The sequence below is a fragment of the Asterias rubens genome, chromosome 12, assembly GCF_902459465.1.
Source record: "Asterias rubens chromosome 12, eAstRub1.3, whole genome shotgun sequence".
Lineage (NCBI taxonomy): Eukaryota > Metazoa > Echinodermata > Asteroidea > Forcipulatida > Asteriidae > Asterias > Asterias rubens.
Window position 1 is genome coordinate 4,340,065 of NC_047073.1, and position 144,179 is coordinate 4,484,243.

General features: G+C 37.9%; 7 protein-coding genes and 1 long non-coding RNA gene across 11 annotated transcripts in view; 1 reads left to right on the forward strand and 7 right to left on the reverse strand.

Annotated features, from left to right (window-relative positions):
• Positions 1 to 10,763: 10,763 nt before the first annotated feature.
• Positions 10,764 to 27,653, reverse strand: LOC117297531 (aminopeptidase O-like). 2 transcript variants are annotated; one of them, XM_033780620.1, is made up of 11 exons: positions 27,612 to 27,653; positions 25,446 to 26,112; positions 23,272 to 23,438; positions 22,137 to 22,269; positions 20,702 to 20,890; positions 19,612 to 19,798; positions 18,743 to 18,964; positions 17,850 to 17,998; positions 17,217 to 17,340; positions 15,278 to 15,604; positions 10,764 to 14,061 (listed from the first exon to the last, which is right to left on the reverse strand). In XM_033780620.1, exons 2-11 carry the CDS (start codon positions 26,036 to 26,038, stop codon positions 13,912 to 13,914), a joined length of 2,241 nt encoding a protein of 746 aa, XP_033636511.1. In that variant the 5' UTR covers positions 26,039 to 26,112; positions 27,612 to 27,653; the 3' UTR covers positions 10,764 to 13,911. The 2 variants fall into 2 exon arrangements, with proteins under 2 accessions (XP_033636511.1, XP_033636510.1); XM_033780619.1 differs by having other exon boundaries at positions 27,467 to 27,635.
• A 57-nt stretch (positions 27,654 to 27,710) lies between these two features.
• LOC117297532 (hydroxysteroid dehydrogenase-like protein 2) lies at positions 27,711 to 35,131 on the forward strand. The gene is made up of 8 exons (XM_033780621.1): positions 27,711 to 27,787; positions 29,982 to 30,145; positions 30,622 to 30,835; positions 31,691 to 31,794; positions 32,266 to 32,367; positions 32,708 to 32,911; positions 33,330 to 33,539; positions 34,128 to 35,131. The coding sequence occupies exons 1-8, from the start codon at positions 27,774 to 27,776 to the stop codon at positions 34,373 to 34,375; spliced, it is 1,260 nt and encodes a 419-aa protein (XP_033636512.1). The 5' UTR covers positions 27,711 to 27,773; the 3' UTR covers positions 34,376 to 35,131.
• A 499-nt stretch (positions 35,132 to 35,630) lies between these two features.
• On the reverse strand, positions 35,631 to 39,784 carry LOC117297350. 2 transcript variants are annotated; one of them, XM_033780329.1, is made up of 5 exons: positions 39,638 to 39,784; positions 38,491 to 38,799; positions 37,761 to 37,931; positions 36,926 to 37,073; positions 35,631 to 36,677 (listed from the first exon to the last, which is right to left on the reverse strand). In XM_033780329.1, the coding sequence occupies exons 2-5, from the start codon at positions 38,766 to 38,768 to the stop codon at positions 36,561 to 36,563; spliced, it is 714 nt and encodes a 237-aa protein (XP_033636220.1). In that variant the 5' UTR covers positions 38,769 to 38,799; positions 39,638 to 39,784; the 3' UTR covers positions 35,631 to 36,560. The 2 variants fall into 2 exon arrangements, with proteins under 2 accessions (XP_033636220.1, XP_033636221.1); XM_033780330.1 differs by lacking the exon at positions 39,638 to 39,784 and adding an exon at positions 39,333 to 39,417.
• Positions 39,785 to 46,405: 6,621 nt separating this feature from the next.
• Positions 46,406 to 90,240, reverse strand: LOC117297529 (dual specificity testis-specific protein kinase 2-like). The gene is made up of 11 exons (XM_033780616.1): positions 90,085 to 90,240; positions 78,884 to 79,485; positions 75,087 to 75,208; positions 73,430 to 73,478; positions 63,263 to 63,412; positions 55,084 to 55,163; positions 54,300 to 54,384; positions 53,014 to 53,097; positions 52,059 to 52,145; positions 49,249 to 49,351; positions 46,406 to 48,889 (listed from the first exon to the last, which is right to left on the reverse strand). Exons 2-11 carry the CDS (start codon positions 79,397 to 79,399, stop codon positions 48,345 to 48,347), a joined length of 1,821 nt encoding a protein of 606 aa, XP_033636507.1. The 5' UTR covers positions 79,400 to 79,485; positions 90,085 to 90,240; the 3' UTR covers positions 46,406 to 48,344.
• An 11,795-nt stretch (positions 90,241 to 102,035) lies between these two features.
• Positions 102,036 to 105,557, reverse strand: LOC117297441 (beta-1,3-galactosyltransferase 5-like). Its single transcript, XM_033780477.1, has one exon. The coding sequence runs from the start codon at positions 105,010 to 105,012 to the stop codon at positions 103,930 to 103,932; it is 1,083 nt and encodes a 360-aa protein (XP_033636368.1). The 5' UTR covers positions 105,013 to 105,557; the 3' UTR covers positions 102,036 to 103,929.
• Positions 105,558 to 109,716: 4,159 nt separating this feature from the next.
• LOC117297442 (receptor-type tyrosine-protein phosphatase alpha-like) lies at positions 109,717 to 131,718 on the reverse strand. The gene is made up of 17 exons (XM_033780478.1): positions 131,620 to 131,718; positions 129,016 to 129,106; positions 127,253 to 127,329; positions 126,512 to 126,548; positions 125,694 to 125,791; positions 124,996 to 125,115; positions 124,181 to 124,371; positions 121,503 to 121,638; positions 120,361 to 120,510; positions 119,629 to 119,722; positions 118,813 to 118,889; positions 118,126 to 118,260; positions 117,100 to 117,228; positions 115,825 to 115,976; positions 115,209 to 115,344; positions 114,543 to 114,631; positions 109,717 to 113,305 (listed from the first exon to the last, which is right to left on the reverse strand). The coding sequence occupies exons 1-16, from the start codon at positions 131,710 to 131,712 to the stop codon at positions 114,557 to 114,559; spliced, it is 1,791 nt and encodes a 596-aa protein (XP_033636369.1). The 5' UTR covers positions 131,713 to 131,718; the 3' UTR covers positions 109,717 to 113,305; positions 114,543 to 114,556.
• A 766-nt stretch (positions 131,719 to 132,484) lies between these two features.
• Positions 132,485 to 137,084, reverse strand: LOC117297443. Of its 2 annotated transcripts, XR_004519884.1 has the most exons (4): positions 137,041 to 137,084; positions 135,036 to 135,044; positions 133,766 to 133,847; positions 132,485 to 132,571 (listed from the first exon to the last, which is right to left on the reverse strand). It is a non-coding gene; the product is annotated as an uncharacterized LOC117297443 (long non-coding RNA). The 2 variants fall into 2 exon arrangements; XR_004519885.1 differs by lacking the exon at positions 135,036 to 135,044.
• Positions 137,085 to 137,354: 270 nt separating this feature from the next.
• LOC117297697 overlaps positions 137,355 to 144,179 on the reverse strand; it is a 26,387-nt gene continuing 19,562 nt past the window's right edge. Inside the window, exons 15-21 of the mRNA XM_033780843.1 lie at positions 143,802 to 143,960; positions 142,997 to 143,100; positions 141,785 to 141,998; positions 140,347 to 140,455; positions 139,711 to 139,863; positions 138,395 to 138,642; positions 137,355 to 137,392 (exon numbers count right to left, since the gene is read on the reverse strand). Coding sequence (XP_033636734.1) covers positions 137,355 to 137,392; positions 138,395 to 138,642; positions 139,711 to 139,863; positions 140,347 to 140,455; positions 141,785 to 141,998; positions 142,997 to 143,100; positions 143,802 to 143,960 — 1,025 coding nt within the window. The remainder of the gene's footprint in view (positions 137,393 to 138,394; positions 138,643 to 139,710; positions 139,864 to 140,346; positions 140,456 to 141,784; positions 141,999 to 142,996; positions 143,101 to 143,801; positions 143,961 to 144,179) is intronic.

Consider the following 144,179-nt stretch of genomic DNA (forward strand, 5'->3'; position numbering starts at 1 on the left):
GAAACTGCTTGCTGTTAATTGACTCCTGTGACAAGGCCTTTAGAATTAATGGGTTGGCAAACCATTTAAATCCCATTGATCATTTCTGGGTAATAGTTGTTGCTTCAGAGATGTAATCGATCTAACTAAATTCCCAAGTTATTTTTAGTATTGTCGTAGGGTAAATAAATAAATAAATAAATAAATAAATAAATAAATAAATAAATAAATAAATAAATAAATAAATAAATAAATAAATAAATAAATAAATAAATAAAAATTGTTTTTCAAATTCTGTGTCAGTTTTGACCTACTTGTTATTCCGGTCATAGCGATTCAGAAATGGGTCAGGCCAAACATATCCGGATCCGAGTCAACTCTGACCAGGGTCCAATTTCATAAAGCCTGTTACTGTATTAGCACACAAACTTGCTATAACCACCATTCCAATAAGTTGACATTGTTGTGACTGGTGCCCGACTCATTTGTTGCTTAGCAAATAAATTTGTTAAGCAGTATTTTCTGCTAAACAGCTATATGAAATTGGGGCAAGAGTGTTTTATAGGCTAGTATCTCTACAATTTCAGCTTCAATTCACAAATGCACCAGTAAAGGAAATCTGAAACTAAAAAGTCAGATGAATCCTTCACCACGAGGCTGACCATCACGCAGAGCTCTCGTACATGTTTTTGGTAAGTGATCTCGATTGACAAAAACATCGCAATTAGCGCTCGCCTAAACGACGTGACCTCATTTGAAACACTCTATTCTAGATAAGAAAAAAACATCAATAAAGACGAGCGATAACGTCATCTCAGCAGTCGTTGCTGTTCCGAGTTGATTGGTGTTGACGGCTAGTTGGAGGTTAATGACGGGTGTCTTGGACAGGTCATCTTAAGATTAGTATCCCTGGAGGAGGAGAATCCACTCCTGGTGGATCCATTGATGAGATTGTACCTTCAAACTGAAAAGGACACTTATGTGGACATCTACCCCATCTTTATATGTAATTCATCTCGTTCAACTAATATTATAGGAAGTTTATGGCTAATTTGGGATATTTTGGATTCCACGTATGTTTTTCTCCGAACTTGGTTTGGTCGCTTGAGCCATCTACAAAACTCGACGAAAATGAAAAAAGATTGACCTGTTTAGACGAGTATACGAATCAATCACAATTAGTTATACGCATTAAGAACTCTGACTGTTTTTTTTGTTCTACATAGCGTTGATGTGTATGTCATTGGAGAAGCTTGCTGAAAAGAGATGTTATATTTTGTTATGTTGGTTGACGCATCAGAAAGAAATTCAAGATATGCTTCTTCAGGCTAAGATTCAGAAAGGTCAATCCACGGTCACTAATTTTCTTCACACATTTGAGACTAGAACGGATGAACAAATATTATAATTGCCATCACCAGACGTTTAGAACCCCCAAACACCACCACATTCCATATTGGTTTACTTAAAAGGATGAATGTTCCTCGCCAATGGTCACAAAACAAACCCCTGCGGAACACAACTGTCAACGAAGATGTTGTTTTAAGTGGCACTCATAAAGAAACTCGGCATTCTCATAAAGAAACTCTAAAACCTTGTGGAAATGAGGTCATTATCGGGATGAAAAGAGACAAAATATACCATGATTCAGAACAAAAGTCGTCTATGTTTTCAATTGTGTTATTGATAGCTTCCAGAGTTAGACTATCCAGCAACACGGCTGAGTAGAGAGTGATAACACAATTAAAGTTCTCAATCATTATTGACAACATGGGATCTGATTACAATATTGCGAAACACAACTTTTTTTTAAAGAAGTATATTTGAATGTTTTCCAGAGTTTAATAACATTCGTCTGAATCGAGTGACTGGGCCTTTTCGAGACCATGGTTTCGGCTTTGGCTTCAGCTTAGGCTTTGTCAGAAAAACAAAAAGAGTGTACTCTCTGTAGGCCTACGGGTGCTTCAAATAGGTGGCCGGAGCCCAAGCTAGAAGCCATACCCAACACCGTCATTTTGCAATAGGCTCTTTTTTTTATTTTCTTTTTACATACATTGATATGCATTATAAACTTTTCGTTGTTATGAAATCTGCTTTGTTTTTGTGAGAATTTAAGTCCGCAGTGATAAATCATTTCAAATAGAATGTTTGTGATGCACTTCGAAGGATTTGTGTAACTTTCTTCAAAGATTGCACCTGCCATTTAAAGGCAGTGGACACTACTAGTAATTACTCAAAATAATTATTGGCATAAAACCTTACTTGGTGACGAGTAATGGGGAGAGGTTGATGGTATAAAACATTGTGAGAAACGGCTCCCTCTGAAGTGCCATAGTTTTCGACAAAGAAGTAATTTTCCACGAATTTGATTTCGAGACCTCAGATTTAGAACTTGAGGTCTCGAAATCAAGCATCTGAAAGCACACAACTTCGTGTGACAAGGTGTTTTTTCTTTCATTATTATCTCGCAAGTTCGATTGAGCTCAAATTTTCACAGGTTTGTTATTTTATGCATATGTTGAGATACACCAACTGTGAAGGCTAGTCTTTGACAATTACCAATAGTGTCCACGGCCTTTAAAGGTGTTATACGGGATTGAAAGGATGAAAAACATGATTATTTAAATTTAATCATACAGAAAACTGTATCTGCCAATCTTTAAGAACAGAATAAAAAACACAACAGCTGATTTCGATTGCTACATCAGCAAATTAAGAACAAAGTGTTTACAAACAATTCTAAACAATTTGCATGGCTTTCACTTTTTTCTCCTGACTCGCACCGACGGATGAAGCCCGATTTGTCACAGTGGTAATTTCATGGTTGATCACATATCACATGAACACTGTCTATATACGACCATTTTTGTCAGCTCTACCAATACAGAACAATATACTTAACTGTTCTATTTCTCCAACCCATTTTTCTAAGCGGGCAGTGGTAAGTCAATTGTAAATCTTGCCAACATTCAAGGAATGTCAAACAACAACACTCCTTTTAGAGCTGTTCGACAAGGTCGACGCGTGCTCATGTGGACAGTTGTAGGCTGATTGGCTTAAAGACTCGTTCTTTGGATTCCAGACTGCTCCTGGTGGAGTGCTTAGACTTCAAGTGATTCTTTTTATTGTTGGGGTGTACCTTATTTACGTGGAAATCCGGTAAAAAGTATTGAAGGCACGGGAAACGTACTTTCGTAATTATTCAAAATTAGCATAAAACTAACTTGATAACAAGCATCAGATAGCTGTTGAAAATAAAACATTATGAGAAAAGACTCCATCTGGAGTAACGTTGTTTTTGAGAAAGAGGTAATTTCTCACTAAAATATTTGAAAATCTTTCTCCAAATCTGAAGCACAAACAAGGGTGTTTTCCTCGTGTTTTCTTGCAATTGAAACCTATATTGAGCCAAATTATGTTCACAGATTTGTTATTTTATGCGTGTTGGGATGTACCACCAAGTGAGGATAGTAAGCCTGCCAAACGTGTCCAGTGCCTTAAAGGCAGTGGACACTATTTGTAATTGTCAAAGACTAGCCTTCACAGTTGGTGTATCTCAACATATGCATAAAATAACAAACCCGTGAAAATTTGGGCTCAATCGGTCATCGAACTTGCGAGATAATAATGAAAGAAAAAAAAAAACAAGCTTGTCACACGAAGTTGTGTGCGTTTAGATGGTTGATTTCGAGACCTCAAATTCTAAATCTGAGGTCTCTAAATCAAATTCGTGGGAAAACCACTTCTTTCTCGAAAACTATGGCACTTCGGAGGGAGCCGTTTCTCACACTGTTTTATACCATTAACCTCTCCCCATTTCTCGTCACAAAGAAAGGTTTTATGCTAATAAACATTTTGAGTAATTACCAATAGTGTCCACTGTCTTTAAAGTGTAAAACCAGTAATGTTTTAAGCATCTGACTCGTATTTTTTGAGGAAAATGAGGTTACCTTTCTAAAATAAAAGCCCACTATAGAAGCTGAGACAAGTTCATCGCTTCAGTGTCAGTGTCATTGTCGAATAAAAAGTAACGTATTCGGAAAAGGTCAATTTAAGTATTCGAATGTGTTTGTTTTGGATTCGATTACACATAATCGATTCCAGGTCATGCAATTTCTGATGGTCTCAACTGGTGCTTCTATCCTTAAAGGCACTGGACACTATTGGTTATTACTCAAAATAAAAAATTGTGGCATAAAAGCTTGTGACGAGCAATGGAGAGCTGTTTGGTATAAAACATTGTGAGAAACGGCTCCCTCTGAAGTAACGTAGTTTTTGACGAAGAGGTAGTTTTTCTATTTACACAATAAAATACTTAAACTGAAGCTTTTTTATTAGCAGTTGGAAGCACACATTATTCTTGTGCAACTTCGACGACCAATTGGGCTAAATTAATCACATTATTTGTTGTTCTTTGCATATCTTGGGTACTGGCCTTTGACAATTACCAAAGATGTCCAGAGCCTTTAAGCATAATTTGTATTTTGATCTGGACAAACAGACAGCTGTATGACATTTGGCACGAAATCATTATACGGGGCCCAGGGAATTTTTTCCTTCTCCGTCGGGCGATAGAAAAACAAAACCGTGAGATTAAAACAGCTTTTCTAACAATCAAATTCATTACTCGACGCATAATAATCATGTAACGTGTGTGACAAACCGACTATACACGGGTTAAATTCAGTTTAAATTGAACGGTGTACATTGGCAGCTAAAAGCCAGTCATTAAAGGGCAGAATTAATAAGACTGATTAAAAAGTCAACAGAGGGCGCCCTGCTTTGACAACTGAATCCATATCGAATTAAATCATGCGAATTATAAAAAGACAGTTAGTGGAACACACCTTATTATAGACGTCAATGTATTTAATAAAGAATACACAATATTTTGATTTAACTTTTGTTTTCTTTCTTTCTATCTTTCCTTTAAAAACATATTATGATGCATAATAACATGCATTTACCTATAAGGGTTTTAGCCCAATTCCACGTCTGAATCTAAATTAAACTAAATTCAATTCGGTCATGGTCAAAATTTATTTCCATATTGGTGAAAAAAGGGAGATAAAAAAAGTAGGCCTACAATGACAGTCAATTTTGTGTTCTGCTTTTGAGGTTTCTTAATTCTCTGTAAACCATTCTTTCAATGCAACGTCCACTTTTAAAATGCTTTCATCTTATCAACGTCAAATGCTTCTGGGTGGTTTTCGTGACTTCGGGGAAATCATTGCCATAAAACACGGCTTTAAATTTTGTCTATAATTCAATAAACAAATTCATGGAGGAATATGCATTATACTACAGTAAGACTTTAAAACTCAACGCAGTCTTTAGAGAATAATGACGTGTATAAAACCAATGGCTGCGTTTGGTTTTTGTCAATGTCAGGAAATTTAATTTTAATACGGTCAATCGTCAAATAATTAGGTTAATTTTTTTGTACTGGCAATTCTGTCCATTTCCTTAAAATTCCCCAGATTGCATTTGAGAGTAATTTTTGATATTAAATGAATGTATCAAAAAATACTACTACAAAATAAAAAAATCTTAAATTATCTGGTAAAGAGGTTTGGTATTGTCTATTGAATACTAAACTTAAAGGCAGTGGACACTATTGGTAATTACTCAAAATAATTATTGGCATAAAACCTTTCTTGGTGACGAGTAATGGGCAGAGGTTGATGGTATAAAACATTGTGAGAAACGGCTCCCTCTGAAGTGCCATAGTTTTCGAGAAAGAAGTAATTTTCCACGAATTTGATTTCGAGACCTCAAGTTTAGAACTTGAGGTCTCGAAATCAACCATCTAAACGCACACAACTTCGTGTTGCAAGGTTTTTTCCTTTCATTATTATCTCGCAAGTTCGATGACCGATTGAGCTCAAATTTTCACAGGTTTGTTATTTTATGCATATGTTGAGATACACCAACTGTGGAGGCTAGTCTTTGACAATTACCAATAGTGTACACTGCCTTTAAAAACAATTAATGTAAAAATCAAAAGAAAATTCAACAACAAAAACTCCAAGATTAAGCATGTGTGTTCATGTACCTTCCACTCCTAGATGAAGAGAAGTAACTATGGTGAGGTGATTTCCTCTGGGCAAGGATATGATAAACTGGTAAATTCTAACCTTGAAAACAGTTGTTGTATAATCCAACAGAAATTTAAAACAAAAATTGTACTCCTTTAAGTCGAGCAAGTGCATTAATGTACATGTAACTTCCACTCCTAGATGAAGAGAAGTAATTATGGTGAGAAAATTCGCTAAAAATGCAAATGTTACACGATGGCAGTATTTATTTGAAGCAACCCACTCCAGAATCTGAGCCAAAGTCTTGTGACTTACACCTCAGCTTTGGCAGTAGAAAACTCTTCATCCAAAAATATAAATCGTTTTGGGATGACGAAGAAAGATTGACCAGAGCAGGATTGGACCCAACGCCCTCCCGATTAACGTGTTTGCGCTCTATCATGTCTACCAACTGAACTTCCTAGCCCTACGTTTGTGGTCTCCCCATTTTGTAAATATCTTGGTTCCGAAGTGCTAGTCAGAAGCCATAAGCCGTTAACTGCCATGAAGCAAGGATCAAACCCAGGTTAGAGGAACACGTTGCCTTGGATCGGTCGAGTTGGTCTTTGAAAAGCATTATAAAATGCACATATGGTTAGAAACTGTTTTAAAAGTAGAATACAATTATCTCCACAAATTTGCCTTGATTTACTTTGCGAACTAACACGGTCGGCCATCCATAAATGGCGGACCCTGGTGGTCGACGAGGTAAAATGAAAACCACGCAATTTCGAGTGATACTCATATATTCTACTTTTTAAAAATCTTTCTAATCATATGCATTTTATAACAAGCGGTTACAAACACTTGTCGAAGACCAACTCGACCGATCCAAGGCAACGTGTTCCTTTAACCATACAACATGGGAAGCAGCAGCCAGGGGATCACCTTAAAGGGATGCGACTTTATATTTCAGACATCAAATAATTAATAAACAACAAAGAAAACCCTGTCAGTTTCCTTCGATATTTAGTATTACAACAAATAAACCACCAGAAAAACCTCAGTATTTCCAATTTGTTAAAATTAATGTAAGTTTATTGTCTGTCTCGTGTATAACACAAAAACAAAGAAAGCAAAATGCAAATATAACAGTAGCATGTGCATTATGTACAGTCTATAGTGCACAAATAAAACTTAAAATTTTTCTACAATTAAAATTATTTAGGAATAATTACCACAACACTAACTTATTAAGTCGATGATATTAATCATAATATTAGGCGATGTACATGTACTTGGCGTCAGTCTATTATTTCATTGTTTTACTGTCAATGCCTTTGGCATATACTGAATACTTTAAATTATATATTATTACAAAAAAGCTTATCGTCTACTATTTACAAGAATTTAAAATATAAACACAGCCAACTTTTCCGAAAAGTAACTCTTTTCCGTAAAGCCATCGTTGCTAAAAAAAACATATAAAAATACTATACCAAGTGCGATGCATTAAGTCAATTAGGGTGTACATTCAAAAAAAGTCCTAAGTACGTAAAGCAGTAATAAAACATGTGCCTTACTCAAAATAATTCTCATTGCTTAAAGAGCCAATAAAGGATGGTCTCACTATGTCAACTATTACCTTTTTATGGCCAAATAGACATCGCAGATACCGGTTAATAACCATTTTACTCTCAAAATTGGCATTTAGTAATAAATAACTCGAGTCAAAAATGCACCCGGCCGCGCGGCTTTTTCAACCGAGAGTAAAAAACGGCTTATCTATTATATGACCCTGGACGCCAGTGACGATTTTCCCCTATTGGTTTTGAACACAGTTCTCCAGCTTTGGCATTTCCACACCAAATAGCCGCCACTGACGTCACGATTCCTATGTCGCGCGGGTTTGTTTGACCCCACGTTTTTCAGAAATTTGCCTTGGAGCGTTCTGGAGAAAAACCCATTTTCACCATGTTTTAACGTGAGGTAAGAGACTCGTTATATTTGTTATGTTTCCTGGATGGACTACAGCTGTTAGAAAACCATAATATCTATATATTTGACATCATCCTTTATTGGCTGTTTAACATGTGAGCAGTCCTAAAAACATTTTTTTCATACAAACCTTTAAAGTGAACTGAATATTATTTCAAGATAGAATTTAAAACAATAAAACAATTTTTTATTCAATGAATATGTTTTCTTTTCTTCATGTTATCTTAGTGGTCCACTGCATATCTTGGTTCAAGGTATAAAGCAAAAGAGCGCTGAATATTTTAGTTGTACCTTATATCTTGATTCAAATACTGTTATGTATAGTTGCAGAACCTTTTCCACAAAATCGATGGCCCAAATTTCATAAAGCTGCAAGATATACACAAGAAATAGCTAAGCAGAAAAAGTATATGCTCACCAGAACAACCATACCAGCCAAAACACAGTGTCACATGTATCACCTTTGGCTGGTATCCTGCCCATTTTTTTTTTTAACAAACATTTTTTATAAAGCAATTTTTGGACCAGATGCTAGACTGCAAACCATAGACCATGTCAGACTTGGCGACAACGGCCGTTTCTAACAGTGTTGCTAAGGTAAGGCTTATGCTTCACACATCATAACAAGTTGAAGCAGCAATAGCCAGAGCACAAAAACACAAACAAATCACCAATTAAAGAAGTGCTGCCGCATTCCACCCCAAGAAACCCAAACTTCTAAGATTATATGATGAGGACAGTCCCTTTAAGGGATTAGAATTATAAACAAAACAAAAACTATTACAAACACATTGAACACACAAGATTATTGAAGATTTGAAGACAAACCAAATTTAACTTTGTACATTTAGAGCTATATAAAACCACTATGTCCACAGAATCAAAAAAGGTCAAAGGTCAAAGCTAAAAGGTCATCTACAGTGTTGTATTTCAATGTCAGACAGCTGCAAAAGCTGGCAAATGCATACATGAGTTTACAACTTTGCAAGCGAGTACACACACACCTCCCTGTGTAATCAAGATGTCCACCTACGTTAATTAGTCCCGATAAATATTGTGTTTTATATAACACCCAAGCAGATCCTTGCCATTTGATTGGAGGATTGTCCGTCACGTGATAGCAAATAAAAGTACCATTGCACGCTGAGTCACTCGCCGTGCTTTTTCGTTCCATCCGAAAAGTACCATTGCACGCTGGCAGCGTGCAATGGTACTTTTCGGATGGAACGAAAAAGCTGAGTAAAAACATCACTGCGTGCGCATGTCTTTGGTAACGCAGCAGGTGTTCTGCAAGAAGGCATAGTAAAATTACTAGCATTCGGCTTCTACAACAGTTGAAATTGTTTGTTTTGAAAGTTGTATCTTTCAATCAAAATGACAAAGTTCTACTTGGATGTTATATAAAACAAATAATGAATGTTTTTCATTCGTGCAATGGTGCGAATATGTTCATTCGTTGAAAGCTGGAATGTTCCATTCAACTCGGCTCCGCCTCGTTGAATAGAACATTCCATCTTTCAACTCATGAACATATTCGCACCATTGCACTCATAAACATTCATTATGTGTATAATAATCAATCGTTTCACACCATTCGCGGCGCAGGTTTCTCTTTTGAGAGACTTTGTATGTACAGAATCACTGGCACTATTAAAAAGTGTTTTGTTTATTGTTTACTTTTTCTCAGAATCTATATTTACACATTTTGTATACAGTATTTACAAAAGGAAGACAGGTAACACATGGATTCGCTTTAAAGCACTACAGAGTTTAAACATTGTGAAACCGTTCGTCCAAATTAAAAATTCCTCTCAAAACAAAAATAGTATAAAAATGGTCCAAAAAGGTGCAATTCTGAGATGTTCACTAAAGGAACATTCGTTTTTAAGTTTCCGATATATCCTAAAAAGCATTGCTGAAATGCCAAGTGTATACACTGACTGTACAGGGCCCAATTTCAAAGAGCTGCTTAGCACAAAAATTTGCTTAGCATGACATTTCTTCCAGTGGTAAACACAGGATTACCAACCAAATTTCCATTTGTTGCATATTGCTTGTTACAGGTAATTAGCTGTTGTTTGCTTATCCTGAAAATCACATGGAAATTTGGTTGGTAATCCCGTTTCTATCAAGGCAAAATATTTCATGCTAAGCAAATTTGTGTGCTTCTTTTTATAACGGTTTCCCATGTCTACTCCTATTATTTGTTAAACCAAATTTTGTATGTGTAAATGTTATCGTTTTGCTTTGTGTTTTGTTTTGTTTCGTTTTTATGAGACATTGCCTTACACTGTTTTGTATTGTCCATTTTATTGATCAGTATTTATGACTTGGACATTGTTTTTGTTTTTTTTTACTTTTGTGAATCTCATCTTTTAAAATGGTTGTTTAACCTGTTAAAACTTTTTGCCAGCTTTTTGTATCTAGATTCCTTAAATTAATTTACTGTGTATTACTTTGATTTGTATAAATGTTGTCTGGTTCAGACTTTTATTATTGTTCTTTCCCAGCACCTTGAGGTGGTTTCGTTCTGCTATTGTTTTTGCGCTTTATAAATTTCTCTTTATTATTATTATTATTATTATTATTATTATAAATAGTAATAATAATAATAATAATTTGGGGGGCTAATCGTCCTTACTCGCAGCTAGAGCTGAATTGGGAAGGGCGCGGCTACAACGTGTTCGAGAAGCAGGCATGCAAGAAAAGTTCAGCTGCCAGCCACATCAACCCATTATGACCACGGAGCACAGCCAATATCAAAAGTGTTTGATTTTTTTCTTGAGGGAGGAAAACCGGATAGTCTGAAAAATCCTTGTGGCACAGCAGAGAACCAACGCACCCCTCAACTCACATGGCCCCGACTGGGAATCGAACCGGGGTCACCTTGGTGAGAGGCGAGCACTTTACGCACAAGCCAACCGTGCCACCCATCATTATTATTATTACTATTATAACACCACAAGGCTAGACAGCCACCTCAAGGCGAGGGCGACATTTGACTGATTTGGGCTGGCAACCCATATCAACTGCCACAAGGAACACGTTGCCACGTACTCATGGGGCTGAAATAGGGTTACCGCCCCCCCCCCCACAGTCCATAGAGATGTAGGCATGGGGTATCATCCACTAGGCGTAAAAACAAAAACAGTTATGCAGCAATTAAGTGCTTTGCTCAAGAGCACAAGTGGCATGACAGGGAGTCGAACCCACACTCTGCTGTTGTCAACATCAGTGCTGGGGTCTGCTGAACAAGACAGCTTAGCCACGACACGTCACGAAACATTGAGCTTTCAATGCAAACATTTGATGTTTCAATGTTAAAGAAAGTCTGCTTGACAGATTTGGGGAGCTTAAATCAACAGAAAATATTTTGAAATTCATTTATCTTTTGAATATTAATAAGGATTTTTTGTTCAGTTGTTTTTTTTGTCATTTCAGGCACGTACGAATCCTCTAAATGAATTTTTAATAAATACTAAAATATTCAAACAAAAATATATAAATAAAAGCAACTTTTTGAAATGTGCCTTCTTATTACAGCATATAAAAATAATTAAAGTTGTTCATTTCAAATTTTGTCAGCTTGTAATAATATTAAAAAATGCAAAATACTACGATATTAGCCTTCTGCTTAAAGATTAACCTACAAATATTGCTAAGATTATTTCTACAGTAAAAAAGAAACGTTCTAAAATTGTGTGAAAAAAAAACCTTGTGGGTCTGTTTGAGAAACAGCATTATCTGCTTTCAACTTTCAAAAATGGTTAAGTTTTTCTGAGCTTTTCTAAAATGTGTCATTAGAGTTGAAGTCATTCCTTCGTAAAACAAAGATCTGAAATATTACTTAATAATGGCATCCATTCCTAAGGTTCAAAACTATTTTTCCGAGAGATGGTTTATAAATATTTGGATTAAAAATTTGGGTGATATTTGCAAAACTTTTGAGTTATTCACCTTCAAGTGTCAAGTCTCAGTGCTCCCCCTCCCACCCTCCAGTCAAGAAGGAGATTAGCCTGTGGATATTTGTATTATTAATTTTTTCTTTTCTGTAGGGCTTCTTCGGCAAGCACTGTAGTGTTAGGAGGAGTAGTGTCTGTTGACACCCTCTTTTTATCTGGCGATTACACGCAAGGGTATTGTAAGTGAACAATTTGGACACCCAGTTTTTTAAATTTTGAGCAAATGCGGACCCAACTTGACCAAATCCTGGCTTAAACCTTGGCACTGAGTATACAGTGTTTAGCACACATTTGGTGTCGGCTCAAAACCAACCACACATTACACCCAAAGCAGTCAAGACAAAACATCTATCCAATTTCTACATGTTGTTAATAAAATGAGGGAAAAACCCCGCTGAAAACCAGATAACTTTATAGGTTCTTATTGGTCTACTATATTATGTATATATAACAGGTTAAAAGCTGCAAAAGCTACATGTTTCTATGTACAGATATACAACAAGTACGCATGCCAATTTAAAAATAAACACCCAAAATAGCGATGTAATATGATTCACTACAAGTTTAAACATGGAGTGAAATTACACCTAAAGAAACAAATTCCATGAAGATGAAGATGAATTTTCTCTATCACCAGACATCAGTTATCCATACAACTTCCGATTCAATTTACAGAGTTATTAGGAATTTGAGTTCGCAAAACGGCACAACACCATCAAGTTATTTGTTAAAACATGGTGCAATCAAACAAAGGCAGGCTCAGAGAATTGAGAGAAGGCCTTAATGTGCATAACGCCACTGCATTAGAGCGCCCCCATGTGGATGTCTAACGGAGGTTGCTCATTGGCCAAACCTGCACATCGGGCGTACAAAGCTGTACCTTTTTACCTATCTTTTAGTGGTCAAATGACATTTGACCACTAAAAGATAGGGGCAGGATGACGTCAAACGTGAAGTCTATACTGTGTGATTCAGCAAACTCACATCCAAAGTATGTGTCCGCCAGAGCAGAAATTTGCATAAATTTAAATAAATATTTCACCCCAATCTAAAAGTACAACTCTCATGTCAGGTCATTGCCTTGCATGTTATGTCAAGTGATACTGATTGATATTAAAAATACTAGGGTTATGTCTTGAGAAAGTTTAAAGGTCGTTTGTTGAGATTAGCAAGGTCTCAAGGTTATATTGCATCACCAAGGTCATTCCTCAATGCTAATATCCAAGGTTTTAGCGTCTAGGTCAAAGGTCACATTACCATACATTGACAATAATGATGAAGGTCATATCAATTAATTACTTGGCTGGTATGCGACCTACATATCTGTAGGTTATATCTAAGGTCGTATTGTGTCAAAACTTTACAACCGTGTTGCATTGATCTGACAACTTGCTTAACTCTCGGCTCAGCTGGTATGTCGAATGTATGACCTACAGTGTACATGGATCATATAGGTCATTTCTAAGGTCGTATCCAAACATGGTATAGACACATGACTTAACAAATTTGTTGCATTGATATGATTATTTGTTTGTAACTTAGCAGAGTCAAACTTATCCATTGAAATGTATTTGCTTGTTAATATTGCAGGAAGCCAGTAACATACAATTGGTTGAGTTTCTGACTAGATTACTACAAAACTATTTGCTTACTGGGCAGAGCCCAACTTCATAAAGCTGTTAAATAGAAGAAAATACTGCTCAACAAATTTATTTGCTAAGCAACAAATGAGTGAGACACAAGTCGCAACAATGTCAACTTAATCAAATGATGGCTGGTAACTTGTTTTTGTTATTAGCAGTATTTCCTGTGCTTAGTAGTATTTCCTGTGCTTAGCAGTATTTCCTGTGCTTAGCAGGTTTTTGAGCCTACAGGCTTAACACAATTGGGTCCAGGTGTAGCCACCCGCCTGCCCAACCCCCTTGTAAATGATCCAAGCGTTTTGAAACTGTACCTTAGACGTCACCAAAGAGCATCTTCTGGACTGTGACCAGGCAACCTTTATCCATCTCACTCTCAACTGCTTGTAGGGAGGCCTCGGCAACCAGCCTCTGTATCGGGTCTTTAGTCGCAATCAACTCACCGTACAGATAAACTCCCATGGACTGTTGTTAAACAAAAAAAGGAAAATATATTCTTTAAGTAATAATAATAATAATAATATGAGATTTGAAGCACCGGACAGTTGCTAATAGACCGATCCATTAAGCTCCGCCCCATTGCGTATTGACCAATCACAGCGCAACGAAGGTCAGACAAATAAGGTCCGACATGCGTGCGGGTATCTTGGCACGCGCGTCAGAATTGTTCAGAAAGGCATTGGAGAGCCCCACGTGTTCTTGCTCACACGTGCGTTGTGGGCGGAGCCTACTGGATCGGTCTATTATGTACAAAAAAAATCCGACTTCTGACATAACTCTGAAATTCTCGACCCTGATTTACGTGTAGTCAAAATTACATCTCTGAATTCTACTCACTGGTATTACTTATCAGTTTTTATCAGTAATATAGCTGTAGTATAAACATGTTCACCCTGGAACCAACTGCCCCAAGGCCAGTGACCCTGACCCACTGCTGGTGTTAAAACAAACCAGAAATGCTAAAGAGCAGAGAGAAAGTCCTACCGTTTTTAAATTAATTTCTCCCCAAAATATTTGGTTGATTTTTAAGATTTAAAGTTGCTTCACGTTAACACTTAACACCGTTTCCCAATAGTTCACATAATAAACAAGAACCTGAAAATTTATTTTAGATATTTGTGTCAGTCAGTAAACCCACAGCCACTGGAACCCTACACCACACATTGACACAACTACGCCCGACAGATGTTTGATCAGATAGGAAAGATCTTGTTGAAATCTGTTCATTCCCTAACCGATAAGTTCCAACCAGAGTTTGTCACAGGCAAACTCACTTTTAAAGGCAGTGGACACTATTGGTTATCACTCAAAACATTTATTAGCATAAAACCTTACTTGGTAACGAATAATGGAGAGCTGTTGATAGTATAAAACGATGTGAGAAACAGCTCCCTCTAAAGTAATGTACTTTTCGAGAAAGAAGTAATTTTCCACGTATTTGATTTCAAGACCTCAGAATTTGAGATCTCGAAATCAAGCATCTGAAAGCACACAACTTCTTGTGACAAGGGCGATTTTTCGTTCACTATTATCTCGCAACTTCGACGACCCATTGAGCTCAAATTTTCACAGGTTTGTTATTTTTTGCATATGTTGAGATACACCAAGTGAGAAGACTGGTCTTTGACAATTACCAATAGTGTCCAGTGTCGCTAAAGGGTTATTTACGTAGTGAAATTACCTGCTCTTCAATAAGAAATATTCTGATATCTCCGTAACCATCCAGATATCTATGTCTGATAACGAGCTCGCACCATCGATGTCTGACTTCCGCATTCTGCTTGACCAGTCCGTAGGCTTCCTTCAACTGCTGCATGGTCTTACCGGTCAAGCGATGACCCTTCTCGATCAGCAACTCCAGCAGGAGCACCAGCTGGTCTGGGGTCAGCTTGGACCAGTTGGTGTTGGTGGGGTCGGTCAGTTTGGCCAGGAGGGCACCGGTGTGCTTCCGCTTTTGGGCTTTGCTACTTTGTCTGATGGCCTTGTCCGCGGCCAGCCATTTATTGCACTGTGGAATGACAAAGACAATTTTTTTTTTAATTCTTGGATCTCAGATTTTATATTACACAGGTAATATTGAGTAGGCCTACAACTACATGTACAAGGGATAACCTGCATGTACATTATGCTATTCATTCAATCCCATTTTTTTTAAATTTTTCAAATAGCAACAGAACTCAGAAATCAGACCAAAGTAGGAGGACTATTATGCCTGACTAGTACAGGAGCAAACATAAGCTGTGAGAAAGTGACAACAAACGTGCTCCCGCCAAACTTTCACAACTCATATAAATAATAATAATAAAAAGTATTTATATATGCTAAATGCTAAAGGTGCTTTACAGATTAAAGATCAGAAACAGAAATATGAATTTATTTGTACGAATACCCTTAAAAACATGAAATTACAAATAAAAAACTTAAAGGAACATTACAGAATTGGTAAGAAATTAGATTATTTATTTCTCATCAAATATGACATTTCAACAGATGTTTTCTACTATCATCATCATTAGACCATGTAAGTTTTGTGTAAATCTGTGATATTCACGATTTTTGTTTCTTACATGTACCCTTTAAAGGAGAAATTTAGTAAACTACACAAATGCAGACAATGCAAATACTAGGCCTAGCAAGTACCAGTTAAAAAAACCAAAACAATTAAGTCATTTAAAAAGGAGAAATAATCAAATGGAATAGGAAATATTTGAACACATTAATATTAGACCAAAGGAGTTAATTCATCAATACACAGAAAAAAACAAGGACTGAAAATTGTTACAAAATACAACAGGACAAAAAGAAATTGTATTTCACAACTACAGAACCATTATAAAACAAAAGGTAGGAAGAAACTATGAATAAATAGCAGGCCTGATACTTCACGGAGGCAACGAGGCAATTGCCTCCGTGTCCCCTTGCCATTGCCTTGGTGCCCTTGAAATGTGATGTTTCACTCATTTCTTTAAAGCTTTTGCATTTCTTACAAAAATATTTCAAGGAAAATTTTCTGTCATTACTAACTTTACACAATTTTATGTCCAAATCGGTGAACAATATATGTCTTATACCACTGTTATGCACCCTCTTTAATAACAATCTTAATGAAAATCGGAAATCAGATTAAAGTAGGAAGAATATCATGTCTTATAATACTTGTAAAAGAAAAACGTTCTTTGCTCCGTGCTAAAACATCTTTCATCTTAAAGGCAGTGGACACTATTGGTAATTACTCAAAATAATTATTATTACAAAACCTTTCTTGGTAACGAGTATTGGGGGGAGAGGTTGATGGTATCAAACGTTGTGAGTAGTGATGTAGTTTTTGCGAAAGAAGTAATTTTCCACAAATTTGATTTTGAGACCTCTAGATTTATAATTTGAAGTCTCAAAATCAATCATCTGAAAGCGCACAACTTTGTGTGACAAGGGTGTTTTTTCTTTCATTATTATCTTGCAACTTCGTCGACCGATTGAGCTCAAACTTTCACAGGTTTGTTATTTTATGCAAATGTTGAGATACACCAAGTGAGAAGACTGGTCTTTGACAAATACCAATAGAGTCCAGTGTCTTTTAGCCTAGCCTGGGTAAATCCTCCCACCAATGGCACCTATCTTACCTCTGATTCAACCTGCTGTATCAGGCTATTATCCCAGCAGAATGTCTCTGGTCTGAGAGCAGAAGGCATTCCTGCACAGTCTAACCACTCGGAGCTTACAACTTCTGGGCTCATTCCATTCTCCCTAGAGAGGGGAATCAAATTGGTAATGCATTAATCCCAAGTTTTTACCGTACAAAATATAACAATGTTGAACTTAAAAACTTCTTTTTTCATCCACAAAAAGCTTGTTTAAAGCAATCAACTATTTAATCCTTCGTTTACATCCAACCCGGCGGGCCTCTCTTAAAAATATTCCAGGCAGTATGTATGTAGTTCATAATCTACTTAAATTTGGTTAGAAAGTGATGTCAAAGGTCATAAAATAAGGTGGCCAGACCCTAGACTCTTTATCCAAATTCGTGTCCCATTTCCTGTACGTAATGATCTTGAGGAATCCTACTTCTAAAAGTACCAACAAGGTGCCTGACTAGTCTAACTTCCAGATACACTTGCATTGCATTGCATTGACGTAAACAGATGGGGGAAAATGTGGAATGATGACATGAAACAAATATTTCCAAAGGGTAAGCAAGAGCCATCTCTGCCCTCACAATTACCTACTTTATGCCGAGGTGTACTAGGTATACTTACAAGAGTTCGGGGAAAGTTTCAAACAGCATGTCGATGAATTGCTGGGATAGAACAAGCTGCCCTCGATACTTCAGGACGTAGGCACGGAGAAATCTCAGCAGGTGAGTTGAGCCTACTTTGTTGGAGAGATGTTGCAGAAAGAAGTAGCCCTGAAATTGTGACAAACTAATTATTAATTGGACACTCAAAATATGTGTTGGCATAACAACTTACTTAGTAACGAGCGACAGAGAGCTATTATTATTGTTATTATTATCATTATTATTATTTTTTTATATTTTTTTTATGCAAGTTGCCAGTCAAACAAGGCCTGAGGGCCACTTCAAGGTGTGGGCTACAATTATTTTTCCCAGAGGCTGTTGCCTCCTACTCCTTGGGCTGAAACAGGGTTACCCCTTTTATAGTCCATACGGATGTAGGCTTGGGTATCATCAGTCCGAATCCTGGCCGGTAGAGCAGAAAGAACTACCTCCCCAATTTTACGTAGCAAGTGTCACGACCGGGATTCGAACCAACACTCTGCTGATCAAACACAAGAGCTTGAATCCTGCGCTCTTAAACGCTCGGCCATGACATTGTGAGAAACCACTCACTCTAAAGAAACATATCTTTTTTTAAACAGGTAATTTCTCACGCAATTGTTTGAAAATGATAAATACTTCAGGGTATGAAAGCACTCAAATTTTTGGGTATTTTGATCTCTCATTACTTTCCTGCAACTTCTATTGAGCCAACATGTTCACAGATTTGTTGTTTTATCAAAAACAAGGCCATCTTTTGAAATGAAATTTTCACATGTTAGTTTTATGGTACACATCTTTATAGCAATCGAACGGTTAAAAAAAAACCAAAGGTTTCAAGAATAAAAACTTAAAATGAATACACTTTCCCACCTTTAGATAATGAACCTGTTGGAACCACTTCTCTTGATTCATGCCGTTCTTCACAACGGCCGGCTTTCTACTTCCACTACCGGCATAGTTTAAGGAACCGACTCCTGCCATCGGTCTCATGACCTGGAGGTCAGCTGCTGTATTCCTTAGCTCTTGCTGCAACACCTTGAAGCGGATCAGACCCTTCAGGTTGGACCAATCCTTGAACTGTTTCTCAGGCAGCTGTTAAGAAAAACAGAAAGAGGGCTGGCTCAGTGGTTTCTTTCCCTGCATTTTAAATCTAAAGACCCCCAGTTCGAACTCCACCTCAGACTAGAGTTTCCTTGCTGTGGACTTGATTTTCAGTCCCTACCTAATTGCGTGAGTTTTCCCCATTTGGGGTTTTCCTCCCACATTTAAAACTCAAGCTCTGATGTTTCTGTTCAGCACAGTGTGGGTATGAGGCAAGGTCGGGACACTTGTGTCCCTACAAAGTGTCTGCGGCCAAGACACTTAACTACAATTGCAACTCTCCACCCAGAGGTAAATGGGGACCTGTGATGGCAGAGATGGTTCTTGTGATTGATTTGGAGTAGTGTGCTCGGCAGCACAGGCTGTATACTCCCCAGGGAGCTGAGATGGTTTAAGGAATGTATTAAATTGCCCAGTGACCAGGGTTGGATTTCACAAAGAGTTAAGACTAGTCCTATCTCAAGTTAGGATGAGTTATTTCGTCTTAACTTAGGACTAGCCATACGTTTTTAATAATCTCCTAGGACTAGCCCCAAGTTACTAATGGGCTTCGAAAAGGCCCTTCTGGTGTATAAAGCGCTATAAAAAAGACAATTATTATTATTGTTGTTATCATTAATTCAATTATTTAATCTCACCTTCTCCACAATTCCATGAATCTGATCTTCAAGAAATGTAGCGAATCCCTCGCTCAGCCACTCCTCGGTCCAATCCTGCGCACCGATCAACAATCCGAACCAAGAATGTGTGACCTCATGGGCGAGTCTGGGACACAGACTCCGGTCGCCAGGCAGTAAGGTGTGCGATACAAAAACAAGGCTTGGACTGTTGAGTTGAAATCAAAGAAGATATTAATTTAAGAATTATTGTACAAACTAAAGTGTGACAAAACTAATGTCATAATGTCAAAAACAAGAAGTATTGCTTTTTTGATCAAACTTAATTTATAAATTCTGTTGAAAAAAGAGCTTTCAAATAATTGAGGGGTAAATATCATAACAAGAAGCTGAATTTTTATAAAACTCTCTCAAACTCTTTCAAGAAAATCCTACCTCTTTGAAATAACTTTTAAGGCAATTTACTGACAATTTTTGATGAATGTACTATGTCACATGGTTAGGGGCAAGCTTGTTGTTGTTTTTTTTTTACAAAAGAGGCAACAAACCCAATTAAGTTTTTATTTGTATGCAATGTAACCCAAACAAAGCTAAAAGCCACTCAGTCAATATTTCATATAACTACTGCAACTATTGCACTCATAAGACATAAATAATTTGTATACTACTGCACCAGTACTTGCTAGTCATTTTGGTAGTCATTTCACTGCTCAGTCAGCTTTTTCAATATTCTATTCCAAATAAGTAAGGATGCTTTTCAAGACGGGATAAGCCAGCCATATCACTTGGAGTGAATTTTGAGTGGTCCTCGGGTGTTTTAATAATAATAATAATAATAATAATAATAATAACCCGTTTTTATATAGCGCTTTTCACACCCGGAGGGCGTCCCAAAGCGCTTCACATTATTACCCCTGGTCACTGGGCCTTAATTCACTCCTTAAACCATCTCAGCTCCCTGGTGGAGTATGCAGCCTGTGCAACATTAATATGCGCTACTCGGCTAAATCAATCACAAGAACCATCTCTGCCCTCACAGGTACCCATACCTAGCATATAGGCACTAAGTATGACATTTCTTGATATTTTGAGACAAAAGGACAACACAAACCTGGCGAGGCCAAGGCTAGCAAAGCACTTTGGCAGCACGAGAACGTCTTGTCTGTGAAATGGATGTGAACCAAGGACCTCAAAGCAGGCTGCCTGGTATCTGGGTAAGTGATGGGAAAACTCTGCCTCCACAAAATGAAGGATTGAAGCTGGGGCGAACAGTCTTGAGGGCAGTGTGGCTGATTGAGAGCTGTGGAGAAAATAAAAGAATACCAAAATATACATTTTATTTCGAGTTTTTCATCCATAGTATCAAAGCACTGGACACTTTTGGTAATTATCAAAGACCAGTATTCTCCCTTAGTGTATACCAACATAATGCATAAAATAACAAATCTGTGAAATTTTTTACTAAATTGGTCATCAAAGGTTCCAGAGAATAATGAAAGAAAAAACACCCTTGTTGCAAAAATGTGTGTGCTTTCAGATGCATGATAAAAGGCTTCAGGCCTGAAGTCTTTTATCAGATTCAAATATTTGAGTGAGGAATTACCTCTTTCTCAAAAACTACGTTACTTTAGAGGGAGATGTTTCTCATAATGTGCTATACTATCAATAGCTCTCCATGGCTCACTAGCAAGTAAGTTTTAATGCTAAAAGTTATGTGAGTAATTACCAATAGTGTCCAGTGCCTTTAAAGGTGGGGTGAAAGTGTATTTTTTATGTCACATTGGGCAATTTTTACGGGCAATCCAAGCTGCAAGCAAAAGGAATTTTTTGGTTCTAAGAGCCATTTTTTTATCAGTATCTTATTACTCTCCCGAGGAAATACCAAAATTTTTGTGAATAAATTGTCTTAATGAGGATTGCCTGGTTGTGACTGCTCTATATTCAAGTCCCCAATCTTTTGAAATTGCTATGTCCCAAAAATCTCCTCATAATTTTCCCGTTAGGAATTAGGGTTGAGGTTAGGGTTAGAGTAGGTGCTGGGATGTTTTTTATTTTGTTTAATTTTTTTATTTTTGTTATGCAAGTCGCCCAAAACAAGGCTAAAAGCCACTCTAGGTTAAGGGCTACAAGGAAGAAAACATAGACATGCAGAAACTCAGTGGAGCTGAAGGTAGGAATTGACATTCCTCTTAAAAAGATGGCAGATCATAGGATGAAGGGAAACATGCACCAGGCAAGGAGTTCCAAAGAGATGCAGTACGAGGGAAAAAGCTACTTGAGTAGCTCTTTGTTCTACATCTCGGCACAGCCACAGTATAAGGATGAGAACAAGCAGAAAGCCTGGGTTGGATAGACTGGTGGAACATTTACCATGGAAATATCTGTAAAACAGGCAAAGGCTGGCTACAGACCTTCGGTGATATAGGAGTGTCAAAGTATAGGGCTGTCGGAACATAAATGTGTTACTGGAACTGGTTGCCTGTAAATTGCCTGATGTGGCATGGCCCTTATTCTTCAAGGTTAAAACACAAAGATGAAGTACTCACTTGTCTGCCGAGTTGCTTGGAGGCTGACCAGGTAACGGTGGAATGTTAACGGATTTCCATTTACCGATGGCTAAGGCTAGGACTGAGCATGGCATAGGCATAAAGGTGCTGTGATATCGATGTAACGATTGTCCTGAAAAAAACCGGCAAAAGATCAGCAATTAATCTAATGTCAACAAGGCTCATTTTTTTACTGCCACTTCAAGAGGGACTTCAAGGTCAAATTGAGTTTTGGCTTCCACAAATATTTCCAAAAGTCCTAAAGGATTATGTCGAAGAACAAACTACATCCATGTGTCTCTAATCTCACATTAAAATGGTGTAAAAATGCCAATGGTTGATACCCTCTAAGTGCAATTTTGGTCAAAATCCAAAATCCTTCAATGCTTTCGCATTTATTGTATGGTCTGTGGATTTGGACAAATGAATATTCAGTCCATTCCTGAATTCTTTTGATATTCAATCAAAATTGCATTAAGTTTGAACTTTGAACTCGTGCAAAAACTCCTCTTTGGACTGTACTGACCCATTTGTTTTTGCTGTCTGATGGAATCGTGTTTCAAATTTCGCTCTGAGAGGGTACCAAATAAAATGACATACAACCATTTTAATGTGAGGTAAGAGACTTGGAATTTGCTTTCAGACTTTCATATGGACTCTATCTATTCGGAAATGAGTGCAACACAAAACCGAGTTTGACCTTGGAGCCCCTCTTTAAAGGCAGCAAACACTATTGGTAATCAATCAAAATAATTATTAGCATAAAACCTCACTTGGTAACGAGCAATGGGGAGAGGTTGACAATATAAAACCTTGTGAGAAACGGCTCCCTCTGAAGTGACATAGTTTTCGATAAAGAAGTAGTTTTCCACGAATTTGATCTCGAAACCTCAGATTTAGAATTTGAGGTCTCGAAATCAACCATCTAAAAGCACACAACTTCGAGTGACAAGGGTGTGTTTTCTTTCATTATTATCTCGCAACATCAACGACCAATTAAGCTCAAATTTTCATAGGTTTGTTATTTTATTTTTATGTTGAGATACACCAAGTGAGAAGACTGATCTTTGACAATTACCAATAGTGTCCAGTGTCTTTAAGCACAAGCTGCTAAGCACAACAACATCTTGCTTACCATTTTGTTCTGGTGTTACGATTGCTTCAGTATCTCCGCTCATCAGAACAACCCACTCTGAGGGTGCTCTGATCTTAGCCAGCCATGTTGACGAGACTCCGGGGGGCTCTTGGCAGGGGAACAATGATCGATTGTTGATCCAGGCACCAGGTGTAAATACACAATCCCTGTCGAAGAAATTGAACAATCTCAAATAAAAACCACGACTTTCTCTAAGTTCTGAAACTTAATAATAATAATAATAATAATAATAAAAGTATTATATAGTGCTCTTATACACAAGTACCACAGCACTTTACAAGAAACTATACAATTACCAAATAAATAAATAATGGCACTGATAATGGGAAAACAGTCAAAGCAATTAGTCATTGTACAGGAAAGTTTTGAGATGTTTCTTGAAAACTGCGAGTGACTCCGCAGAACGAATTTGACGAGGGAGACGGTTCCAAAGGCTGAACTACATTGTACAGTATCCAACTTTTTTCGGTAAAAAATGTTTTAAGCAAAGGCAGGGTTGAGACTTGAGATTCATTCCTCGGCAAAAAGATGTGAAACTGTGATCAAGATTTGAGCGAAACATTGATTTGAAATGGTGGCATTCCCAAATTTCGATAATTTCCAGAGAAGGGGTTTACTGTTTACAAGGAGGTTTAGGATACAGTGCTCTGCTAGCCGAGTAGATTGAAGAGCATTCAAATTAATTGTATTTGAAGGGGGGAAAAAAATAATAAAAAATTCTCAATGCAGACACAAAAAGTTCCAATTTCAGGTACAAGTCAGATATTTTTCAACTTTGAAAAAGGAAAGAAAAATGAGGTGAGAGTTCAAACATTGTACAAAAACTATTTTTAATACTAAGACTAACAACACATGTTATGGCCAAGCGGTCTGGTTGCTAAGTCATTGGAGTGGGGGTTCGTATCCTGATTGTGTCCTTTATAGCAATACAATTAATAACTGTAATTGCTTTCTTCACCCAGGGGTAAATGGCTGTAAGGGCAGAGATGGTTTTTGTGATTGATTTAGCTGGGTGTGCTACATACAGACTTAGCATCTATCTAAAGCTGGTTACTAAATAATTATAAGCAGGCATGCAAGGGCACCTTTGGCTGCCAGCCACATCAACCCATTATGACCACGGAGCACAGACTGAGATCAAAAGTGTTTGATTTTTTTTTTCGAGGGAGGAAAACGGGATGTTCTGGAAAACCCTCGTGGCACAGCAGAGAACCAACGCACAACTCAACTCACATATGGCCCCGTCCGGGAATCGAACCAGGGTCACCTTGGTGAGCTTTACGCACACGCCAACCATGCACACAATGTATACTCCGTAAGGAGCTCAGCTGGGAGTGTTTAAGAAATGAAATGAATGCACCATTAACAATAAATAGCGGGTACCAGCTCTATAAATCACTATAAATCATAATAGGCTATTAAGGTCCGGTCACACAGGCCTTGATAACGAGAATGAAAACGATAACGTTAACAATGCACGCCCTCGATTGGTTGAATGAGTGTGGGCAATGTCTGCGTGGAGCAATTCAACCAATAAAACGCGTTATCGTTTTTGTTATCACTACTGTTCGACTCGGCCTTTACTCAGCTACTTTTATCTTGTAATCTGTTTTTCTTTTCAATTGATCGAGAAACCAGACAACTGCAACATAAAATGCCATTTGAAGATTTGTTAGATTACACAAGATATAAACCATTAGGCCACATAAAAAAAGAATTGTTGATCGTCCTTTTTTTTTTGGCGAATGTGGGAGGGACATGTGGGAGATTTATTTTTTTTTAACAGTTTTGTTGACATGCCAAATATGAAATCAAGAATAAAAACATCATCACAATCACTATCAAACAGAGGGTTTGTGTGTTTATGATGTTTTCAATAGTTTTGTCAAACAAATTTAACTCCTATATATGACATTTTCTGTAAACTTTTTCAAACAACTATTACAAACAACCATTGTTCTTGCTTTGCCAACATGAATAAAAACCTTCTTTAAACATCTTTTCAAACTTGTACATTTTGAAAAAAATATCAGCTGAAAAAAGTTTTTTTATGATAAAAAATAAATAACAGCGGGTTCAGGGGGTTTTTGAACAGTCGGGCGGGGACGATCAACAATTTGTTATTATTATGTGGCCTTATGCGATTGTCTTACTTTCCAGCCTGGTCGTAAGCCCACATAAGGGATCTTCCTTCTGGCTTTGTCTTATACTTGATACAAACAGTGGAAGGAAAATCCTCCGGACTCCTCGCTCCGTCTTTCCAAACTTTCACACACCACGGCTCAACGCTGAAATGCAACGCTTGACCGACCTGACATGCCGCTTCGTCATGGTAGTCCCCATTCTCGGGGTGCATTCTAGAAGAGTTCTGACTTGCATCCGCGTTACTACTAGACTGACGTCTGTCTTTCCGGCTGGCATTGCTTTGAGTCGACGCCGTGTCCTTCTTTGTTTTGTTGACAATCACTTCATGAGCAGATTCAACTACGATATCACAGCCATCAAGAATAAGCACAAAGTTTCCTTTCGAATCTGTTGCATACGAAGCTTTACTTTCAAGACGTCCGTTTCTCCGTCCACCCGAGCTCGCTCCGGCTTCCTTCTTATCATTGTGAGGCTCCAGGAAGAGGGTGACACTGCCGGAAAATGTATGCATCTCGAAATGAACGGCCAGATCGAGGACGTAATGACGCACTCTGATGTCATTGCTGTTGGCCATCAACGGGAGGTCCTTAGCGAGATCCATCGTTGTTTGATGCCGAGTTGGTCCGACTCACCTGCTGAACAGCATCCAGATTATAGGTGGAGCATTGCAACGTTCTAAAGATCAAACAAAATGGAAATTCTGATCAAATTAAATCTTAAAAACGTTTTCCCTTAACACTGGTCTGCTGGCCAAATGCCAGTTGAAACACTTGAGGACAAGTCAAACTTCAGTCTTAGTGGTCCGTCTGGCTAGTTTAGTGTTGAAAAGCATCCCTATCTAAAATGAAATGTGAACTACTTAATAAACCTGAAGGACCATTGAAATGACAAGCAAACTGGTCCTGCTGGTCACTGAAAAAGTTTTTGTCAAATCCTGATCTAGGTTTTGAAACCTAGTTGTGCTTGAATAAATCAAAGCCAAAAGGATAACAAGATAACTAACTTAGAACTTTGAGCCCATTTCCCAAATTTTGGCTTGGGCTGCAGCTCTGGCTAAGACTCCAGCATCAAATTTGGAGTCATTGCACATTTTAACTGGGGCGCTGTATTCCTTATTCAAAATTTGACATTTTCTGTCATAAGTACGACCGATAATGTCAAAATTTTAAAAAAGGAGTAGGCCCTACAGCACCCCAGTTACTGGGTCTAATTTTGCACAGTATTTCCAATGTCAAATGGAGCCCAGAGCCGGAACATAAGCTGAAGTTTTGCAATAAGCATTTAGCTTGTTCAGTACTTGGGCTTCCCTCTTCTGAAAAGGGAGGCGGGTCCGAGAAGACTGGTTGGAGTGGCCAGTGCAAAAAGGGCACTTTGTAAAATCAAACAATCTGAAAGGGAAAAATTAGGTTAACATTTTGGAGGTCTCCAAACGCTAAGTTTAACTAGAATGAATCATTTGAAGGGGTTGTAACAGAAAATGATGAAAGTTTGTCTAATTTGTATCTTAAGCATTGAGGAAGGAAATAAATAGTTCAATTCAATGTTCACATTTTTGTAAGAAGTTTGTACAGACTTTCTCGACTTGACAGCAGCACTAATTCTTGCTGGTTAGAAATAAGCATGTAATGCTATTGGACTGCTATGTTGAGTGTATTTCTTAGCTCTTTATAAGCTAATAAATCATTTTTTAAGAGGAATTCATCTAAATAAATATCGCAAAATTTCTGTTAAAAACAAGTCCAAATTGACAGTTGATGATAAGAAACTTATAAGAAATTCATTTTCATAACTGCAAATTCCAGTGAGATTTGACAGTATAATGGCAAGCAATATCACTTTCAACCGTTTACTTTGTAATCAGGTGATATTAATTATAACAAGACTAATAAACTGTTGATGATTATAGTCATTAAAAATGAAAGCATTACAAGATTATAAAAATAAACAATCTAAATTTTAAAATGTATACCAAACAAAAAATAAAATTAAACAAAATTGCATTTAATTTATTGTCAAATTATGCTCCTACCAGGTGCAGCAAACCCCATGCAAATCATTTGTAAACAAAATTACAAACAGCAAATCCTCCAGATTTATGTCAAAGGAAACTATTTACACAAATCTGAAATTTGCATTCAAATTTAGTTTTATCAATAATAACAAATATAACGCACCACAGACTTTCCAGAGTGATTGCGCGTCACAGCAGATTTGTGCACTCAAACACTGACTGGTGTTCTGTTTATTCAACGTAATTCTCACCGTTATCAACGGGAAAATGTTTTCCGGGCACCAGTGAAGCGCCAGGGATGAATGACCTTTGACCTTCTTTAATCATGATCAACACTGGGTGAGTGATTTTTTTACTGACAAAAGAGTAGTTTTCTAACTTGTAAAGAAACAAGTACTCTTTTGTACGACTAACAACTGATACTTAAGATGAGTAGACTGTATTAAAAGGTGCAGTGGACAATACATGACGCGATTTTGTTGTAAAAAGGGACGGTTTTGTACGGGTTCTCGTTAACGGTGTACTAACGAATAGCAAAATATTCTCCTTGGGACCTCTATTTCCGACATCTTAATTATTCATCATCGAACGTGTGGGGGCGCACTTCTGCCAGTGTACCATGCACAAAATTTGGCGTTATGTAACCCCAAAATGCTCTCAAAACTCTGATATTGATAAAACATAGTCTCTTTTGGAAGTAGAAATAATACAACCTTATTTCAACAAAACGAATTTAAACTTAACAAAAACATGTCAACAATTTAATTAGAAAAAACACAGAAATAATTTAACGTATAAACAAAATAAAAAAATTAAAAAAATGATTGTCATGATTGCACTGCAATGAATTGAATTCTGGTTTTAATTTAAAATTTAAACGATGCAAAAATTTAAAAAAAAACACTGCAAACATGGAACCCACCATCTACCACACTAGACCCAGTTAAACTGTACTCATTTTTTTCGAATTTTGACATTATCGGTCGAATGTCAATATTCAAAAAAAGGAGTACAGCGCCCCAGTTACTGGGTCTACTTGGGTACCGGTCAACTCGGTCCCAAGCCAACTCGGTCCCAGTCAACTCGGTCCCAGTAAACTTGGTCTCAAGTCAACTCGGTCCCAAGTCAACTCGGTCCCAAGTCAACTCGGTCCCAAGTCAACTCGGTCCCAAGTCAACTCGGTCCCAAGTCAACTCGGTCCCAAGTCAACTCGGTCCCAAGTCAACTCGGTCCCAAGTCAACTCGGTCCCAAGTCAACTCGGTCCCAAGTCAACTCGGTCCCAAGTCAACTCGGTCCCAAGTCAACTCGGTCCCAAGTCAACTCGGTCCCAAGTCAACTCGGTCCCAAGTCAACTCGGTCCCAAGACAGGGAAGCTTGCAAGTACACAAGTAGAACATACATTTCATTTGAATTAACTATTTTTTTTTTGGGGGGGGTAACAGTTGGAAAAATACCTATTTACTTTCAAGTCAACCTTTGGACTTGATAAGTAAAGCTTTGATTTAACATTGTGTGTCCAGACTGCACTTAGCTTGAAGCAGTGCATTATGTGATTGTTGAAAGCAAACAGATACAGTGATTCTTGGATTGATACTCAATTGCCACATGTCCACTTTGCATTCAGCTGCTGAAAAAAATGACTGGAAATAATGGGTATGTGTAGAAGATTTAATGAAACTTATCCAGAACTTTTTCAATCAGTCAGTATCATCTGCATGTTTTGTCAGATTCCGTTGGACCGGGAGACTGCACTATTGAAATGATTGATTCAGAGTCCAGTGGTCCGTGTGTTGAATTTTCACAGTTCAGCTGATCAGCGGATATTGATCAGCTGATTTCCTAATCATTTTTGTGTGAAAACAGTACCATAGGAAACTGCAAAACGACATTAAAGGGTCTATGTAACTTTTGTAGGACAAAAAACACAATGTCCACAGATTTACACTAAACTTACACAGTTTGAAGATAATGATAGTAGAAAGCTTCCCTGAAAATATTACGTGCTGAGGTGCTGTAGTTTTGGGGTAATGAGTAAAACAATGTCATGAAAATAGTTTTCGTCTCATGAGACAAAAATTATTTCAAGCATTTACAAACGTATTTTCATGACATTTTTTTACTCATTTCTCAAAAACTACAGCACCTCGGTAAGTAATATTTGAAGAGAAGCTTTCCAGTATCATTATCTTCAAACCCTGTAAGTTTAATGTAAATCTATGGACATTGAAAAAGTACCCAAATCCTTTAAGAACTTGGCCATTTGTTATTTCTTTTTGCAAAACACAAGTCAAGTGTCAGATTTTGTTTGGTTGATGAATGATCATAATAAATTAGGAACATTGCTTTTGAGTTTTGATATTGCTCAATGTCTAAATCACTTATCAGTTTATTAGGCATTGTTACAACTCTTGAGCCTTTTCAAAACACGGTAATAAAATTCATCTTCAAACATAAACCAGCCAAAATATAGGTTTGTTTCATGTGACACGACTTTCATTTTGATGAATTACAATCTTTTTTTTTACTTGACAGAAAGCTTGCAGGGCGTACCCTTTTCATCACAGGGGCCAGTCGTGGCATCGGCAAGGCCATAGCCCTGAAGGCAGCCAAGGATGGAGCTAATATCATCATTGCCGCTAAGACTGTTACCGCTCATCCCAAATTACCGGGAACCATCTATACAGCTGCAAAGGAAGGTGAATACACTTAGCATGGACAAATCTTGCTTAGCAGATATATGGAACTAGCCAAAATACTTTATTTTCCAAAGTACATATGATCAGACACACCGTAACATGAGTTCGGTGCATTTGAAAGCTTAACCTAGGCACGCCGTCTCGTTTTGATATGAATGAAAATTAGTTTTTATAACGTCAGGGAAAGATTTCATCAAGTGTTTTCGCTCAGAAGATATTTGGATTGAACAGTTTTTGTACACACTGAATTTTTCACAAATCTGCTGTGACGCGCAATCACTCTGGAAAGTGTGTGCGATATAATCTGTTGTTATTGATTAAACTAAATTGTTGTTTTTGACATGGATACCTCTGGAGAAGCAAATGATGATTTTTTTTAGTAGCGCTGGCTCACTTTGTGTAGCGTTTTGCTCTGCTACTCACGAGGGAAATCATTCACTGAACAGTATTATATTGTTTTCCTTGTTTCTAAACAGTTGAAGCAGCGGGCGGCAAGTGCCTCCCATGTGTAGTTGACATCCAGAATGAGGGACAGGTCCAGGCTGCAGTGGATGAGGCCGTGAAGACGTTTGGAGGCATCGACATTCTCATTAATAACGCCAGCGCTATCTCACTGACTGGAACGCTGCAGACACCAATGAAGAAGTATGACCTCATGAACAACGTCAATACAAGAGGAACTTACTTGGTGTGAGTGGAGAAGTCTTTTTGATTTGGGTCATAACTTTTATGTTTCCAGAAAACTCTTCTTTAATATGGACATTTTTAGTGCTTCGTATCTGAAGGCAATTCTAACACATGAAAAACAACTCTGCTAAACGACAGTATTTAAAGGGAAGGTACACGTTTGGTAATTACTCAAAACAAATGTTAACTTAAAAACTTACTTGGTAACGAGCATTGTAGAGCTTATTGATAGTACAAAACATTTTCTCCCTAAATTAATTAAAGACTTCTAGCTAGAAGTCTTTTATTCCTATCTGAAAGCACACACATTCGTCCAACAAGGGTGTTTTTCTTTCAGAATTTTCTCGCAACTTTGATGCTTATGATGGGATACACCAAGTGAGAACACTGGTCTTTGACAATTATCAAACGTGTACAGTGCCTGTAAAGCTAAGACTGAACAAATAAGTTTTCAAGTTAGTTTTGAAGCTGGAGAGAGTGTCTACTAGTCTGTTAGTCTTAGGTTCACTGGAGAGCATTAAAAATAGATAGGCCAACGTGTACAAAAGAAATGTTGTTACTTGGCGAAATCTGGCTTTTTCATTTCATAAATTTCATTTATTGTTTCACAGGGTAAGAAAAAGGAGTTACTAAACAGACAGTTATTAAAAATAAAAGTACGCTAAAATGATTACCATAGACTAAACAAAGTAAACCTGCTGTCGACACTGCTGTCGACATTGCACTGAAATATATCAATATTTTTGTCTTATTTTATGTTCAAATTTAATTCCCAAACTGTACCATTGTCTGGGTAAGGTATTTACTAAGAACTTGTGAACATATAAATTATTTCATAATCCTTCTCTTTGTTTTCAGTTCAAGAGCCTGTATACCGTACTTGAAGAAAGGCATCAATCCCCATATTCTAAATCTTAGCCCCCCTCTCACCATGCAGCAAAAGTGGTTCAAAGGTCACGTAGGTGAGTTACTGTTTCTTTTTGAGTCAATTGAAAGGTTGAGATGGTGAGGTGTTCCTTGAAAGCTCACTGCTTGTTGGTAATTATTCTGTCAGATTGGTTAAGGTGTGTCAGCTCATATCCCACGCCTTTTGGGTCCGATGTCCCTTTAAGAATGACAATTTTGGGCAAAATGACAAGAAGCCAAATGCTATTAATAAAAGTATGTATTTAAAGGGAAGGTGTACACTTGGTAGTAACTCTTAAAATTAATGGTTATAAAATGATACTTGTTTAAGATGACCGAACCACCAGTACTTGAATTTGATGCCCTAATCCACTCATCTATTGTCAAGGCCAGAAACTCCATCCACACTCGGTCAGCACCAGAATTTAAGTCCGGTGCTCTGAACTGCTCGGCCACAATACTCTACAAGTGTCCTTCAGTCGTGAGGATTGGTTCTAATAATGATTTATATATATTTTTTTTTCCAGCCTACTCAATTGCCAAGTATGGGATGTCGATGTGTGTGCTTGGAATGTCGGGAGAGTTCCAATCAGATGGTGTTGCAGTCAACGCTCTGTGGCCCAAAACAGGTATGAATCTTGGTATTTTCATCTATTTGACAACTTTACGGTTTTAGTCTTCAAGAAAGACTCTGCTAGGGTCGGAACATCGGGCCATTGAATATTCTTGTGGCACTAACACCATGGGTCCTTTTTGTTGGTAAGCAGTTTGCAACGGCTAAATCTACATTCTACCTTTACAGTAAAAATCTGAAAAATTGTAATATAAATTGCCTGAAAAGTCTAATAAAAGCCTACACCTTGCTGACATGAGGGTCAGCCCTTGCACTTGATAAAATGTTCCTACTTTTTCTAAAAGGACCAAATATCATACCTGGAATTAACTTCTTGATATTAATTCACCCATCAGCAATTTGGACTGCAGCCATGAGCATGTTGGGAGGTGGGGAAGATGCCATCATGAAACAATGTCGCACCCCGGACATCATCGCCGATGCAGCTTACGCCATCCTATCCAAAGACAGTAAATCATACACCGGGAACTTCTGTATTGATGAAGACGTCCTGAAGGAAATCGGAGAGACTGATTTGGAGAAGTATGCTTGTGAGCCTGGTATGTCCGATCGAAAGACCGATTTCTTTTACTTGTACATTTAGATTTGTGGCGTGTCTTGGCCCAGTGGTATAGGCGTCAAACTCCCTTGGTGGGTGGTTGAAATGACACCTCCACAGTTGTTGGAAGTTTGACTTATAATAAGGAAGCATAAACACCGATAAACCATCAAGTTTTTTAAACATTGTGTGTGCGTCCTAGTCTGTAATGTTTCCCTTGCTTGTACTTTTATAATACCAAGTATTGAAGAGTAGGAATTTTTTCTCGTTTTAATTCTGCTTTTCTGAAAAAAAACTTCTGCTCCAGTAAACCTTTTGAGCTACGAGCTTTGCAGTCATGTGGATTTTTATATATTAAAAATCGAGCCCCGAACAGTTTGAGTAATGAATACCTTATATCCCATCTCATTTACCTTCAGGTAATGACCTTCTACCAGATTTCTTCTTGCCTGACGAGGAACCAATGGACATTAAGAGTCAGCTAGAGAAAGGAGGCGGCAAGCCGGCTTTCTCTGAAGAAGCAGCAGGCGGCAGCGGGAAGATTGAGAAGGTGTTTGAGAACATCCGAGGATTGCTCGATGAATCTTTTGTCAACTCGACGAAGGCTGTTTATCAGTTTGAACTTAAAGGTAAATAGAGAACATTTTCCTGTTAGTTTTGTTCTGAAGTAATAACTACAAGAAGGGTCTCATTCAACTATAGCGAAAGTAGTAGTCCCTTATCTAAGTCCTACCTTCCGCCCAGGTAAGAGACAGAGTTAATACAGTAATAAGCAGGACAGTTCTTTTGCAGAACTGAGAAGTCTACTATGCCGTAGTAGAATATAAAGCAAGACAAGATCTCAAAAGAACATAATCTACCAAGCAAGATGTTATACACATGGTGTTACTGCAAACCAAATTTAAATTTATACGTCACCATGCAATGCCTCAACTCCCATATACTTATATAAGTCTTTTGGTATCTTCACCCTGTCACCAAGTTAATCTGCATCATCAGTTCTTATGCAGTATGCAGCACCAGGGTCCAGCTTTCTCCAGAAGACAATCAGAGCATACTGATTGAAACGTCGAGTTGAAACCAACGGTTCTTTTTAGAACCACCCCAACTCATTAGAGATTATCATTACATGGTGATGCCACAAACCTATATCGTATTTCCACCATGCAAAGTTTCAAATCCTACTCACCTTGTATTTTTCTTCTTCTTCTTCTAAGGTGCTGAAGCAGGAGAATGGTACGTGGACCTGAAGAACGGCTCTGGCAGTGCCGGCAGCGGAGCAGCTCCAGGTGGTTCCCCAGATGTCATCATGAAGCTGGACTCCGCAGACTTCTTGAAGATGTTCCAGGGCGAGCTAAAACCGACTGCAGCTTTCATGTCCGGTAAACTCAAGATGGATGGTGACTTGATGAAAGCCATGAAGCTTGAGACGCTTATGAAGAAACTTCCATCTTCTAAACTTTAGTTGGGTTTCTTCAGAGTCTGTATTCTTTAAGTGTATTGCATTAGAGCATCAAGGTTTTCAAACTAATGTTTCAAACTGGCATCAAAATAATTTAGGTTGTCATGCTAACTGGCAAACCAAGTGTTTACAAGCTATCCGAGTCTGTGTCTTTGAAATTTTCACGTTAACCTGTCCTCAGGCCGGGTTTCATACAGCTGCTGAAGCAGAAAATATTGCGTAAAAGTTTTCTGCTTAGCGAAAAAAAATATAGGTTACCGGTCAAAATGGAACATTAACATTGCATTTCAACTGGTAACCTTAATCTGGTAAGCATAATGTTGCTGTGCTTAGCTACTGTTTGTTCTTAAGCAGCTCTATGAAATTAGGCCCTGGCACGAAGTGAGCAAGACAAACTGAGCAATGACAGCCCCATAGAGCTGCTTACCACATAATTCTCTGCTTCAACACCCAGTAAATTAATGTGATTCTATGAGCTGTAAGCACAGAATTATGCAGTAAGCAGAGCCATGAGATGGGGGCCCTGTACTATTTAGAGGGTTAACCCCGATTCATAGTTCCTGCGAAGGAGTATGCAAAGCCGATTTCGACGTCACAGTAATGTTTTTTCTGCAAATGTTTTCACAGGAGTTTAACAAAAGACAACTGTTGGGAATTATTTGTTTGCACGTTTGTGACGTCCAAAATTGTATTAAAGGCAGTGGACTCTATTGGTAATTACTCAAAATAATTATGAGCATAAAACCTTACTTGGTAACGAGTAATGGGGAGAGGTTGGTAGTATAAAGCATTGTGAGAAACGGCTCCCTCTGAAGTGGAGTAGTTTTCGAGAAAGAAGTAATTTTCCACGAATTTGATTTTGAGACCTCAAGTTTAGAATTTGAGGTCTCGAAATCAAGCGTCTGGAAGCACACAACTTCGTGTGACAAGGGTGTTTTTTCTTTCATTGTTATCTCGCAACTTCGACGATTGATTGAGCTCAAATTTTCACAGGTTTGTTATTTTATGTATATGTTGAGATACACCAAGTGAGAAGACTGGTCTTTGACAATTACCAATAGTGTCCACTGTCTTTAACTCACATTCGCGGGAAGTATGAATCGGACTCTATCCAGTTTGTCACAAACTCTTAGGAGCGTCAACAAAAGCGATGACTCTAATGCAAAATATTTACTTGTTTACCATTGCAATATTTTTTTGTATTTAAAACAGGTGTAATGAATTGCAGTTGACATAAATAATGACATTTTGAAATGTGTTTGGTTATCAGTTGTGTTTAATAGTTTTCAGAGGTAGAGTCACTATGTACAACTATTAGTTTGCAGTACCTTTGGAAGACATGTACATAAAACAGCAATGCAATTAAATGTTATTTAGGTATAAAAAGGTACTGTAGACAATTTCATTTTGGGACCAAGAGAAAATATTTCATTTTAACTAATAGCTACACATTCAAGTTCAGACTGCTCCAGGTCTCAGGTTCGAATCCCGTTACAGTAAATTTGTTGTTGTTTCTCATAGACTAGAAAAGGCCTTGCCGCCACAAATATTTAAATTTAAGGCCTTTTGATTCCTGGTGATGCACGTGTAACACTAACTGAATGACATGGGATAAAGAGAACACTACTTGTGGAATTAATCATTACACTACTATTAATTGATATTATTTTTTTCAGGGATACAAAATTTAATTTGTTTATTTTTGTTTAGGTTTGTTATTTTATGTACATGATGGGATACACCAAGTGAGAAGACTGGTCTTTGACAATTACCAAACGTGTACCTTCCCTTTAAGGCAATCTCAGTGATCTAGCGGTACAGTAAGACATCTTGGGTCGATTTCACAAAGAGTACAGCTAGTCCCAAGTTAGGACGAGTAACTCGCCCTAATTAGAGATAAGACTAGTCTTAACTCTTCGTGCAATCCACCTCTGCTTTAGCAATGCAAAGGCCGTGGGTTCAAATCACACCCAACTGATTTGCCTGTGGATTCCATCACGGAACTCGGGAGGGGAAAGTACCGAGTGTACAGTGTTAGGGTCAAAACATAATGATACTGTACTTCTATTAATGCCTAATCTATTTACACTTGATACATTTGTAATAGATTTTGTAATTATGTTATGTAATAAATACAAGGTCGAAAAAGCAACCCTATTGTCGTTGATTTACTTAACTATAACGATGGTCATGATTCTAGCTGTTGTATTTCCCGTTTGATGTTGTCCCTTGCTTGTATCTCGTAAAGCTCTCGAAAGTCTTGAGTAGCAAAGATGTTGGGCGTCTTCAGAAATTCTTTCAGGATCTTGGAAAAACAAACAAAACAAAACATGTAAAAGTTATACAAGCATGCAAACGCTGCATCGCCTAAGATGCACACTACACTGTAAAACACACGGGGGGAATTAAATAAAAAAATGCACAACCAAACTATTTGTGAAGACGACGTCGGGTACATAGCAGTGCCATTTTATTATAAGGAGACTGGTCTTAAACAATTACTAAAACTATACCCTGCCGTTAATGCCTTGTTCTGCTGTAGTATCTCTTTACCTGTGCTCTAGCCGTCCTATACTGCATCTCAGGTACATGAATGTATTCTGCTCTAATCTTCTGAGCGTAGCAGGCGTACTCCGTTTCTGGTAATCCCAACACTTGCATATCAAAGTCTAGAAAGTAATGCTCATCACTGCTACCGTACCTGGAGGGGAAAAGTTAGAGTTCGCAAGTTGTAAAAAAGCAATTATTTTAAAGTTATCTTGGGTTTTTGTCGGTATTGTGACAGATGTGTGATGTCACAGATTGGATTGTTTTCTCTCACCAACGAGCCAGTGGCTGGCGTCCTACTTCGGTCACCTGTATCAATTAAATTGGTTATGATGTCGTCATTCTCGTTTAACTGATCAGTGGAAATTTGAAATAGTCTTTGCTACAGACGCAGTGACAGGTATGTTATTGCTCTATTTGATTTTTAAGACTCATTTTTGTCTGGCACTTTGTGAGATGTGCTGTGGCGAAATCTACAACCAACCTGCCAGTAACACCGGGTAAACCCTCTTCACTTAACAAACAATAAGTGTTCTTGGTTCTTTTACCTACATTAACAGTAACTGACGGAAGAAGCAACAAGGGTTAAGTGTCTCGCCTAAAAGACACATGGCAACCATGCCCAACGACCAGAACCCACACTCTGCAGATGGCTAACAAGCTCGATAGTTACATTTTTAGTAGTTTCTTGAACATTATCAATGAGTCGAATGAAGTATAATATTTGGAGATGGGGGAGCTTGTTCCACAGGTAAGGGCCACAAAACCAAAAATGCACCCCTACCAAGATCAAACGTTACACACCCTCATTCAAGGGTTCAAAGTTCAAGATTAAACTTACATGCCAGATACTTGGTGTGCTTCAGTGCTATGCATCTTGGTAAGGCGAATCAACCTATCCACTTCTTGCACCAATTCCGTGTCGCTGTCCATCAGACATTCCCCGGCAAACGATCTGAACAGTTCGGCACTTTGCTCTTCATTGTCTCCTGCCTTAGGGTTGTAGATCACACTGATTTCAAAGAAGGAAAAAGTTTTATTCATAAATTCATAAACACCTGACAGTTTCGTTATTCCTGTTGGTGGAGAGTGTGTCACATGGATTGGGGGGTTTAAACGGTGGAAAATAACAGCTGGAGCTGATTATAACCAGTTGTTTTATAATCAGAATTTTAGCAGGCTAGCGCATAACCTCGCTCCAAGGGGTGATCGATCGATGTGCCATTTTGGCCCATGAATACGAGGATGCATACTACTACTTCTACTACGCGCACGAATGCATATCCGAAAACTGTCTCGGTCATGACAAATGCAACAAACGTACAGAGCTCAAGGAAGTCGGAAAACAAGTTTTACAGACTTTCTTACTTTATTACGCCTTTTAACTAAAAAGGCATTTATTAATGAGAATAAAAGAGTAGTGACTACTTCTTAAACCGACATTTAAAACCTGGGGCATGACGTCACAACAAAAGGACGAGTGTTTGTTTGATTATGCGGGGAAGCTAATCGAACGCACCCAATGATACCTCCGCAGCTAGCAATGAAATTGGACCCCGATCTATACTCACTCATGGAAGAAGATCGCCCATCCAACCGCTTCATGTGACGTCAGCTTACTCTTATATGTGCTGAAGAGCCTAAACATTGCTGCGATGTGATCCAATGTGTGGTAGTGTCTTCCATCTTCAGCGTAGTGTTCACATAATCGGACCCACCAGGATTCAGCTAGGGAGGGGGTTGGGCTGCTTTGTGTAACTCGCTCCTCCTCCGTAGTGAGGTTGCTGGTTGATAATAAACTCAAGAACTGTGTCTTCAAGCTTAGCGCAGTGAGTGATGGACTGTTCATGATGTGTTTTGTCAACCGGCAATTCCAATTTCTAATTGAGTTAAATAAGTAGCGGCCATAAAACGGAAGAAAGTTTGTCCCTCATTAATATTTCTGTGCAAAGTTGAATGTCTGAACCATAATAACTGGTACTTGTTTGACATTTGGATGTCAACCTTTAGTAGAATGAGGAAATCAACTTCACACCACCAGTGGTATGGCTTTTTTGTAACATAGTATTTGATTTACAACAGGAACGTTAGTCCTTCTTGTGAAAATATAGTGAAAATTGGTGGCAGGATACAGAAAGTTTTCCAAAACATGCATTGACCACCAACCCGACTTCCTTCACAAAAAAGCCATACCACTGGTGGTGTGAAGTTGATTTCCTCATTCTACTAAAGGTTGACATCCAAATGTCAAACAAGTACCAGTTATTATGGTTCAGACATTCAACTTTGCACAGAAATATTAATGAGGGACAAACTTTCTTCCGTTTTATGGCCGCTACGGCAACGTTGTTGAAATTTCACCTTCAACAACTTTTTACACAGTCTACACAAATTTATAATTTAACCAACAAACCAGAGCAGACAACGAATGACTACACCGATGAACCATGGAGGTAGAAATGGATGGACTGAAAGCTAACGCCCTGATGGTTGTGGTAGTAAGTAGCACCATGGTGGTAGAATGGTAGCACGACCATGGACTCGGAGGAAGGATTTCCTTTTCCACAGGTCCAGGACAGATCGACTAGCAGGCTGACCCTCTGGATGACCCGTCATCACCGCACCGACATGAAATTGACGCACTACCGAGACGACTTTTGATTTTAAATTAAAGTAAAAAATTATTTAATTGGAACACACTGATAGCTTTTTACTCACTTTACTAACCAGTAGATAGTCCGGGCTATTCCTGTCCATGTAGTACTATTTTCCTATGATGACAAGTAGTAAAATCGTAGACACTTACAGTAGAAGTTTTGTCTTGTGTGTGCGGTGTGTGTGTGTTGTGTGACAGACCTGTTTTGCGTCGTCTGCATTGTATAGTGAGGTAGTAAAGTCACAAAGTGATCTCTTGAGGGGGCTAATCAAGATCGCCGCTCTAGCGCTCTGTGAATTAAAGATGCTATGTCAGATTTTTGGCCGATTTGACCCAAAAATTTTGATTTAAAATTCAATTGATGTTTTGATGGGGGTCGATAAAGTTACAACCTTTCATTTGAGCCATTGCTCGAAAAAAAGTCCGCCAATTATGAGTAGCACTGAAATAAAGTGCTCAAAATTAGTTTTTGTTGGGATCCCGACAATATAATGACGTGACCAATTCTTATGTGTTTTATAAGAAACGTTTTAAATTTTTGTCATGGTTCCTGACCATTAAAAGTAAAAGTAAAACTTTATTTTTCGTTAGAGCGGGTGATACGCTTTGAAATACCATTCACTCAAAAAAATATATTTGGGGGCCAAAACTCTGACATAGCATCTTTAATATTGAACTTTAAAAAAAATTGCTACAAATTTTTGGCGGCACATTATGTGTTGACATACACATTGACAGAATAAAATAATAATAATAATAAGATTATCAAATTTCTTGAGCGAGCTTAAAGGATGTGGGTACTTTTTTTGACACACAATGTCCACAGATTTACTTTAAACATACACCGTTTGAAGATAATGATAGTAGAATGCGTAATTGGTTGCCGAGAGGAGGTGCTGTAGTGTTTGAGAAATAATGTCGTGAAAATACGCTGTTATAAATCCTATAGGAATCCTATTACATTATACTATAGGATTTTCAAAAAAAAACAACTAACAGGCCTTGAACACGACGTTCAAGTTTTAAAAATACTGTCGCTGAAAAAAAAAATGTCTTAATTACTTTTTTTGTTTAATTAATTGAATCAATGATAGACCGACGAAATGATACCCTGACTCAACTAGTGACATTCCCGTAAAGATTTGTAGTAGGCCCTATATTTTGTTCTCTTAAAAGAAACCAACATAAAAATGCGTTGTATATAGCAGAAATGAGAGTCAAAGGATTTGTAATATAAAAGCATTACCGCAGTAACGCTTCTCAGATTGTATTCCTGTAGGGATTAATTCTTTCTATTTTGATCAAATTGGACCTTGTTCAACTCTGGAATATAAGTGCGGTATAAGGAGTAAGGTCTAACAGCAGTTGGATAGTAGGCTCTACAATGCACCAAACGATCGTAACAAGCGTTACCGCGGTAATGCTTCTCAGATATTTGGACATAATATTCAACCCTGAAAATTAAATGCAATAAAAACTTGTTGAATAAAATTGCACGGCAGCTTTGGTAGGCTATAATATGTATGGATATGGAACAAAAAATCGTTTGTATTCTCCCCAAAAATTTAAATAAGGGAATCGATGTGTGGTGAAGAGGTTTTCAACTAGGGGTCTAATGCCTGCCTCCGTTCTCCATGATCCCATTCCATAAGAGCAGTTAAATAAAATGTGCCCCCCCCCCCTCAACTTCCTATCCCATCCCATAACAGCAGTTCAATAAAAGGTGCCCCCTCCACTTCCTATCCCCGTCCCACGTGCTCTAATGCCTCCGTTCTCCATGATCCCATCCCATAACAGAAGTGAAATATAATAGATGTTAAATTTGCATCGGGGATAAAGAATATATATATATATTTTTTTTACCCATACACCGATGTGTTAGCACTGTATACTCAGTACTTCCCGAGTCCTGTGAAAAAAATATTCCGAGTCCTATGAAATAAAAGGTGCCGCCCCCTTCCTATCCCCGTCCCACGTGCTCTTACCAATCCCTGCCTCCGTTTTCCATGATCCCGTCCCACAGTTTTTGCTTGTACAATCTGAAAAATCAGACATGCCGGTATGGGCAAATTTTTAGATTCAGGGTCAACAATTTTCGCTGATTTTATGGTTTTATGATCAGAACATAATTATTAATAGAGACATTTCATCAGTGCGGACCTAGTAAATAAACCAAAGTTCGAGATAAATTGATAATTTTAAGTCAAACACCTGAAGTATCTGCCATGCCAGGGGTCGATTTCACGAAGCGCTATCGAGGCGTCGTAGCTCAAGTTACGACGTATACTTCAGATGTTTCCAAGTTTGGGTCAAACAATTTTCGGTGATTTTATTATTTCAAATGACACAAAACAGACTACTAAAGACATTTCACCAGTGCAGACTGAGTTAATCAACCAAAGTTTGATATAGCAACAAGAGAACAATATAATTCGTCAAACCATTTTAATAACAGTACTAGTTTCAAATCAATCAGCAATTTAAATTTATCTTTTTTTTATACACTGTACATTACTTTACAATGTGTTGATAATCTTACATAATTATACAATATTGTCTCCACATGGCCCATTATCTTACACACAAGTATACAATAAAATATTGATAAACAAAAACAACTCAAAGTTGTAATGACTGGAACCGAGTCTAGTCCCTTACTAAATTACCATTTCATTTCAAAAGATCAAACAAAAAAACACACACAAACGCAAACAAACCAGGAATATAGGTTTTAATATAATAGTTACAATGTAATCGCTTGTGGAAGTAAGGGAACGATACCAACTGACATGGAGTTTGGTGCTTACCTAACTGTCTTCCCCGGAGTTTTTAGTGACTGTGTGCATGGCTAGTACAAGATATCAAAACTACTGTTTCCTGGGAAACATTTCATTTGTTTAGCTAGGATTATGGGGTGTTGTGGCCGAGTGGATAAGAGCACCAAACTCAAGCTCTGGTGCTTCTGCTCAGCAGAGTGTGGGTACGAATCCCGGTCGTGACACTTGTTTCCCTGAGCAAGACACTTAACTATAATTACTTCTCTCTACCCAGGGGTAAACGGGTACCTGTGTGGGCAGATTGTTCTTGTTATGTACTTGGTTTAGCCGAGTAGCGCATGCACACAGGTTGTACACTCAACGGGGAGCTGAGATGGTTTAATAAATGATTTAAGGCCCAGTGACCGGGGGTATTAACGTCCGACAACCCTCGGTCGTGAAAAGCGCTATATAAAAACGGATTTTTATTATTATTATTATTGTTATTATTATTAGGATTGGGATTAGGATTAGGATTAGGCAAAGATCCTGAGACGTTAATCCATCTGAAGGATTTCATTTTGAAGAATTGAAACCTCATACTGTTGCTATCTGTACCATATGAAAGACAAAATATTTTCACAACAGTTTCTGTTAAAGGAACCATTGCCTTTGATCAGTCGAGTTGGTATTCGAAAAGTGTTTGTATTCGTTTGCTGTAAAATGCATGTGGTTGGAAAGATGTTTTTAAAGTAGAATACATGAACCATACATATATGCCTCGAAATTGTGTGGTTTTCCTTTTGCTTTGCAAACTAGCACGGTCGGCAGCCATGTGTGGGAGTCACAATTTCGAGGCAAAATTTGTGTGGATCATTGTATTCTACTGTTAGAACATCTTTCTACCCATATGCATTTTATAACAAACGGTTACAAATGCTTTTAATACTGCCAACTCGTCCGATCCAAGGCAACGTGTCCCTTTAAACACACGACACTAAAATTCCTACTTTATATGTAAAGAGTTTTAGTAATACAGAATTTTAAGATGCAACCTGTATTAAAGTGCATTTATGTACGATACTAACATTACAATCAGCAAAGCAAACAAAACAAATAATAAGACAAGAAAGAATAAATATTTCCAACAATCCTTTCGTCTGTATTTATAATTGTGTTGCTACCCTTAGACTTCTCACTTTGTCTATCTCAACATATGCACAAAATAACAAACCTGAGAAAATTTGAGCTCGGTTGGTCGTCGGAGTTGCGAGATAACGGAAAAAAGCACCCTTGTATCACGAAGTTGTGTGCTTTCAGATGCTTGATTTCGAGACCTCAAATTCTAAACTTGAGGTATCGAAATCAAATTCGAGGAAAATAACTTCTTTCTCAAAAACTACGTCACTTCAGAGGGAGCTGTTTCTCAGAATGTTTTATACTATCAGCCTCTCTTATATACTGATAATTTTTTTTAGTAATTACCAATAGTGTCCACTGCCTTTAAAATACAGTCTTAACGTTTATTTGTGTTTTTAAAGCACTGTTTTTTTATACTCAGTACTTTCCCTGAGCTGTGAGAAAACAATCCACAGGCAAATAACTTGGGCGCGCAAGTACTGAGTATCGGTGCTTAAAACAAATCGGTGTCAGGGTAAAACAAAACAAAATATATTCTTTGACCCCAATGCAAAAAGAAAATAATCTTTTGTCTGTATTTGTTTACTTCTCATATTTTTCTTTTCGCTTATGCATTTTTCAATTGGCAGAAATATACTAAAATATATTTTTAAACATCAAAAAAACTATTTCTTCTTTAAGTACATCTTTTTTCTGGGCTCACACATTCAGTAAAAAGTATTTAATTTAAATCGTTTCTGCGGAGGGAGGAGAGGAGAAAAAAAACAGACAGAGGCTTTTACCACGAATGAAATACGTTTAAGTTGGAAGAACAACTTGTCTACATTTATATATGACCTCTCCCCGAACTTGTATTTAATCATTTTCTTACCATCGTGCGAGTGTAAAATAAGAAAAATTTCTCTATACAGTTTTCTAAATTAATGTCATTATTGTGTAAGAAAAACAGATGAAAATCATCAGATAAGTTGCAGGTGCAAGGAAACCTAATATTGTTTTTGAGTAGGTAACTTACAACACAAAAAATGGAAATGCGTTTTGTGCAAATAAAAATGCTCTTGAAAGTCGTGGTTTGAGACCGCGATTGAATCAAATGACTTTGGCTACAGCTTTGTCTCTTGGCTGCAATGGCACATTGAAGTATATTACTCGTGGCATTACAGCCATTTAGCCATGTGACCCCAGCCATTATTTTGAAATGATCCTAGAAAACCTAAAGCCAGGACCCAGTTTCATCCAGCTGCTTTAGCAAAAAAATATTGCTTAAAGGGTCTATGTAACTTTTGTAGGACAAAAACCACAATGTCCACAGATTTACACTAAACTTACACAGTTTGAAGATAATGATAGTAGAAAGCTTCCCTGAAAATATTACGTGCTGAGGTGCTGTAGTTTTTGGGAAATGAGTAAAACAATGTCATAAAAATAACTTGAGACGGAAATTATTTTAATCATTACAAACGTATGTTCATGACATTGTTTTACTCATTTCTCAAAAACTACAGTACCTCAGTAGGTAATATTTGAAGGAAAGCTTTCCACTATCATTATCTTCAAACCCTGTAAGTTTAATGTAAATCTTAATGTTAATGTAAATCTATGGACATTTTGAAAAGGTACCCAAATCCTTTAAACATTTACTGCTAAGCCAAAATATGCAGGATACCAGTCACATATTGTACATGACATTGTATTTTGGCTGGTAACCTAACTCTGGTAAGCTTAATTTAAATTTTTGTTTTTTTGTGCTTAGCAGCTTAAGACGCTAAGAGGAACACAATACTATGCATACCAGAGTAAGATAACCAACATATGTACACCATGGCAAACATTGTGTACTGGTATATATCAAGCTTATTTCTGCTATTGCAGAAATTAGGACCTGGTGCAGCCATTTTGTATTTCTCAATTCAACAACACAGAGGTTGAAATAGCAAAAAATAGTCTGTCCCCTTTCTTGTATGATAACAAATCAGTATTGATTTATTGTATTGCATATTTAGGAGACCTGACAAAGACTGTGGCACAGAGGTCTATTGCTGTCATATTAAAACTTATTCAGTGAGAATCTTTTTAACACAGTATTGTAAAGTTCACTTTCAAGACAACATTGGTACTTTCACGACATGTACATGTATCTTACCAAAATGTGATAAGTACTAATAGACCATATGCACATGACGTCATTTCAGTAGGGCGCCCTCACCCAGAGGTCAAAAGGAAGTTGTTCATTGGCCAATCCTGTGCGCCGCGCGTATAAATCTGTGCGTTTCGATTGTTTCGTCACCGTTTTTCCACTAAGATGGCCGCTGTATGACGTCAATGCATAAGGTCTATACAAAACGTCATTGATTATTAAGTACATAACCAAACACTAAGTTTCAAGAGAAACATTACTTCCTGAATTACATTTAAAAATTCAAGTACAACCTGGAAGTATTCTGAGGTCATGCGATTTTCATCTTACTACTATTTTTCTGAAGAGACTATAAGCTATTCGCTAGAGCGACCGTTCAGCGCATGAAAGAGTTCATAACCAAGACTTCCCACATGCTGATAAATTCTAATCAAGTTCATTGAAACACAGGTGTGACAATCCCATCCCAGAGTCCCTAGAGTTTAAAGGCAGTGGACACTATTGGTAATTACTCAAAATAATTTTTAGCATAAAACCTTTCTTGATGATGAGTAATGGGGAGAGGTTGATGGTATAATGCATTGTGAGAAACGGCTCCCTCTGAAGTGCCATAGTTTTCGAGAAAGAAGTAATTTTCCACGAATTGCATTTCGAGACCTCAAGTTTAGAACCTGAGGTCTCGAAATCGACCATCTCAACGCACACAACTTCGTGTGACAAGGGTGTTTTCTTCTTTCATTATTATCTCGCAACTGTGATGACTGATTGAGCTCAAATTTTCACAGGTTAGTTATTTTATGCATATGTTGAGATACACCAACTGCGAAGGCTAGTCTTTGACAATTACCAATAGTGTCCACTGCCTTTAAGCCACAAAATAGTCATTAATTGCATATTATATAGATCAACCCTTCTACTTATAGTTCCATCTGTGAAAAAAATCTACTTGCATTTTACGATAGAAACACAAGCTCTTACTTGTTTTTTTCTTTTTTAAAGTAAGTAGTTTTTAAACAATGAAAATCATGCAAATATATTTTGTAACCGTGTAACATAAATAGCATAAAATACCGTCATTAGATTTTAATCATATAGAAACACACCACAACAAAATTCAACTTAGTATTGCAAAATAACATATTTATAACAAGTGAACATAACAATAATAATAGCTACACTATTTCTGTAGTTATTTTAAACAGTTTCAGGACTTAACAAAAACAAATCTAGACTGTGAACAAACATGTGTAAGGTCATTAAGCGAGTACAAACAATTTATATGCAAACAGTTCTAGAGTAAAATTTCCTACAAAGAAATTTCCTGATAAAGTTCTGACATGAATCTTGAGAAATCAGAGCCCAATTTCACTGATGTGTTTACTGCCATGACATTCTTTAATATTGGACCAGCACCCATCCAATATGGATAATTAATGGACACTTTACAACGTCCAATAATTGAGTTAAGAAATGACACTGTAAAGTGTCCAATAACTATCCATATTGGACGGGGGCCTGTCCAATTTATCCAAACACGGCAAGATTGTGTCACCGCAGACAAAGCTGGTGTCTACATCGAATTGTCCTTGCTATTTGGAATTTTTTTTAACCAAATTTCAGAGTGTGAGGCGGATGCATTTCAGTGTCTATTTTAGGTTTTTTGGTGACGTTTGTTTAAATGACAAGGTGTTGTGTGAGTTATTATTGAGTGCATTTTGTTAACGTATTTCAGTGAAATTTTGCTATTCCATTTCACTTGGCACTGCCTCCAAAATGGATCATGATTATTTTCTGTGACAATGCATCCATATGCATCAAACTTTTGTTTAAATAATGTACAACATATAAATTTCAAATAAGACTTGAGAGATGGAAAAAACATGTACATGGCATACCAATGAAAATAAAACATTCAAATGATTCTAGTTCCTTACAACTAGTATATTACAATTGCATTAGCAAAGTCTTTGAAAAGATCATCATTAGTTTTTTTTTTTAATGGCTTTTAGATTGTTTTTTTCTAAAAATGTTATATTCTTTAAACTTCATTTCACACTGAAAAGGTTCTTGAATAACAAATGTTGAAGAATGTTCTGTATCTGTCCCTCACAAAGTAAGAAAAGACATTTTGATTGGACAAAGAAAGTATAATGTCACCCATGTCATTATTTTCAACCAATCATAATCAGGACTATTTTGCATATACTGAATATTCATGTGCAATGTTTGATGACCAAGCACGTTGGTTTCATTCTTTCATTCCATGGTGAAGTTCTGAATCTCTGAAGAAAAATTTCAACATTAATCTCTTGAAATGCTTTGAATTTATCGCCGACAGAAGAGGAAAACATTTTCCCCAATTCCCCAAAGGGAAGCACAATTGTTTTAACACTTCCCTGCAACCAACAAGAGTTTGTGGTATTACATCCTTAATACGACTCTCGATGTAAAAACTCCTATTCTTCTAAGGCTTTGCAGAAAAATCAGCTAGTTTTTGTTAATGGCATCATATTAAATACTATACCTAATCTTTGTCTTAAGATAACTTTAGTAGCATGTTTTATTGAAGCCAATTTCATGCACAATTTTATAACTGTTCAAAATAAGAAAAACTCAAGTTCGACAAATCATATCAGAACCCAAGATAACTTCCATTTTTTCGGGAGAGATGATCTACAAGGAAATAAGTATTTGGCACAGGTGATGGACAGAAATTGAGCAGTTTTCCCTCCCCACTTACAACACAACTGATGTAGTTTTACTCCTAGCTCTACTAGTGCGGTACTCCTGCCCCCATGTAGGTGGTGGAGCGAATCCTGGCGACATGGTATTCCTGCGACCGTCCATAGTCATTGCATCCACATCGTCCCCCTCGGGACATTCAATTAAGTTTGTGTTCTCATCCACTTTGAGATTCCAGCGATGGACGACGGGAGAGTTTGGAAGCGACTGAGACCTCTGTCTCATGTGGCTGTGCTTCTCCTTCTCAGCAGCTTCTTCCTCTTCGTCTTCGATGCACATCGCCTGAAGAGATTCCACAATCTCAGGAGGTAGCTGAAACAGAGCTTTCTCGGTTTGCTGCGTCAGCTTCGTCTGGCCGTTCTTCAGGTGGGGCGTGTCGAAGGGATTGACCCATTTCTTGGACACAATCTTACCAGGACGTGAACCCGAGTCAGAGTTGCTGCGGATGACAGAGTTGCGGGGGGAACGCACCAGGGGCTTCTTGGAAACTGGCTGTCGCTCCACGCTGCGGCTTGCTGTTGATTGAGATCTCATACGTCCTGTGTTAATGTAATGATCAAATAATAATAATAGTAAAAAATCCTAGTTTCTTTTATTGGGCTTCATCACACCCCTAGGGGTGTAACAAAGTGCTCAGTATTATGTCCAGCAAGGTATGTGGAGTAACATTTTTGAAGTATGAGACCTTTATACCACTATGTGCCGATCAGACCAGGATGCCGGGGGAACACCTTCTCCTTTCACTTAGTGCACTGGGTTTTTCAAGTGCACACCCCCCTTTGCTGATCAGAAACACTAGAGCTCCGCTTGGCAATGATTGGTTTGACTAAGCAGCACCCAATCAACCCAAAATCAACTAAAACCTACTTTTTGTTAGAAAGATGAATATATTTCTTACCTGACAAAGACGGCGGTCTTCTATGCATTCTCTCAAAGTCCGACTCTATGTTTCGGATACTGAGGACAACTTCCGTGAAAGCAGGTCGCTTACTCGGCACCATCTTTGGTTTAAATGGATAACAATACAGTGAAGATAAGATACACCGAGCTCACTAACAATGTAGTACTATTTATTTATTTATTTGTTTGTTTCCTAAAACCTCCCAAAATGAAGAAGATAAAGGGATAATAATAATAAATAATAATAATATGAAACATTTATCTAGCGCTCTACGGAGAACAGAGCGCTTTACATGAGACTATGACAACAAAACAAAAGAAAAACAAACAAACTAGGATGGGTGGGGGAAAAGAAATGTCTTGAGGAGGCTTTTGAATAAGATATTACTTGGTACATGCATTAAGTACTACTGGGCACGGAGTAAGTACTACTTGGTACTAAACAGTGTTGTAGTCAAGACCCAACAGTTCGAGACCAAGACCGAGATCGAGACCTGAAGGCTCGAGACCGAGACCAAGACCAGAAGGTCGAGACCAAGACCGAGACCATAAAAGTTCGAGACCAAGACCGAGATCGAGACCTGAAGGCTCGAGACCGAGACCAAGACCAGAAGGTCGAGACCAAGACCGAGACCATAAAAGTCCGAGACCGAGACCGAGACTGAGACCTTAATGAAAATAGACACAATAAAAGAGTCAAGCAAAGTTGTTAAACTGTATGGGTGATTGTGTACACAATTCATCCTCAAATAAACATGTGAAACAATTGTAAACTCCAAGCTACTTCAAAGGATGTATTCAAGACTCCCTTTCATATCGAAAAGAAAAACTAAATCAGTCTCAATCTTGTCAACTAGGTCCAGACATTAATCGTGTGCACTTAGAATGTAACATTATTTTAGGATCCTCATCAACTTGTATGAATGACCCGACCCCCCCCCCCCCCCCGCCCCAGCACAAATATGAAAAAGAGATTTATGTAATTTTTTCGATGGGAAAATTCTTCAATTAAGTCTTTATTTGGGTGAAACAAATATTATAAATGTACATTATGTCAGTTGAAAAATGTACATCCTAAAAAGAAAAAAAATGGCTTGATTATCTGTGGCATAATTTAAAGAACTTTTTCATTGCACTTTAAAAACATCAGCATGCCCAACATTTCTGCTGACAGTCTAGCACGATGCGGGCGCATGATAGTGCCACCCCTACTGAAAACTCTTTCCACCGGTGCAGAGGATGCTGGAATTGTGTTTAGGCCATTTTTTTTAATAACTTGGATTACAGATTTGTAAGCTACAAAAAATGAGCGGGGATCGGGGGGAAAAAAAAAGACCGGGATTACAGAATTTCGAGCTCACGAAATTGATGGGCGAAAAAAAAATTAAAATAAAAAATACCGAAGGCACGCGGGCGGCTTCTAAAACACATGCATAACATTGGTCTGGTTTCCATCATACATCGGCCGCGATTATTTTCTCTGTTCACTGGCTCAGGGATCTTGTTGTATTTGAAGAAAATGTGATCTAAAAGTATTGTTTTGTTTATTATTTTCAGAAACGCAATTTTTTTCGAGCGGCGATTCCCGTAATCCAATGTTTTGATTTTACGTGTACATGTACATGTACATAGTGCGTAATACACAGAGCGTGTTCTTTCCTAATGTGTAGTACATTGTATACAGCACTGAAAACTCTGTCTCAATTTGATCGAACCCTAATAAGGTTGCACAGGGTTTGAGTTATTGGTTATGCACGATGTTCCCAATCTCTCCCATTATGAATTGTTGAGTTTCCAGTGACATACATGTACTAACCGTTAGGAAAGAACACGTCCTGTGTATAGCTCGCACCCCAACATGATTTCAACGGACCCGTTGAAAAACTATTAACAAATTATTTAAAAGTGTTGCATTAATGGTAAGTAAAGGCGGTCTCGAAGCGAGACCAGCTAAATATTCGAGACCGGAAGGGTCCGAGACCGAGACCAAGACCGAGACCACAGGGTGGCGAGACCGAGACCGAGACAGTACTACTTGTTACTAAATAAGTACTACTAGGACTAAGTACTACCTGGTACTAAATAAGTATCAATTGGTACAAACTGCTACTTGGTGCTAAACTATTATTGTCAATATAAATTACTGCTTATTACCTAGTACTGATTGGTACTTAGTAGTACTTAGTACTTGGAACAAAGTACTACTTGTAACTAAATACTATTTATACAGGATTTGAGGCATTGCATGGTGAGCTATCAATATATATTTGGTTTGTGGTGCACACATTAAGCAGGACAGTTCTTTTCAGAACTGAGAAGTCTCCTGTACACCCGCACAATCTACTCCGCGGTTGTAGAATTAAGCAAGACAATTCTCTAAGAACAAACTCTACCTGGCACGTAGATACACACATGGTGTTACCGCAAACCCAATATAAACTAAATACTACTTGTTAATAAATAGTACTTGGGACTACTTGCTAATAAGCTGACCAACCATTGCAAAACATGGGAGATTGGGAATGGGGTAGTGGAACCTAACTAAAGGATCAAAATCTTACTTCACAATGTCCAGCTAAGTACTTGTAGTATTTGGTACTGATAAGTACTGTTTGGTTCTAAGTACTAATTGATACGAAGACCTATTTGGTACCACATACTACTTGGTGCTACTTGCTAATGAGCTGACCAGCCATTACAACAATTCTTAAACATCAAGTGCAACAAATTTGACTTGGTTCTATGCTAGGAGGTCAGCGGAGAAGGGGAATGGGTGGGGGAACCTAACCAAAGGATAACAAATCTTACTTCACAACAGCTGAAAGCTACAAGAAGAAGTTGCTCTGGGCATTCACCGGTCATCATACGGAATGCTTCCTTGTCTAGTCCAAAATCCTGGGGAAAAAAGAAAGAATGGAACTTATACCCGTTTCGCACAACATTTCTAAGCGAAGGTCGCTTGCAATGATTGGTGTAATAAAATCGCAAGTTTGCATTGTGTGAACTAATTCGTGTGATCCAGACCTTCGTTATAAACAACCATGATCAGGACCTCCTCCAAAAATTCCATCCTGTTAAGAATCAACGAGTTCAAACGTGTGAACTGATGCTAGGCATTATTACCAAAGTCACAAGCGGTTGCATAATGATCACGCATGCACAAACTAGGGTATGTTCAGACAGCATACTAAGTTAGAGCCGAACCGGGTGGTGGTCGTAAAAATAAGAAACCCATGCGTGCAGACAGCACTGAGTTAAACCTGATCCGGTTTATCTTTGGTTTTAAGAGGTCAAAGCAAACGTGACCCCGTTACTTTAACATCCTGTTTATTGGCCTGTTCATTGGTCACCGTGTGTTTACATAATGATTACGGAGGTCAATGGGTCGTCTGTTGTGAGTTAAACCGGATGTGGTCTTTTTTATTCTGTCCACACACAGTGTTAAAAGATAAACCCGAAGCGGTCTAAAGATAAACCCCCTCCCTGGACCGTTTATCTTTTGTGGGTTGAACTCGGTTCGGACTAACTTTAGAACCGTTCGGACACACAGAGTTGAACTCGATCGCGTTGAAACATGAGTTAAACCAACTTTAGTACTGTGTCTGAACTAACCTCCTATACACTGTGTGACCGTGTGAACTTAAGAAGGTTTTTTTTTTACACAATTTTCTGATGAGATTTTTAACCTAGAATTTTCACCCTTGAATAGTTTCACATTAAACTGTAAGCACGAGGCTAGCGTGATATGTTGGGTTTTACTTACCCCTAATCTTGGCAGCTCATCTGGATTGGCTGTTACTCTTGCTATGATCTCACACAAGATTATCCCAAAGGAGAATAAATCCGTCTGAAATTAACCATGAGTATTAAAGGATTAACTTAAAATCATGAATGATGGGTGACGCTCAGAAAAAGAATACGTAGGGTCGACTGTTAAATTGAAACATTTATTTTGAATAAGCTTGATTTGAGGTTGACCAAAGACAAAAGGGACTAAAGTGGGATTTGAACCCAAGACCCCTAGATTAACATGCCGGCTGAGCTATCTAGACCTATGTCGCCGCTCTTCCCGTCAGTATTTTTGTTAGGGGTTGCCAGTCAGAAACCATATTACCGTTAGCTGCCATGTAGCCAGCTGGGATTGCACCCAAGTTAACGATACAACCCGGGCTGTGGCAGCCAGGGGATCACATTAGGTGTGATTTTTTATTTTAGATATCAATTAATAAAACCCAATGAGAAACTGACAGGGTAAATACTTTTAAATGGTTTAGGGTAGCAATTTGTCATCATTTTAAGAACGAGTGCAACATCAAGCCTTGAAACATAATTATAAATCACCGTCAATCAAAATCAAGCTTAATAATGTAATTAGCACCTTGTAAGGTGCTACATAATTGGTTCTCAAAATTCATCACTGCAATGACCTATCTTTTTGAAAGTTTGTATATATACATGTACTCAGCGCCTTGGGTACCTTGTTTGGTAGATACGTGCGCTATATAAGACTACGAAATTAATAACATTAATTAGTAAGTGGGAATTCATGTCAATAATTGCAGTTTCACAAATAGACAGCTAGGCATCCCCCAGTGAAATGGCAGGCATGAACGCTTAGTTTTCAAGCCTGCCACTTCGATACAATTCAACTTGTATTGCATTTTATTGAAGAAGTTGACGTGTTAGAGTGAGAATGACCATGTCACAGGCACACCGAGTCGATTCCTGGTGGATCAATTTCTGTGTCTATTTTGTGTTTATTGAGAAAAAAAGAAAAAAGACATGGATCTAAGTGAGCTTAGTATACGTATAAAAGAAACACTGACTGGATTTTGCTAGTGAATTGTCACAGAAAATAATCATTCAGTGAAACCTGACTTTTGATAAGTTGATTTTGGGGGTTGAACACAGAATTAATTCGAGTGGGATTCGAACCAACGACCTCCGTGCTCTACAAACTGAGCTATCTAGCCATATAGTGGCGGTGTCCCTATTTTGTCAATATTTTTGTTCGGAGATTAGAAAATGAATAACACGACGACTGCTCACTTTCTCTGTGTAGAAGTCTCCTCTAAGATTCTCTGGTGATACCCAAAATGGAGTCCCAACTGTTGCAAGTTGCTCCGACTTGTCTCTGTTGAATTAAAAATAGATATGAAGACTTACATTTTGATCAAACACAATAAGAATATTTCTTTCCGAACAAGTAGAAGACGGGAGTAGAATTATAAGGTTTTAGTTCAAACTGTTGGCTCTGCTTGAAAAGAAATTTGAAAACAGATTAAAATGTGTTTTTGTATGGTGAACTCTTTCATGTGCCAACCAAACGTTAGGGTCACTGTATTAATCCCTCAAAAAATAGTTGTAAAATAAAAAATACAGTTGGCAGAGTCGTACAGTTTTCAGAATGGGAAAGAGGACTCTCGATGGTGCTATTGTCGCCTGTTTGTTCTGGGGGGAGGGGGGGGGTCGCCATATGCAAAATAAACAGGTAAACAATTATTGTGTCCATATGATCATTTTCTCACTGAAATTAATAGTTCATTAAAAAGTTTAACAGTTAAAATTTCTTATTTTTTTTTTCCTTGGGCATTTTTTTTTTTTTTTTTTTTTTTTTTTGGAAACTCAAACGAAAGTAGCAAAATTTTCTCGGCTGCAAATTTTACTACCATCCCTTAAATCAGAACAGAATTTCCCACACTATTAACTCATCCATCTTCTCATCCAGGCAGCTAAACCAAACAGCATAAGACAGCCTAACATCAACACAGACCTCCCATGTTTACGTTCATCTGCCCGACCTTTGACCCATCCAGCTTGACCTATGACCTACCTGGGTATTCTGGCAGCGAGACCGAGGTCAGCCACCACAGCGTGCAACATGCCATTGCTATTCTTCCTAATCAGGCAATTCTGCATAATGAGAGGTAAGAAGGAGAAAAATTATGGTCATGAATTTTATTTATTTATTCTTCAGAGAGACAGTCTCAGATAGATACCATGGCCTGGAATTTAATCTCTTAAAGGGTCTGTATACATTTTTCAAGGGAAGGTGTGCGTCTGGTAATGACTCTAAAAATGAATGGCAAAATAAAAAAGAATAATAATAATAACATTAAGTTTTTATATAGCGTTTTTTCACACCGGAAGGGTGTCCCAAAGCATCAAATTTAGGGGGGGGGGGGAATTGAGAAGAAAACAATTTGACCTTTTAGTTCAACATTTTTAATGGACCAGAATTTATTTTACAAGACAAAAAATTAATGAGAAAGGTCTTTCTGGGAGTGTCGTGTCCGAGCTGTTAAGAGCACCGAATTCAAATTCTGGTGTTTCTGATCAGCAGAGTGTGGGTTCAAATCCCCAGCCGTGACACTTGTGTCCTTAAGCAAGACACATGACCATTGCTTCGTCCTAAAGGTGCTTCAGCCTCACTACCATGGGCAGCGCGCCGTATCGATACCTCTCGTCACAAACCCCTGGGAGGGATGTACAGGGAAACAATGCTGATTGGCTCAGGAAATGGTTATGCATTAGATGTGAAGTGCGTGCGCGCGTAGTTGATATTTGCATGTTGATCACGTCCGCGTTTTTTATGACACAAACACGTTATTTAAAACAAAAACAAAAACATTCTTTAAGACGAAAGACATACGTGTGCGCATAGAAAAGATTGAATATGTACGCTGATTCATGGCGCATTTAAATGTGCTAGCATATAGCACATTTAAATTTGCCGATTCCAGGGGTTATAAATGAGCAAGGCATGCTGGGAAAAAATGGTGCGGTAAGATCGATCACCCCTGGGAACGAAATTGAATGTGCTTTTAAACTAAACATAGTTGAAAGATGATAATCAGACTCAGAGTCAACGTTTAATATAAATTGACTTTCTTTACTAAACAGTAAGGTACTTTTGGTCAATTAAAAACACAACATCCCTTGACCTGTCCAGTCATTAGTTTACTGGCCGGAGGCTAAAATCCTTGGCCTCAATCCTGTGGTCCAGTTTTAATTTTGAGTCCTTCCTGTGGTCTTGTGGATTGTCAACCAGGTTCAAACCCTGTTGGAAAATGCTAAAGCAGCCTACATAAAAATACTTTTTGTATCATCTTTTTTTTTTACAAAGCATCAATGTCAAGAAAGGAGGACAACATAGGTTAGGGTTAGGGTTACCAATGGAGGTAGACTACCTGTATGGTACGTGTACAACCTCCATGTTAATCCTGGCATAGACGCACTGATTTACATCAACGTTTTTATTAATGCCAAAGTATACCTTTGGTTTTTGAAATTGTACGATTGTTTTAGTCCCATATAAATGCAGATGTACATACAAAAAAACTAACATGTGAACATTTAATTTCATAATGTGATACTTTATTTAGATAACGCTTTAAATCCTATGCAAATATGTGACCACGCAGGAAGACTAATCCCTCATTATAGTAATGCACAATCTGAGCAGTGTTTAGATGGTCCTCCAAAGTGAAGTGATCTTTCAAACTGTTACCTTGAAACACCTGGTCAAAAACTTTTAAAAGTATGTACACAATAAACTGTGTAGGATTTAAAACTTTGCATTGGGGAATACGATATGGAAAAGTTTGCATGTATTGACTATCTCTAAAATGAGTTGGGATTGTTCTGAAACGCACCGTTAATTTCAACTCGTCGTTTCGATCAGTATGCTCTGAAAAAAACCGTTGGTTACAACACAACAATTCGATCAGTATGCTCTGAAAAGAACCGTTGGTTACAACACAACAATTCGATCAGTATGCTCTGACCGTCTTCGATCAGAGCTTACGTTGAAACCAACGGTTCTTTTCAGAACCACCCAAACTCATTGTGAGATATTCATTACATGGTGTTACCGCAAACTTTTCCATACAATAAATTTGTATCTACTAACAATATTGTCAGCGTGGGTGTTAAAGGCAGTGAACACTATTTGTAATTACTCAAAATAATTATTAGCATAAAACCTTTCTTGGTGACGAGTAATGGGGGGGGGGGAGGTTGATGGTATAAAACATTGTGAGAAACAGCTCCATCTGAAGTGCCATAGTTTTCGATAAAGAAGTAATTTTCCATGAATTTGATTTCGAGGCCTCAGATTTAGAACTTGAGGTCTCGAAATCAACCATCTTAACGCACACAACTCCGTGTGACCAGGGTGTTTTTTTTTCTTTCATTATTTTCTTGAAAGTTCGATGACCGATTGAGCTCAAATTTTCACTGGCTCGTTATTTAATGCATATGTTGAGATACACAAACTGTGAAGGCTAGTCTTTGACAATTACCAATAGTGTCCGCTGCCTTTAAACGTTTTGTTTGAAGTTCATGTGCACTATATAAGCTTGTAGTATGCAAATGACACATTCTATCCTTACAGTGTATCAGCCATAGCATAGTACAAATACTACAAGCAGCAATCACATGTACTCATGGGGGAAATTCAATATCCAAAAGAAAAAAAATGTTGCTTGCGGGTTCTTGAGATGTTCCACAGATGACACTGTCAAGCTGTGACAACAGATGTCAACTGTCAAAAGCCATTCTTTACCCACGCATCCATTACTAATTCCAGAACATCTTCCCATCTTTAGTACCAGCACAATGTAGTTTAATAGATGTTAAATTTGCATCCGCATCATTGGTTTTTACCCCTACACAGATGTGTGCAAGCACTGTTAACTCCAGACTTTCTTGAGTTCTGTGATTTGTTTTCACAGAACTCGGGGAAGTACTGAGTATACAATTTGCTTTTACAAACGTGAAAAATGTTAATACAGAATGAAGATTTTTTTTTGTTTTAATGGGTTTATAACATGTCTACAGTGGAAGAGGGGGCTGATAAAATCCCTAAACTTTTGAGGAAAAAAACATCATTAAAAATTGGCAAAGCTTGACTACTTATTACGTATGCATGTGTTAGCCTTGAATGAGGTGCAATTCTGGTCGTCTAGATAACCAAAATATGAAACAGGTTTATGAAATTTTGAATTACGATACCGATTAACAAAGTGCTACCGCACTCAGCAGCAACTGACAGAACACCTTCTCCTCAAGATAAATGTAACTAATATAATAGATGTTAAATTTCATCGGGGATAAATAATATTAATTTTGGGTTTTTACCCATACACCGATGTGTGTAAGCACATAACAATATAAAAAATATTACAGGCTCGGGTGGGACTCAAACCCACATGTGTAACTGGGTTCTTTTTTTACATAACATGGAGTACACATTCTACAGATGCCATATCCAAAGGATGCAGCAAGTACAGTTAAGTGCAGTGGACACTATTGGTAATTACTCAAAATAATTATTAGCATACACATGTATAACCTTACTTGGTAACAAGTAATGGGGAGAGGCTCATAGTATAAAGTATTGTGAGAAATGGCTCCCTCTGAAGTAATGTAGTTTTCAAGAAAGAAGTAATTTTCCATGAATTTGATTTGGAGACCTCAGATTTAGAACTTGAGGTCTCAAAATCAACCATCTAAATGCACACAACTTCGTGTGACAAGGGTTATTTTTCTTTCATTATTATCTCGAAACTTCGACGATCGATTGAGCTCAAATTTTCACAGGTTTGTTATTTTATGCATATGTTGAGATACACAAACTGTGAAGGCTATGTTGGGATACACAAACTGTGAAGGCTAATCTTTGACAATTACAAATAGTGTCCGCTGCCTTTAAGTGTCTTGTCTGAGAGTCAAGCCCACACTCTGCTGATCAGAAACACCCGAGCTTGAGTCAAATGCACTTGACCACTCAGCCATAAGTTGATATATTGACATGAACGAGTTGCATTGGAATTACACTGCAGACACTTGAAGTTTGTACAGTGTACTTCAATCATACAAAGTTCATGCCTACTTCTCAGTCAGTGTTAAAATCAAATAAAAATCCCTTTTATAGTATAATATACTTTCATTAACTTTCTTATGTTTGCAAGGTTTAGGCCCTACTTATCTTCAGCAACTCATCCAAAAATATCAACCAGTTTGTAATCTCCGCTCTAAATCCAGGTCTCTCTTAGTTTGTCCCTCGACTTTTACTAAATTTTATGGGGCCAGAGCTTCTGCAGCAGCAGCAGCAGAATTATGGAATAGTCTTCCGGACACCATAAAACAAGCTCAAACAGTGAATTTATTTAAGACAAAGTTAAAAACACATTTATTTTTTGCAATAGCCTTCAGTACTTCTTTCTGTAACAACTAAATTTTGCTTTTGTATTTACTTCACATCTCTATTTTTAGAACTTTGACTTCTCTTTTGTTTTCATCTCAAAGCACATAAGGGACTTCTCTGTGATTGTGATGCGCTCTACAAAAATGGTTCATTATTTAGCAAATATGCAAAACTTGGAAGGGGGAAATCCTTGACTGTTAGCAAGGTATAACTTCCTATTGGAAAAGCAGTACACCATGTACTATCTGGTTTTCAGATTAGCGATTCTACTAGCACGCACGCCATCAGGACAGATCTAGAACATAGTTTATTCACTTCGAAAGAACTAAATTCCTGGATGTTTATTTTTCATCTTTATGACTTGTAATTCAGTAGAACGTATTCACCCAAGCAGTGGTATGATTTATAATAGCATAATTTCAAGGGACGATATATGTTCGGTAACCACTCTTAAAGGCAGTGGACACTATTGGTAATTACTCCAAATAATTGTTATCAAAAAATCTTTATTGGTAACGAGTAATAGGGAGAGGTTGATAGTATAAAACATTGTGAGAAACAGTTCCCTCTGAAGTGACGTAGTTTTCCGGAAAGAAGTAACTTTCCATGAATTTGATTTCGAGACCTCAAGTTTAGAATTTGAGGACTCGAAATCAAGCATCTGAAAGCATACAACTTCGTGTGACCATGGTGCAACAAGGATGTTTTTTTCTTTCACTAATATCTCGCAACTTCGACGAATGATTGAGCTCAAGTTTTCACAGGTTTGTTATTTTACGCATATATGTTGAGAAACACCAAGTGAGAAGACTGGTCTTTGACAATTACCAATAGTGTCCAGTGTCTTTAAAGTTAATGGCACGAAAAACTATTGGTTAGAAGCCTACAGCAGCTTTTTAATAGTACTAAAAGCATTTTGAGAAACATTTCACTTCAAAGTAATGTGGTTATGTAAAAATATACCAGCTCCTATCACCCAAAAATTGATAGGCTTTCGAGTCACAGTGGTAAGGTTCACTTTTATTAATCCTGGCCATCTTAGAATGGGCTTGTCTTGTCTGTTTTTATAATTGTCTTGCTTGATTGCCAGTGCTCTGTCTCATTCAATCATTGGTTTACAATTGTTCTAGGTGTCTTAAGTTTACACTAGTTGTTTCTTATACTGTTATATTTCTTTAGTTCGGTAATATTGTATCTTGTACTGTTTTTTGAAATCTTGGCCGAAAGCATTACCGTCAGAAACGCTTCTCAGATTGTGTATTCCTTTTAGGGATTATTCTTCTGGCGTCGGATTTTTGACGAAATTTCAAAAACGTGACAATCTTTTTAAATGAAATTTTTCTTTGTAAGGTTAAAACAATCAAACGATTCCAACAACCACAGGTATTGCCTTTAAAGGAACTGTGTAGTGTTCCTACCAATAGTGGTATGATTTTTTGGGGTGCGTTCGTTTAGCTTCCCTGGGTCGACCCCGCAGAGCTCACTCGGGTGAGCCCCTGACAAGAGCTAATCGAACGATCACACTCGCCCTCTCATGGTGACGGCATGCACCTCTGGTCACCCCCAAGTGACCCACTCCACAAGCAGGGCACTGGGGGCTGACCCGGGTGAGCCCCGTCAAAGCTATTTGAACGAAACGGGGCAGACCGGGGTCGACCTAGGAAAGCTAAACGAACGTACCCATAATAGCATAAATAAATAAAATCCCCTTCTGTATTCATAAACATATCAATCACCTATCCTTAAAGCCATTGGACCCTTTCAGTAAACAGTATTGTCCAAGGCCCACACTTCGTGTATCACAACTTCTATATCAAATAACAAACCTGTGAAAATTTGGGCTTAATCGGTCATCGGAGTCGGGAGAAAATAACGGGAAAACCCACCCTTGTATCCGCGCGTTTCGCCGTGTCATGACATGTGTTTAAAATAAATCCGTAATTCTCGTTAACGAGAATTGATATTGTTTTACTGTTTTCTCAAAAAGTAAAGCATTTCATGGAATAATATTACAAGAGAAGTATTTCACCACTAGCTTCTGTAAACCCTGTAAGTTATTTGTAAATCTGTGAACTTTTTTTTTTTCCTGTATCGAAAGGGTCCAATGGCTTTAATCATACATTGCAAGACCTCAGACATTCACATGGGACTAATGTACATAATATATAAACGTAGCTTCAAGATTTGTATTGTACACAGTTAGACCAAAAAAATAATCAAGAAATTATCATTTATTTATTGAATTTCTTTTAATTTATTCAGGTTGTGAAGCAAATGACTCTAAGATGCAAACTTTTTAATCAATGTACATGTACTAGCCAAGAAGAAAATGAAGGAAGTTTCAGATCTACCGGTAAAGGAAAACCTGAGTGTATTCCAGGGAAAAAACCAAGTCAGGTAGACTGAGAGCCTAATCCACATCGTTCCAAGCATACAATTCAAACCGGGGTCTTCGAGGTAGAAGGCAAGGAAAGATACCACTAAAACCAACCCGACCATCAACAAAATATGAAATTGATTTCGAACATTTGGATTCTGCCATATTTTGTTTCAATCAACATGCTTTAAAACCAAAGCAATGTATACCCACACACATTCAATCACATGACAGTGCCGTCATGCTAATTAAAAACTCAAACTGTTCTTGCTAATTGATAAACAACCTGCTTTACAAATTACTATTATGTATTGTGGAACTGATCAAGTTACTGATGAGGTCTTCAAATGAATACAAATTTCTGATTCCAGGATGCAGTTGTACTTTGGGCACGAGAAATGAAGTCATTTCCTCGCTGCATTGGCTGGGCAGTCTATATTTCCGCATGTGTGGGAAAGTGTTCCCAATGTGGTCATTTCAGACTAGAACCGATCTCAACCGGTTCTGGGCTCAATTTAATAGAGCTGCTAAATTTGCTTAGCATGAAATTTCTTCCTTAATAGTAACAGGTTTACCAACCAAATTTCCGTGTGATTTTCACGATAAGCAAACAAAAGCTGAATACCAGTAACAAGCACTATGTGACAAATGAAAACTTGGCTGGTAATCCTGTTTTTATCAGGGAAGAAATTTCATGCTTAGCAAATTTTTGTGCTTAGCAGCTCTATAAAATTGGGCCATGGTGTGGTGGTGGCACAGCTCCACTTTCCAACACAGCACACAATTTACTAATCCTTATACATGTTGTTAAGTGGATTGTGACTTTTGGCACAAAAAAGGCACAACATACATAAAGATATGTCATGTTGAACATTTTGGCAGAGTTTGTTTATGACAAATCTTTGAAGAGGAAGTGAGCTATCACTGGCATTTTGGAGCTCGGGGGGAACAAATTCATCCAAGCTTACATCATAAAAAAATTAAGTAAATAAATAAAAAGTGAGTAGTGATGACATTTTTTTTGTGAAGCAATACCAGGGAAATAATTCACTGCATGTACATATTGAGAAAATATGAATAGCTGTTGCAAACTAAGGTGACCTTACAAGGTACAAATGCAAAAAAATAGTTAATGGTCTGAGTCTTTCTCGAAAGCTCTATTAGCCGTCAAGAACGCCTCTGCTCTGGGGCCGAAACGTCAGGGCTTTAAACATTTGAACCAGGTGGAACAGGGACACAGTGTGAAAGTGCTACGGGTTTACCCAAAGGTAAAACAAGTCGTGGGGCTGTAGTTTAGGGGATATGAGATACAGTTCGAAAAGGGTTTAGGTTGTCCACAGTACAGAATCTGTACCAGTGTCATGTCAAATCATAAGGGGAAGGGGGTAGGACGTGAAGGATTTGGGGATTTGATATAATCCTTACCATAGATGTTAGATCTCGATGGATTATACAGTGCATGTGTAGATAGCTCATTCCGGATGCAATGTCTTTAGCTATTCTTATACGAGTTGGCCATGACAGGTAGATATGCATGTCCAGTAAGGTCTTGCTCAGGTCACCGCCATTCATGTACTGCATGTATGAAAAGAATACAAGACAACATGGATGACTAATGAAATAAAACAAACTTACACTGTAGGAAAAACATTACCTTTTAGTACATCCATGTTTTCATTTTAAACTCTCAAACATTGTATAACCAATATATGGGTAAAAAACAAAATATATTCTTCATCCCTGATGCAAATTTAACATCTATTAAAGGCAGTGGACACTATTGATAATTACTCAAAATAATTATTAGCGTAAAACCGTTCTTGGTGACGAGTAATGGGGAGAGGTTGATGGTATAAAACATTGTGAGAAATGGCTCCCTCTGAAGTGCCATAGTTTTCGAGAAAGAAGTAATTTTCCACGAGTTTGAGTTCGAGACCTCAAGTTTAGAACTTGAGGTCTCGAAATCAACCATCTAAACGCACACAACTTCGTGTGACAAGGGTGTTTTCTTCTTTCATTACTATCTCGCAACTTTGATAACCGATTGAGCTCAAATTTTCACAGGTTTGTTATTTTATGCATGTGTTGAGATACACCAACTGTGAAGGCTAGTCTTTGACAATTACCAATAGTGTCCACTGCCTTTAAATTCAATCGTTTGCAGGACCCGCTGCTAAAACATAGGATTCGAACTGCCTCTAGCCACCGGGCAATCTCGGTGGTCTAGTTGGTATGACACTGCTCTAGAAGTGCAAAGGTCGTGGGTTTGAATCCCACCTGACTGTGATTTTGTTTTTTACAGAACTCGGGTAACTGAGTACGGGTAAAAACCAAAAAGAATATTGACACCCATAATAGTTGGTGCTAAAACATAATAACAGCAATGATTCAATAAAGTAGGCCTAGCGCCTGAAGGCATGTTAAGAAGATATTTCCCACTCACTGTGTCAACTTGTGGGAAATATTCCAACCAGACAACATCAGGGAGCCGCATCACTCCCTATTTTCAGGAATCCTCTTAAATACTTCTTGTGACACCCTAAGCTCAATTTCATAAAGCTGCTTCCTAGCTCAAATTCATCAAGCTGCTTTTTAAAGCTAAGCACTGTGTACTCGGTACTTTCCTGAGCTCTGCAACAGTCACTCGGGTGTATGTGTTGCAAGGAAAGTCACCTTTGAAAGCGCCTCGATGTGGTTAAAAAAAATACGGTCAACGGAAACTGAATCTTTTAAAAGTGGTTCAACATTTTCTATTAGGATCTCCAATGTTGTGAAATTTACTTTTAAAAACTACGGAACCAAAGTGGTTGTCTGATTTGAGCAGACACGACCTTGGGTGTTGTCACAATCACGTCCAAACGGAGGATAAAAACAGGAAAAAAGACCCCGGGTGCACTTATCAGGGGCCATGCTATTGCGTACCATATTCAGCACACGTACCGGTAGTCAATGACTAGTCATATAACCCTGTGTTTATAAAGTTGTATCAATCAGAATGTGTTTACCCTGTAAACATGTCAATGGGAAATTACTCAAATAATTCTTATTGCATAAACTTTTTGAGAAACTTTCTGCCCTGCAGGGTTCTTCCCAGATTTTTTCAAAACTGTTTGGAATTCTGGAGCAAAATTTTTGAAGTTTGGCCGAAGAATGCTGAAATAAAGCAAGGCCTTTAGAATTAGTTCTCCTTGGTGTTTATCTGGGTTTGAAATGCCCTAATGTACATTCTGGAGCATATAACTATTTTTCTATATTATTAAACAAATCAGCCAAAATGTGCGAGTACTGGCAAGCAATTTCCTGATCGGCACACAATTTGCACAGATCTGCCCTGTACCCTAGCTCTGGCGGCTTTACACTTTCGTATTTTACTACAGTGACGTCCTGGATATCAGGGTCCATTTCTGGGGCGGAAAATTTTCAAAGCTTCATAACTCAAATCTTACCTGCGAGAAACCACTAATTTCAACAGATTCACATTCCATGGCAGCATATATTTTTGTGCGGTGGGTTTTGATCGTCACATATTCTTCACAATCCGTCATTTTCATGAAATAATGCAGCTCCCAACATTAACGAATTCCCATTTTTGTTCGTACTCTCACAGTCTGCCGTGTGTACGCAAGACGCGCAAATCTTGCGTTGCGTTTGCGTGTTAATGCTGTGCAGTCAAAATATGGTGACCAAGAATTCATGCGTCTTGCATCATGCGTCTTGCACGCGAATGTATACGCGTACGCACAGCAGCAGACAACATTGTGAGAAAACGATCAAAATGGTAATTTTTTAACGTTGGGAGCTGCATTATTTCACGAAAATGACAGATTTTTTAAGAATATATGACAACCAAAACCCACTGCAGAAAAATGTACACCACCATAGAATGTGAATCTGTTGAAATTAGTGACTTGTTGCAGGTAAGATTTGAGTTTCTGCCCCAGAAATGGGCCTTAATAGTTAGGACTCTGTTTCTGTGTACAGAGAAAGAGTCCTATATAAGGCTACCCTGTACCCTAACTTTTGCATGAAAGATATTGCATAAATTGTATTGTATTTCTCTACCACATGTTCTGGATTTCGTCTTATTGTTATTGTTTGTTATTAAGCGCCATGAGCACTTTGATGGATTCTTGCGCTTAAAAAGTTGTCATTATTATTATCATTATCTCTGCAGCCGATTTCACAAAAATTTACGCAACTGCGTAAGTCCACTTGCACAACGTTTATGGCGCAGCGCCATTAATGTTGTGCAGCGCCATAAATGTTGTGCAAGTGGACTTACGCAGATGCGTAAAGTTTCGTGAAATCGGCTGCTGCACTGTAGGGTTCAGTGACACACGGAAAGTTCGCTACGAATGTTGGTCTTCTTTGACCTAGAAATGCATATGTGTATATAGCTTTTGCTGGTTTTCAATAAAAGAAAAAGCTAAAAATAATATCTCAAATGGCACAATGCCAAATGATCTCACTGCATCAGGAAGAAACAAACGATTTTGCGACCATGTCCTTCTACGTAATTAGTTTCACACATGATGCTTTTGATGATTGCACCAATATAACTATCTTCCAAAGATTTTATGAGGCCTCCCTCATCCCCTCATTACAAAAAAAACTCAAAACTTTGGGTATATGACATTATTTGTGTTTTCACTTAAAGGATTTGGGTACTTTTTCAAAATGTCCATAGATTTACATGTACATTAAACTTACAGGGTTTGAAGATAATGATAGTGGAAAGCTTCCCTTCAAATATTACTTACTGAGGTGCTGTAGTTTTTGAGAAATGAGTAAAACAATGTCATGAAAATACGTTTGTAAATGCTTAGACGAAAATTATTTTCATGACATTGTTTTACTCATTTCCCAAAAACTACAGCACCTCAGCACGTAATATTTGAAGGGAAGCTTTCTACTATCATTATTTTCAAACTGTGTAAGTTTAGTGTAAATCTGAGGACATTGTGTTTTTTGTCCTACAAAAAGAACAAACACCCTAAAGAAACTACATTGTCAATTTAAATGCTGCAAAATTTATTGACTCCATGAGAGCAAAACTTGACAAACTTTGCACAAACTTGATCCCCTTTCGAATTATACATAGCTAATTGTTATGCCACTGCAACAACCAAAGGCATTGCACTACAGTACTTGTTTGTACATAAATTGCCAGAAGTGTCTTTTGTTAGCGTTCTGAAATTCCAAGGGGGATGGTTTACAAGTCTTCATTTCCTGTTTGTAGGGGGGGGGGGAGACGGAAACGGACATTAATCAACTTTGGATCTACTCTCAGTTTCCGATTGACAAGTCCCTGGGCCAACACGCTTTTAGGGAAATTAATTTAATATACATGCATAACTGTACTCCATAAAAGTACAGTTTGATAACACACATAAACCTAAAGCTTTGAACGGCGAAATGTCCCCACTTAAAAGTTTTGGGAATTTGACAGTGACAAACCTGAATTAACAATGAACCTTTTTTCCCTCTCGCCAACTCTAAAAATGTATTGATCCAATTTAAACATCGATGTAAATTTTAGTTTAAGCAACAATTTTGTTTTGGAATGTATCTCAGCATCTATTTAGTAATTTACAGAAAGTCATGTACACATTATACGTGGATGTAAGACCTGATGCTTTCCTATAAGGGAAAGGACTGCAAGCCATGTGTTTAAAAGCCAGTGGACACTATTGGTATATGTCAAAGACTATTCTTCACAGTTGGTGTATCTCAACAATGCATAAAATAACAAACCTGTGAAAATTTGAGCTTAATCGGTCGTCGAAGTTGCGAGATATTAATGAAAGAAAAAAACACCCTTGTCACACGAAGTTGTTTGCTTTCTGATGCTTGATTTCGAGACCTCAAATTCTAAACTTGAGGTCTCAAAATCAAATTCGTGGAAAATTACTTCTTTCTCGAAAACTACGTCACTTCAGAGTGAGCTGTTTCTCACAATGTTTTATACTCTCAACCTCTCCCCGTTACTCGTAACCAAGAAAGGTTTTATGATGATAATTATTTTGAGTAATTACCAATAGTGTCCACTGCCTTTAAACCAACAACACAAACTTTCCACCAGCCTTTTTTTTTCAGGCAAGCAGTAGCGACATGTATGTAGACACTTTGTATTATTTTTTATCTGTATCCCAGGCCTCACGCTAGTATACACTGAATACTGAACCTGCCATTGACAAGTCACATTCAACTCGAACCACCACACGTCAGATAAAGATGGAACAACTCCTCAGTCCACATCAGACATGCGATAGCCAAGGAATGATTCATATCACATGACCGGGATTCCAATCTTCTCCGAAGAAGAGACGAGGTGACATTTTGAAGCTGTGGGATTGATTTACCATAGTACACATAGCATCCATAGGGATTGGGATATTGATAAAGAATCGCCGAGTTGCATTGACAGTAGTCATAACAATAATAATATTTATAATAGATGGAAATTTGCATCTGGGATAAAGAATATTCATTTTGGTTTTAAACATATACACTGATGTGTGTTAGCACTGTATACTCGGTACTTTCCCGAGTCACCATCTTATATTGTTATCGTCCTCTCAGCCCATTTTAAAATTTGGGCCCCTGAGTTTCTTTCATAACTTGTTTAAATAATTTAAAGAAAGGTCAGCATGGTCCAGAAGGACCTTATTAGCAATTTGTCCCTTCAAAGTGCAGCCGATGGAGTCACCGACCTACGTGTACACTGTGAAAGCTGTGAGTGTATAGTGGCGCTAAGTTGGTAACACCTTAAATAAGTGATACAGCCATGCTTGATCATGCCGAACAAACTCTAACTAAAACACATCAATGAGTTTTTTAACTTCGAAGCAACACAAACAGACACTAAATTGACAGGCCAGGGTACCTAAAAAAAAATTTAAGGAAAAGGATTTATTCAAAAATATTTAACAACATCCCTATGCCGTGTTTAATCATGTGAAATAGAAAACCTGAACAACACACAGATAGTTTTTAACTTTTTAGCAATAGTTTTTAAAAAATTTACAAAAAATAATCTAAGACCAAATTGACAGCCTGAATATCCATAAAATATAGGAAGAAAAGATCATTTTGAAAATATTTATCAACACCCTAATGTGTGACTTAACCCTGCTTGACCATGCGAAACGAAAACCTAAACAAAACACATTTATACAATAAACTTTTCAGCAATAAATCAAAATTAAAAAACCCCACAATAAACAAAGACTGAATTGACAGCCTGAATACCCCCAAAAATATAGGAAGAAAAGGTTATATTGAAGATATATAACAACACCCTAAAGTGTGACAAACCAATGCTTCACCATGCGAAACAAAAACCTAAATAAAACACATACATACAGTTTTATCTTTGCCCTTAATAGTAACCAAAATATTCACACCAATGCTACATAAACAAAAACTGTATTGAAAGGCCAGGGTACCCATAAAATAATAAAAGATTACATCTAAAAAATATTTATCTAAGATTGTACCCTTATTTCGTATTATTCCAATGTGTCCACAGAGTCCAAGTTTATAATTAAAAAAAAAATTTCAGTAAATGTATTTCGTCTCTTTAAGATGGTTTCGCGTGGGTGAAATAACATCAACCATCTCGTACATAATATCTGGCGCAGGTCGGGTTTTTATCGGATGTTGACACAACTAAAAGGCAAGTGGCTCCTTGGTGGTCCGCTTAAGAACTAACTTAATTGACCATGAGTCCATAATGAGTTATTTTTCCAGGCAACTATTAAAAATAATATCGACACAAGCGAGCTCATCTTTGATTTGAGGAAACTCAGAGCACTTGAGGCGGGGTAAACTTTATAACCTCAGATCGGAATTTTATTCACAGACAAAATTCCTATCACTTTTTTGTTATTAGCCAAACAGAGTATTTGAGGAGCTATGATTTTTCCATCAACGTTGCATGAACATTCCCTTAAAAGCACTGGACACTTGGTAACGAGCAATGGAGAGTTGTTGATAGTATAAAACATTGTGAGAAACAGCTCCCTCTGAAGTAACGTAGCTTTTGAGAAAGTAATTTTCCACTAAAATATTTGAATATTTGAATTAGATTTTGAGGTTCCGAAATCAAGCATCTGAAAGCACACAACTTTGTGTGACAAGGGTGTTTTTTCTTTGATTATTTATCTCGCAACTTCGATGACCAATTGAGCTCAAACTTCCACAGGTTTGTTAATTTATGCATAAGTTGAGATACACCAAGTGAGAAGACTAGTCTTTGACAATTACCAATAGTGCACATTGTTTTTAAGGAGCTATGACTTTTCTATGATCGAATGATGAATGAGCACTCCCTGGAAGAGATGGAGATCAAATATAAAATCACATCTCAGTTTCCACTAGGTTGCTTAAAAGCACTTCCATTACGATCACATATTGCTATAAATTAATACTGATAATAACAAAGTACAGTGCACAGTAATTGCATTCTCTTGCTGTGCAAATGACTTGTAATAGAAACATATAAAATTGCAATTTACAAATATGCCAGATGGGGAACAGATGTCAATTGTGAGAGATTACATCAGATGAAAAAACTAAGAACAAGTTAGGTTTATCCTGTGAAACTATAGCCCCAGGGGAGAACGTTCTGTGTGTGCTCATTAAAGGCACTGAACACCTTTGGTAATTGTCAAAGACCAGTCTTCTCACTTGGTGTATCTCAACATGCACTTTATAATAAACCTGTGAAAATTTGAGCTCAAATGGTCGTTGAATTTGTGAGATAATAATGGAAGAAAAAACACCATACCTCGCACAAGTTGTGTGGGTTCAGAAGCTTGGTTTTGAGACCTCAGTTGAGGTCTCAAAAATCAACTCAAATATTTTAGTGAGAAATTACTTCTTTCTCAAAAACTACTTCACTTCAGAGGGAGCCGTTTCTCAAAATGTTTTATACTACCAACAGCTCTCCATTACTATTTACCAGTACATTTTTATGACAACAATTATTTTGAGTAATTACCAGTAGTGTCCAGTGCCTTTAAGATTCACAGCTTATGGTTGAGTATGGTCAACTGATGATTGCCAGATATGATATTATTTATTCATTAAGTGTTCCAACACTACAGGGATGAATATATGATTAATGGATTTAATGAAGCATGGAATATAAACAACACAAACTGTGACCAGAAGCCTGCGGCCATCTTGTTTGTTACTTAACATGCAAATGCATGTATGTAAACCAAAGTGAGACCGAGAGGCAAAATATATACAGTGGAGCCATCTTGTGTTTCTTTTATTCAAACTCAATGTAACTGAAATGAGGCTTGTATGACAACAAATAGTCTGGTCTCCTTGTCAGTAGCCCTAAACTTCTATTGTCAGTGTGTGTTTAGGGCACCTGATCATGCGACTTCCATAACATGGTAATGAAATGTAGAGGCCTATATCGCGATTCAGAATATTGTAATTTCACTTTTTTTTTTTTACTGCATTAGGGCACTTTCAATGGCAAATGTCCTCGCATCATAATCACATTTTTATCTTTTTTTGACTGCCTGTTACAGATTGGCATCAATGGCCTAATAAATAATAATTTTAATTAGGTTTGTTTCACTTTTTTCGCATTACATTAACTTAGTCCACACACGCCCTCAGGCGATCAAAAATACTGTAAAATGCCAACATCTAAAAAATTGAATGGAGCGAGTGAAAACATTTCCACTAGATCAAAAGAAGCCTGAAGTAAAACAATGCAAACTGTGTATATATAGCTATCTGGTGTAGTTTTATATGCTGTGGCCTGTAGTCCATCAAAGTAAGGCTGAATGAGAAAATAAGAGTCTAGTTGCTTTTTTTTAACAATCAGACCTGAATGCGTACATGTACCACTTGTAGTTGTACATGTGGATTTATGTAACGTATCTGAATGCAAGTACAATGTAAAGTCTCCAGACGATGACTAGAGCAAGCTAGTCGAAACGTTGAGACCAATAGGAGACTTTCCAACGCTAGGTGGCAGCAGACATACCGCGGGTAAATTTCCATTGTTTACGTAGTTCTGAACATGCGCATAATTCTGAGAACAATGGATTTACCCGGTAAGTCTGCTGCCCTCTATCGTCCCAGAAAGTCTCCCATTCAGAACTGAATCTGCGGCAGTACAGTTAATTACGATCCTATAGGCTAAAGTGGCTAATTTCTATACCATCCGCCACGGTAATAGTTAAAAAGCAGGACAGTTCTTTTCAGAACTGAGAAGTCTCCCGTACCCCCGATTATCTACTCCGCGGCAGTAGAATAAAGCAAGACAGTTCTCTAAGAACAAACTCTACCAGGCAAGTAGATACACACATGGTGTTACCGCAAACCAAATATACAATGTATAGGGCCTATACGTTGATACCTCACCATGCAAGTGCAATGTATGTTTACAAAATACACTTGAAAAGTACAAAATGACAAATAAGTAACATACTTCCTGTTGTGACGATCGAGCATAATGGGCATTCTATTGAAAACAGATTCGTAATTTAAAAAAAATACAAAAGGTTATTTGTAAAGGCAAGGACACCGACAACTATAAATTTACACCCTTATTGCATAGAAGTATATTGAATGGCACTCTACATGTATTATGATACTCCCCCAACACAGAGATTCTGATTGTTTTCCACTATTCAGTTGACCTTGCTGTACATACAACGATAACCACGTTTTATTTAATTGATATCAACAGGACACATTTTATCCCGTGTTAAAGTTCAGTATTTTTTTTACTACAATCGTATCTCTGTGTGGATTTTTGTTCGCAGTTTTTGGGTGTCACTTGAGATGAGTGCAGCTCGTATTGGTTTCGTTTTCTTTGTATTTAAAATCTATTTTAAACGAAACCTGATTTGTGTTACATGTATAAATACCAGCATTTTAAGGATGATCCAAAATACAATTTAAAGGAACACGTTGCCTTGGATCGGTCGAGTTGGTCTTTAAAAAGCGTTTGTCTCCGTTTTCTAAATGCATGGTTAGAAAGATGTTTTAAAAGTAGAATACAATGATCCACACAAGTATCACTCAAAATTACACGGTTTTCCATTTACGTCACCAACTGTCACCGTCGGCCATTTATGGGAGTCAAAATAAATGGCCGACCGTGTTAGTGGACGAGGTAACAAGAAAACCACGCACTTTCAAGGCATATTTGTGTAGATCATTGTATTCTACTTTTACAAGATCTTTCTTATGCATATGGTTAGAGAACGATTACAGAACGCTTTTCAAAGACCAACTCTACCGATCCAAGGCAACGTGTTCCTTTAAAGGGAAGGTATGCGATTGGTAATCACTTTTACATTTATTGGCAGTGAAAACTTACTGTGGTTAGTAAAAATAGAGCAGCTTTTGAGAGTACATGCAGGACTATCCGTTTAAGAATCATTTGACTTTGAACTATTGTGGTTAAGTACACATATTTCAGCTTTTAACCCCTAAATTTGACCCTGAGAAACATTTCTGTCAGACATGTTTTTTCAGATGGTTTAATCCCATTATGTTTGTTATTCGGGTTATTTATCAATTTCATGCATTGGAGAACAGTTAACGACTTACCTCAATTAGAGCATGTATGTTAGACTCGTGAGCACATACCCCAAGAAGCCTGCAAGAAAGTAAAATTAAAACTTTGCAAAAAAATCTTGGGAGTCAAAATCAACCTAATGATAATAATAACAACTGAATTTGTATAACGTCTAAACACCTTAAAAAGAAGGTCTCTTAAAGGCACTGGATACTATATTATTGGTAATTACTTCATAATTGTTTGAATAAAAAACATACTTGGTAACGGGCAATGGAGAGCAGTTGATAGAATACAACATTGTGAGAAACGACTCCCCTTAAGTAACATAGTTTTTGAGAAAGAGGTAATTTCTCACTCAAATAACAGAATACTTAAGGCCCAATGCCTTTTCTTATGCATATCTGAGCACATAAAGTTGTGCAACAAGGGTGGCTTTTCTTTCATTATTCTCTTGCAACTTCGATGACCAATTGAGTCAAAATTTTCACAGGTTTCTTATTTTATGCATATGTTGGGATTCACCAAGTGAGAATACTGGTCTTTGACATCCATAATTGAGAGTGCTGCGATAGCACTGTGCTGGATAAACCCCTCAGTGCCAATCTAAGCAGCTTGGGGTTGTATACTCCTTACGGAGTTGAATAAGTTTAAGAGGAGTTTGCCTAAAAACAGGGATAAAGTGCAACGATCAGCTACTAGGAGGCGCAATACAAAAACCACATATTGTTTTTATTATAGGCAAAGCTCTTCAGTGCACCACAGAGCTGGGCATGTAGGACCATGGTAGGACCTAGCTCTATGAGTGCACTAAGCTGCATAATCGCAAGTACATTAATGCTCCCCAGGGAACTGAGGAAGTCTGAGGGAGGCTTTCTAAGAAGCTTGATAATTAGCAATAAAAACAAGGGACAAGGATCGTTATACTTAATGAGGGTCTCCAATTAAGGTCAAATGAAGTTTTGTGACCAAGCAGTCATTACTGCATCTGCTCACAGATATAAGGTCATTAATAGCCATTTCATATCCATAATAATCAAAAGGACATTAAATGAAAAAAACAAAAATGTAAATTTGAAGAAAAACAATTCAAAATCAACAAATGAATACTTCACTCAGAAATTGAAAATTATTTTTGCCAAACAAATACTTTGAAGATCACTCTCGATCAATGAACCTCATTTACCAGGAGCTCCAAAATACACCAAAGCAACTTTTTTACACTTATACAAATTGCACTAATGACCCTATAGGTTTGAGCAGACAACATAATAAATGGAACCATGAAAGTGAGAAGAAATCTTTTACCTAAAAAATATAGTTGATAGCCTGAAAAATTTACCAAATCGACCAGACAAATCCCAAACATCTGAAACCACACAAATCTGTGCAGCACAGATGCTTTGTGGTTGTCATTATTTTCTTGCAACTTTGACCAATTAAGCCCAAGTTCTCACAGATTTGTTTTATTATGCAATGTTGGGATACGCCAAGTGAGGATATTGGTCTTAAACAGTTACCAAAAGTATACCCTGCGTTTAATGTGATTCCGATTGAACCCTCGTTCATTTTTAAAAAGTACGGTATTGTAACTCGTCTTACTTGATGATATTTGGATGTTAGAGTTTCTTAAGAAGTTGCTTTTCTTGGATTAATTATAATAAAGTAAGATATTGTAACTCTTCTTACTTGATGATATTTGGATGTTGAAGTTTCTTAAGAAGTTGTATTTCTTGGATGACGCTAGCCATGCAGGATTCCCCGTTGTTCATCTTCAACACCATAATCTCTCCTGTTGCTTTACTCTGCACCTGAAGTCCACAGAATAACAGTAATTAATTAATTCATTCATTATTGGCTTGTCAATTTCATTTCATTGGATTTATTCTGGTTGTAAGGCCAAGAACTCTCAGAAAAGTTGACTTATTCCCTGTCAGGCCTGATACTTCACGGAGGCAACGGAGGCGATTGCCTCCATTGCCCCTGTGCCCTTGAAATGCTCCAGTAGAAATTAACATTTCCTCATAGGGTGCCCTTTGCCAAGGAGAAAATGCCTTGGTGCCCTTGCCTTTTCAAAAACGAAGCATACAGGCCTGCCCTGTACTAGCCAAGAACCCTACGTAGAGAAGACAGAAGGACAGAATTTAAGTTTTAGATGCACGGGGCAGGAAAACCCCAGCGATTATTCCAGGGAAAGACCACGCAGTCAGGTACATTCAGGTACTGAAAACTCAATCGGCATATAGTAGTGCCCACGGCAGGGCTGTATGCTTCGTTTTTGAAAGGGCAAGGGCACCAAGGCAATTTCTCTTTGGCAAAGGGCACCCTATGAGGAAATTGTAAATTTCTACTGGAGCATTTCAAGGGCACCAAGGCAATGACAAGGGGCAACGGAGGCAATCGCCTCCGTTGCCTCCGTGAAGTATCAGGCCTGCCACGGTGTGATTTAAACCAGAGTCCTAGATGTGAAAGACGAGGAAGATACATGGTACCACTACATACACCAACCCGACCAGATAATTGGACTAGAATTTTGAAGCTGCCAAACGCTGGCAAGCAGTTGTAAGATGACACAAAAATTACAAGTTGTAGAGATAACAGGCCTGTATGCTTCGTTTTTGAAAAGGCAAGGGCACCAAGGCATTTTCTCTTTGGCAAAGGGCACCCTATGAGGAAATTGTAAATTTCTACTGGAGCATTTCAAGGGCACCAAGGCAATGGCAAGGGGCAACGGAGGCAATCGCCTCCATTGCCTCCGTGAAGTATCAGGCCTGAGATAAGTACATGTATAGTGTACATTAAAAGTATACAGTGAGCAGGCTTGTTTGCTTCGCTTTTGAAAGGGCAGGGGCACCAAGGCATTTCCTCCTTGGTAAAGGGCACCCCATATGAGGAAATTGTAAACTTCTATTGAGCACTTTAGCTGCACCTAAGCAATGACCGTGAAGTACAAATTTTAAATCCCACCCGAGTAACATGCCTGTGATATTCTTTCACAGGACTCGGGAAAGTACTTAGTATACAGTGCTAACCATGGTGCTAACACACATCGGAGTATGGGTAACAACCAAAACTAATATACAAATTTTAAGTAAAGGGAGCAGGCCTGATGTAGTGCTAGTGATGTAAGCAATAGTATAAATACATAAATATTGCGTACATCACTACATCGGGCATGAACTTTACACTACAACACAAACTTCAAACTGGGTCATGTAATATCCAGTATGCAGACCTGAAATGTATTTGACAATCTGTAAACACTGTGAAAGGTAAACCTTTCAATCATACTGCAATAATATAAAGTATTGACAATCCTATCACACTGGTTATAATAGAAGGAGACCTTGATTTTGTTGGCCTCCGCAGGGCGGCAAGCTGTGAACGTTAAAGGGAAGGTACACGTTTGGTAATTACTCAAAACAAATATTAACTTAAAAACTGACTTGGTAACGAACATTGGAGAGCTGTTTATAGTATAAAACATTGGGGAAACGACTCCCTCTGAATTAACATAGTTTTTGAGAAAGAGGTTATTCCTCACTAGAATAATAAAAGACTTCTAGCTAGAAGTCTTTTATTCCTATCTGAAAGCACACAAATTCGTCCAACAAAGGTGTTTACTTTCATCATTTTCTCGCAACTTCGATGAATAATTGAGCCCAAATTTTCAAAGGCTTGTTATTTTATGGTTACGGTGGGATACACCAAGTGAGAAGACTGGTCTTTGACAAATACCAAACATGTACCTTCCCTTTAATGGGAGGTAAACACAAGGCATGAATCCCAGGGACAATTCGGTGTTTGGAATGGGATTATACAGTATGAGTTTTACTCGCGTGGATGGGTCTGAATGAAGAAAATTGATTTTTCTGGGAGCTCCTGGCATTTTTTCTTTTGACAATGCAGGTTCGGTGTACAGTGCAGTGTCATGTACATTAGATTCTTAAGGGAAACATAGTACACATTAGTACAGATGGTTGAACATACTCTCAACTTATGTGCAGATTCACCGAGAAATGTACAGTAAGGCCAAATAAAAACAAATACCAGTTGATCGTCCCCGCCCGCATCCTTTTTTGGGGCCGCATTTTTTTTTTTTTTAATCCATCTTTTCCAAAAGGACTGGCCTAGGAGCTTTTCCAGAGTCTAACTTGATGCTCTCGTAACCGTCTTGTTTCATAAAACAATATTAGTGAAATGCCTACCAGCAAATCTTTTTAGTGTTATCCGACGCACGCTGTTATTGTTAGTGTTAACACAGGTCCTCATGCAACCAATAAATAAGTTTGCTGTTGATTCAAACTAAAGAATTGGTGGCCTGTTTGATTTGAAATACTTAGCGGCCATCTTGAAAAAAATAGTAAATAGTAAGGCCCTCATTCTCCTCTTTTGTGAACAATCCGGCTGATCAACTGGTATTTTTTGTTATTTGGCTTAATATGCCTATTATATGCTTTTGTTTTTTAACACCAAGGGCACCAAGGCATTTTCTCCTAAGTAGTAAAGGGCACCCTGATAAGGAATTGTAATTTTCCACTGGAGCATTTTAGGGCAACACCAAGGCAATGACCAGGGGGTACGGAGGCAATCGCCTTCGTTGCCTTCATGAATTATCAGGCCTTGAGTAATTATATCAAGCAAGCTTCTCTAAATGTCGGTCTATCGTAACCCAAGTTCAACAAAACCTTCCTGATTTGTTCACTTCACTTTAACATTGAGTACAAAAAAAAAAGGAGCTGCTCTAACATCAGGGCTAAAATTTTACGCAATTATCATGATTATAAAGTCAGTGTCTTTTCCAAGAACAAAAGAGTCATGACTGGGATTCAAACCCACATGCTGATGACACACAGCCATCAACATTTAAGATCCCTCGACCACAACACACTAAGTACCAAAAGAAAACTGAGTGTTCAAACCCTAAAAATGGAAACTGAATGACTTTGCTATATCCACCTTTTTACAAAATTGGATCTTCATCCCTTTGTCATTTTAAATCCCTTGACCTCTTTAAAACATAGCAGTTGAACAAATTAACAAACTGTCAATTGACAAGTACATGTGTAGCTCGGGGATGTAGCGTGTCTGTGTCATATGGCCTAGCGGTTAAGAGCACTGGCTGTTTCTGATCGGCAGAGTGTGGGTTCGAGTCCCAGGCCTGAAACCTGTGTACAAATGTCTGTTGGTCTTGTATGTTGTGTAACGCATGTAAAAAAAAACAGTGCACTCATCAAAAAGAGAAGGCATTCGCTCGGTGTTCCTGCTTTGATTGGCAGCATACTGCGCCACAGCACCTTGTAAACCATTACATGATGCTGTCAGGAGTTGGTCTCATAATTCAAACATGGTCCCACAAACCTTGCAAGAAAATCTTGTACACTGTATGTTACAAGCACCTTTACATAAACTGAGTGGCGTATATTCACGCTATATAAGAAGCCACTATTAATATTTCATGTTTGAGAATATGGACTTTTCCTCACCTTAAACACATCAGAGAAGAAACCACTTCCGATCTTCTCCGTTACAAAATCATCCAGTTTGGCGACTCTTGAAAGTAACGTCTTCATGGCAACAGCCGACGACCCTGGACTGAGTGGTCGAAAGTCATCCAGTTGAGTTCTGGAAAAAGTCCTGTGTCTTCCATCGCCCCACATCATGTGATCATGACCGTCGCCTTGTCCGTAACCATCACTGTTATGATGTATGCGTCCCAGTCTCGACTTGGATGGGTGTGGTCTGGGCTCGGCCAACGGTGGAGGGCGTGTCTGCTCGCATGGGAGATCAAGCGCTGTAGGGATATTCCTCTTCTCTCGTACGCCACCGCCGCCGCTGCCTTCGGCGCAGCGCTCAGAGTTAAGCCTTTCCGACAGGGCGGGGCAACTGGTTGCAACCAATCCATTGTCCGGCTCATTGGTACTCTGTCCTGGTGGGTTACCGGTGGTGGATACCAAGAGAGGAAGTGACGAGGGATGGGCGAGCCTTTCACATTGCGACATTTTCACTGACCGATAGTTAGCCACTGTAATGTGGGAATATTGGCTGACTCATGGTCAAGCCACCCAGCACCTCAATGAACACAATCCTGAAATAAAAAATACAAACAGTTACAAAGGCATCTGCCTACTGTAAATAAAGCACATCTTCAAAGAAACATCCACAGTTTTGTTTCTCCAGACATCTTGTGGTTGTACCCTGTTTGAAAAAAATACTTCTTTTCATGAGATTTCACCTAAAATCACAAGGCTGGACGACCGCTTCAAGGCGAGGGCAACACCTTAAAAACTATTTGGGGCTGACAAGTCAACTCAAATCAACTGTCAACATGGGCTTTGCCACCAACTTGTGGGTCTGAACACAGGGATTTCCCCCTTCACAGTCTATAAGGCTTTAGGCATGGGTTAACCTAGCGTGGCTAGTAGCTTGGCTGGTATAGCGCAGACCTGACTCAACTTTTACGAAGCAATTATGGTTATAAAACAATTGCTTTTAAAAGGGGCACAAGCGTCATTTACTTGGAATAGGATTCTACCCACATCCCTCACTGCTTGCAAACATTCATCACACTGTAGGAGCATCAAGTCATCAAATTTATAACTCTTTGCATCAGGAAAATAATAAATTGTAGACGTGTACCCTGAATGAAGCAGAATGACACAATATGAAGTTTGAAGTAGAGTTAATTTGACAATCACTACTTCCATACAAGTTCAGTGTGTGTACATGACACTCACCAATGAGCAGATTTAACTTGTGATACACCTTACAAGGCTGTGAAGAAACAATTCATCACCTTCACGAATTGAATTGAAAACTCATCAATGGAACCGTGGGCCCCATCATAAACTAGCTAACAAGTGTGTTTCTGGATCATAAACAAGTTCACACCTTAACGGTGTGAGATTGTTCTGTCACTGTAACTTAAGGTGTGATGTGATGATTGGACTCCATCTGGGCATTCTGCCAAGTCAGCAATGGTTTCTTCTGAAGATGACTGAATGAGGACAAAAAGAAAACAGCCTGCCGGGAAAATGAAACTGTGGGCATTTTATTCTTGTCGTGACTTTTAGCGATTTCGAATTAAACAACAGCTGTCTCCGAAGAAGCCTAACGTTTTTTTTATTTGTATACACCAGTTAGAAAGAAAACAAATTAAAGATGAAAAAAGCCCACATGAGCTGAAAGTTAAATTCCTCTTAACACAGGCTAGATTGTAAGATGAAAAAAAAACACCTTGACCAAGCAATAGGCAACAAGTTCAAAAAAGATTCAGTTTATAGCTTTAAAGTAGCAGATGTAAAAGTTATAATTATGCATCGCAGTAGTAGACTTTTGGACAAGTCGTACATGTACGTCATGATAGCGTAAAACACTCAGTCGCTACATGCTCTATAACTCAAGGCTGCTGGCTCCCCAACTGCTTTAGCCATGTTGTGCAAACGCCAGAGAGAGTCAGCACGCTATCGTCATGACAAACATTTAAAGGCAGTAAGCACTATTGGTAATTGTCAAAGACTAGCCTTCACAGTTGGTGTATCTCAACATACGCATAAAATAACCAACAGGCTGTGAAAATTTAAGCTCAATCGGTCATCGAACTTGAGAGATAATAATGAAAGGAAAAAAACACCCTTGTCACATGAAGTTGTGTGCGTTAATATGGTCGAGTTTGAGACATCAAGTTCTAAATCTGAGGTCTCAAAATCAAATTCGTGGAAAATTACTTCTTTCCTCGAAAACTATGCCACTTCAGAGGGAGCCGTTTCTCACAATGTTTGATACCATCAACCTCTCCCCATTACTCGTCACCAAGAAAGGTTTTATGCTAATAATTATTTTGAGTAATTACCAATAGTGTCCACTGCCTTTAGCAACCTTGGCAATCTTGGCAAACAGAGAATTACAGTAAAGAGTGTATTCCCCAACCTTCCCCAAAGTACACTTATCATAAGAACCATATTTACAACAAATACATTGTAGGTTTAACAAAAAGGCCTTGAACACCCAGCAGGGTGGGTATGTGCACATGACAAGTCTTTATTATTTTAAAAGTTATTTAAAGTTCGTGACATAGACCTTGGCACTAGGGCAGGCCGGTGACCTCACAGCCCTACAGCTTGGTGCCAGTCAACAAACAGCATCCAAATGTGAACTGTAAATTAACACTCTACTATGTATACTCAGCCATGTGTGGCGACACGCAAGAGAGTAAATTCTCTCACTTTCCATGAAAAAAAACCCAAGTATCCACAGACCGTTCAGGCATAACGTTTACACTAGAGTAACTTTCAGGGTTGGTCCTTTGCTTTATTTAGTGACTGGCAAACAGGACAAGTAACAAGCTTGTCATTTCACTCTTCCATCAGTGTTTTCACAAGGCTGTTTTAATGAATTATTATAGAAATGATTTTCAACACTAAAGTACAGAGGTAGCCAGACCACTTGGAGTGGAGTGGACTGGTTCACAAGTGTTTAACTGGCATTTGGCCAGTGGACAACGGTTATTAAAGACACTATTGGTAATTACTCAAAATAATTATTAGCATAAAATCTTACTTGGTAACGAGTAATAGGGAGAGGTTGATAGTATAAAACATTGGGAAAAACAGCTCCCTCTGAAGTGATGCAGTTTTTGAGAAAGAAGTAATTTTCCACGAATTTGATTTAGAGTTCTCAGATTTTAGAATTTGAGGTCTCGAAATAAAGCATCGGAAAGCAACTTCGTGTGACAAGGGTGTTTTTTCTTTCATAATTACGTATCTCCCAACTTCGACGACCAATTGAGCTCAAATTTTCACAGGTTTGTTATTTGAAGCATATGATGGGATACACCAAGTGATAAGACTGGTCTTTGACAATTACCAATAGTGTCCACTGTCTTTAAAGGGAGTACGCTGACTTTAAATATGAATGTTTTCCAATCTTTGATTCAATCACAGTAATTGTTCCTGTTAACACCCTCTCAATGTGTCCCCACACCCATCATAAACATTTCCAATCCTAGGTCAGACCATCCTTGCTCTATGGTCAGACAACCAAAACATTTTCATTTACAGTCCTCTCTCGCCAGGGCTCAGGAAAAGTAGACATCCTGCTCTGGGATTCACTCTTGATGCTCTGCCCTAATCGCCCTAGTACCTGCAAGCTCCTGGACCCAATCAAGCTGTTTTTAACAGGAACAATTGATTTTAAAAACAACAAAATCTGCTCAGTAAAAACAAGCAAGACACCTGTGACATTTATCCATGTTATGTGTGTTAAAATGACTTTTTGGTTGTTTAAAGGCAGTGGACACTATTGGTAATTGTCAAAGACTACCCTTCACAGTTGGTGTATCTCAACAATGCTTATAAAATAACAAACCTGTGAAAATTTGAGCTCAATCGGTCATCGAAGTTGCGAGATAATAATGAAAGAAAAATAACCCTTGTCACACAAAGTTGTGTATGTTTAGATAGTTGATTTCGAGACCTCAAGTTCTAATTTAGAGACCTCAAGTTCTAAATCTGAGGTCTCAAAATCAAATTTGTGGAAAATTACTTCTTTCTCGAAAACTATGGCACTTTAGAGGCAGCCAATTCTCAAAATGTTTTATACCATCAACCTATCCCCATTACTCGTCACCAAGAAAGGTTTTGTGCCAATAATTATTCTGAGTAATTACCAATTAGTGTCCGTGGACTGCCTTTAACCCATTGGTTAACCAGTTAAGACTGCTAAGCTAGATTTGTCTGTAAGCTACAAACATCTGTTGAGCGGGAAATGAATGAGGTCCTTCACGACCATGGAGCAGTACTTTAGTAAAGACAGGTGTGGCCACTACATATGGTATGTACTGTACATGTAGCAGATGCCAACTCTCAATGGTTCTGCAGAAAGTTCCCTGAAAGTTCGGCTGAACTCATCAGGTTTAACCACTATATCCTGTGAAATGTTTCCATAATGGGTCTGAATTGGATCTAACCCCTTGTTTAAAGCTTGACCTTCAAGCTGCTCTATCTCTAAACCACTTTGAGTTTATCTTTCAATACTCCCATATGCAGAGCTGCTAACATTTCATATCACATTGTAGAAATCAAAATGGTATGGATATTAGAGCCCTTAAATGCAAGCATCAAAGCGCTTTGCTCAATCTTGGAACAAGAGAGATGTTTCTAACATTTGTAAAGTGAAAAGGTTTTGGTTCCATAACCAGGGAGATTTTCAAAGTTATTCAGAACATGGAAGGATTTGTTTACTTTCAGGGAACTTTCTGCAGAATCAGATAGAGTTGGCAGAGCTATGTCTTAGAAATGGAGAGATTGGCTTGCTGATTGCTGATAACTTTCTGCAAAATCTTGGAAAGTTGACAGCCCGCTGGTATGTGACCAGCTGCATAAAAGTCATGCAGTTGGTGCCATGTTTTACACCACAGACTGAGAGATTTTTTAACTGTCGAGTCAAGCTGATGGAGTGCAAAGTTTCAAAAGAAACACACCACCCACCACAGAGCTAATAACAAAACCATTCTGGTTATGACTTTAGAAAATGAGTCTGAAACCAAGCATTGCTTAGAATCACTATAACTACAACCTGTACAAAAATAATTATACAATCCACCTACAAACACTCTAAAAGCACACTCGAGCACTTCCTTGTCGCTATTCAATGGCAATTTATATGCAACATACAGGTACGTGTGCAATCAAAAATTGAGCTGACAACAAACACAACAAATTTGCTTTGCAAGTATGGCGGTACAATACATTCATTATCCCTTGCGGTATTTCAGTGGAAGGAAATTTGTTTTCCCAATGGAACAAGTTGGGTGCTTTGAATCACTTTGTAGTAGATTTGGACACTGGGGCGATTTCACAAAGGGCTAAGATTGATCTAGTGCGAATGAATCTTAATCGCTAAGCAACGCATGATGTCACAGTACAATTGAAATTCAATTAAAGATGATTATTAGTGCTTTGTGTTTATATCCAGCCCTGATCTTTGTATTACACCAAGAGTCTGAAAATTTTTCATCCCCATCAATGACCACCTTGGATAAAAATATACCCCCCAGGGCCCTTTTTCATGAAACTGCTTACCGCTGAATTCTGCGCTTATGATCACTCACCATTTTCTACTGTGCAAGCGCCGGATTTCTGTGCCAGCTGGGTGAGCAAAGAATGCCGGACATGCCCAAAAGCAAGAGACTCTATGCTAACCAAAGGCGTAAGCGCAGAATTCCCTGCTTCCATAAGCGACAATTCTTTGTTCTACAGTAAGCAGAGCCATGAAACGTGGGGATCCCCATTCTAAGATGCAAGTACTGTGCAAGCGTTGAATTTCTGCACTCGTTCATAATGTCGTTAGCCGTTTGCTCCATGGGTGAAGAATGCCTGGTTACGTGAAGTATTTTTTGCAGGCACAAAAAGCAATGAGATTCTCTGCTACATGAAATACGCTTGACAAAAGTGTGAAATCCCTGCTCCCCACTAAAAAATAGGGAAACCCTCAGTTACTGTTCAGTGTATGTGTGGGCATCCATTCATTAAAACCGAGTGCTTTGCAAACATAGGAAAAGGCGCTATAAAAAATTGAGTTATTATTTATTTATTATTTTTATACAAAGGGATCCAGGTGTTTATGACAGAGAGAGAGGCCATCCTCGCTTTGCTTTCATGTGGGAACAGCGCTAAAAACAATTCAAGTTCAAACAATATGAAAATAAACACTAAGCCCGCGAATTACTAGGTCAACAAACATTTGAGTGCGTGGCGGTGTTCAAACAAACGAGTTGAAACTGAGGGTTGTAACAATATTGGATGGTAGTTTTGAAAAGAGCATGTTCTCAATTTGCATCCATGTACACAACCAAAGGGGACGTAATTTCTAAAGAAAATTATTCCAAACAACAGCCCGAGTTCAACAACGAGTCCTCAATTAACCTGACATAGACAAACATTATGTGTGTGTGAAACAACTTTTTAAAACAACAACACGGATCATATAATTTACGTTCATAAATACCTCAGACAGTTTCGCTATTCCTATTGGTGGAGAGTGCGTCACGTGGGTGTGTTTAAACCTTTGTTTATGACCGGTAAAAAGTGTTAATTCATGGGCGTGACACTCGACCTTGCACAGTTGCACCTGTTCTTATAAGACAACTTCTTCATTCCTATTGGTCGAGAGCAACAGCTGAAACAGTTGTACCACATCACGCCATATGCGCGCCGCGCACAGCATTCCCTTATAAGGAGTTGCTAACCCGAGGGCAGCGGAGGGCCTTACCATTTCATAGCTGGAAGGGTGTTGTGTTGAAAGAAATCATTGAACAATTATAATTTTTGCATTTATTTTACCTTTTGACCAAAAAGTGCAATGTTTTTGACCGAAAAAGTTATTTATGAATGGGAATCAAAGTGTGTTGAATAGGTTTTCAACTAGTGGCTTAAACCCGCCGAGGCCTGGTACTTCATATCCAGAACCAGGCCTGGTTGGGATTAAACCACTAGTTGAAAACCTCTTAACCACACATTGATTCCCTTATTTAAAAAAACACCAAAACAAACCAAGCTCCTCAAAGTTTATTTTGGCTAGTCAAATGTTTGGCCGACTTGGGGGGGGCAAGTCATGAAATAATGAGGCAAAGATTGAATGTGTACGTGTCACAAGTTTCCTGTTCCAGCTCCATTATCCCTGGTGTCTGATATTTACTGTAGGTGTGTGGGTCAGGAAGGTCTTGAGAGTAAGTCATTTGTGGTGATTTGAATTGCATCAATCATAACCCTGCGTGACAGAGTTGTGTCACCAACACGAGCATCAACCTTTGAACTCACGAGTGGAACTGGGTCCCCACTACGCTTTTGATCAAGCTGTGATTCGGGTTCATGTAATGTAGGCATACAGACTCTGATTTCAACCAGCAAATTTGTAGGATATTTAAATCTTACGACTCCCTACCCCTACGTGTAACATTTGTTTGTGCATACTGAGAGTTAGCAGCAAATCAGGACCATGAAATGCCCAAGAGCTGTAGAAATTTACAAGGAGAAAATGCATTGGTGCCCTTTTGCCCTTTCTAAAACAAATAATGTAGGCCTGAGCAAAATGATGCTTTTTGAGTAGCCCTGGACATTTTGTGTAACATTTTGCTGTGCTATTTATTTTATAAGAGAAATCATTCACTGTCCATTAGCAATAGCATGCTATGCATTTCTCCATCAAAATTTAATTTCCGAGCGTAAAGTTGACCTCCTAGGCCTACCACGTGACCTGAATTTACTATTTGCAGTCAACACTGGAAGTCACTTCACTTCAACCACGACAGGAAATGGAAAACTGTCATAGTGTGTTGAACGCCCCAATAAAAAATGGTATTCACTCTGAACTTTTTTCAATTCTTTGTAAATGAATCGGACTGTGCACACACTTGTGTACAGACGCCGTTGCTTCTACAACTTTTCTGTCTAACAACACAATATTCTGAAATGAGCACATATACAACAAAGCGAACACAATCTATACACACTATAACTTCATTGAAAATTCAACAGCAGTTTCTATTTTTGGTACATGTACATTGGACACTTCTGCCAATAACAGCGATCCCTAAACTGTGCTTCAGTTGTTGAAGAGGTCCAAAGGTTAAATGCAGGCAATCAAACACACCTCCAAGTTATTTACGATTCGCCATTGACTTATTGCCCCAAACCAACGATAAACTCAACAGTTTCTCACAACGAACTACTGGACAGATAATCAAACTTTTATGCTTTGAAATAACCCACAACACCCACAGCAATTGCTAAGGTGCTCTGGGTTTTTACTGTTGTGCCCTTTGCAAAGTTTCAATACAACTTGAAATTGTACCGGTACTCATCCATGACGTAGAAGTGCCCCGTACCAGAGGGTAATTGCTGTGCCCCTTCAAGAACAAAACTCAAGGCCTTAAGTTTTTAAAAACCCATTTTACAAATTGGAGATCAATCTTCTCTGCAGGTCTTGGGGGATGAAGATGCTAAAGCTGCGTCAGGAAAATCCTTCTTATTTTGATTCTGGTCATGTGTAAAAAACACCTCTGGTTCAATAAAAAATGTTGAGCTACATGTGCAACTTACAAGCGCGGTGATCTTGTAGTTTTTCATAACAAAATGGGGCCTTGTGGTACAAAAAACTATAACATCGCACAGCCATACTTAAAGGAACACATTGCCTTGGATTGGTCGAGTTGGTCTTTGAATAGCATTTGTAACCGTTTTTTATAAAATGCATATGGGTAGAAAGATGTTGTAAAAGTATAATACAATAATCCACACAAACATGCCACGAAATTGCACGGTTTTCCTTTTACCTCGACGACTAACGCGGTCGGCCATTTATGGGAGTCAAATTATTGACTCTCATAAATGGCCGACCGTGTTAGTTCGCACAGTAAAAGGAAAACCACGCAATTTCGAGCCACACTTGTGTGGATTATTGTGTTCTACTTTGAAAACATCTTTCCAACCATATGATATGCATTTTATAAAACGCTTTTTATACTGCCAACTCGTCAGATCCAAGGCAACGTGTTCCTTTAATTTTGTTTTACCAGCAAAAATATATTGTTTGTCAGCCCGAAAGTATGGTATTGTACATCATTGATTACGGTGTAGCTTTAAGATCCGAATTACTTGTAACATGTCTCAGGACTGTGTGATTGTTTCTGACAACCAAAATGTTAAACTTTGACAAAACACCATCATGACTGTCACCCCACTGCAGTAAACTCTGCTGCTTCTTCTTAAATGGTTCTACCTGAGGGAAATCAGGTCTCTGCAGGAGTGGGGCTTAGTTAAGATTCTGAAATGTAACACTCACTTCACGTCAAAGTGTGAGGACTGCCGACTTTTTTCCGAACACTTACACTGTACACATTACCCCACTTCTCAAAGTTAAATTGAGTTTGACTTTGAATTGCTTAGAAATAGAATTTTTCTAGAGTGCATTTTGTATGATTTCAAGTGCAGATTCCATTTGAGCAGATTTTTGTATAAAGCAAGTTTAAACTGGTACTACAAAGTAGGGTTCTCCCCATCCTGGCCCAAAATTTGTTAAGTTTGAACAAAGGATTATTGAAAATTGTTTGGATTGTTTTCTACTACTTACATAATATGTGCATTCTGAAGCACGGCAATTTAAACAAAAATTAAAATTCCCAGGTTTCTCAAAAATCATCAAGATAAAGCCATTTGTGTGTATCGGCCAAAGTTTGCATACTACCATTAACCTTACATGTGTATATCAGCACGAAGTTCACACCTAACGGCTCGTTAAGCTACATGGTTGATGAAAGAATCATATTTTATTTACAATGTACATTGTTCTGTTTGCCAACACCCCTCACTGATACTTAAGTTCTCTAATAGCACAAGCAGCCTGTTGAATTAGTGCCTTTAACTTGTTTGTTTTCTTAAAAACATGATTACTTGTAAAATCTGTATGTTATAAACATTTAAAACAAGATGTCAATTTGATCACCAAGCTTGAAAAACAGAAGAATTTAGAAAGATTCGCAATACACACATTTTTTAAAGACAGTGGACACTATTGGTAATTGTCAAAGACTAGTCTTCACAGTTGGTGTATCTCATTCATATGCATAAAATAACATACCTGTGAAAATTTGAGCTCAATCGGTGGTCGAATTTGCGAGATAATAATGAAAGAAAAAACAGCCTTGTCACACGAAGTTGTGTGCTTTCTGATGCTTGATTTCGAGACCTCAAATTCTAAACTTGAGGTCTCAAAATCAAATTCGTGGAAAATTACTTCTTTCTTGAAAACGACGTCACTTCAGAGGAAGCTGTTTCTCACAATGTTTTATACCATCTATCTCTCCCCATTACTTGTAATCAAGAAAGATTTTATGATGATAATTATTTTGAGTAATTACCAATAGTGTCCACTGCCTTTAAACACGACATAAATATTAACATCCATTCACATTATATTTCAACAATAAAATTGACATTAAAATGTCAAAATCGCATAAAATAATTGAGTGGTAATTTTGAAAGAAACTGATCTTATCCAATCTGCAGAAAAAAATGATCAATTGTATATTTTTAAGTTGTCATAAATGAGTAACACTACAGTACATTGTCATAGGCCTACAGATTAAAAAAATAATAATGTAGTACTACTACGTCTAGTAGAATAATTTGTAAAATTAAGAATACATTGAACAATATTTTTTAAGAAGCCAAATCTGACTGCCAGTGGTCAGTGGTGCCAAAGTTTGTTCACTCACTCACACTCAAGTCAATCATTAATTAATAATTATCAAGGAAGTAGTGATAGTACAAAATGATAATAAAAAATAAATTAAAAAAATAAATTAAAAAAAACATTTTTGTCAATAAATTTTAATGAAGGACAAGGAAACGGGGCATTTGCCTTTTTCCTTACGCCATTTTAATGCCATATTATTAAAATAATTGGGCTTGGATGCTTTTCCAATGTTTACTTCCGCCAATCACTGCAGTCAGTGCGCTAGCTAACGCTGCATGCTGTCAATGTCAGGCAACCCCAATGTCATGACTGTCCAGTGTCCGCCACTGCAATAACTGCAGTAGTACAGCCCGCGTCGTCAAAAGCAAAACTTGGGCACTGTTTACCCACTCTCCTAAACTGTAACCCAAAAAGGAAAATAAAACCAACTTACCCTTCCTAGTGAAGTCAATTATCTATCAATATTTCCCTCGATCAGCAGACTAACATACCGTCCTGCTTTGGACAGAAATAAAACGCATTCTGACCCACATTTCCTTGTGTTCGTCCGTTCGCCATATTCGGTAACTTTTTGTCAACAAACGCGTAACAAATCGCGCGTCTGGATGCCAGGCCAGTTTGTGTGATGAGAACTAATTGATTCTAAAACTGACTATTTCTTGAAAACATTGTTATGAAAGAGGGCGCTGTTACAAAATGTGTAACCCACAACAGCAGTGTTTTTATCATCTTTCTAGATCTTTCTATCTTTCAAGTGACTACTGCCATTCTGATTAAAAGATGTTAACATGCAAAACAATGATTTGGTCCACATGGGTGCAAAAATCTAACCGAGTTTTTGTGAGAATAAGAAACAAAGACCAACACTAGTATAGTATGTTGAGCCTATACCACAATAATTATACCCCATTCCCCTGCAATAAAAAATGATATGAAGTGCCCAATAATCAACGGAACTTCTTTTTGTCATGACGTAGGATTGATACAAATCAAACGATGTTATAAAGTTCTCATCACACATACAGCTGTGAGTCGATGTATTTTATTGGTACCAAAATAATACATTTGCATTACCCATACCAATATCATCCCACTTCAAAGGAGAAAAAACGTAGACTGCAAAAACCACACGTTGACACAATACAAGAAAATAGTCAATTCGATTCCTCATCCACTTTTAGACTTTTTAGCAGCGGTACTCAATGATTCGTCATTGATATAGTGCTTTACAAAAACAAGCCCATAAAGTTAAACAGCGCCCTCTACCTCACTACAGCTTGATAAAAAAAAAAAATGTTTAGCAGCAGATCATAAAAGACTGACCCGTGTGATCTGCTAAAAGCCTTGTATACGTGTCTCCATTATCATTGTGGCTTTAAAGGGACATCGAACAGTATACGTATTACGTGTAATATTCATGATGATTGCCCAAAAATGTACCCGTGATTTAAAAAAAAATACATGTAATCATAATTCACAATATTAATTTGACTCACTTTGCGAATCAAGATAACTGCTTTGATGTCTTTTTTTTCTGAAAAGATTTAAAACGACTATTTTTTTTAACCACCCCAAAATGTCACTTTTGTATAACGCCCCACATTTGACATTATGCTCTATTGTGGAGGGGTTTCAATATGGAAAAATCCCCCCTGAGGCCTGTTGAATAGTCATTGCTTTCAACTGCCTTGGACAACACACGGATATCCGGCTTCAAGTTCACGAAAACGTAAACAAGGAAATAATTTCCGTTCTCCCGAATTGCAGTTGGTTGGAGCAAAGGAAGGCCTTTGATCGATTTTGCGATTTAGTTCTGATTGTTTTGGTTTTTTTTTTTTTCGATCGAACCATGGAGGTAGAAATATTTCTATGATCGAACCATCGACCTAGCTAATGTGTTTGAGTCGAAGCCTTTAGTCAATTCCGACACTGAGATGATTTGGAGCTTCACTGTGATCATAGAGTATAATGACTCGATGGTGTGATCAACAGGACTCTATAGTGACGTCAACTCATGACGTCGGCCATGAGTTGACGTCGGCCACGTCTGTACCGTCTGGTACGAACTAAACACGTTGTTAGTTGATAAAATAAGTTAATACTATTTTTTTTATTTTACTCAATACACCCCCCCCCCAAAAAAAAAAAAAGCTCTGCTAGAAAAGAAATAATTTAATTACAATGGCACTCGTAGATGGTTCTGGTCCGCGTTGTGATGTGGAGGCCTCCGTTGTCATACACCGAATCCGAAGTGGTTTTCGAATTTCCCGACCAACATCAATAAAAGCCCAGTCATTTTAACACCCGGATCTTTCTTTACGATTGAAAAGAAACGCTTCGATAAATTAGCATTACAAATGGAATAGAATCACCAAAATAGAATTCTTGTCAAGGTTTACTTTCAGACCACAGGATTAATTCAATTTCAGCAAGAGCTGGTCAACCATTCAACATATAATTCAAATTCCAAGCAGTGTCAAAGTGTAGTCCCGCGCTGCCTATATCAAATAGAATGACTGAAACGAACATAAACTTGAATGTGAAAAACCCCGAAAGTTTGAGTGGATAATAGTTAATACAAAGTGCGCGACTGAATGGTGTTAGGGTTAGGGTTCTACACACCTAAAATTGCGTAAACGGTGAGCCGGTGTGTCCCTTTAATAACTTTTACACACGCGTATTGTAAAAAAAAAAAACTGTTTCGACATTTTTAATTACTATTTTTATGGAACTGTACATGTCGGCTTTTAGCCGCTCATTTCAGTTTTTTAATAAACCATGAATAAATAAATAAATAAATAACAGCTGCATTAGGACCACCAGCACAATAATATTGATGATAGTTTGAATAATTTTGTTTCATTGACATCAACAAGAGAATAGGCCTACCACTTGTGAGACGAAATAGAAACTATAACTTGTCAACGGCACAATCAAAACCCCGAAAACCCGCGAGACATTAACATAATGAAGCCCGTTGTGTTTCTCTTTGGGTCTGAAGTGTCTCAGACTTAATTTTATCCGGGCAACAGTTCTGGCTCGTGATAGGCCTATATGAATTTTAATTTGTTAAAACTGGCTTATGCTTTTTTTATGGGAGGGCACATCTTTTTGCTTATGACATTTTTAACCCTTGCCCTTCCCTGGACGGCCACGGTTTTGTTTTTATATATATATTTTTTTTAATGTGTTGTAGCATTGTGTCCGACATAATCTCAAGGGGTTATATATTTCTAATGGCGGAAGTTATTTTGAGTCATTTTATGAGTCTATTATTTGTTTTACTGCCCCAAACCAACCCTTGACATTATTATGTCTACACTTTTAATATTGTGTTTCTATGTGCAGCGCATGATGTGCATGATGTGTTTCCACACTGTAGTGGGTGACGATTTAATCAAAACGCACATGGACTGAAATACGAAAAATGAAATATTATTGCATTTTAATTTTTTTTAATGTACATTCCACTGGATAACACTAACAGTACATAAATACACTAAACTTACGTACACTGTGACTATTAATTAGGCATAATGTTTGTTCATCCGACGTCACGCCATGTGAGCAGTAACTTAAACAAAATATGCGTACCTACCGCTTAAGGAAAATATCGACCATATTTCAAGTGTTCGATTATTGCGCGGATACAGAGTGTTGGCTGCAGATGCACTTAGCGGCAGTTTGTACCTAAAACTTTGCACATTGTGATGTTGAAATACTTTGATTTCAGATACATAATACACATGCAGATGGTAAATGGCAAATGGTAAACTTCTATGAATTACTGAAACAAATATGTACGAATGTACGAAGTTTTTTTTACACAAATATGTTATGCCGGAAACGTATGGCAAGGCGTGCATTACAGGGATTGGGCGTGTGATAATTCGAACGAGACATTCAAATTATTGGCCGAGGGGCAATGTGGAAAACACGCTGTCCACCACACGCACATACCAAATAATCTTCACGAGAAAATGTCTGTCAGTGAAATAATGGTGTTCTACGAACTGGAAACGGGATTGTCAGCTTTTGGGGGAAATCCCCCAGATAGGTCCATATAATTATTTTCTCTCCCCCACCCCTCCCCTCTTCTCTCCTTTTTTTCTCTTGTTTTTCTCTCCCCCCCCCCCCTGGATCGCCCTTTTATGAGAAACTGTCCAGGGGACTTAAAAAGAAACTGCAGTGACCAATTATCGCGGTCAGTTGACATAGCAGTCTATCATTAGCATAACAAAGAGATCATTGACACAAGCGGAAGACTTCTTTGTACCGGTTTGTTCAAATACTGCATGATCTCCACATCTGAGCGGTAAAACGCAAGACACAACGTGCCCCGCCCCTGACGAATACCCATGTCATTTAGCTTGAATTGCTTTTCTTAAAGGCAGTGGACACTACTGGTAATTGTCAAAGACTATCCTTCACAATTGATGTATCTCTGCATAAAATAACTAACATGTGCAAATTTGCGAGATAATAATGAAAGAAGAAAACACCCTATAGTCACACGAAGTTGTGAGCGTTTAGATGGTTGATTTCGAGACCTCAAGTTCTAAACTTGAGGTCTCGAAATCAAATTCGTGGAAAATAACTTTTATCTCGAAAACTACTCCACTTCAGAGGGAGCCGTTTCTCACAATGTTTTATACTGCCAACCTCTCCCCATTTATCTTTACCAAGTGAGGTTTAAAGACAGTGGACACTATTGGTAATTACTGAAAATAATTATTATCATAAAACCTTACTTGATTACGAGTAATGGGGAGAGGTTGATAGTATAAAACATTGTGAGAAACGGCTCCCTCTGAAGTAATGTAGTTTTCGCGCAAGCAGTAATTTCCACAGGTTTGTTATTTTATGCATATGTTGAGATACACCAACTGTGAAGACTAATCTTTGACAATTACCAATAGTGTCCACTGTCTTTAATGCTAATAATTATATTGAGTAATTACTAAAGTGTTCACTGCATGCCTTTAAAAATACCATAGAGCAAGGAACAGTCTCTATGAAATACAAACATGGCATGGCGAATAAATTGTGGTAATTGTTTCTTTCTGCAATGATCTTGGGAGGAAGAAAAATTAACAGTCTTTGCTTGGAAGGGGCTTTAGAACGCGGTTCGCAACCTGTTGTCTATATAGAAAGGTTTGAGGTAAAAACACCATGTAGTGACTATCTCTAATGAGTTGGGGTGGGTTCTGAAAAGAACCGATGGATTCAACTCAATGTTTCGATCAGTATGCTCTGATCGTCTTCTTCTATGTTGTCTACCTCCATGATAGTTCCAACCATGTTCAAAACATTCTACTTTGGTCTGGCATGAAAGCTGCTGCAGTGGACAAACAACGTTGGATGGCCGGCCAATGTTTCAGCTTTTCCAAGAAGTTTAGAAATCAGATTGCTGACACTATCTGTATTGTTTGTTATTGTAATAAATCTGGCAGAATGCGGTTACTTTTATGTTAGTATTACGACACTCTTCATGACATGAATAAACCACAACGTGTCAGCGGCGGTGGTTTACAAGTTGATTTACGCTGAATTACCCGCCAAATGGAACCGGTTTTTCAACAAAAATATTAAGGACATGTTTTCAACCAATAGGGCCTACTTCATAATAAATGTCACAAAGTAAAAATTATGCTTTATAGGATTACGAGTATCCAGTATTAAAATTCAATCAATGAGTTGCAGATTATCCCAATTCGCCCAGTTTCATTTGGTTTTTTGAACCGTTCGATTATTTTGATCCTATATAAAAATGAAGATGTGCATGCAAACAAAAACTAAAAGGAACCATCTACAAGCTACAAGAAAGTGAACATTTCATATCGTTGTTGTGCTCTTGAGATTTGTTATGAGTGACTGATTGTCTAAAGGATTTGAGGCATTGCATGGTGAGGTATCAATGTATATTTGGTTTGCGGTAACACCATGTGTGTATCTCACTTGCCAGATTGTTAATCGATTGTCAACACCATAAAGAAGCACTGAATTTGATTACCAACAATGTTGATAAGATTATTTTACAAACACTGCCTCTGTTTTGTCAAAATACTCTTGTACAACGTAAGAACAAAACCAATACATAACTTCACCAACAATATTTACAGCTTCCGTGTCCCATGACAAAACGCGTAAGCGTTTATATTTGGAGTTCCCGTTATTCACAGCGATGGTACGCATACGAGTTCAAGGTTTGGACCATCTGGATTATGATTTATAAGCTAGTAATAATTACTCTAGTTCATTTCTATTGGGCTGTGTGTACAAACATACAGTGTGTGGGTGGGTCTTGACTCCATTGTGAAACTATGACTGCCAGTAAAAGTCAAAATTATGCAGGCTTTCTAGTGACAAAACGTAGTCTTGTTCTCTGAAGCGTGTAATTATGGTGGACAGGTGTTTCAACTAGGCCTCGTTTCAACCTCGGAGGACTAAATTGTCCTCCATGTTTCAACACAAAGCACAACAAAAATCATGAACGAAGCAGAAATCCCGAATTAGTACGAAGGTATAGGAGATGTCTCGTGAGAATGTACGAAGTGACTCGTGAGAAGGTACAAAGTGTCCAATGTATACGAAGTGTCCAAAGTCACTTCGCTGTGTCCAGGGTACGAAGAGGCAAAGGTAGCAAGTGTCCTGACACCTTCAACACTGTTTGGTGAAAACTAAGAACGGCCTTGTCACAAAATGCAACCACTTTTGAGGCAACCAACTGTGCATGCTACACCATGACTACTTTGGTAGCACAGGATTCATTGTTGCATACAATTCTTTCCATATGGAGGTGGGATTATGATGGTCCTTATACGATCTCAAAGCAAACACGATAAACATTGAAATGTAAATGGATTTCCTGGAACTGGTTCCTGTAAATTGCCTCTTGTGATATACAATGTAACCATATAGGCTGACAAAAAATGAGATAAGTTGTACAGTGAGATTTTATTTTAGTACCCTTTTTTTTCCCGGTAATCTTATTGTATTAAGCAAGATTTTGTTTAGCTTAATTTCTTAAGCAAATTTTGTGCTAGTAACCATCACTATGAAATTGGGCCTAAAAACAAAGCAAATGAATTGAAACAACAATAACCACTCTGTTTGCATAAGATTTCCAATCCATCACAGCATTTTTATTAAATTTATTAAATAAATTCTGACATTTCACATCAAGTTTATTTATACCCGGATACCTCAGTCATATGGAAGATACATCATCAGTACCATTCACTTAAAGGTATTAATGCATGATAGGTGGCACTGACAAAAAAAGTTGAAGTGTTCATGTTTTGTGTGATCAACCATAAGATGTTCAAAATAACAAAGCCTGTGAAAATTTAGACTCAATCCATTGCGAGTCAGGAGAAAACTGTAAAAAATCACGTAAAATGTTTAGCATGAAAACCAAACAACCGAAATCAGCTGTTTAAAAAGAAGAATTTAAATAAGTTTTCAGAAACAGTTTTCTCAAATTTGACATCAATTCAGAGGTAAATATTTCACTAAAATTTGTTTCTTAAAAGTGTGAACTTAATCATCAGTAACCTTTTAGACTTAAACTAAGCATTGTTTGTCAATCCTTTCCAATCATGTATTAATACCTTTAACATTTCTTCCGACAAATACCACTGCAAGCAAATAGTTATTTGAGTTTAGCAGTGGACATTTTGCTTATAGTCAATATTTTAAAAGCTCATTTCAAAACAGTATAATAATATTGGAAAAACACTGTCCTTCCACAAATATCAGTACATTAATTATGTTTTAAGTAAGGCAACAACTGAAATATGTAAGTTTGGGTTTTCATCATTATGATAATTTGGTGAAACAAAACATGTAATAGCACTTAATAATTTTAAGCTGTAAAACATTTATTTGGTACTTTTCACATAACTGTGCAGCAATCTATACAATAAAGCTAGCACGTTTCATACCCCAAATAAAGGTATTTCATTTTTCTTTTTAGGCTTGAACCAAATGTATCTCATTGGATGACATACATGTATAGTACACTATCTTGGTATAATCTTCTAAGTTTTACACTATGTACAAGTTTATTGATACATAAATTGCATTTGTTGTGCTGCAGAAGAAAAAATTGCTTAACAAAAATAATGGAGTAAAGGTGTTATACAGGATTCAGACACACAGAGGCAATGAAGGCGATTCCCTCATGCCCCCTGCAAACTTACAATTTCCTCATAGGGAGCCCTTTGCCAAGGAGAAAATGCCTTGGTCAGTCTCCTTGCCCTTGGGCCAGAGAATTGGTAGAGCTGACAAGTCGCAAACCGTGTTCATGTTTTTCATGATTATCAATTATACATGAAATAAAAAAACCTGCACATTTTGGGTATCCGTTGAGAAAATAGTGAGAAAAAACATGCACAATTTTCAGCATGTAAACTCATTGTTCCAACTTTTGGTTGTAACAACAAAATCAGCTGATTTGAGTTTTTCCTGGTTTTAATATAGTTTAAGACTATCAACAGCTCTCCAATGCTCGTTACCTTCCCTTTAAGCAAAACAAGCCAGTGATTTCAAGGGAAGCCACTAAGTCTGACCCCCATTGCCTCGTCCTTGGCCTCAGTTGGCTCCCGAGGGACCCCCTCAGCCCCCCCCCCCCCCAACATTGCCCCAACTATGGACTTTTTAATGGAAGTGCCCTTCCTGATATTAATTTAACCTTGTCCGATTCTAGACGCTGAATCATTGTTGCACTGTCAGCATCCAATGCCCTATGACATACACATCTCTATAGATATGGACCCATAACAGTCTATAGATAGGAACCCATACCATAGAAACCCTGTTATACCTTGGAATTCTGCCCTTTTGACCCGTATAGAATGATGCGCTTTACAGGGTGCTGTAAAGTGCGAAATTCTTTGTTTAAAAAGCTAAAGGGATTGTATACATTTAGTACTAAGAACACACCGTTTGTTTTAATCCCATACATGTACATGTTTAAAAGTTGTAGACATAGCATAAAACCACCCTGTGAACATTTCAAAAGGTGGTAGTGATTTTCTCAAAAAGTGGTAGTTTTTTTGGGATGTCAACAATCTTTAGTGGTGATTTCCACTCAGGAAGAAGATTAATCTGCAATTTGATTACTCTATCTGAGAAACGTAACTTTCAGTAAGTTTCTCAGATTCAAATGTTGCGGATTAAAAGTGAATGTTTTCCCATAATCACAGTCTTTCAAAGTCAAAAGTTTCTCAAAATGTGTACTTTCCGAAGCTGCTGTAATTCTTACCAAGTAAGTTTTTCAGACTCATTACCAAACGTATACAAACCCTTTACACAGAGCCATTCATTGGGTCATGATGTTTGACATTATAAAAAAAACAAAAAAACACCATGAGTAATGTACATGTAGACTCATTTACAAACCCTGTCATGCCGAAGCTGACAATTAAACTGTGCAACTTGAGCTCATGTAACACTGACCTGTCAATAGCAGGGTGCTGTTTCATGTTGTGACAAACAAACATGAACATAACAATTGCAATTTACCCTGGTTCAACTCAACTGTTAAAAATAGAACAGCTAGTACTAAAAAAGGAGATGCTAATTCAAGTTGTGACAAAACGAAATGAACATACACATGTAGCAAGTGCCTAATGTACCTACATTACATTCCAGTCAATACTTCATGAATGCAATTGCCTCTACCCTGGGTGTCCTTTGAAATGTTAGAGTTCAGATTGATTTTAGGGACTTTTCATTTTCGACAAAGGATGGTTCTGCGACGGTTGTTTTCAGCACATTGTCGTTTTCAGCACAACGAAGATTCATCCCAAGTACTGTCATAGAAATTGAGGGACGACCGTCCTCAAAGCCGACGCATGCGCAGATAACGTCAAATGTCATCTTTACCGTCGCAGAACCATCTGTTGTCGAAAACGAAAAGTCCCTATTTTCCTCAAAGAGGAAACATGTTCCTTCATTGTATACATGATCAAGGGTAAATACTAAAATGGATGACTCAAACCATAGGCCTACATGTATAACTTTTTACATAATTTGAAATAAATGCAGCATTTCAAAAGTCAACGACAACAAGTAACAAAGCCGTTTCCCAAATATAGCGAGGCAAGATGCTCCATGGGCAAGTTACGTTTGTATGCTATCAGGAACATTATCTAAAAAAAAAAAAAAAAAATGCATCCCTTCCGATTGGTTTTTGGAGCTGAAAGTAACTTTGTGACTCTTGCAGCAATTTTACAAAAATAAAGCATCACTTTGGTTCTGAGCTGTCTGCAGCATTTTAATATGAGCGGCAGATCTTTTGATCGATAAGCTTTCTGTTTGGAACCATTTGAAAAGCTAAGCTTGTAACGGCCGATTGAGTATCAATAATGTCTCTCTATATTTCATGAGCTGGTTACTTCCACACATGTATCCAGCATCGAGAAATCTGACCTTGTCGAACAATAGTCTAGACTATCATTTTATTGTGAACAGCAAGCTAATCATTAACTTTTTGTGTTTATAAATAGGATTTGAAACTTTGCACAGTAGGTAGGAGTCAGGTGATGTTTGCACTGGTGTAGCACCATGTTTAAATCTCTTGGGGGCAACATCAGGTGAGGTTTGCAGTTAGTACTGAACATGTACAGTATTGAACAGGGTCGAATTTCATAGAACTGCTTAAGCAGAAAATATTGCTTAGTAATTTCATGCTTAGCAGATACGAGCAGGATACCAGTCACAAATTGTACATGTTGTATGGTAGAAATTTAACGACTTGTCCACAACTTTCAGTCTGATTCAGAGCGAAGTACTTTGTTACAGTTTGGTGACAACATGCAATTTCAGTATTGCAGATAAACATCACAAGAATTCTGGTGCCTCTTGAGATTTCGTACAGCAGTTTAAAGAAAAAAGTTATTATCCAATCTGTAATACTGATCTTTGCTTGCAGCCACTTTTTCTTGCCGAAAAAAAAAATATTTCAGAAGAGATACATGTTGTAACAAACATCTATTTTCAACCCACAAACAAGATTAATAAATTTTGCAAGAATATGATTTTTCAAAACTGTGAAAACAAACTCTAACCAAGAACCAAATTGATAGAAACGGATATTGGCACATGCCAGCAAGATTACCTCAAATTTGTTTTTCTTCAAAACTGTAAAAACAAAATAACCCAAATTTGTTAACGAGATAAAAAAAACGAGGTGGGTGAATTGCTGGCGACATTACCTCAAATTAATTTTGTTTTGAACATCTTTTTCTTCAATAATGTAATTGAACAAAAAACAAAAAGTTAAAAACCAAAAAAAAAAAAAAAAAACTGAGGTGGGCACATTTGCCAGCAACATTACCTCAAATTTGTTTTGAAATTTTGTTCTTCTTCGAAACTCCAAAAACCCCCAAATAAATCACCAAAAGTTAAAACAAAACTGGAAAAAAAATGAGGTGGGCAAATTTGCCAGCAATAATACCTCAATTTATTTTTGGAAACCATTTTCCTCCTTAACTGTTATAATAGAAATGAAAAACAAGGGAAGGTACGCGTTTGGTCATTACTCAAAACAAATATTAACTTAAAAACTGACTTATTAACGAGCATTGACATCTGTTGAGACATGTAGTATAAAACATTGTGGGAAACGACTCCCTCTGAAGTAACTAAGTTTTTGAGAAAGAGGTATTTTCTCACTAAAAAAATAAAAGACTTCTAGCTAGAAGCCTTTTATTCGTCCGACTTCAATGACTGATTGAGCCCAAATTTTCACAGGCTTGTTATTTTATGCCAAGTGAGAAGCCTAGTCTTTGACAATTTATTACCAAACGTGTACAGTGCCTTTAAAAACGAAGTGAAATGGAAAAATGGCACACTGCCAGCGACATAACCTCAGAGGCAGAAAGCTCCCCATTGAAATGAAACTGAAAGAAAAAAATCTATTGTCAACAATGACCATGACAGCAGAGGTTATTAAACTAAAAAACAAATCAAAAAGTTCAACTCAATCAATGACGCATTTGTCAAAAGCTCTGCTTTTAGGTGTTTCTACAAATTTGATAATTTTTCCTTCAGGTAAATTGTATTACGAAATAAAGCAATATTGATTCTTTCGATAACAGCTGCCTTTGGCAAACCATGTAGGCCCACAAAAATGTTAACAGTGGAGGTTGGTAAATAAAGAGCACCAATCTGGTATCGTTACAACAGCAGTTTTATATTAATTTTGGTTTTTACCCATACACCGATGTGTGTTAGCACTGTATACTCAGTACTTTCCCCGAGTCCTGTGAAAAAAATATCACAGGCATGTTACTCGGGTGGGATTCGAACCCACGACCCTTGCAATTCTAGAGCAGTGTCTTACCAACTAGACTACCGAGGTTGCCCGGCAGCTAGAGGCAGTTCGAATCCTATGTTTTTGCAGCGGGTACCGCAACGATATAATAGATGTTAACGACATAATAGATGCAACGATATAACAGTAGTTTTGTCGTTAAATAACTACATTTAGCAAAATGTTTCATTGCGCTTAAAAGGGCTTTGTCGTCACGATCAACAAAGAAGGCCTGTGGCTGTACAAGTACATGGCATTCTAAACTCTCACCAAGTCATTGCACAGAGGCCATTCTCTCTATAAAGAGGAGGGCGCGCATGGACAGCCGCAGGCCTGCTTTAATCGTGATGACACAGCCCCCTCTTTTTAAAATACAATACGGTGTAAAGTACCCGATACCAACTGATACGAGTGTATATTAAGTGTCTCAATGTGAATGGACTACGTATGTAGGTTTTTACATGTACCGAAAACAAGTTGAGCTGATTAAATGCATTTACTTTTTTAATAACCGGACCCCCCAAAATTCAATTCAAAATATTACAAAATAATTAAGTAACCTTACTGTGCATTTTTGAAGGCAATTTTAGGGTGACTTAAACCCCACCCCCCAAAAAAAAAAAAAAAAAAAAAAAAAAAAACCTTGAAACACATCACTCAAAATATTTTCATGTCACAACACTTTTTGGTTGGTTTCAGGTACTTGTACAAGTCATTCACAACCAGCTGCTGACATGGTGGATGCTAGTGTTATTTGTCAAATTGTAAAACGCAATGTTGTTACAATTCAAACTCTTATTTTAAATTGAAAGTTGAACTTTAGAAGCGATATAATACTGGTCTGCCAATACAGAACATTTGGAAGAAGTGCTATTCAGTGAACCAAAAACAAATTATTACAAATTTAGCACTTTAGAGATAAGTTCATTGTCTTCTTTGATCACAGGTTAAGGGTTAAAGGTCAAAGTCAGCAGGTTTGACCCTCAATACGATCTGGGCGTAACAATTATTTCAGATTGAGTTTTCTTTAGTAGAACCAACGAGGAAGATAAATCATTGAATCATTTTGATAATTTTCTAATTTAAAGCATGCAAATAAGATTAATTTTATATGCAGAACCCTTTTTAGGGATTTCCATGCAATAAATCTGTCACCTGTCCATATTAAATTTTGCATTGACCTGGCATTATGTACAAAATCAAGATTATAAACAAAAACTTTATAATTAGTAGAAGCAATATTTTATAATGAGAAACAACTCTAAAAAAGTTCATTGCAAGTCCAGTTTGGAAGAATATCAGATACCTATATTTTTGATTGGTTTTAGTATTAATTTTATGTAAAAAAGCCTGTTTAGGTTTTTAAAGCAAAACCGTAAAATAGCGTTGATTAAAAAAAGAAAGAAAAAAAAAAAAAAAAATCAATACCAATCAAAAACATTGTAAAGTTTCACAGAAGAATATTTCAACTCGGTTCTTTCGATAGAAAAAAATACTGAAGCTTGCAGGTTAACAAAGTCCTGTTCTGTAAACAAGATTGACGCTCTTGCTTTTAAAAGCGACCAAATAAATTGAATAAAAAGCAAACAAATCATAGGTTAACCATATCGAGTGTAACATTTTCAGAACAATCCCATCACCTTCAATGGGTGTGGCAGCCTTGGGTGTGGTAACTTATAAAGGAGGCCCAGAATTGCCCTTTAAAACATCTCGGAGCCTTGATTTTTGGATCAGTAAATGGCAACTGATTTACATGATCCAGTCCAGTGACAAAACTCGATCAAAGATTAAATTTCATGAGTGTCAACAAAGTGGCATTCCTGGTCAGTATCATTTACAACGGCTTCAGGTAAATTTCCACAACAAAGAAATGGACTTGTGTGAAACTTTACTGAGAAAACACGGGACAATAAACCTGACTTGCATGAACTTTGAAAAGAGTAATTCCTTTGGATTTCAGTTCCAATCTGACGCCTCCGCCTGACTGTTACATTTCATGTGGCACTCCACAGAATAACGGAATCCTAGAACCTGCTGCTCAGGTGTGACGCCGTGAACGACCAGTAAATAAAGGTAGTTGCACAGTCTCCAGTTCATGTTGTTTAAGGCAAAACGGGCAGAGTCTAACAGTGGGACGTTAGCCGATTCTGCGAGTAGACCTGTAAAGGCATCTTCAGCTGCGAATGCTGGGAGGAATTTAGCTGCAGTTACCATTGACTGGAGGACATCATGTGAGATAACATAACCAGCTCCACTGGCATAGACGGGAAACTCAGATGGTTGATAAGTTTCTCGGGAGACGTACCATTTGCTCCGTTTGTCTCGGATAACATTCAGGTTCTTCACAGCATACCCTGCATAGAGCTTTGTTCGTTTTTTATTTTGCGCATTTAAAAACTTTGTGAAAAGCTTGGAATTAACAAAGCAGTCGTCGTCCGTTTTGAGTAAATATTGCGGCTGGCAAGTTTCTAAGGACCAACTCATTCCATGCTGAACTTTAATGGTTAGGTTTTTGTAGCTGTCAATGTAGTTCCCCATCAGTAAATCTCCGTGCTCCTGGCTCTCTTTCTCCAGTGAGAGTTGTTGGGTTGGGTTTGTGGTCCGGCCAACCATGAACACCGTTCTCCATTCAGTGTTGTTGGGATCAACCCAATCCTTTCCCCACGTCTCCCTGATGGCCTTTCTTCTCTCGTAATGATTTGGAGCCGACGTGACCATAATCATAAGGGTCAGGCCGGGTTTACAGGAGGGCGATGGTACGGAACTTCTCCCATAACTCTTCGGATTCCAGACAGTCACGGTGAGAGCATCAAATGCATTCTGCGTTTGCTCCTCGAAACTATTTGGAACTGTCTTGATGCGACGACTTGAAGTTGAGATGTAGTCTTCATTGTGTAAGTTATGCTGATGTGGACTGCTATTTAGAAGGTTCATCATAAGTAACGTACTGAGCGTCATGAAAGTAGCCACTATGGCCGCTGATGAGCTCAGTATTTTGAGAAATATCACCTGCATTCTTCTGGCGTTGACGCACGGCATGTCATGGGTGAAGACTACACGATCAAAATAATATTGCACAGTCGAATTTCATTTGCCCTAAATCAGGAACTCGGGTCGGCAGTCAATAATCAGTTTCCTTTATAAAGTTCGAAAAGTTATAATTTTCATCCAGAATCAAGAATAGCACACATTATTCCTGACCTTAACAACAACGATGACGCAGAAGAAGAAAGAATGGTTTCGAAATCAAAAGCTATGTGTGTTTTTTACCCAGTGGTTGTCACCATAATCACCCTCCATCCATGCATATCACCAATCCAACGTTGCTAGCTCGGTCACCATGCTCTCCACATCAAACTCGAGTTGGTCCGCTTTTTGCTCCGCCACAGTTGTAAGTTTCTCGCCGATAAAAATGGCAAATTCAAGTCATTTACGCCGACAGTTAGTTGAAGAGTTCACGTGAGATGATTATCTTCTTGATAAATTGGATAATTATTGAACAGAATGACTGAAGTAGGCGAGGATTGATATGAATTAACCGCAGGTAGAGTTGTGGTATTTACACTGCTTTCGGCACACGCACAACACATGCACATTCGACTTCAGCTCCGAGTGTTATTTTGTGTGGATGGGGGGGATGGATGGATGTGGCGCGAGTGTAAAAAAATACACACCATTCACACACAACACATACGTAGAAGAACGTGGCATTCATGAAAAAATGCATTATGCATACAAACACGAAGCGCGTGATGGGTATATCGCAACGTGTAGATGGTTGTTGCTACATTTTTTGCAAAGTAAATAACAAAACGTCTTAAAAATACTTTATATATTACCAAATACTTTACATCTAGAAGATGAAATAATTTTATTTGAATATTAAGCACTGATTTGGCCTTTGTTACACAATTATGTTTGACACGAAGTATACGTTAAGAATGAAAGACTATCGAACGAAACTGACGTCAGAATATTTATAGGGGCTGGGAAAAGGAAGCATTTTGATTGGCTTATTTGGGGAGGTATGTCTCAGGCTGGTTTTGAGGGCAACAAACTTTGCAGTCGGCCATGATATTGTATTTACGATGGGAAAGTTTGTCGACCCAAAGCCAGTGGAAAATTAAATAATGTTTATCACTTGGTGAATTTAGGTTAATTTTGTCTTACTTTCGTTTTCATGAAATGGAAAATTGTTGGCAAGGAAGTTATGTTTTTATTGTGACCAAAGGTTTAAAATTTAGTACTTGTGTTGTTCATCATGTAAAATAATTGGAGGTTTAATGACCGATTAAATTCTTTTCATAGAAAAATTGGAATCACTGAGACAGTCTGCTGGCAAATAGACTTGATCGAGTGAGGTAGTAAAAATCAAACAGTTGCTTCACAGGCTCATCCTAATGAACCATTGATGAAACAGTTGCTTCATACTCATTTCTATATGGTACAGAGAACCTTCAATTTTAATGCACATTTGTCATGGCCGGGCTGCCTCTAATTAATTTTTGCCAAGCTCCCTGCGCAGTATTGGTAAGCACTATTGGTAATTACTCAAAATAATTGTCAGCATAAAAACTGCTTGTGGTAACGAGCATTGGAGAGCTGTTATGATACTATGAAAAAATTGTGAGACACGACTCCCTCTGAAGTAACATAGTTTTTGAGACAAAAAAGTATTTTCTCACTAGACTATATATTTAAATTGAAAACTTGAGTTGAGCGTCAAGGGTGTTTTTTCTTCCATTATTCTCTCGCAACGTCAACGACCAAGTTGAGTTCAAATTTTAACAGGTTTGTTATTATATGCATTAAATAATAACACACCTGTGAAAATTTGAACTAAATTTGGTCGGTGAATTTGCGAGAGAATGTTGAGATACATGTAGTACACCAAGAGAGAAGACTATAGTCTTTGACCAATACCAAATGTGTACAGTGCCTTTAAGATTAGGGACTTTTTAAAGACTCAATGTTTGAGTCACTATATTTTTTAACAAATAGGTTCATATATTTCATTTTATTGTTTTATGTTTTTGTTTTGCTCATAGCTATGATGGGCTTTATAATTAATGCCCCGTATTATTATAATTTTTTATTAATTTTCACATGAATTCTATTCAACTCCACTATAGTAAATTCCTTCCTTCCACCATGATTCATAATCGAATCATGGAGACAAAATAGAGAACCGGATACTTAGCAAGAACCATATGGAGTAACAATAAAGAAACCTCTGCTAATTCTAGAGTTTTTATCAAACAGTCATTGTCAAATATCAAGGGTGAACAATATAAATCTTAGCAGTGTGATAAATTTATACTAAATCATTAAAAACCACATGTTAATAGCAATCGTCTGCCACTCATGAACTTGATGGACAATTGTATCAATATACAATCTCATTGATCCATGTAGACTAGTCACATCTACAGTGAATCATGTAAAGTTTGTTGACCGAGTAGCCAGTCAAATAATAAATTGTGTTCCTCTTGGAAATTAAAGACGTATTCAAGAGTCATTCAGCATTACAGCAATGCGTTTCTCCTGTTTACATGTGTATGTAAATGAGACAGCACAGCAGATCGTGCGTGACCTTGGTATTTTTCATGTTAAGAAAACATTTTCCTGCTCTGTATATTTTATGCTTGGACAAAGATCATGGAGATAGAAACGTCCATGATTTTAATTTAACCTGCATATACTCCTCACCAGGGAGCTGAGATGGTTTAAGGAATGAATTAAGGCCCAGTGACGTGGGTAATAATGTTGGAAGCGCTTTGAGACGCCCTCCAGGTGTGAAAAGCGCCTATCAAAACTGGTTATTATTATTATTATTAACCATTGCTTATTATTATTATTATTATTAATATTATTATTATTGTTAACCATTGCTGAGAGTCCTTGCTCTACACTGAGTGCTCTCAGCATCTCTCAGTATGTCCTTCCTCCATGCCTTGACCTTATGTCTAAAAATCATTCATAAGTTGTGCTTGCGAGGGAAGGGGGCATAGAGCAAGGACTTTATGGAGAGGTTAAGGACAGGACAGGAAGGTGTTAACTACCAAGATTAGTAAACAAGCTCAGCGGCTTTTCCCATTTATTATGATTAATTAATAAAATGTAGGCTGTCCTTTGGGTGCGGAGGTCTGGTGATCTGTTAATACAGTTTCTGATTATTCATTTCCCTCTTGTGTGTGGAGGTCTATATTTACTTGAGATTTTATCTTGAGAAGTCTACAAGGGAAGCATCAAATTCATGGTCATGTTGACATGTCACCATAGCGTGCCATGAAGTCATGATGAACTTGCATTGGGAAACCACAGGGAACCATAGAGCATACATAACCTGGGGTCGATTTCACAAAGAGTTAGGTAGGACTAGTCCTAGGAGATTTACAAATTGCATGGATGGTCCTAAGTTAGGAAGAGTAACTGGTCCTAACTCGAGATAAGACTAGTCCTAACTCTTTGTGAAATCCACCCCTGCCCTTCTCCGTCAACCCCCCCCCCTTCCTCACATACAACCATTATTTTTGAGGCAGTTTTCAGGGATAGGTTTATGGCTCCTTAAAACCATAGAGCTATAAACTCTACATTAGGACATATTAGACAAATAATCCACATTTTTAGGGCCTTGCAGTGAAAAGTATATAAACTGCACGATAACAAGTAAACAGGTTGATGGCCTTCATGTAGTTGTAGTCACATAACATGGTCTTTTACATTGTACTCTTTAATATGCCAGAAGTAGGCGACATCCATTGAAATAGAAAGGACAAAATAGAGAAGGTCGACCATAAAGAAGGTCCTTCCTCTATTGGTAGACTTAAGGGTGGGGGATGAGGGGGAAGGGGAGAGGTGGTTTCCCTAAAAGTTCTTTATTTATTTATTACACACCCAACTGAACAATTAGCACCATTAACAGGATATGTAGGGAACATGAAGAAATGTTCAGTTTTAGATGTGGGAGGGAAAACCCACGCAATCAGGTAGTGACTGAACACCCAATCCAAGGCAATGAGGCTCCAGTCTGAAGTGGGAATCGAACCGGGGTCCACAGAGGGTGAAAGTCAGGGAAAGAAAACCTGGGCCCAATTTCATGGCTCTGCTTACCGTAAGCACAGAATCAGCGCTTACGGAAGCAGGGAATTCTGTGCTTACGGCAAGCATATTTCAAGGGTTAGCAGCGAATTTTGGCTTCTGCGCATGCGTACTCCACGTTACTAGGCATTCTACGCTTACAAGGCTAGCACAGAAATTTGGCGCCTGCACGTAAGCGGGGAATCGTGATCGTAAGCACAGAATTCGGCGTTAAGCAGAGCCATGAAATTGGGCTCTGATCTCGATTCTTCATTAAATGTACACAAAATTACAATACACTCCAGTGTGCAAAGACTAAATGCAGCTTTATTTTAAGTAATATCTGGAATAATAATATTTAAACAAAAATAGTTCATAACATGAGAACAGAGCTACAGGACTTGGCCCTATTTCATAGAGCTGCTAAGCATGTGATTTTACCTACAAATGAGATTAATGGCGAGTTCAATCATCAGGTGGGCCTTGCACTGAGATGAGTAAAATCTCTTTTGAGTAGTGGTGTTTTTAATTTGTTTAATATGCAAGTCGCCAGACACACAAGGCCTGAAGGCCACTTCAAGGTGTGGGCTACAATTTTTTTTTTCAAAGGCCGTTGCCACCTACTCCTAGGGCTGAAACAGGGTTACCACTTTTACAGTCCATAAGGATGTAGGCTTTGGTATCTGAGAAAAAATGGTTGTTTGACAAGTTAATGTTTCAAACAACATGCTCTGATTGTCTTCAGGAGAATGAAGATGACCAGGGCCCAATTTTATAGAGCTGCTTAGCAAAAAAATTTGCTTAGCAGTCAAATTTCTTCCTTGATAAAAACAGGATTCCCAACCAAATTTCCACATGATTTTCAGGAGAAGCAAACAACGTCTGAATACTAGTATCAGGCAATATGCAACAAATGATAATTTGTATGGTAATCCTGGTTTTATCAAGGACGAAATTTCATGCTAAGCAAAATTTTGTGCTTAGCAGCACTATGAATTTGGGCCCAGAGCGAAACATCGAGTTGTCAAACCACCAGTTCTTCTTAGAACCATCGATACTCAAAAGAGATTTTACGCAAGTGACATTAAAGTGTCAGAGCAAATCTCACTTGATTGGAACGTCCACCATGCAAAATTTCAAATCCAACTTATTAAAGAAACAGTTTGGAATGCTTCATAAACACTGATCATTAAGTGTCTTACACAGCAACAAACTCTATACAAATTAACCAAAGACATAATTAAAGACATGATTTTACCCCAAAAGACCACAAGAAACAAAATGATGAGTAGGATAATAAACATGAACATGTTACTTTTACAATTTAATATTTTGTTCAAAAAATACATCCGTATAAAAAAATAGTACAAGCACAGAGGCACAAGTACTGCATGCATAGCGTTATTTACATTTCGTTTAAAAAGGTTTAATATTTCATTTGCGAAGTTGGTTGGTGAAATGACTCGTGGACAAACTTGATGACCGATGACAATTAAAACAACATGAGTCATTATTCTTCATTTAATCCCGGCTGGGATCCACATTCAATCGTACATTTTAGCCTTTTTTGTTAAAAGGTAGGATGAAAGATTTGTTAATACTCCAAAAAATACCAACCAAGAAGGAAGCAATTTGAAACTGTGTAAGAAGCACTTCAGCTATTGATTGTTTCAACTATTTTGAGAAAGGACTCCCTCTAAAGTAAAATGGTTTAAATAAATTTTCACCCCAAAACAGATGGATTTTGAGAAACAATTCATGCATGAATTTTTTCTCAGATTTCTAAATCAGAGGTGTCCGCTTCGCGAATGTTGCGAGCCTAGAAATGCGGTTTGTACCCGCTGTGCCACCCCGCTCAACATGAATGGATTCAACATTCTTGAAAATACCACGATAGTTTTTCAGGTTTTCTCAACAAGTAGACCATGCATTCAGCTGGAACTTTTACGGGTGACTTTAATTGTATCCTTAGCGAGCAGTTTGCCTGTTGGTTTTTTTCCTTCTATTTTTTCCCCCGCCTAACTTCTGGAATGACGGAGTACACAGTGCTTATTTTACAGTGTAGGGTATAACTTCTTGATCCCAAGTTATTCGGTCTCAAACAAATACATAACCAAGATGAAAAGAAACAAACACAAATCAAAATGGTTAACTATTGGTACCACATGCAATATGAAAAAACATACACAACTACAAATTGCCATATTTACTATAACAAAATGAACACAAAGATGGCTGAAAAGAATAAACTCATAAAAGATCTGAACAAAATGATTCACATCTTGGGGAAAATAAGTACTCCAGATCCAAGGAACATGAAAAAAAAAAAAAAAAAAAATACTAAACTGAAAGACATCTGCATCTGATTATATCAGATCATAATTCAATAAAACAAAATTAAAAAAATACAAAAACATGCATAGTACCTACGTGGGTTCAACCTACTTAAGTCTTGAGCGTTTTGATTTAGAGTAGACAGCAGTATAAAATATTCATCACTCTTTTTTATCAAATTTCCAACTTGGAAGCCATTATCATTTGTAGTTTTTCAAAAAATATATTTGCCTGAATATGCTGAAGGGAAAACATTTGTGAATCACTCAAATTACCTTGATTCTGCAAGAAATTACAAGTAAAACCTGTTCACATTAGTGTTTCAACTTGCTGGTGAACAAAGTCAGGTGGTAAACCTTCAAGTTAGTGTTTGATGCAAAAACATGCGCAGCCTGCAAACTGACAAGAATGCAGCACTCATATAAATGTGTGAAAACTCAATCCATACACCTATAAAATTGTAGATTCTTGACCACATGAAAAAAAAACCCCAAAAAACCAATTAACCTCCTTTTTGGCAAATCTTCACAGCCAACTTGTGATATTGACAAAACAAATAAGTAGTGGTCACTGGAAGTTGCTAGGTGGGCTGCCTCACGTTTGACTGACAAACCACTGGTTCACACCCAACTGCTTTCATAACTGAAATTAACTCATTTGAACTTCTGTCTTGACAATCATTTGAGCGGTCTAAAATTTAAAAATTTCTTGTTTTCATATTTATGCATAGCTCTTGTTAGAGACGTACACATGGATGTACCTGCAACGTTATTGGTAATGGTTATTAAACATCAGCAAAGTAATACCTTGAAATCACCCTTTGAGTGATGGTGGTTTTGAGAATAATCGATAGACTCAAGGTTTCGGAGAGTATACTCTGCGGCTCAACGCACTCTCCCTTATAACCCGAACCGATGGCTCAGTTGGAATCCAGCAGTCTCCTGACATCGGGCACAGTATAGTCTCTGAACGTTCAGTCCTTCGGTTTTTATCAAAACCACCAATTACTCAAAAGAGATCTATCTACATGGTGTCAATGCAAGTTTTCTAATGTTTATTGTCTTTCCACCATGTAAACCTTTAAGTCTTATTTAGTAATTGTTACTTCCTATTTTTTCACACCATGCAAAGCTTCAAACATCCATTAATATTTCCCTCGGTGGAATATCTTAAAAAAACAAACACATATAATATGTGGGAAGAACAAGTATTCTTTGCCACTATAAAAAAAAATCCTTTACAAAAATGTTCTATGTTTACAATTACGATACACAAACTATTAAAAGTAATACTCTAAGTATCATTCTTTGATAAAAATTCATTATCACAACAAATACATCACTACAAATGTGTCTAAATTAAATCACAAAAATATATATGCATTTATTAAATACAGGTTAATCTGAGTAAAAAGAAAGTTAACATAAATAAAATAAAAAACGATGGATATTCGATCTCTACAATTGAGTTCCTGAAGAGTCACAAGTTTTCCATATTTACAAAAAAACTACAAAAATTTGAAGCAAATTTTAAAAGTCTTGTAAAGCCAGGCCTATAGACCGTATTGAATGACCCCTTTTTTTGCTATGAAAGTCGCCACCTTGTAGGTCAAACTGTGTACGCATCCAAACGTGTACATCAATGAAGCACGCATCACGCAGCATTCCCGGTTTGATTTCAACAGCACATGACGCGCACACACACGCATACAGACACCATGTTGTACGGCAGATGTTTGAACGGTGACATCATATTCACTACGGTCTATTTGGAACCATGATGTTGATATAAAAATACACATCTACCAGTGACTGTTTGTCAGTACTATCGGTTCACCTTACATCCTCTTCCCTGCTCAAACTTAGCGGCCTCCAGCATTAAAGTGCTGTAACCTTTGACAATAGTTCAGTATAAGGTCCTTAAAAAAAAAAAACTCTCCATAAAACATGTCATGGAAATATATATTTCAATAAAACTATTACATATTGCGCACCATCTTTACGTACTTACAAACTTTCCCACATCCTTATAAATTAATTTTCTTTCAGGTATAATATGACCGTTATGGAATAACACCTTAATTTCAAATCTGTCCACCTTCCTTATTCATGTTTAAAAGTGCTCATAAGTACAAAATATCACCAACAAAGTTTTAAGTTTAAAAATTAAAACCAGCATAATTCAGGGTCTTATAGGGTGCTAGTCAATGACATGATTTCGAGTTTTATTTCAAGTTGCCCTTGCCGTTCCTGTTAATAATAACTGCACTGTGAATGCATTCTAGCCTTAGTTTCTTGTCACTGCTGAAGTATCTGGGTATATATACAGGCCTGATACTTCACGGAGGCAACAAAGGCGATTGCCTCCGTGCCCCCTGGTCATTGCCTTGGTGCCCTTGAAATGCTCCAGTACAAATTTGCAATTTCATCATAGGGTGCCCTTTACCAAGAAGAAAATGCCTTGGTGCCCTTGCCCTTTCAAAAACGAAGCATAAAGCCCTGTATATACAAAGCGGGAAATCTTCTGAGTTTAAGTTACAATTAAACATTCTGCTACTTAATAGATGCTTATTTGATCGAGAGCTAATTTTGTTGTTCGACGCTCGCGCCAGTGAACACTTTCATTGATACATCATCAATGATCATAAAACATTATCATTTAACATATTTTGCCCCAAAACTCAGCATATACAACGGCTGTGATACAAATATAATTGTGTATACGTTCGTTGTTCCTTTTTGAATATCTTATAAAAATGAACCGATAAGTCGCAAACAAATTGTAATATCTGATTACATACAGAAAAATTCATTCAAAAATTCTGCACCATATTCATGGCACCCTGGAAATAAAAAATTAAAAAACATTTATTGGACATTCTAGTACCTTAGAATATTTTAACATTATATATATAACTCAGTTATTTCTATCCTAAAGAATAAAGTACATCTTTTATATGTTATTTCTGGATGAGGAGTACTCAGAATTTCAAAAACGGTTAAAATCCATCAGATCCGAACACAAGACGCAGAAAATCAGCCTCAACCTTGAGAGGTTTGATTACTTGACGAGCTAAACAATCGGATGAGATGCGTCTTAGACTAAAGAGGGGGAGTCTGTACTGTTATGAGATAAGTTTATAGATTGTAGCTCACCAGAGTTGTTTCGTCTACTTGAAGTTGGCGTAGTGGTCGAAGGAGTCCAGGTATTCCAGCATGGCTCGGTAGCAGAACTGGTATTGCTCCTGCAGGTGAGAACATCAGAGGCAAATCATTTTAAGCGATGGAGAAATCAAATTGAATAATTAAAAAATAATAAAAATATTTGGTTTGACCACTTATGGATGTTTGATGACCAATGTAGCACTAGTGTGAAAAAGAAGTCATGTTCCACTAAAAGATTTGAATGTGATTTTGCGACCTCAGAATTAGATTTTGAGGTCTCGAAATCAAGCATCTGAAAGCACACAACTTTGTGCGACAAGGGTGTTTTTCTTCCATTATTATCTTGACAACCAATTGAGTTCAAATTTTTCGGTGGCACATCCGAGTGCGGAGCGAGGCAGCCGAAACGCCACGGGACATGAGACCCACAATGGTACCCTAGAAAATGTTGAGGTTTTCTAAGGTGCATTATTGTAGTTGTACATGGTTGTTTCCATGCATATGCTAGGCTAACAAAAAAAAGCAAAAAAAAAAAGCGGAAGAGTTGCATGCCTGAGCTGTACAGACAAAAATTAAATCAACAACAGAGGAAGAAAACCATAACAGTAGGGGAAAAATTGAGGAGATATAGTCTGTTATAAACCAAATAGTACGTACCAAATCTTGGACCATGTGAGGGCGCTGTTGTCTGAGTGACCGCACCGTCTGGAAGATGTCGACGATCCCCTCTGCCTTGGCCCTCTGGAGTAGGAAGCTTAATGCGATAAAAACTCCAGTACGTCCGGAACCCGCACTGAAAAACCATATAGTGAAAAGGTGTTACACCAAAACGAGACAATCAACAAAATTATAACACCAAACTTAACATTATTATTATTACTATTATTATTATTATTATTATCGTTATTAATATTTGTGGCAAAGCCTTGCGTTCTCCAAGTACAGTGGGGTGTCATGGCCGAGCGTTTAAGAGTGCAGGATTCAAGCTCTGCTGTTTGATCAGCAGAGTGTGGGTTCGAATCCCGGTTGTGACACTTACTACGTAAAATTGGGGAGGTAGTGCTTTCTGCTCTACCGGCCAGGCTTCGGACTGATGATACCCAAGCCTACATTCGTATGGATTATAAAAGGGGTAACCCTGTTTCAGCCCTAGGAGTAGGTGGCAAAGGGCTCTGGACAAAAATAATTGTAGCCCACACCTTGAAGGTGCCTTCAGGCCTTGTGTGTCTGGCGACTCGCATAAATAAAAAAAATAAAAAAAATAAAAAAATACCTGCAATGGACCAGGATTGGGAAGCGTCCGATGTCATGTTGATAGTCATAGACCAATCCAATGACTCTAATCAATGAAGTCGCAGTCTCTGGAGATCCAACCTCAGGCCAACCGTGGAAATGATACTGACGAATCAACTTGGTACCGCCTCCCTGCAAAAACACAATATTAACAACAAGTTAATATATTGCGCATTTCAGAGTAACCGTATCAATGCGCTTTACATTAGTGCCCCGCTAGCCTGAACAACTTGACGTCGCACTTTGAGGCTTGTGAATCGACCGATCCATCAAGCTCCGCCCCATTGCGAATTGACCAATCACAACGCAACGAAGCTCCAACACTAAGGTCCGACATGCGTGCGCGTATCTTGGTGCGCGCGGTTGCGCAGAAAGGCATTGGAGAGCCCCACGTGTTCTTGATCACACGTGCTTTGTGGGCTGGATCGGTCTCTTACGCTAGAGAGTGGTCTTGAGCCAACATCAGTATATTGACGGTAACGTAATATAGATGTACCATTGATCTCGCATTCAATTCGTAGTCCAATTATGCTTACACGTTTAACATCAATATACGATGTACATGAAAATACATGTTTATGGTAACCAATGACATCCCTGAATCTGTAAAACCAAATCCTACCAATAATTTAATCTTATGAGTTTATACTATAAAAAAGAAGAAGACGTGGCTCAGAAAAGAGCCACCAGTTGTTGATTTTTTTCTCAATGTTTTTTTTTCTGATGAGTTCCTGGGGTAGATTTCACAAAGAGTTACGACTAGTCTTCACTTGAGTTACTTGTCCTAACCATAGAACTAACTTAGGACAAGCCTTAAAGACGCTGGACACTATTGGTAATTGTCAAAGACCAGTCTTCTCACTTGGTGTATCTCAACAAACGCATAAAATAACAAAATTTCAGCTCAATTGGTCATCAAACTTGCGAGAAAAGTATGAAAGGAAAAAACACCTTTGTCACACAAAGTTGTGTGCTTTTAGATGCTTGATTTCGAGACCTCAAGTTCTAAATCTGAGGTATCGAAATCAAATTCGTTGAAAATTACTTTTTTTCTCGAAAACTACGTCACTTCAGAGGGAGCCTTTTCTCACAATGTTTTATACTATCATCCTCTCCCCATTACTCGTCAAAGGTTTTATGCTAATGATTATTTTGAGTAATTACCAATAGTGTCCACTGCCTTTAAGTTCCATATTACCTCCTAGTCTTTAACTCTTTGTGAAATTAACAGCTTGGCTAAGAGATGATGTTATACCTTTGTTGTAGACACTTCCAAGTCTCTGATAGTGAAGTCTTCCTCTTCTTTCTGATCCTTGACGGTCACAGTGAGGAAGGCGTGGTTCACTGTGTCCCCATGCCCCGGCCAGTACTGAGAGCACATACTCTGGAAAGTCAAAGACAATCCTGGATTAATCAATCAGCTATGTAGCAATCTTACAATTTTGAAGTTTCCCTGACTGTGTCATTAAAGGGTGAAATTAAATAAACTGTTCCATGGTCTTGACACAAAAATTACTTTACATTTGATCAAAATGTTGGTTAAAGGTAAATAAAAACGTACAACACAAAAATATCCACGTATTTACATTAAACTTTTTAACACAGTTAAAGAAAATGATGGTAGAAAGCTTTCCTTAAAGATGCTATGTCAGATTTTTGGCCCCAAGCATTAATAAATAGATTTTTTTTTTAGTAAATGTTATTTCAAAGAGTATCACCCCCTCTGACGAAAAAAAGTTTAGTTTTTACTTTTAATGGTCAGGAACCATGACAAAAATTTAAAACGTTTCTTATAAAACACATAAGAATTGGTCACATGATATTTTGTAGGGATCCCGACAAAAACTAATTTTTGAGCACTTTACTTCACTGCTACTAATAATTGGCAGACTTTTTTGAGCAATGGCTCAAATGAAAGCTTGAAAACTTTCTCGACCCCCATCAAAATACCTATTGAATTTTAAATCAAATTTTTTGGGTCAAATCGGCCAAAGTTCTGACATAGCATCTTTAATATATTGCTTGCTGAGGTGCTGATTTTTTTTTAGAAATGAGTAAAACAATTTAAAGAAAATTATTTTAGCCCGTTCACAGGATTTAGGCAACTCTCCTAAAAAACATTGCTCTGTGATTCTTACTTTTGTCCCGTAAAACTTGACGAAGCTGAAACTTCTTTTGAGCTTGCAATGTAGTGTGCAGAGCCCAAATGTTCTTTTGTTCCCCCCACAAAGGAAAAGCGTTTGTCCCTTTAGGTACCTAAAGGTCAAAGGTTACAGGTTACCTGTCCTCTTTCCTCGCACTCTGACATCATGACAATGGTCGAGCATTGGTTCTCCCACGCCAACCGCCAGAAGTCACCCATTGTGTTCGGCAGAGGACCCTGAGCTGCAATGTAGGCCTTCTTGTGCTCGTAGCCCTAGATAAAAAAATACACAAATCAAACATGTTTGACAACCTGGTAAATCAAGAACTCCTCACTGTTCTCCAAAATGATTGATTTCTCCAGAGATCCTACATTTCTGTATAATCATCACCAAACACTTTGATGAGTTACTCCCTTTTGAAATTAGCCACTACACCATTTAAAAAAAAAACCAGCATTACAAGTAAAATGATATTTTAAACTACCATTGTGTGCAAAAGGATACAAATTAGACATAAGTATGATCATAATTTTGTGCTTAAGCAGCTCTATAAAATTGGGCCCATGTGACTCTCTCTAAATGTCTTGGGGTGGTTCTGAAAAGAACCGTTGGTTTCAATTCAACGTTTTGATCAGTATGCTCTGATCTTCTGATCTTCTTCTGGATAAAGCGTGATCCTTTTTTTCTTCCCCCCCCCTTTTTTTTTTGGGGGGGGGGGGTGGGGTAAAAATACTACAAAGATTTCAGGTTAAAACAGGGAATTCACATCCCCTGCTAAGGGTTTGCTTAGTACGTATATCATGGTTGGGCGTTTGAACACTCACATCAATGAAGGAGGCGTTGATGTAGTTAGAGTGTTCCTGCCCGGTCAACCTCTCCAGCTTCACTCGATTAAAATCATCTGGAAAAAAATATCAAATATATTTTTGTACAATAATATTCACATAGCGCCAAGTTTATGAAAAACTTATCACAAGCTCCATAAGGCACTTAAAAAAAAATAATGTATATATATATATAAAAAGATTGCGTGAATGACAACAAATTATTAAGGAAGTAGTTAAATTAAAAAGTACCAGTACAAAAACACTACAGGAAGAGTTTAATATATAAATAGGATGTTATGTAATCAAACTCAAGGACATTATATTTAAAGGCAGTGGACACTTATTGGTAAGAGTCAAAGACCCAGTCTTCTCGCTTGTTGTATCTCAACACATGCATAAAACAACAAACCTGTGAAAATTTGAGCTCAATCGGTCGTCGAAGATAAAACGAGCTAGGACTTTAGGACTAGTCCTAAGAGATATTAAAATCTTAAGGCTAGAACTAGATAAGACTAGTTTTAACTCCTTGCTCCTTGTGAAGTCCACCCCTGGTGGCATTTGATCTTGGTCGATGGCGTAGTGGCCGTCCATCATGTCCGTGGCCTTGCGATGTTAGGGGCTATCTCATAAAACAAAAGCAATATTGAAGTTCTATTGGGGGATTTTACCAAACATCGGCTTAGGCTTTCGCTCCAGCCTCTGGCTTCATTTGAAGCCAGAGCCCCAGCCTATGTTTGGAACAGATCCATGGATTCTAAACTAACAAAGCCCATGTGACCTGTCTCTTTAAGACACTGAATTCTTAGTACTTACATGGAATGACTTGACGAAGACGATTCTTGAATTTATTGGCCTCGATGTTACCTCCTTTCTGATCCTTGTTCTCTACCGGCAGGCTGGCCAACGTCTTGAAAGTCAAACAAGAAAACAAATATCAAAAGTTTGAAACTAATTTTATAAAGCTAATAAGCAACAACAAAAAAGTGGCTAAGCAGAAACAGTTAACAACCAAATTGCTTAATCATTCAGATGTTGTGACGGATTAGTTGTGACTGTTAGCCACTTGGTATTTTGCCAAGTACAATTTTTTTATTTGTTTAAATTTTGTTATTGCAACAATTTATTGACACCATCACATGGTGACCAAAAGTGCAAACAGTGGCTTAGCAGAAAAAGTTAACAGCCTAAATGCCTCGTCATTCAGATGTGTGACAGGTTCGTTGTGACTGGTACCCACTTTGTACAATTTTTCATTTCTTTAAATTTTGTTATTGCTATAATTCACATGGTGATCAAAAGGTCAAACTGCATGGCAATTTACAAGATAAAAACATCAAATCTAAGTAGACAACAATGTTATTTGAACATACATGATATTTGATCCTTGGGAAAAAAAGTAGGAACATTTCACTGAGCCTGGAGGGCTGACCAACATGCACCTATGGAGTAATTTCTAATAAATTTATTTAATAAATAATAAATAAATAAATAATTTAAACAAGTTTTTTTCTAAGTTCCAAGTCCCTGATGCATACATGTACATACTCGGTATTCCTGATCAACTCCAGTGAAGTCACCGTCCGGATCCTTCTTGGAGAGTTTCTGGTATAAGATGCGAAGGCTCTCAATGGCCACCTCGGTGTGGCCAAACAGATACTCCTCGGCGAGGGCCTTGTGGATCAGAATATACTGCACCTAAAGTCACAAACAAAATAATCAGGATTAGGATCTTGGAATCTTAGATAACTACCACGATCCTTAGAAGAGCTTAAGGAACATTGAAATTGACTGGAATAAGGGTGGATGGCGCAAAGAAGTAAGACTCATTAAAACTATCAAGCAAAAAACAACAAATTTTTTAAGTAACTGTTCTCCTCGCTATAGGAGTGTAGAGTACTTGTCCCTCTCAGTTTTCTGTGTAAGATTGAGGCAATTTTAAATAGTAATGTAATGATAGCAGTTGGTGGTTGATAGCGCGTTGGGGGTGATAGCGCGCCATGTTGTGACAATTCCAGGAGAGTCTTGAACCAAGACTAGCTTAGAGGTGGATCAAACAGTTCATCATGGCCCACTTCCCCATCCCTCATCCTAGCTCCCTGATGTACATACCAAGTATTCCTGATCAGGTCCGAACTCCCTCATGTACATACACCAAATTATTATTATTATATGCTGTTTTTCACATTTTCAAGGTGGAGAGACTACTTAAAAGGTTAAAAACTAATCGTCCTAACTCGCAGCTAGAGCTGAATTGCGAAGAACGCGGCTACAACGTGTTCGAGAAGCAGGCTACAAGGGCGCATTCAGCTCCCAGCCACATCAACCCATTATGACCACGGAGCACAGCCAAGATCGAAAGTGTTTGATTTTTTCCTAAGGGAGGAAAACCGGATAGTCTGGAAAACCCTCGTGGCACAGCAGAGAACCAACGCACCACTCAACTCACATATGGCCCCGACCGGGAATCGAACCGGGGTCACCTTGGTGAGAGGCGAGTGCTTCACACACAAGCCAACCGTGCCACCCACAATAGGAATGAAGAAACTGTCTTATAAGAACAGGTGTCACGCCCATGAATTTACCGGTCATAAACAAAGGTTTAAACACACCCACGTGACCCACTCTCCACTAATAGGAATAGCGAAACTGTCTGAGGTATTTATGAATATATTTTTATTAGCACGTACCAGTGACTGGACAAGAAGATTTCTCTGGCTGCGGAGTTCGTAGATGACGTTGTAGATGTCCACTTTCTTCTCTTTCTTCATCATATCCAGCATGGAATCAATCAGAATGTAAGTACCAGTGCGTCCGACACCAGCACTAAACACAAAATATAAACGGACAGATTTAGTAAAAGTTTCCAAGGAGACTTGAGAAACCAAACTGTTTTGTCTGTCTGTGTTTGTGTTTAAAAAAAATGTAATTTAATGTTTTTATCCATCCTATTATTGGCGCTCGCGCTTTCGGTTGTGGCTGAAATAAAATTTAAAAAATAAAAAATCATGCCAAAAGTGAAAGTGCAACGTTAAAAATGCAAGAGCTTTGCTTACTGTAAGCAAAGTATGGGCACTTATGGAAGCAGAGAAATCAACGCTTACAATAAGCTTTTATTTAAAGGTTAGCAGGGAATTTTTGCTTGTGCGTTTGCTAGGCATTCTTTTTGTTTACACAGCTAGCGCATGCACATTTAGTCTACTCAATGTTTGTGTAAGCGCTGAATTTCTGCAAACCGGGAATTCCATGCCTACGGCAAGCGTATTTTCACAGAGCAGCGGGGAATTTTTGCTTGTGTGTTTGCATACTCAATGTTACTAGGAACTCTTTGTTTACACAGCTAGCACAGAAACTTGGCGCTTGCACAGTCAGTAAGCGCCCAAGTTCTGGTGATTAAAGTGCAGAATTATTCAGTATGCGGAGTCTTGATATTAGGTCCTGATTAAATTGTATATAAGGATAGCAGTTTTAAGCCTTAAATGCAGTGGACACTATTGGTAATTGTCAAAGACTAGCCTTCATAGTTGGTGTATCTCAACATATGCATAAAATAACAAACCTGTGACAATTTGAGCTCAATCGGTCATCGAAGTTGCAAGATAATAATGAAAGAAAAAAAACACCCTTATCACACGAAGTTGTGTGCATTTAGATGGTTGATTTCAGGAACTCAAGATCTAAATCTGAGGTCTCGAAATCAAATTCGTGGAAAATTACTTCTTTCTCGAAAACTATGGTACTTAAGCTGTCTCTCACAGTGTTTTATACCATCAACCTCTTCCCATTACTCGTCACCAAGAAAGGTTTTATGCCAATAATTATTTACTACCAATAGTGTCCACTGCCTTTAAAAGACTTTAGTTGGTTACAACTGGCTCGTATTAAACTGTCCAATACCAGCAGAAAACAGCTACAAAAATTTGTTTACTACCAATCAACCTAGTTTGTACAGTAACTACCAGCACTTTCTGTACAGTGCCTGCAAGTATTTTTATGGATTTTAAATGGATTTGGCTTTATTCATAACAATTTGAATAATATTTGTATCTGTCCTGTAACTGGCGCTTGTGGAATAAAATTAAATTAAAATAACCAAAAACAGAATTAGCTGCAAACTCTTGACCAAAAATTATGGTATAATTGTATAAATAGTAGCCTGACATTTCGACCCTAGCCAAGTCTTTGAAGACTCGACTAAAGTCTAAATGTGAGGCCCACTAACTATGTTGGCTTTACAAATTATTTATTTGATTACACATCCACCAGCACAACTGACACCTATAACACGATGAATAGGACAAATGAAGAAATGCTCAGTTGTCATACAATACAATAAAATACAATGATCTTTGTCAGATCCCAAACAGGGTAGTGCAAATGCTCGCATACAGTAAAAATGACAAATTCTAATCGAACAGCGCAGAGCATAATGTACTTTACAGGGTGTTGTAAGCACAACAATCAGTGGTAAGCAGAACCATGGTATGTACTTTACAGGGTATTGTAAGCACAACAATCAGTGGTAAGCAGAACCATGTTAATGGGCTCAGTAGCCGTCCATTTCACCAAACTCTTCCTAACTTAGGATTAGTCTTAGGACTTAGGACAAGTTAACGGCAGTGGACACTATTGGTAATTACTCAAAATAATTATGAGCATAAAACCTTTCTTGGTGACGAGTAATGGGGAGAGGTTGATGGTATAAAACATTGTGAGAAACGGCTCCCTCTGAAGTGCCATAGTTTTTGAGAATGAAGTAATTTTCCACGAATTTGATTTCGAGACCTCAGATTTAGAGCTAGAGGTCTTGAAATCAACCATCTAAACGCACACAACTTCGTGTGACAAGGGTGTTTTTCCTTTCATTATTATCTCGCAAGTTCGATGACCGATTGAGCTCAAATTTTCACAGGTTTGTTATTTTATGTATATGTTGAGATACACCAACTGTGAAGGCTAGTCTTTGACAATTACCAATAGTGTCCAGTGTCTTTAAGCTCCTTAACCATAGACATCCGGATGCATTGAACACATCCTCAGTAAGGAGGTGCTTCGTGAAATCGGCTGCAGGACACAAACATGACTGCTGCAAACTGCTACATGAATTAAACGCTACATGTAAGCAGCTCTATCAATTTGCCGTAAGTGACCATCTCAAAGTAAAATCTGTGACTTATAAAGCACTAAGGCCGGATCCGAATTGGCGGCTACGACTACGGCTTGATCGCCGCGTCATCATGCATTGAAGTGTAGGGCGCCCTTAGCAACATCCCTGGCAACGGTCGTAGCCGCAGCCATAGCCACCAATTCGGACACGGCCTCAGTTTGGTCCATGGTCCAGCATATTACTTTAGACTGGTATCTTTACCTGCAGTGTATGACGGTGTTACCAGGGTCAGTGCGGTTACCAGACATGTGCCTGATACGTTTAAGAAAGCACAGCAGGCTATGTGGGTACTTGGGAACGCCAAAGTCCGGCCAACCCAGGAAGTGGAATTGCATCAGGATCCGAGATTCACCCAGGACCGGCTCATCATCTTCGTCTTCACCTTCAATGGACTACAAGAACAACAAATATTCAATAATTGTTTGTGTTTAGTTATACAAGATGAAAATATTGGCTCAATCCACTAGTTGTATTGATTGTATTCCTCATCCAGTCTTGTTCATGTGTTTTTTTGAGTTTGATTACATGTTTTAATCATACCTGCTATTTGCTTAAAGGCAGTGGACACTATTGGTAATTGTCAAAGACTAGCCTTCACAGTTTAACATATGCATGAAATAACAAAACCTGTGAAAATTTGAACTCAATCGATCATCGAACTTGCCAGATAATAATGAAAGAAAAACACACCCTTGTCACACGAAGTTGTGTGCATTGAGATGGTTGATTTTGAGACCTCAAGTTCTTAATCTGAGGTATCGAAATCGAATTCGTGGAAAATTACTTCTTTCTCGGAAACTATGGCACTTCAGAGAGAGCCGTTTCTCACAATGTTTTATACTATCAACCTCTCCCCATTACTCATCACCAAGAAAGGTTTTTATGTTAACCATTATTTTGAGTAATTACCAATAGTGTCCACTGCCTTTAATGTTGTTTTTCTACAGTGCTATTTTTTTAAATTGTAATTCATTACGTCCAAGTCACGTTCGATCTCAATCTAATTTATGTCTTACCTTCTGCATGGTGAACTTTCTGATGACATAATCAGCGCATGTCACAACGTCGTCAAGGGTTACGATGATGTCTTCATACATGATGGCATCCTCCTCCGGCCAATACTCGGCACATTTCTCCTGTTCAAAAAACCCCAAGACAAACAAATTATTCAATTAATCTTTACACAAAAGTGTGACGACAGGAATCATATTTCGTCCTTGGGGGAAAAAAGAGGCCTATTTTTATCAAGGACAAGGGCTGACCTTCAAGTGTACACATGGTGTGTGCTTTAAAGGTGTGTTGTGGCCGAGTGGATATGAGCACCAAACACATGCTCCTAGCCCAATTTCATGGCTCTGCTTCCTGCCGAATTTTGCGCTTACGATCATCATTCTCCGCTTACATGCAAGCGCAAAATTTCTGCGCTAGCCTTGTAAGCGTAGAATGCCTACAACTACTATGCGAGCGCAGTGAGACAAAATTTCCCACTAACCAGTAAATCCCTGCGAACCAGTGAAATACGCTAGACGTAAGCACAGAACTCCCTGCTTCCGTAAGCGCCGATTCTGTGTTTACGGTAAGCAGAGCCATGAAATTTTGCCCTGTTGTGTTCTGATAAGCAGAGTCAGGAGAAGAAGATGTGAATATGTTTACAAGTGGTTTAGATGCTGTATGGGAGGGGTCAGGGGTCAGATGTCGAGAGGCTTGTACATACCCTGCCATTCTCAAGGCACTTAGTCAGCATGATGACAGTTGAGCAGTTCTGCTCCCAGATCATGCGCCAGAAGTCAATAACAGTGTCTTCCCGTGGACCTGTGGGGGGGGGGGGAGACCAAAAACAATCCAATGTTATGACTCCAGCATGCCTCAACTCAGAACTATATTTGCCGTTTTATTTAATTGTTTCTCGTGTACTTTTATGTTGAAATGGAATTCAATTAAATTAAAATCTTAAAACATTGATTTATTACGCTAGGCTATGATTCACATCATACATACATACTATGGTTAAAGGCAGTGGACACTTTTGGTAATTACTCAAAATAATGATTGGCTTAAAACCTTACTTGTAGTGTGGAGTGGTTGATAGTATAAAATTAAATTAAGTTTTTGAGAAAGAAGTATTTTTCAATGAGTTTGATTTTGAGACCTCACATTTAGAATTTGAGGTCTCGAAATCAAGCATCTGAAAGCGCACAACTTTGTGTGACAAGGGTGTTTTTCTTTCATAATTATATCACAACTTCCATGACCGATTGAGCTCAAATTTTCACAAGTTTGTTGTTTTATGTGTATATTGAGATACACCAAGTGAGAAGACTGGTGTCCAGCGTCTTTAATGAAGTAAAAAGAGAGTCATTTAAAGAGTTCTACCCAAATATTAGTCACCCATCCCAAAACAGACACTTCCTCTGAGCAAGTACTACAGTGTAGTTCACGCTTCCTCTAAAGCTATAAATTTATAGTTTATGGAACACTGCTTGCAAAACTCTCACATCGACATTTTGTATTAGACATGCCAAGTCAACTTACCCTGTGCAGCAATGAACTTCTTTGGTTTCTCATAGCCCTATAAGCAAAAGACAAATATAAAATCAGCAAAACAACCCAGAGGACTCATTCATGTCTATTACTTGAACAATGAAGGACTAATACCCAGGTCAAAATTCCAGTTGAACCTAGTTAACTGGGGTCAACTGGTTCAACTGGATAGTGACCAAACTCGTCCATTTTCCATATTAACCAACTGGTTTGGACTAGGTTTAACCGAGTTCAACTAGGTTGAAATTATAAACCATTAGGTTTCTGTCCATTTTCCGTATTAAACCAACTGGTATTAACTGTGTTTAACTAGTTTATCAACTGGTTTTCAACTAGTTCAACTAGAATTGGGCAGTTTTAACCAACAAAAACTTTGTGTTAATTATTTTGCTTGAGATTCTCATGCGAGTCTATTTTTGGATGACCTCACCTTCCACACTAATCACTCGATCTTGTGTGTAATCTTTATTGTTTAGTTTATTTATGCTTTCTCTTGTATAAATTTGTTTATTTGTCTTGTAAAGTGCATTGAGAGTACTTGCAGTACTGAATTGCCCTGTATAAGTGTTTCTTACTATTATGCCAATTTTGTGTCATACTTAGGCCGTGTCTAAATTGACGTCTACGGCTGCAAACATTATAAAGTTACCCTTTCATGCACATCTAATGTTAGCGAAAAATTTAATGTGTTTTTATCTTCTCCATTTTTGTTTAGCTTTGTGAAAAACTTACATTGACGTAGCAAGCATTGATGTAGTCTGATCCCTCCACACCTTTGGTCTCCTTCAGTTTTACTCTTGTCTGATCGTCTGTAGAAGTCAAGGAACAATACTTGTGCATTAATCTCACCATTGCCCAACTCAGTCCCCAAACTGAATTTTGTTTACAACATCTTTCAGAAAATTGAGTACACCTTTAAGGGGAGGGTATATCTTAAGTAATTACTCAAACAAAATGAATGACCATCAAAGCTTTCGTGGTACCGAGCACTGGAGAGCTGTTGATGTTACAAAACATTGCTAGAAACGACACCCTTTGAAGTAATATAATTTTAGAGAACGAGGTATGTACCATTTCATTAACAAATTTGAACCTGGGAATCTGAACACAGTGAAAGAGAATCTGAAAACAATGGAATTGTTTTCTTTTTCGGGCAGTGCAGTGACGTTAGGTTTCCACAGCTGTGTTTTGATTGTTCAGAGGTGATGTTTTAGTCAGCTGCACTTTTGGTCGTCTGAATAATGTTTGAATATATTGTGCTTATAATGGGAGACTTTCTGGGACGATAGAGGGAAGCAGACTTACCGGGTAAATCCATTGTTCTCAGAATTATGCGCATGTTCAGAACTACGTAATCAATGGAAATTTACCCGGTGTGTCTGCTGCCACCTAGCGTTGGAAAGTCTCCTGTTGTACATGACTGTAATGTTGTTTAAAGCCATTATACACTTTCGGTAAACAGTATTGTCCAAAGTCCCACACTTCGTGTATCACAACTTGTATATAAAATAACAATCCTGTGGAAATTTAGGCTCAATCGGACATCGGAGTCTGGAGAAAATAACAGGAAAACCCACTCCTGTTTTCGCGCGTTTCGCCGTGTCATGACATGTGTTTATAACAAATCCGTAATTCTCGTTAACGAGAATTTATATTGTTTTACCGTTTTCTCAAAAAGTAAAGCATTTCATGGACTAATATTTCAAGAGAAGTCTTTCACCATTACCTTCTGTAAACCCTGTAAATTATTTGTAAATCTGTGAACTTTTTTTTTTTTTTTTCTGTACTGAAAGGGTTCAATGGCTTTGAAGGGTGGCTGCATTTTATTCATTTAAACGATTAAACATTACTTTTTAAACTTGAAATATTTTTTTGTATATTTTATTAAATGCGCAAGTATTTTAAAAATGGTTTTCAAGAGATTAGGGGAAGCCACCCCGCCACTAAAAGGGAGCCTTCATTTGCATAAACGTGACGTCATGTCGGTAACCCGAGCCGTCAGGCCCCCTGGCTGTGTGCATATAGAGACGTGTGCACTGCGTGGCCTGGTACCTAGGCGCGCGTAGTTAGGGACCAGACTTTTTTTGCCGACGATATGTTTGAATTCCCGACGTGACGTCGATGGTGGGGGGCGGTAACAATCCACAGAAGGGGGGGGGCATGACTTATTCGCTAATTGCTAAAAGTCAGATATGTCAGGAATAAACAAAACACATTTTCATGATGTTCAATACATATATCAGAAATAAATGACAGCAAAATTGACTTTTATTTGAATTCACTGCAGCACCCCTTTAATACGTAGACATGTACATGTTCATGGGAACCCCTACTGCAACTCTCTTTGTAAAATGAGTGCAGGGTCAAAGGTGCATTTGTACGGTTTCTGACGTCGGCTCAAGGCAAGTATCTGGCATAAATCATAAGCCAAGAAGTGTGATGCAGATGTTCAGTCTAGAGCGGTAGCTACATGTACATTGTCTATGTCTACTCACATGCTGTGATGTTGATGTAGCGATTCTTCTCCTTGTTGCATTCCATCTGACTGGCTTCTCTTGTGACTGCTCCTGTGGATTCAGGTATGGACTGGGCATGGACGAAAAATCAAGTAAAAATTATAAAATACACTAACAAAAAAAGGTGATTCTTCCATCTCTGGCCAATTTCTTAAAGCTGCTTAACGGTTGATTTTGTGTTCACCGCGCGAGTTTCCATTTCAAAGAAAAAGCTGCTAACCGCAAGCACACAAAAAAGGCATGCTAACCATCCGGTGCTAACTGTATGAAATTAGTGATGTAACAATGCAAATCCAAGGTGACGGGCATTCTGGCTGCCTGGTTTTCAAGCTAAAACTGAGTAATATGCTTACATGTATGCTTAGAGACACTGGACACTATTGATAATTGTCAAAGACCAGTCTTCTCATTTGCTGTATCTCAACATATGCATAAAATAACAAATCTGTAAAAAATTTGAGCTCAATTGGTCATCAAAGTTGCAAGATAATAATGAAAGAAAAAACACCCTTGTCACACGAAGTTGTGTGCTTTCAGATGCCTGATTTCGAGACCTCAAACTCTAAATCTGAGGTCTCGAAATCAAATTCGTGGAAAATTACTTCTTTCTCGAAAAATACTCCACTTCAAAGGGAGCCGTTTCTCACAATGTTTTATACTAGCAACCTCTCCTCATTACTAGTTACCAAGTAAGATTTTATGCTAATAAATATTTTGAGTAATTAACAATTAGTGTCCACTGTCTGTAAGACAATGTTTCTGCTATAGTAAGCACAAAAGTTGTCTTACTTTACATGTAGGCAGCTCTATGTTAAATTGGTGTGTTACCCCCTGCTACATGTACACACTGTAAGTACAGCAGCCGAATTTCACGAAACGCTAGGATCAATCCTATCTCGAGTTAGGACGAGTAACCCGTCCTAACTTAGGATGGGTTCAATGCGTCCTACATATTTGGATACGGAACTGAACCCGTCCTAAGTCCTAAGATTCATCCTAAGCCAGGAAGAGTTTGGTGAAATCGACGGCAGGACCTATTAGAGTGGCCTCTTACCGGCCATGCCTTATTAATTAAGATATTGCTCTAGAAAAGAGGGTTCTTGGTTCAAGTCCCACCCAAGTTTCTTATTTTAACAACAATTTTGATGAACTGTATCTCTCTCTCGAGTTAAAAAACGAGCCCTCTCTATAGTAGATGACCAGTTTCACCCAGCACATTCCCTCTCTCAGCCCATGCGGTCTAAGAATCACTTCCGTTCAATTAAATCTGGATCCAACCGTACGTTGCAGAGTTTTTATCCCACAGCTGTTCGTGTTCTAAATGACAGGTTTTAATCATGAATGTCTATTTCTGATTTTAATTCTATCGTACTATTTTTATCTTTCGTATTTCGCCTGTATATTGTAATACTTTTCAGAGTTGTTTATATTATATTTCCATGTATTTTTGTAAATGGTTAATTTTTAGTGTAATTTGTATACAACATAATATTTTTAGACACGCAAAACCAAAACGAATTTCACTGTACTAATATTTGTTTTTTTAACAAGTGACGATAAAACATTATTCTATTCTATTCTATTCTAGTTTTATTAGATAACTTGCTTCGTACTTCCCAATCCATGTCTCCTATGGCCTCTCCCTCGTTCCCATGTATTGTCTTCCCACCCCTCCCCCACCCTTCCTTCTCTCCTTTTTCCAACCCCCCCTTTCCTTTCCAAGTCATCCTTAGTTTAGTTTCTGTTTTTATGTATATTTTAAATCCGATGTACTTTATAACTATTTATTTGTGCAATGTGATAGTTTTATTATATTGTTTATATATTTATTATGTTTTTATTATATTGTTGCTGTTTTAATGTCTACGGTTCACTGTGGAAATAAACTGATTGGATTGGATTGGTCAAGATCCACAGTCATGTATGTTTTGTGCTATTTGTAATAGCTGTATTTTAATGTGGAAATCGAGAAAGTGATTTTCATGCTGGGCATGACGAATAAAAATCTAATCTAATCTAATCTAATCTAATCTAAGAGTGGTCTCCCTAAGGATATTTTTAAACACGAGACATGAGAGGCACAGAGCATGCAGAGCTTATCACACATTAGTGCAAGGGTGAAACCGGAGACTTTTGAGACGCTGGCTGGCAGCAGACATACATGTAACAGTCCTTTTTTAGCAGCTCTGAGCATGCGCGCACATGCTCACTATTGCGCGCGGAGGGTCTTAGCAAGTGCTCTATTGGCGAGAACTGTGATAAAGGACCTGTAGTGTGTAGTCAGTAAGGAATTCACAAGGATGCAGACAACTTAGGAAACAGTATGGTATCATGTTCACTTGTAAAACAACTCTACCATACAAGATGGCGTAACCCCCAAACACTAGAGGGCGCACTTGTATTTAACCAAGGACACAGCAGGATCGTCCAAAAGCCTCCCATTTTTCACCCCTTATGCAAATGATTACCTTTGAAAAAAGTAATGCATTACTCTATGAGCTTTTTGTTATGCGCTTTGAAAATGTTTTGGAAAAAAGCGCAATATAAATGCCAATTATTATTATTATTATTTTTAATACTTACCTTAAACTCATTCTTGAAGATTTCATCTTCATTCTGGCTCTTCTGTTGGACTTTTTCAGGCAGTTCTTCGATTGGGATGGGGAGGACAACCATGTGGGTGAATTCTGTGAAAAAGGAAACAAAACAAGAAATAAGGGGTTATAATAAAATATAAGTAAGAGTGCTTTTGGTTACAAAAAAACCCAAGTCATTACCCCATGACGTGCTAAGGCCACAGAACTGGGCTGCTATACTTTGCGTTACGCCCATAGAGTTATATATAATAACTAATAATAACTACACGACCATTTTATAAGTTGAAACAACAACAATGGCATAGCATGTTTATCATAATACACACACCGGCATGTACTTCATATTCAAAACGTGTATAATTTGCATCTTACAAAATGGCAAGCGTGTCCCCTTGCCAGTTCTTACAAAACTCTATGGCTGTGCTTCTAAGCATGACCGTGCCACACCTTATTTAAGGCAACTTCGCTGGCTGCCGGTTAGGGAGAGGATAACCTTCAAGATCGTGGTTTATTAAGATGCCTAAAAGCCACAGCGTCCTCCGCCTTTGGGTACGAGACTAAACTCGTAGGAATTATCCTTCGTAGGAAGAGTTTGGTGAAATTGGCGGCAGGTTATTTATCATCTTGCCCGTCTCCTCGCCTGGGGGTTGATGTTTTTAGTATAATTATCATACAAGTATATTTAGTTTTTTTTTTTTTATGACCACGGGGCTTGTTGAATACACCTCTTTTGATGACAATTTTTGTCACTGCTGTTCTTTCCCTGCTGTTCTTTCCCTGGACTACTTGTGGTCGAGGTGTTTGATTGTCCAACGAATTCAAATAGAAATTAACAACAGTAAATAAACTTACCCTGTTCTTTCTCATGGCCCATCACTGGTTCCATAGAGAAGCCGTTCTCTCTGTCGTGGAGCAGGGGCATTTCATTCTTTTTTCTTCTATGAAAAAGAAAACAACATGAGTGAACTAGAACCATGTGAATGAAGTCTCTCTGTGAGGTGTGGTGGTTCCAAGAAGAACTGGTGGTTCCAAGAACCACCACAGCTCACAAGAAAGGCATTAACTTCCTTCACTTTCTATGAAAAAGGAAACAACATGAGTGAACTAGAACCATGTGAATGAAGTCTCTCTCTCTGTGAGCTGTGGTGGTTCTGAATACATCGAATAACCGGTGGTCGAGAAGAACCCGAGATCGAGAAGAACCAAAGAAATTTTGGTTCCAAGAACCACCACAACTCACAAGAAAGGCATTTACTTACTTCACCTTCTATGAAAAAGTAAACAACATGAGTGAACTAGAACCATGTGAATGAACTCTCTTTGTGAGCTGTGGTGGTTCCAAGAAGAACTGGTGGTTCCAAGAACCACCACAGCTCACAAGAAAGGCATCGAGTTCCTTCACCTTCTATGAAAAAGGAATCAATGATATTAATGATAATAATTGTGGCTTCTTATATAGCGCACATGTCCGTCACCCAGTGACGCTCCTGGCGCTGTAACATACAGTATTTCCTGCAAGGCGTGGGACTACGTTTGAGTTATGAGACCTAATTCTGATAGCACCATGTAATGCTTCACAAGGTGCTGTGGCGCAATTTGCTGCCGATCAGACCAGGAACACCAGGGCAAACCCCTTCTCTTTTCAACAAGAGCACTGGGTTCTTTTACATGCGTTACATAGATCCAGTTACGTGAACCAGAACCAATCACTTGTACAAAAGCGTGCTGATCAACTCATAAGGAAATATTCCAGGTAGGTACCACAAGTGTCTGCTGCCACCAAGAGTTCACAATCAGTGAAGGTATGCCGAGGTTCTGATGAGTTAGCCTGAACATCTGACGTCACACTTTGAGGCTCGTGAATAACGCCAGAGACCTGCCTCTAGGCCGGCATGTATATTCACCTTTGACCTACCCTCATTTCACATAGAGATACGCACTCAATTTCTTTACGGACGTGACAGCAGTGACTGTTTAGGCATTTATGTCACTGCACGTTTATAATGATATGACTGTATCTAATGGAATCACTGGATCTAGCGGCAGGGATCTGTCTTTATCCTTGCGGATAAATACAGGGGCCCAGTCTACTGATCAGTGGGTAATGAGGAGTGAAGTGAAGAAATATTTACATGTAGATGAGGACCACAAGAACGATGACAACGATGACCAGGATAGCTAGGATAACACCTACGACTGTTGCAACCGCACTCGCTAGTGGTAAACAAAAACAAATATTCATGTTTAAAGACACTGAACATTAATTAATGGTTAAGTGTCAAAGACAAATCTTCCCGCTTGGTGTACCTCAACCTGTGCATAAAATAACAAAACCTGTGAAAACTTGAGCTCAATCGGTTATCGAACTTGCGAGATAATAATGAAAGAAAAAACACCCTTGTAACATGAAGTTGTGTGCGTTTAGATGGTTGATTTCGAGACCTCAAGTTCTAAATCTGAGGTCTCGAAATCCAATTCGTGGAAAATTACTTCTTTCTCGTAAACTATGGCATTTCAGAGGGAGCCGTTTCTCACAATGTTTTATACCATCAACCTCTACCCATTCCTTGTTACCAAGAAAGGTTTTATTCTAATAATTATTTTGAGTAATTACCAATAGTGTCCACTGCCTTTAATCCTAGTGATTTGTGAAATCGGCTGCTGGACACCTATGGTAATTGTCTAAGACCATTCTTTTCACTTGGCGTATCCCAACATATGCATAAAAGAACAATCTGTAAAAATGTTGGCTCAAATTGGTCATCGAAGTTGCAAGAGAATAATGAAAGAAAAAAAAACCTAATTGCATGTGTGCTTTCATATGCCTAATAAAGGCTTCAAGCCTGAATATTTTTATTATTTGAGTGAGAAAATACCTCTTTCTCAAAAACCCCTAGAGGGAGCCGCTTCTAACAATGTTTTTAACTATCAACAGCTCTCTCCATTGCTTGTTACCAAACATTTTTTAAGCTTAAAATTATTTTGAGAATTTACCAATAGTGTCTAGGCCTTTAAGGGGAAGGTATACGTTTGGTAATTAATCTTTAATTTAATGCCAAATGTCGCTTATCAGAAACTTTTAAAGAAATACTTTCTGTAAGCAGCTCAGTGAATCTGGGCCCTTGTATGTCGTAGTATAGTTTCCCCAACAAAGGATCAGTGAACAAAAAATGTTATACAAATATTTGTTTGTAACTGTTGCACAACTTTAAAATGCAATGATGTCTTTTGGAATAACAAAGTTACAGTTTAACTGGTACTCAAGGAAAGATAATAAACAAACATGAAGAATAAAAAAAAAAAGTGGTTGTATCATAAATATAAAAAACAAAGCATATGAAGAAATGGCCACACATGAACTGTCCCTTTTGAGACTTGTTGCTTCAAAATGAAATCACATACCTCCAGGATCTTTGATGAGTCATGAATATTCAACAGCAGGTCAAGGGTTATCACGCCATGCAGGGGGGTAAATGAATACAAAGTCACATTAGTAGGAAATGCAAGGACAAAAATACGAAAAAGCTTTGAAAAAAGAAAAGAAATGCAATGTACAGTATATTTTCTGTATGGACATTATATTGTTCTAGCTTTGATTAACTTTGAGATTTTGTTTTTAATTCAACGTATTGATCCAATTCACCTGACGTCAAGATCAGAATAATCTTGGATGCGCAATACTGGTGGGCAATGTCACTGTGCGTGATTCAGTGAGGTACACCTTTTAGGTGGGGCAGCGTTCACATGTAAACCCCCAAAATGGTGAGCGTGGCACAGTCGCCCCGTATGACGTGCGTGCGAGGGCTCAACAGTTGGTTTGTGGTAACACTATGTGTGCATCTTCTGGCTGGGTATATAACAGTGCGTTGTTTTCAGAACTTGTCTTGACATATCGAGTATTCTACTACCTACATAAAGTACATTTTTCCAGAATTCAAGAGACTTCTCAGTTCTTTAAAGAACCTTCATGCTTTTTTAACTGCTACCTACATTGTAGAGGTGGAACTAAGGACTACCACTTTCGCGAAGTACATCAAGGGGACTTCTCGTAAATTCTTCTTCGTGTGTATAGCTGTTCATAATTTGGCCCCTGTATACATCTAAGAAGTCCTGATAGCCCTTTGTTCTTCTTAACTTTCATCAGCTACCCGACGCTTTCGCTCTTCTTCTGTCGCTCATTTTCAGTCTTCACCGGGACCCCTTACTATGACGCACGTATGGCGATCGTGCCTTTTCAGTCGTAGCTCCAACACTTTGAAACAAGCTACCCACCCTCATTCAAACAGCTCCTTCATTTGGACACTTTTAAATCTCTACATGTTTTGATGTCCTTGTTGTTTGATATGTAACGTCACCTTTGTTCATTGTCTTTTAACTAGCCTCTTGTATCCGTAATGTATTGATCTAACAGTATGTGTTAATGTTCCATTGAAGATGTTTGTACTTTGTTTTCACTGGTGATGAATAAACGGAGTCATAGAGCTCCACTCAAAAGAAAAAAAAAAAAAAAAACTCATCTGTTCTGTCAATCTGGTTATAGCGCTTAGAAACTGTTGTATTTAGCGCTCTATAAACGTTGTATCTACTATTATTATAAACTGCACTACCACTTTTTGACTAGTTAGAATTCTCCGCGGTAGTAGAATAAACAGAAAGACAAGCTCTCGAAAGAGCATAATCTACCTAGTAAGTAGATACACACATGGTGTCACCGCAAACCAAATATACATGTTTAAATTTAGACTTAAAACCATTTCAAGCATTCAGGGCGGCTTAGGGATATGAGGGAGAAACTCGTTGCATGCAGGTAAGCTCTATCAAACTCAAAGGAACATTACAGAATTGGTAAGAACAAAATTTCTCTAAGAACACAGATTTACATAAAACTTACACGATCTAATGATGATGATAGCAGAAAACAACCCTCAAAATATTTCTGTCTGAAAGTAATATTTGATGAGAAATAAATAAAGCTAACTTCCCAATTGGAATATATTGCTCAGTGAGCATTTAATTACATTTCTTTTGTTTAACCGATGTCATGCAAAAAAGTTCAATCGGTTTATCACTTAATTTTCTTGTGACTCAGAATCCAGATGGCCGATCGATCTCAAACTTCTTTCGTTTTGTCAGTTTAGGTAAATATTACATCAAGTGCTTACACTGCCATCAACTGTTTTGTTAGCAAAAACCGATTCTGTAATGTTCCTTTAGGTAATATATATTTGGTGGATGTTTTCAAAAAGCCCCAAAAGTTGCAGGGAATTTTGTTTACTGGGTGATGATCAAAACAACAACTTCAATCAATAAATTAATCAATCATTAAAAAAAAAAAAAAAAACCCAAAATATTCCTATGAGAGGCATTCAGGCGTAGGGGTCAAGGGTCAAGGGTCAAAGTAGCTTACTTGTCGTGATAGGCATCATGAGAGGGCTTGAGGAGAACACTTCCTGTAAAAAAAAATGTTGTTGTGTTGAAATTTACATTTGTGTAAAGCTTTAAACAAATCCACATCGGTTGATTTTGTTTGTCTATTTGTTTGTTTAAATATTCTTCCCATCAAGGGAATTCGGCAAACTCCCACAAAGGGACATAATAATAACCTAGCTGGCAACAGCCAATCTCTCTCAAACAAACATTGGTTTAACGTCTATAATTATGAATTAGCCAAACTGTGATTCAGTAACTAGAAAACAATATTTATTCTGGATGTTATTCATGTTATTGGTTGATTTTGAAGGATTGAGGCAGCAGGAATCCTGTTGAATGTTTTTTATTTAAACTTTGGTCACAATTCACAGGGACTTCTGCTCCGGCAATGCAAAGGTCTTGGGTTCGAATCCCGCCCCAGTGATTTGCATGTGGTTTGATCACAGAACTCAAGCAAGTACCGAATACACAATCCTTATTACACATCGGTGTAAGGGTTATAACGAACTATATTATTTATCCCGATGCAAAAAATCACATCTACAAAAATATTTGTCAGATTTACCAATTAAAAAGAAATTAAAGGCACTAGACACTATTGGTAATGACTCAAAACAATTGTTAGCATAAAAACTTACTTGGTAACAAGCAATGGCGAGCTATTTTAAAACATTGTGAGAAATGGCTCCCTCTGAAGTAACATAGTTTTTGAGAAAGAAGTAATTTCTCACTAAAATATTTGAATTGAATTCCAGATTTCAGCTGAGGTCTCGAGTTCAAGCATCTGAAAGCACACAGCTTGTGCGACAAGGGTGTTTTTTCTTTCATTACTCTTGCATAACTTCGAAGACCAACTGATTTCAAATTTTCACTGGATTGTTATTTTAAGAATATTTTAAGATAGACCGAGTCTTTGACATTTTACCAAAGGTGTCCTAGTGTCTTTAAAGGGTCTACACAATGTATGTAACTTTTGTAGGACAAAAAACACAATGTCCACAGATTAACATTAAACTTACACAGTTTGAATATAATGATAGTAGAAAGCTTCCCTGAAAATACTACGTGCTGAGGTGCTGTAGTTTTTGAGAAATGAGTAAAACAATCTCATGAAAATAATTTTCGTCTCATGAGACGAAAATTATTTTAATCATTTACAAACCTATTTTCATGACATTGTTTTACTCATTTCTCAAAAACTACAGCACCTCGGGAAGTAAGATTTGAAGGGGAGCACCTCGGGAAGTAAGATTTGAAGGGAAGCTTTCCACTATCATTATCTTCAAACCCTGTAAGTTTAATGTAAATCTGTGGACATTTTGAAAAGGTACCCAAATCCTTTAAACTGAATGTGTAGCAATGTGAGAAATAGGTGAACATCTTTACCGATCCGTTATCCAGCCTGACAAAAGCTCGCAAAAAAGCTGAATATCTTGTTTCTGGTTGAAGTGGTCCATTATCCCCCCTATGTAGACTTGGCGTAGCCCTTTTCTTCCTCTTTGATGAGCTGTCACCACTACTATCACCACAGAATGACCCCCTTGTTCCACCTATCTCTACAGTCGGAGGGAGTTCTTTCCTAAACACCAAATAGATGGCAAATGTTTTCAATTTAGGGACAGCTGTGTTTATGTAGATTTCATTTTCAGACCACCTCAACTGGTATAATAACAGTGTTGTAGCTACAATCCCGGCCAAATCTCGTTGGGCCCCCCTGCCCCCTTTCAATGTTGGTTCCATTTGCCGACTGTCTTCCGAATTCAGGCAACATTGAGCGGGGGGCGGGCAAATGTTTTTAATGTGAGTGTGAATGGGAAGTGCACAGGGAACTGTTGTTTCAGGAAAGGGTGGCCCAAGCATTTTGGCCGGGATTGTAGACCACTTTTTAGTGGTGGGCTCAAAACCCAATTGAGTCTATCAAGGGCTGACGGTTCAAAAAAAATTTACTCAAGTTTAGAAAAAAGAAGAAGTTTATACTAGAATTTGTTTCTTCTGTTTTTGTGTAAAATAAATGAAGTCAAAGAAATAAGCCTTCTCAAAACCTTAAAACAAGAAGAAAAAAATAATAATTTTGTGGACACTTGCACATGCCGCGTTAGGTATGAAATAAGGTGCATGCTGGTCTAGCTAGCGACAAGATCGCTAGCTAGACCAGATGAACCTTATTAAACAGTTAGCGCTTGTGCAACGGGTATTTGCAAAAATGTCTTTGTAGACACCAACCTTGTCAATGGGGAATGATATTTCTTTGGAAACGACATTGTGTATAACATCTATTATATCGTTGCGGTATCCACTGCAAAAACATAGGAAGCGAACTGCTTCTAGCTACCAGGAGATCTTGGTGGCCTAGTTTGTAAGACACTGCTCTAAAATTGCAAGGGTCCTGGGTGCAAACCCCACTCGAGTAACATGCCTGTGACTTGTTTTCCAAAGGACTTGGGAAAGTACCGAGTATACAGTGCAAGGGTATTAACAATAGTTTAAAAATGGAAATTACAACGAAAATTACGAGAACAATAGATAAAATCAAACAACAGAAATTAGACGACAGTCAGCAAAAGGCCACAAAAAAAATATTAAAAAAATAAAATAAAAATCCATATCCTTGATGAAAACTGAACATCTAGTATATTGTGAGCCTTACCCGTTTTTCACCACTGCGAGGTAAGGGCCCGCCTTTTCAATGGAGTCCTCATATGTCATTATGCTATCTGGAGGATACAGCTTATCGGGGTCTGCACCGGAGTGATTGAACGTAGCATCCTTTTCAATTCGAATAACTATAATGTCATAGCAGCTGAAACGCAACACAAAAGATAAGATACAACATAGTAAGATCTTAAATTGGGAAGGTAGTGCTTCCTGCTCTGCTGACCAGGCTTTGAACTGATGATACCCAAGCCTACATCCGTATGAACTGTAAAAGGGGTAACCCTGTTCCAGCCCTAGGAATAGTTGCAACAGCCTCTGAAAAAAAATAATTGTAGCCCACACCTTGAAGTGGCCATCAGGCCTTGTGTGTCTGGCCACTTGCATAAAAAAAGAGAAAAAAAAAAGGAAAAAAAAGAAACAACTTCTTTTATTTATTCATTTTTTCCCAGGACTACTGTTAACCTTATTTTCAGTGCCAAAGTCGCACATGTATGATCTTTTTCATGTATTCAAATAACACCATTATCAAACATTCACAAGATAGATTTTCAGAATCTGGAGCGGAGCCCCACGTCTAACAAAACCGTGCAAATAATACAGATGGATTTTAAGACACCTCATTGTTTACCTTATTGGACCATAAATTGAAGACGCATTCTCCAAGGCCATCACAAAAGTTTCGTCAGTAATTGTTTCTTCGAGCATAACACTCCTAGGCGTCGGAGGATCGGGAGGAGCTGTGGAAGAGGAGTGTTTTAAGAACTTACTTTAAAGACACTGGACACTATCGGTAAATGTCAAAGACCAGTGTTCTCACATGGTGTGTCTCAAAATATGCATAAAATAACAAACCTGTGAACATTTGAGCTAAATTGGTCATCTGAGTTGCGAGATAACTATGAAAGCAAAAAAACACCCTTGTCCCAAGTTGTGTGCTTTCAGATGCGTGATTTCGAGACCTCAAATTCTAAACTTGAGTTCTCGAAATCAAATAAGTGGAAATTCTCTTCTTTCTCGAAAACTACGTCACTTCAGAGGGAGCCGTTTCTCACAATGTTTTATACTTTCAACCTCTCCCCATTACTCGTAACCAAGTGAGGTTTTATGCTGATAATTAATTTGAGTAATTACCAATAGTGTCCACTGCCTGTAAAGGAGTTGGGTACATAAAGCAAAACATAATGTCCACAGATTTACTTTAAACTTACTCAGTTTGAAGATAAAGATGGTAAATAGCTTCCCTTAAAATATTTGAGATCTTTGATTTTGAGACCAACTTATGAAGCCCCTTATAAGATCAGGGGTGAGAGTCATTCCTCATGAAAAAAATCTGAAATTGGGACACAAATTCCAAGGTTTGATGGAATGATGCCATTTCCATCTTTTAATAAACCAAGGAGTTATTATAGATTTAAAGCAATCGCACAACATCGGCAAACAGTATTGTCCAAAGGCCCACACTTCATGTATCACAACTTACATGTATATATAAAATACCAAACCTGTGAAAATTTAGGCTCAATCGGTCATCGGAGTAAGGAGAAAATAACGGGAAAACCCACCCTTACTTCCGCACGTTTCGCCGTGTAATGACATGTGAATAAATCTGTTATTCACGATATCGAGAATTGATAATTGTTTTAATGTTTCCTAAAAAAGTAAAGCATTTCATGGAATAATATTTCAAGGGAAGTCTTTCACCATTACCTTCTGTAAACCCTGTAAGTTATTTGTAAATCTGTGAACTTTTAACTATTTGTAAATCTGTGAACTTTTAATTTTTGTTCAGAACGTGTCCATAAGAAGCTTTTGGGGACAGTGTCCACAGCGTGAGGGGAGTAGACAAAAGGTGGAAAATATACAGCCTGATTTTCTTCACTAGGCCGACATAAAAAGTCTGAATTCAGATAAAAGACTGACAACTCTCATCCCTGAAGGGTTTACAAGGTGCTGTGGCAAATTCAGCAGCAATACATAAACCCTTCTTTCTAAAACACAACTTGTTGTACAAAATGAAGAGTAAAACTAGACAATAACCTTTGGTAATGTTTTCCTATTTGATTTACCTGAAGGTGGAGAATCACATGTGGCGACGGTCGTTTCACTTAGGGGTCCCCTTCCAACGGTTGTTGAAGCGGTGATTGCAAACCTGTACCGAGCGTACGCCTGAAGATCGATTTTTTCAACAGAGTAAGACCGTTGATCTCCTAAAACTTCAACTGTATCAGTCTTACTCAAGTCTGGATCCAGACCATCATAGAAGTGCGCAAGTCGAGAAATCTGTCAAGAAAAAAGTAAAACATGAATACAATTATTTAGAGAGACATTATCACCATCTCATCCTATTTTGTGTGTTTTTGATTATTTTAAATTCAAAATGCAATTTGGTGGAAATTTGCCGAGTGTTTTCAAATAAACCACGAACCAACCATATCTAGAAAAATAACCAAAACTGACGATAAGTTTGGCGTGTGTCGCAATCGACAATGTGAGACTGGGACTAAACTGAGCAATCCAGTGCAACAGTTTCCCAAGTCAGGCATTGAATTTCGTTCTTGACAGGGCCCAGCAAGTTTCCCCTGGTAAAGGGCACTTCTATGAATTGAGTGAGGGGAAAAAAAAAAAAAATTGTATCGGAACTTTGTCAAAAAGGCACCAGAGCAAAAGCACAGGGCACCACGGCAATGGGAGACTTTCTGGGACGATAGAGGGCAGCAGACTTACCGGGTAAATCCATTGTTCTCAGAATTATGCGCATGTTCAGAACTACGTAAACAATGGAAATTTACCCGGTATGTCTGCTGCCACCTAGCGTTGGAAAGTCTCCTATTGATGTGGGTGCAGTGGGTTATTTTAAGGCCTGCCAGGTGGCAACCGGGTTGGTGGAAGCAGCCTGGTGTGGCGCTTTAGGTTGCCTTAAAGGACATCCTTAAAGGGCAGCTTAAAGAGCATGGGGCATCAGTCAGTTCCCGTTGAAGATGTCCTTGTGCAGGCGACCATCATATAATAATGCTATAGTAAGTGTCCATCTAAAATTGCAGTCCAGTGAGACTAGACAGGGCAAGATGTCCATACTTAGCGGATAGAGCAACCAAAATGAAAGATCATAAAGTTTGAGATTCGCAGAATATACATACAAGAAAAATAAAAAATTTGATTCTCAGTTCTATAGTTTGCGATTCTACCAAAACCAATTCCAAGACAAGATTTTCTGTTGTCAAGCTGATAAATACTTGTTTTTTGATGACAATAATCTATAGCAGACAATAATACCTTACCTTGTATGTCAAGATGATGCCATTCTCCCTTTGAGGTCGATCCCAAGTGACGACACACGTCTTGCCCGTGTTGTTCAATTCAACATTGAGTGGAGATGTTGGTGCTTGAAAAAAATAAAATAAAGCAATCAGCTTGTTGTAAACATGAATGCCAGACGACAATAATCGGCATTGTAAAAACTCTAAAAAACGATTCTCCCAACCTGGTACTTTGACGATTCCTGGTGTTCCTTCATCTACATGTATGCCTTTCCTGAGTTATTTTTTCGGAGACTATCTTCTTCCGTCATCAGGCCACAAACGCCAGGTTGTGGCTTCATTTATTCTCCAAAACTTTAATTTAATTCAGATATGGTTCTACTATTCTCACACCCCTACATTTATTATTATTATTATTATTATTCATGGTTTATTAAAAACATTTAAATTAGTTGCCATAGGCAAAATTACATTGAATTTACAAAATTTACATATAAAACATTAAAATTACAGACATATCAAAATTAGGTTTGACATTAAAACAACGGCGCATAAAAAGTACGCAGGAATTCAACTAGGCGAGATGAGCAGAAAAATATTACTGCAAAAACGAAAACAAACAAAAACAAAACAAAATTAATTACACCAAATTTTCATTAAGGAGTTTGGTCATGTAAGGGATTGCACTATTAGCATGTCGCTTGGTATGTACATTAGGAGTTGTAAACAAATGTGAGTTACGTAGTTACATACAAGTGTCATGTTTTTTCTCTTCTGTTTCACCCTTTTAGTTTTATATCCTTGATTTTCCTGAGTTAATACTTACTGGATTCAGCCGTTTCCCCGGTAATTGTCATAGAATCTTCTCCCATCAGCGGAACTAAATCTTCCTCGTTGAATGCAGTTACAAAAAGGGTGTAATTTGTGAAGGGATTCAGTCCAGTCACCAGCAGGGAGAGAGGCGCTGGATTACCAGGACCTGAAGCTACAGATTCAGTTTGAAGGGAAAAAAACATTTACTAAGCACACTGCGAGCTCACACAGAGTATTCAAGAAACTTGACATAATTAACCGCCTGATTATTTCTCTACAAACCAAGGTATATTTTCATAGAGCTACTTTAAATGTACTGGACACTATTGGTAATTGTCAAAGACCAGTATTCTCACTTGGTGTATCCAAACATGCATAAAATAACAAACCT

Bases quoted from the DNA above. Each gene is read 5' to 3' on its own strand.
- LOC117297350 (XM_033780329.1), bottom strand. From the start codon at position 38,768: ATGAACAGTCCATCACTCACTGCGCTAAGCTTGAAGACACAGTTCTTG. The intron at 37,932-38,490 runs GTGAGTATAGAT...CTTTGAAATCAG, and splicing joins TGGGCGATCTTCTTCCATGA to TGTGATCTACAACCCTAAGG. The intron at 37,074-37,760 runs GTAAGTTTAATC...TTTCCCCTCCAG, and splicing joins GCACACCAAGTATCTGGCAT to GTACGGTAGCAGTGATGAGC.
- LOC117297529 (XM_033780616.1), bottom strand. From the start codon at position 79,399: ATGTCGCAATGTGAAAGGCTCGCCCATCCCTCGTCACTTCCTCTCTTG. The intron at 54,385-55,083 runs GTAGGTCATAGG...TTAATTCAACAG, and splicing joins CTCGCTGCCAGAATACCCAG to AGACAAGTCGGAGCAACTTG. The intron at 49,352-52,058 runs GTAAGATTTGTT...TTTAAACCAAAG, and splicing joins TAGCTTTCAGCTGTTGTGAA to ATGGTGCCGAGTAAGCGACC.
- LOC117297441 (XM_033780477.1), bottom strand. From the start codon at position 105,012: ATGCCGTGCGTCAACGCCAGAAGAATGCAGGTGATATTTCTCAAAATA.
- LOC117297531 (XM_033780620.1), bottom strand. From the start codon at position 26,038: ATGGATCTCGCTAAGGACCTCCCGTTGATGGCCAACAGCAATGACATC. The intron at 23,439-25,445 runs GTAAGACAATCG...TTTCTTCGACAG, and splicing joins GCTTACGACCAGGCTGGAAA to GGATTGTGTATTTACACCTG. The intron at 15,605-17,216 runs GTAAGATAGGTG...GTCATTCCACAG, and splicing joins TACAGCAGGTTGAATCAGAG to TGCAATAAATGGCTGGCCGC.
- LOC117297442 (XM_033780478.1), bottom strand. From the start codon at position 131,712: ATGGTTGTCCTCCCCATCCCAATCGAAGAACTGCCTGAAAAAGTCCAA. The intron at 125,792-126,511 runs GTAAGTTGACTT...CCCCCCCCACAG, and splicing joins GAAGTTCATTGCTGCACAGG to GTCCACGGGAAGACACTGTT. The intron at 125,116-125,693 runs GTATGTACAAGC...TTTTTTGAACAG, and splicing joins AGTGCCTTGAGAATGGCAGG to GAGAAATGTGCCGAGTATTG.
- LOC117297532 (XM_033780621.1), top strand. The intron at 32,368-32,707 runs GTATGAATCTTG...TTCACCCATCAG, and splicing joins CGCTCTGTGGCCCAAAACAG to CAATTTGGACTGCAGCCATG. The intron at 33,540-34,127 runs GTAAATAGAGAA...TCTTCTTCTAAG, and splicing joins TTATCAGTTTGAACTTAAAG to GTGCTGAAGCAGGAGAATGG.